The sequence below is a fragment of the Pseudopodoces humilis genome, chromosome 4 (assembly GCF_049639895.1).
Source record: "Pseudopodoces humilis isolate 2021_Gansu_Grassland_sample_001 chromosome 4, ASM4963989v1, whole genome shotgun sequence".
NCBI lineage: Eukaryota > Metazoa > Chordata > Aves > Passeriformes > Paridae > Pseudopodoces > Pseudopodoces humilis.
In genome coordinates, this window is record NC_142203.1 from 43859942 (window position 1) to 43998380 (window position 138439).

Sequence of the window (138439 nt, forward strand, 5' to 3'; positions counted from 1 at the left end):
CAGAACCTTGAGAGGATACAGAGGTCAGCAGGAGAGCATCCAAAGGACAGCTTTAAGGAATTCCAGCACCCCAGACAGAAAGTCAGCCTCATTAAGGGCCCAGTTTAAATGCCTCTATGCTAATGTAGACATTTAATGGGGAATAAACAGGAGGAACCAGGGATGTGGGCCTACCTGCAAGGCCATGGCATTAGTGGCATCACACAAACATGGTGAGATGACTCCTATGACTGCAGTGTTGGAAGGAACAGGCTCCTTAGGAAGGATGGGCAGGGGAGGAGGGAGGCAGTCTTGCCCTCTATGTCAGTGACCATCTGCTCCACCAGGAGCTGGATGAGGAGCTTAGAGCTTATGGGTCAGGAATAAAGGGAGGACAGGGACAGGTGGAAATCTGCTACAGGCCACCTAACCAGGAAGACTGAGCCAATGAGGCCCTCTAAGAAAGAGAAGAGCAGCTTCTCATTCACAAACCCTGGTCCTCATGGGGAACTTCAACACCCTGATATCTGTCAGAGGGACAGGACAGAGGGGCAGAAGATTTCTGGAATGCCTTGATGACAACATCCTCCTCAAAGTGATAGAGGAGACAACATGGAGAGATACATGATGAACCTTATTCTTACCAGTGAGGAGGGGAATGAAGATAATCATGGGGCTAGAGCAGCTCTGCTATGAGAACAGGCTGTGAGAACTGTGGCTGTTCAGCCTGGAAAAGAGAAGGCTGCAGGGTGACCTAGTTGTGGCCTTCTAGTACCTAAAGGGGCATACAAGTAGGCTGAAGGGAGACTTTTCACAAGGACATGCAGTGGTAGGTGATAGGACAAGGGGGAATGACCTTAAACTGAAGGAGTGTAGGTTTAGATTCGACATAGGAAGAAATTCTTTACTGCAAGGGTTGTGAGGCAGTGGAATGGGTTATCCTGAGAAGTTGTGGATGGCCCCCTCTGAAAGTGTTCAAGAACAGGTTGGATGGGGCTCTGAGCAACCTGATCTTGTGGAAGGTGCAGGTTCTAACTACATGATCTTTAGGGTATTTTCAATCCAAACCATTCTATAACTCCATGATGATTCTAACATTCAATCCACTCCTCTACGTGTATTACACTGCATATACCTCTGAGCTGAACATGTTGGGGGGATTTTAAACACCATTGAAGGCATACACTTGTCAGAGACTTTAATTTGCTTAACATGGTAGGATTTTTCATCTGGGTAGTAAGCAACTTCAGACATTCAGAAGACTGAGAAACATCTTACATTTTTGAAAATTTTTCCACTTTCTAAAGTTTTTTTTCACAGTATTTTCCAGTCTTTATTAAAAAGACTGTCAGGGTTATATCAAGAAAGAAATTTGACGTGTTTTCTCCTATTTCCTTTCTGGGAAGAAACATGCAGAAAGACAGTTGACCTTTGTATTTGAATTGCAGACCCAATACTGATGGAGGGTAACATTTTTGTAAAGTCTTTTTTCTCCAACAGTTGCCTATTGGATTAACTCCTAGTCTTCTAATTAAAGTTCAACTAGGTATGTTTTGAGGGGCAAAAGATACAGATTTTCTTTCTCCAGTGGTAAACTTCAACAGAAATGTGTGGTAATCTGCCACTTCTCATGGATCTCTAGTGGCAAGAGAATTGCACTGAGAAGATACTTGCAGAGGCCTTTCCCCAGTGCTGACTGAAAGTAGGAGAATTCTTACAACTTTTCTTCCTCCTTGTATCTAATTAGCAATGACCTGATGAATTTTCATCATAATCCTCACCCACTGAGGTTTTATTTGCTTTTAAAGCCTTCCTTCCTGAAGCAAGGTGTCATGGTTTGACCCTGGCCAAAAGCCAGGCACCTATGAAAAAATTCACTCATTCTCCTCTGCTATAGTTGAGCAGAGGAGGGGGAAAGAAAAAACAAAGGGCTCATGAGTTGACATAAGAACTGGGAAGAAACACTCTAAGGGCCAAATAGGCCCAAATTTAAATGGCATAGAGAAAATTTATTAATAGAGTTAAAAGAGGATAATGACAACTAAAAAAAAAAAACCTTTAAAACACCTTTTTTCCCCAACAGCATAGAGAGAGAAAGCATGGGGTTTTTAGTCAGTTTGTTATTTCTACAAATCTTTTTTCAGTTTGCTTAGGAAAGAAGGGGTTTTTTTACTGCTGTGCTGTGGGGTCCTTCCCATGTGAAACACTTATCTGTGAGCTTCTTCAGTGTGGTTTTAATTTTCATGAACAGTAGTCCCACTGGACCTGCTGCAATGTGAGTCCCCTCTAGGCAAATAGTCTTCCTACAACTGTTTGCATGGGTCATTACTACATGGGCTGTAGTCTTTTAAGGATGACCTGTTCTATGGAAGCAAGGGTCCTCTATCTTCTCTCTCTGAGTTTCCCACTAGATTACAGATTTTCAGCATCCACCTGCTCCAGTGTGAGCACCTTTTCTCATGGGCTGTGAGTGGATTTCTGCATCAACCCATACAATTAATGAATTACAGGGGAATAGTTGAATTATAGTCCTCACTAGAGTTTGCAGAAGAATTTCACTTCCAGCATTTGGAGCACCTCCTCTCCCTCGTTCCCCTCACTGACCTTAGAGTTGCCATGTTGTTCTCCTCACGTTTCCACTTTTTCTCTGACTCGGAAGAAAATTGTCTGCAGGTTCATTTGTTCTCAAGTTCTATCAATTGAAAAGTACTTACAGGGTTTTCCAGTGTTGAAAGGTTGATCTCATCTGTGATCCGTATCAGGGAATTTCTCGCAATGCCCCTCACTGTTAGCCACACGGTCCCTGCCAGCAACATGTGCACAGGGCTGGACACTGTGGCACAGGCACCATTCAGTGCTTCTCTTCTGCTGCTGCTGCTTCTGCCCTTCTGCCCACAGCACAGCTGGCTAAAAGCAGCCAGGTAGGCAGAGTACACCACCAGCCATGGCAGTGGCCATGGGTGTATGGTCCCAGCTGCAACACCCCAGCCCCATGGCCCTGGCCGTGTGGGTCTGGCAGATGCACAGCTGCTCATGGTGCTGGGAGGGCCCTGGATGCAGCACCTCGCCATCCCTCCGGAGGACAAGGACTGCACATGGTTGTTTTTCCTTCTCAAAGATGTCATCACAGAGACATTACCAACGTCTCTAATTGGGACAGCAGCATGCCCATTGTCAGAGCCTTTAGAGATTGGCTCTGCTGGACATAGTAGAAGCTTTGAGCAGTTTTCTTTCTCAGAAGCTGCTTCTGTGGCATCCTCTGCTCCCACTAATAGGCAGGAATGAATAATCTGCCTCACAGAGAACCCATCCTGCATGCTATCAACAACACTTCTCTATCAGCTAGCATGAATTTGGTACTCAGGTACTATGATGTGTACAGACTGTCTCACCCGTTTTTCTTAAAGCTTTGACCTTATAAAAGCGAGATCAGATCCAGGACTGTACAATTTTTCAGTTGCACATTTATACAGGCACAAATAATGCCATATATGCTTACATTTACCTACGCTTTACATGTACAGTATATGCTTTACATTTACAGTTTTCTATTATATGAGTCATTCTTTTCCTAAAATGAACATTTGGGGTCAGAGAAGAGAGGAGCAATGGGAACAGAGAAAAAAATCAGATCACTGCAGAATATTTCAGAGTTTTTTTCCATTAGAATGTCCACTTTTTCCTGACAGTTATTGCTAGGAGCACTTTAAGGGTCAATCATACATTTCATTATGAATGGAGGAGCAAAGAGCTGGTTTCTCACAGAGAGAGCTTGACATGAGGTTTCCTGGAGCACCTAAGCTGTCATTCAGCTGCAAACCTGTCAGTGATTTCAAAGCTGCTTCCACAGTCAAGGCTTTTTTTTCTGTGCATTTTCTTCACACTATCAAGATGCTACCACCCACATATTCCAGTTAAATGATATTAAAAAATGACAGCACATATGGCAGTTCTGCCCTTTCCACTTCTGATTCCAGCTGAGATACTAAATGGGCTGAAATTCCCAAGGTTGAAATTACTTCCTAAATGCTGTTTAGGCTCAAGAAATAACATCACTAATACTGCATACAGAGCCTTTTCTATGATGGAAAACTTTCATCTGCCACAAATGCCACCAGAGTTCTGTGCTTTTCCCTGGTCTATCTTTCACTCTATGTTACATTTGCCAGTGTCCTGCCTATGCTATAGCTTTCATTGCTGCAGTAATCAGTGAGATCACAGAGTGACTTGTACCACTAATGCCACATCTAACCTTCCCAAAAGGAAATAGCAATAACAACAGATTCTACTGTTCTTTACTGCAGAGATGTAAATAAGATGTGGCTAATTAAAACAGTAAGAATTATTTGCTTATCTAAATGCTCATCTTTATTATTAACAGTCATAGAGCCTTACAGCAAAAACTAATGCTTGCATTCAATTGCTGTCTAGGATAAACCATGCATTTCTAAGTTATCTTTATTATTATTCATATTGCAGATAATTTTCAGCTATAAAACAGCATGCTACAGTCTGAGGACTGACAGATCTTTATTCCTCAGTTTTCCAAATATAAAAACATTGAATCAAAAAACATTTAACACTTGTAAAAAAGAACAAACTCTCACACATTACAATTAAATTCTGATATTCATAGTTAAAAGGTATATTTGAGGTCAGGTACTCATCACAGTTCAGTGGAGGACTGCCTTTCATTTAATTTACAGCAATGTGCTGTATTAAGATAACATAGTCTTTAGAGAGCAGCTGATCTCCCCCTTTGCAAGTGATGTAACACCCTTCACTTTAGGCAGAGCACCTCTGGTGGAAAGGTCTTTATATTATGGCTTACATTAAATTTATTTTGTATACTCGGGTCCGATATATATTATGTATTTAGACATTCTATGCTGCTGAATACTGCAGCCACAAACTGCCACTAGTATCAGCAGGTTAGAAGGTATCTAACAGCTCTGCTGTCTGTATTAGTTTTCAGTGCTGCAATTGCTGGCAGTGGTTGCACAGGCAGAGAATTAAAGATTTAATAACTCAGTCTAGCAGAGGTATGAGTTTGAAAGCCAGGACACAGCAGTTTTATTTGCTGTGGTGAATAAGAGAGAGAGGAAAAGAGGAGAACTACAAAGACACTGAATTGTGAGAGCACACATCAGGTTAACTAGCAAAATAGGTAACTAGCAAGAGAAAATTTGATGAAAAAGTACCAAGCAGTAAGGTGAAAGGACAAGGTCGCTGTGCCACATGGTCTGCAACTGTAAAACACCATGAAAGTTATCACCAGCATTATTTATGATACCATGAGTTATTTTCATTTCTTATGCATTTTACTCCTTGTAGTGTTTCTCCCTTTCTGCGGTCAAGTTTCCCTCAGTGGTAAGACATTGTGCTGTCCATCACAATGTCTTACCAATAACAATGTCCACAGTTCAGGGAATGACAAAAATTGACACAGAGCATGAAGTAAGAAGCAAGTGTTTGTTAAATAGCAGATGTAGCCTTGCCTTTGGTGGATGCCTTATGTCATGCTCTATGAGGTGTTGCAGGGCCATTAAGCCTCTTCCCCTCCCTTGTGCTTGTGGAGAAGACACGAGCCGCCTACCCAGTTTGCTCCTCACAGTCTCAACTGAACAGACTTCCTGTGACAGACACCCAGTGCAAGGATTTTTGTCTTCAAGAGAAGACCCTTTATAAAGACACCTTAGCTTGACAAGGGTACAGCACTACAAAATGAAAAGAAACATGCAGTATCCATGAATTGATGTCATGCTACAGTTCAGAAACCAGGAGACCCAAACAAGAGAAGCTCTGGCTTCTTCATTCTTTCTCCTGAATGGGTAAAAGACAGGTCACCCTTACTTCCTGATGGTAGGCCTCAGTTCTGCATATGGGTTGTGATGTCTGGTTCCATTAAAGCAACATGAACTGTTTAGGCTCAAAGATGTAGCTCTTATTTAAAACAAGGAATGGAAACATTGCATGAGAATGTAAGCTAATACCAGAAAAAAGTCTTGTTTGCCTACATTTAAAAGAGGGTAGTTTTGGACACAAATTTCATGATCTTGGGGAAGGACTCACAATAATCTAGATAAAGCCTGACTGGCTTGACTTCATGCCTGGTCCTCAGATGTCTAAGATACTGGAGAGTGTCACTGATTTTAACAGGAATTTCCCTAATCACCTGCTAGCACAGTTGGATGCCAGCATATCAGCAAGTCTCTGCAAGTATGGGATATGGTTACAGTAGCATTCAATGGGATTCACATACATGCATATATAAATATACCAGAGCTGTCCTACTGGACACTGGAATGGCATTGGAAACTGATTATGCATTGCCAGAGGAAGGATTTACACTGACTTTCAAAGGTAGGACAGCACCTTAACACAGACACAAAAAATCAATCCAGTACCTTTTCATAATACTGCAGCTTCATGACTACCAGGAAAACCACAAGTTATGGCATCTAGAGATAGAGAATTTGAGACATGGTATAATAGCATCACAAGTAACAAAGCTAAAGATTCCTGGGAAAAGTCAGAAGTGCTAAATCCAGTCCATATAATGAAGGACAAAGAGCAGTGCAGGACAGGTTACGTTCCTGCTCACAGATTTAATATCTCATTTTTCCAATGGCCCTAATAAATGCAAAGAGTTTACAGTAACCAAGATAAAACACCCCATTTATAAAACTAATGCAGGCTCAGGAATGAGATTGCTTCAGTCCAACTTTCAAATTAAACTTTTCTTCACATCACCACTTCTTTATTTATTTATTTCAAATACTATAATAATACTACAAAGATAGTCCAAATTATGTACTCCATTTTTCAGGATCAGGATTTATTCAGATTACAGAAGTGGATTAGTAAATGTAATGTTGTGATTACACCTCTCTATTTCTACAAGAAGATATAATAGGCATCACTAATACATTGAGTGACTTCTGTCATGGGTTTTTGGTTGGGTCTTGTTTGTTTGTTTGCGTTGTTTTTGTTTTTTGTGGGTTGTTGTTTTTGCTTTGTGTTTCTTATTTTTTGGTCAGTTGGTTTTGGGGGTTTCTTTTACAGCTAAATTCAGAAGGCAAGCCTAAGTTAGCATCTTTTCACCCTTTGCCTGATCCATCCCTTTCACTGGAGTTCAGAAAGGTGGCAAACTAGCTAGCACATTACCCAGGGGACTTCTGCACCATCAAAGCCATGACTCAGCCAGACATGTGAGTGCAGGACCAGCAGGAAGCCTTCTCCTATGATATCCTTCTTCCTCATACTGCGCAAATGTGCTGGTAGTAAGTCTTGCAGTCTGTTTGTCCACTGGTCCCTTCTGCTTGTGTGACTGGAACAAAGGGATAATGTGGCTACTGCAGCACTAGACTTTTTGAACAACAGGCTAGGCAAAAACCTTCCTGAGGCATTTTTGAAAGGCTGAGTCTGCTTTTGAGCTGCTGTTGATTTACATGACTTTGTGAGAGGATTCCTAGCCCTATTTTGCCATCATTTCATGACAGCAGATTTTATACATGGGTTTTGCTGTATTGATCAACTTCCCTCCTTTTAGCAAAGCAGCTTAGCAATTAACAAAGGTGGTCAAGATACTGTGATCAATGAAACAAACCACATCACTTCTCTGTGGAGATATTATGTGCAGCTGTGACAGCACAATATTGAAACACTGATTTATCTGTTTGCCTAGGACACTGCAATCCTTGCTTGGTGCACTGCCAGCAGAGAAGCAGACCACAGTTCTGTAGACAGACTTCTTATAAGTCTGTCTACATCCTCCAAAATGTGTTCATGTGGAGAATCACATTGCAATGCTGTATGGGCTTCTACAAAAAAATAGGTCATTTTCCCTCCTCTGCAGTCCTCTTACAACGCCCACATTTTGTTTTAGGTTTTTCCCTGTCTCTTCCTAGGCAGCTGACTGCTTGTGACTTTTCCCCTCATGCTTACCAGTAAGGCCATCATCCAGTTTCCTTCCCCCTTATCTCATGGACAACCTAGCAGTTTCCTCTTGTCAGCAGAACATCTTCCCTAAACAGACAGTCACCTTCACCACAGCCCTTTTTTCCCCACAGATGTCTAGTAAGGCCCTTGTTTTGCATCCCAGCTGTTAAGCAATTTCTCCAAGTTGTTATTAACATCAATAACAGGTATCACTTCTATACAAACACAATATTCAGCCTTGTGCAGATTTTGCCCTCTGGTTCATTGCTCAAATATGGGCTCTTTTTTTCACTTTCTCTCGGAAAACAGGGTTAACCCCGAGAGAGAGGGCCCATGCTTCCAGACATAGAGGGCCTTGCTTCCAGACTAGAGCTGCCGAGGATTGCACCCCGTAGATGAGTGACCCATACCACAACAGTTTTGATGAGACTTTTTGCCTGTGGGAGGAACTGCCTGGCATAGCAGAGAAAAGACTTGAGTGAACCGAAAAAGATCTTGAGTGACAAACTGCCCAAAACCACCACACCCTGTTTCCCTGTGCTGTCTGTAGGAAAGAGGGAGGGGCTGAGGAGAAAAAAGTGTATTAAAGGCTTATTTTACATCTCATTATCCTTGTCTGACTCTGTTAATAATAAATACACTTTATACCTTTAAATTTGAACCTGTTTTGCTCTTAAGAGTATTTTTTTCTCCCAGTCCTTATCTCAACTCATAAGCCCTTTGTTAATCTTTTTTTCCCTCTCCTCTGTCCAACTACAGAAAAAGAGGGTGAACAAATGACTTTCATGGCTACCTGACAATTGGCCAATATCAAGCCACAACACCAACTGAACAGAGCCCTTGCAACACAATGAAGTGCTATACTTACTGTGGCACTGATGTAGGAACTCCGACATAAAGATACTTGAGATAATGGGAATAGAGATAGAACCGCACTACTTCACAAAATGTTTTGTAAGAGGCTTTAGAGAATCATAGATTCATAGAATGGCTGGGGTTGGAAGGCACCTTAAAAGATCTAGTTCTAGCCTCTCTGCCCTGGAGAGGGATGCCTCCTACTAGACCAGGTTACTCAGAGCCCCATCCAGTCTGGTCTTGAACACTTCCAGAGATGGGGCATGAACAGCTTCCCTGGGAAACAAGTTCCACTGTCTAATTACCCTTACAGTAAAGAATTGTTTCCTAACATCTATGCTAACTCTATAATTTTTCAGTTCATTCCCCCTTGTCCTGTCACTACATGCACTTGTAAATAGTCTCTCTCCAAATTTCTTTTAAGTTCCCTTAAGGTAGGCCACAATTAGGCAACCCCAAAGCCTTCTCTTAGCCAGGCCAAACAATACTAATTCTCTCAGCCTTTCCTCATACCAGAGGTGCCCCATCCATCTGATCAATTTGTTGACCCTTCTTTGGACATGCTCCAACAGGTTCATGTCCCTCCTATGCAGGGGACCCAAGAGCTGGACACAGAACTCCAGGTGGATGTCAGGGACTGAAATGTTAAAATTCATGGCTCAAACATTATCATAAAGACTTCTGCCCATTATTGCAAAACTGTATCACGAAGATGCACCACCAAAGCTCACCCTGAATGCGTCTCCTGACTGAAACCCTAAACTGTGAGTTAAACTGGTCAAGGCTATTCAAGATAAGAAAAGTGACATTATTGTTCAAATATTGTTAATCTCAGGCTTAGGAAGTAATGAATAAGGCTGGTAGACCATTCACAAAAGCACTAAGCCCAGCAGCTTCAGGGTGGAGGCCACAGCTCCAGGCTTACCTGTTGCCAGGCTTGCACAGACACCCCACCATGGGGCAGAAGGAGGGTTTCAGGTGCATGTGAAAACCTCTGGTCAGAGGCAGTGAACACCCATACTCCACTGTGCAGACTAGCTGAGCTGCGGAACCCCCCACCTCAGGAAAGTCACGTCTACAGGAGATTCACATGAGGAGTAGGTAGCTGAGCAGGTTTCATGGCCCATCAAAGGCCCCCTGAAGGGTTCCCCAGACCTTGCACCAGAGCACTGCATGAGATGCAAAATAATGCAATTGATCCAAAGTCAAACCTGGCTCTTCTTGAGAGACAGCTCTTCACACTCGATCCATGTACTGATGCAGAGCGAAACCTCTCCACCACTTCTTCCTCCCCTGTACTGTCTGAACAGCCTGTAGCCATCCACAGCTGAACTCCAGCCATGGGATTCATCCTACTGAATTTCAGTAACGGCAACCAGGTCATAACTTTCTAGCAGCACAGTGGCTTCCAACTCCTGTTTGCTGTGCTGTGAGGATTGGTGTAAAGGCACCTCAGCTGGGCCGTCAGAAGTGCCACCTTCCTAGAGGTGCACCTCTTAATTCTTTTGAGATATTTTCCTGATGTTTCTCTGTCGGCTCCTCAGGATTCTCTTGCTCATCTGTATAAGACTGCAGGTGTGCTTGCCAGAGACAAGCCTGATATTGTCCCCCTCCCCCACCACATCTGGTTTAAAGTTCTGCCAGTGAGCCCTGCTAGTTCCCAAGCAGACACTCCTGTGCTGAGAAAAGTGAGTCCATCTGATGTCAGCATATCCAGTGCTGTGTGGGCCTTTCCATTTTTAAAAATTAGCTCAAGTTGGTTCAAGCAGAGCACTGATAACACTATGGTCAGGGTTTGATCCCCATACAGGCCATCTGCTTAAGAGTTGGACTCAGTGACACTTGGGAGTCCCTTTCTAGTCAGAATATTCTGTGTTATTGTGTGCATTCTGTGCTCTCCAAACAGACTGGGCTTTATAAAGTCTGTGTCATAGCAGATTTCCCATAAGCATGATCATAAGCATGACCTTTGTGTTCCTGGATTCTTCCTAACCTAAGAATCTACACAAATTTCAGTGACAATTACTTTCCAGTAATGCCCACAATTATGCTCTTATGTACAGGTGGTATTTCTCTGCCAGCGCCATCAGGCCAAGTACTCATCTTTACCTCTGCCCACAAGTCATTCTGTCCAGCCCATGCGCACAACAACAAGAGGGAAAAAAATATCAGTGTCTGAGTCCCCAGACTGTCACCAACTACTCCGTATCCTTCTCCTAAGGCAGGATCAGCAGTGTCAATGTCCGGTACAAATGCCTACGGCTTCTCCAATTGCTCCATAAGTATCTATCTTCATGAAGAGATAGCAATACCAACCTTCCACAGTCCATTCCTGTGTTTCCTGCACCTACACTCTCCTACTGCCCTGAATCCTTGCACACTTCCTTCTATATACTTACATCATGTTCATATCTATCTCACCATGTTCTTTAAGGCTGTCTCCCTTCTCCATACGTGCCTTTTGTTTTATCCAACTGCTGTTAATCCTCATGGGTGTTCTCTGAAGGAAAGGATTTCTTCCTGTCTTACAGGAATTTTTCAGCATGATTTTTGGGTTTTTTTCTTTCTAATAAGGTGATGTCTTATTGTGAGGTGCCTTAGGGAGGCAAAGACTTAGTTTCAGATAAGCATTGTTAACGTGAGAGGCATGGCTGTAAGCCCAGCTAGTGTGAATTTTGACCTCCTGCTTTGGGAGAGGGGCTGTGTGAGCCCTGGATGAAATTGTCCCACCCCAAACCCCTTGTGAAGGGCGCCCCAGGAGTTCTGATTGGGTTTGAGCCCCTAGGGTTTCTCCTTTGCTGTGTTCCTAGTGGTCCCTGACCCTGAACTCCACCCTGGTTCTGTCCCTCAAAACCCATCACCCTGCCTTTGTTCAGGGCTCTCTGTCTCTGGATCTGAGTTTATTCCCATGCTGAATAAATGGTTTCATGAAGAGAGGCCCGCCTCGTTCTTGTCCCATGCTGGTTCCTGGTAACTGTAGCTTCCCTGGACATGATCCTGCAGTTGCAGACTGCAACATTATTGTATTATATTTGGCTCCTGATCCATACTAATCCTTTAGTTCTTGTATTAAGGACTCCTTTCCTAGTTATTCTGCATTCAGCATTGTCAATAGTAACTATATAGGCTTAATACATTGTCCTTACTCAATTTTGTTGTTTTGTTTTGGTTTTTTTACAATTCAGCCACCCACCTTTGGATTTTAGACTTCTTTCTCAAGGCATGCACAATCTTCCCAGACTTTATCAGTAACTTTTATGTGGGCACTGCTGAGCAATTAAACAGAAGGTGACCCAGGAAGGACTTTCTGCTGAGGTCCACTTTACACCTTCTTCTAATTTTATAATGCATCACCTAGAACAGCTCAGGAACAGATATCCAAACAATTTTACACAAATCCACAGACAGAATTTCCATCAAACACAGATTTTCTATCACTTTTATGATAATGTCCTGTCAAACCATGCTAGAATGCTTATGTGTCAAAATCTAATAGTACAGTTTCTTCTATAGCCACAGTGACAGCAAATAGCCTGCTGTAGAAGAAAACTAAATTAGGTAGACACAACTTGTTTTTAACCAACACCTACTCACCTCCTCCCTACATGCTGGAAGTTTACAAACAGGTTTTTATGGTTCCCGAGTTTGTGGCATGGAAGTCATCTCCTTCAAACTGCAGTCTTTCTCAGCTTGCACTGTGTTTAACTGACAGCCTGAAGTATAGCAATACAAAACATTGCCAACCAACCTCTCGGGGGAGTTTCTGCCTTGTAAGTTTGGAGCAAAATGTTGATCTCTGTGTGTCACACAAGTAATTCCTCTATCTCTGGAACAGAAGCATGAGAAATCCCTTCCATGTGTAAGGAGCTCTGGATGCTGTAACTGGTACAAGCCACAGGGAAAGCAAATCCAGAACCTGAGCACTGGTTTGATTTCCTTCCTGGGTAAGTTTGCTATTATCTTAACAATAGCTTGTTTCAGAGGTCTGGCTCTTCTACTTGACCATCTTTGGCACAGTTTGTAGAAAATTACCTCCAAGGCTCTTGCCTCTGTAAGATTTGGGCAAAATAAGCATGGAGCTCTGAAGCTATCAGGGAAATGCAGTGGTATGATGACACTCCTCTTGTTTCCATGGGAAACCATGTCCATAAATTCCAGATAAGAGCAGACTGAGTGACACAACAATGTATGAGCCAACCCACCAGCTGTTTTTGAATTTTTAGCAGTCACAGACATTAATTCTGAGTGAGTAACATTCTTGAATTATAGCTATGCCTTCACACAACAGCTATTTCCGGCTTGATTATAATTGCTTATGAAGATCCATGAATGTCTCAAAAATGGTCTTTTACATGAAGTGAGAGGAACCATGGTAAAAGGGAAGCAGGAGGGGAAGGGCAGGTGCAAGGCTACTATATAGCCACAATCTCACTCCCTTAAATTGGAAGTGCAGTCTTAGATAACATACACTGAAGATCCCCACTTTGTTCTCCCAGATGTACTCACTCTGACCCAGTTTTTTCTATTTGTGGAAATACAGGCAACTCATGTTAAACCATTTCTTGCTACTTGTCTTTGTTGATTCACAGGCTTGCAGTTTTCAAGTATTTGTTCTAGTCGCAAAAACCAGTTTGATATGCAAAGTAATCACTATCTCACTAACTAATGGTCTCAAATCTAATGCAGTCTCCCTCCTCCTGAGAGTCAGAATTACTGATAACTGTGTAAGGAAAAAAATTATCCTCATAGTTCAAGGCATTATACTGGCAGCTGCACTGTTCTCCACAAACATGATGTATGAAAAAACAAACAATATTTACTCCAAATACAGTTTAATGCTGCAAAGTATTACATATTTTCCATAAACATTTGGTATACAAACTTAAACGGAGATAGAAGAAACCCCTAACCCCACACCACTCCTTACACATTACTTCTTGAGTTGTTAATGACTGTGAATTGAGCGTTCGCCACCACTGAAAAATAAGTATCCTTTCTTGAAAAACCTGAAGTTTAACATTAAAGGAATGATGGATATCACATGTCAATATTTACAAAACACTCACAGTATTGCATCCCACTAAACAGACTAAAATACTAACTAAACCTAAGCACTAGGAACTAAATCACTTCCTGCTGGCAGTAAAGAAAGCATTCTGGGGCTTTAAAACCTGCAGGCACATATAAATCACTTTATACAGCATGTAATGTAATACAGCTCCTTGTGCATTCTCTATCAATCTGTATGATCCAGTGCACAAACCCTCCCATATGCCAATCATATACTTCTTTGGGTACTAATATTATTATTAGTGTAGGTGCAATCTGTAAAACTGTGAATCTTGTAAAAAAATCCAATTTTATTTTTTAAAATTAGTGTAGCTATTTTTGGTTATATAAGTTAATACTAATTTAATGTAAAGTGCAATAACTAAATCTAAAAGTGGTAAGCTGCTGCTACAGTGGAATACACCAACAAGTTTTACAGTGAAGCTTTGAACAACACATAACAATCTTTGTTCACAAAATCTCCCACAAAGGGTAAAAAAGATATTAGATAATAAAAATACAGGACATGACTCTTGGCCTGTTATCTGCATTAATTTACTTCTTCAACAGCTGAATGCCCTTCTGAGATTTTTTAAATTACAAAATTACTTCCTTGTGAGCAGTCAGACTCTGCAGAGTAGAAGACAGCAACTGACAGCAGATTAACTAGAGCCCTGTGAGTCAGAGGTTGCTTTCAAGCAAAATATTAAGTAGAAAGGCTCCAGTCACTTTGAATAGTACATTATGTCTGCAGTTATTAGCTTCCCAAGCAATACTGAAAATAACTTATTTATCATAACATAATAATTTAGCAAACACTATCAAAAAGTCTTACTCAAAGTAGGACCATGTTAGGCATCAGAAAACTTAGCTGGGTTCCAGCCAGCAATCCTATCTTTATAAGGATCTAATAATAGAACTTTTAATACCTGAGAAGTGTCTGAAGCTGAGCATTTCATAATTGGGGGGAGAGGAAGGAAAAGGAAAAAAATAGCTGTGTTTCAAAGAGTAACAAACATCACCGCATAAATTTTCACAAAGAGATTTCATAAAAAATTTTATCACTGTGTGCCAAAAAATAGATGTTTCAAATCTACTAGCAAGTGGTATAAATATGTACTATTCCATTGGAAAGGCTTTATGCTGCTTTTATGATTTGGCAGTCATCTGACAGTAGTCTACTCACCCATTTTGAAGGTCTCAAAAAAAAGTGGTATCTCCCACTAACAATTTGGTACAAGAGTATCAGTATACAGCTGATACTCTTCTTGCTTTCTAAGCATAATTTTTAATATAAAAGTTTAAAAGGTTTTTAAACTCTTGAAAATTAATTCAGCCCAAAGTTCTTGCTAAAAGCCGCTTTCATAAAGATTATACTGTATAGAGTACATTTTTGCATTGATGAAAAACAAGTATGACATGAGACATGTAGGTAAAAGAGAAAATCGTATTTCATGGTCAACTACTAAAAAAGGAAATGATACTTATTAACAAAAGTGTACATTCAAAGCCTTATCCCACTTAGAGGTCTGATATTAGAGTTCTGAGGAATGTGAGTAGACCCTTCTTTCTCCAAAACTGCAGCTGTTAGCAGCTACAATTGCTCATACTTGAAAAACATGCCTGGAATTTGCACAATTTTTTTAAACAGGCCTTGTATTAATTGCTTGCAAGAACTACAGCCATTTCTGAACCTCCACACCAATAACCTTAAAACTGAATGGACCTAAAACATCCTTTGTCTTTACAAAATGAACTGAAAACACCCAGAAAAATCAGAATCTTTTGCAAGAATGCAAGACTCAATATCACATTTCATTGCTCACTGAAATCTAGGTCTTCAGCCTGGCTTTTAAGCAGTTACTTACTTTTTTCCTAAGTATAACCAGCAGAGCACTGGACTATTTTTTACATCACTTTGCAATGCACTGGTGAGAAGACAGCTCTTAAATTAGACATGCAGCTAGGCACCTATGAGTTTTTACAGTGTAATCACACTGTCAATCAATGCTGACCTGAGATCTTACTGAAGGTAATGTCCACAATTCTGTGAGCACTTCAATGCCAAATTCAAGACCAAACATGCCTCAAGAGGTAGAGAGAGATTTCTGTGACATTTCTGCAAGAAGGAAATATGCAGCATATAAGTATTCACAGGACAGTGGAAATACAATAAAATCCTTGAACTCTTACCTAGTTTTAGGGACTTCTGTCAGCTCCCTCTGCATTTACACTGCCTAATTGCACTTACAGAATAATCCAGCTGCAAACTGCAGCTTCATCTCCTTTTGTACTTGGGAAAGCAACCCTATATTCTGTGATCCAAAGTGATGCACAGCCTGGTGCCACACCAGGCTGGGAATAGCACGGACTTCGAGCACTCTCTTGTGGCCATGTGTAAGTGCAGCAAAATCAGAGCTAAGAAGGACACAGGATGGCATGTAGGCATCTTGGACTGCCTTCTTTTGCAAACAAAGTTACAAAAGAAGTGGATCAAGCACTAAAGGTGACCTACTACAAAAAGATCATTCCTTGATCCTGGTATTTGAAAAGGGCTTTTATCAAGGGAAATGCTACATCAAAAACACAGTGCAAAAAACAAAGAAGCCATTTGGTTACTTTAGTGCTCAAGTGCCCCCATGTTCTTGCTTCCTCTGTCTTCTTCAGAGAAGAATGAACACACTTCCGTTCTCTTCCTATGACACTTGAAGTGCTGCCTATCTTAGGAAGAAGAGAAAATACAACACTAGTAACTTATCATTATATAAATAGTGTCTTTGCTGGAATATAAGTTGAAAATCCATCCCCATTCCATGGCTTCCAACTTCATGTCATCTTCACAGATGTTTTTTTGTGTGCGCAGAGGAGGGTGACATAGGGAACTCCAATGAATGCCCACCTTTCACTGGGCCAGAACTTTATGACAGGGCCCTGCTCAGGGATCTCAGAGGCAGCATCGAAGTAAGCAAAGCAGACACATCCCAGATATGCCGCAAGGCAAATCAAAATATGCCTGAGAATAGCCGGCAAGAAAGAAAAAAAAAAAAAAAAAGGTAGGAAGAAAAAGAATCAGTAATAAAAATTCAGTAAAGCAATTAACTGTATCATCATACTTTACAATCAGTCTGTCCTTCACCATCTTATCACAAGCCACCCACAGCATTGCTGTCTGTCCATTGCACGGAGGCAAAGAATATAGAGTGCAAGGAAAACTATAAAACTGTAGTTTATCCCTGGTCTAAACAGGCTCCAGCTTTTTGGCTTCTCTACACCTGTCAGGTATGTGCAGAAATCTGATATGGCACCTCAAATAAGTAACTATGATTTGCTGAGTGGTAAAAGAGAAAAGGGATCAAAGCCCTCCACTGCTCTTCCACTTCACCATCATTAATTAATCATTAATCCTCATTCATCATGAGGATTACAATCATTATCAATGGCAGTTTAAGTTTTCATAGTCATAGCTATCGTTTTTAGTAACCAGTATGGCAAGGAATTCTGTTACAATTAATTAACCTAGTGGCTTAAGACAATTAGGCCTAAGAGATTCCTAAATCCACCACCCTGAGTAGCACAGGACTTGTTATGGGCTTATAAAATCTTACCATTAATTCTGTCTAGAACTAACCAGAAATAGCCATCAAGCAGCACAGAAGGGTATGTGATGAGGACGGATCACATTTGAATTAAGTTCTGGACTTTATACACAACACTTACCATACACAGTGCAAATAGGGAAAGTTAAATGAGGACCAGATCTCACAAAACACTTTGTCACTGATCCAGCAGAAAAGTGCTAGCATCCACCAAAGACCCGAAAAGAGACCCAGTTTGTATACACGCAGGTTTTCACACCTAAGGAGAAAAACATAAATAGTTATAAAACAATGCCGAACACATATCATTATAACGACTCCACTATAAATGTCCTTAACAGATGAACTTCATTTACAGTAAGTCTGGCTCTAATGCAAGGCAGAGGTGAGGTAACAAAACAAACCTTTTTATCAGTAGCTGTATTTTGGGTATAATCTTAAATACCAGTGTACCAATGGTGGGTAAACATCAAATTATTCCTGTACCTAGGGAGGGGTGTAATTAGTGATTAAACAACTAGCCATGCAGCAAATGCTCAGATTTGTTTGTATTTGTACTGTATAAAGACTTCTGTTAATGCTAAGGCATTTATATTCCTCAGTGAGAGGTGCTACTGTTCCCAACAGCACTAAACCACATACCTAAGCAGATACGCATATGAATCAATTTTGTTTATGTGACGGATAAAACAACATCACTGAGATGAGTACTTGTGCGTTCTGACAAAGGAAAGGGTGTGTGTACTAAGAATATGAGGCTTTCCTGGACATGTCTGAAGAAGATAAACATGCAACTGCATCCGATTAAAGATAAGAGGTTTGGCCTCAAACTTAGGAGCTCCTTTAGTCAGGACCTGACTACCTGAATACCAAGAGGAAAAGGCATTTACCCTGCATGGTTCAAAGAATTCAAGGTTGTAAAGGAAAACTGAAGGCTTACTTACCCAGTGCAAGATCTGCCATAGCAATGGTACAGACTATAATGACAGGTTGGCTCAGTACCACTATCACTGGAAATTACTCTTATAAACTTAAGTCTAGATATTGTAGGGTACTCTGCAAAGAACTACTTTAAGGCAGAAAGATCACACCAAGAAGAGCACAGCCTGCTGATCTCTCCAATACTCCTGGGTTTTCTGAGATCATGATCCACCCATCAGTTTCTTCAGTAACTGTGCTTCAGACGGGGTGAGGACATACTTGCTGAGGAAGCAGGGGACTGCAAAGCCACAGCTTTTACCACAATGAAGAGATGTAATGCAAATACCACCACGGACATGTAGCTTTTCTTTTATTTCTCAACAGACATGGACACTGATAAGAACTAAAACAGAAGTTGTTAGCTGAAGGTCTAAAAGACAAATTCATGCTGCCCTGATCCTGTAGTACTCTATTCTGAAACAAACTGAATCCCACAGATCTTGCACTTCTATTTCCCCTTTCGTCTACACAATGCACAATATTCTCTGTTTAACAAAAAACAGTTATTCAAATATCAGCATTTTTGCAAACACTTGTGAGCTCCAGTCTTTGCTGGAGTTTCCAGTCTCTTAAATTTGCTATTTAAGGGACACTTAAATACACACTTCCAGCAGCATTATCTTCTAATGTCTTGAAACCCCCAAAAAAGCACTACAGGTTTTCTTCAAACCAGTGCAATGTTGATTGATTGAATTTTACACTGGTATCTCCCTTTCTAGCCTAAGGAGTATTTTAAACTTTCAACTAGCTTAACCTTCTAGTCAAGGGAATAAAGGAACCTGCGATAATGAAGGCTCCCCCCCCCCAGTCAGATTTCCAGTAGAAGAATCAAATAATAATGGTCAGACCAGAAACAAGGGTAAACCTTCACTGTTCAAAGCTCAGAAGTCAGCTGAGCAACAACATTCTAGCATCTATCTGCACATGGAAGAAGTTATATTCCTGATGGTAACTCTCTAAATCGCTACTAATTTGATGGCATTATAATCTCAAGGGTTTGGACTAGGAAAATCAAAGGATACACATCCATCTTCCCATTGATACCATCTTCTAGTAGAGCTTTTTCTTTTTTTTTCTAAGAAACACAGGAATGGATTTGTTGTGACAAAAATGAGAATTAAGTTTAACAATTTCTTTGTCTTTCACGGACACTTGACTGTCATCTTTTGCTCTTTTGATCACCTCCTACCCACAGTACTTCCTAGCCATACACTTCACTTTACCAGGTCCACATCTAAGAATGTAATGCTCTTTTGGGACAATGTTATCTCCTCATCAAAGACAAACATTAAGCAGAAAACTTTTGTTTGAAAACACAGTGGTTCTGATTCCCCAGAATTCTGTACAAAATTGACACAGCCTAGAATAGGATTAACAACAAGGAATTTTGGTCTAAAATATCAAAAACTTCAGCATGGAACAGAAGCAACTTCTCCTTTCTTCCCCAAGTACTTATTTCACAGAAAAATTTCCACTGCAGACTGCCAGACTTGGATGTGAAGTCCCCTCCCGGCTATGGTAGCACAGAATGGAAAAATATCAAACCTTTTAAAAAATGCTTAGTTTTCCCCCTGCAAAAGGGGATGAGATGACTCCTTACCTCTCACTTTACAAGAATGTAACCCTTCACATTTTGAAAGGATCAGCATAGCTTAAAATAAAAGTTTTTTATTTGCCTTTTAACTTAGAAATTAATCCACAAATATCAGCAGTATTAAACCATCCCAATGCACAAATAGAGAGGGCCCTATGTCACTCCTGGTCTCTTCTTATTCAACAATTGAAAATGAAGGTCCATCTGTGTCCTTAATTCTCTCTCTAAAAAAAAAGACTGGGAAACTCCAGACATTTTAGTAACATATGACTGTCCTAGGGTGACTTTATGATGCTGGATTTCCTCCCAAATCTGTCCCAAACCAGGAGAATGACCCTGCAGAAAGTTTTAAGAAACAAATACCAGTAGGTATACCAATTCCTAGATTTGAAACAACAGTACTCAAACTTAGGAGACACTAGCAATTTGTTCTTTCAAGTTTCGCAGGAGCTCATGCCTGGAAAATTGATACGGAACTGACAGACAATTCACAGACTATCCAATGCCACAACCAGATGTCCCTTTGCTCTGTCAGTAGCTACTTCATGCTGTCGTCAAAATGAGACACTACCAACATTGTTCCAGTACTGACCTTGTCCACAACTAATTTGTGTGCTTTTTCCAAGTGTCTTTGACCACAGAAATACATGGAAAGATGTCTAATGAGAAGACTCATGAACACCTTTACACAAAACATTGTCTGGAGGGGCTTCCATTGTATAGCAGTGGCAGATCAGGGTAATGTAGCAAACAGAAAAAACTCGACTTTAACAGACACAATCAGAATGAAGACATTTTGCTCTAACTCATTTTGATGGACATATGCAACATATAAGAGCAGGTGTAAGTTTTAAAATCTTTCTCAGACATTGGAGAAGGACAAGTTCAAATGCTAGTACTCCTCCGGTCCTTTTCACAGTGAGCGTAGAGATGAAAAAAAAGTCTCTGGACAGCTGCTGGTATCCCTATAACAGAGTAACTGTCTAAAATGTGAAAATTTGTCTCAGGTTCTTCTCTATTTGCATTCTAGTTTTATGTTTTCTACAGCCTTGACTAACACCTATCCTCCAAAATGTAGTGATTAACCTTATCTTTGTCACTCTGACTCCATCATATTTTTCGTATCAGATAACAAAGTCATGCAAGACTCACAGTACGACTTTGGGAGTTGGAACATCTTCCACATGTGCTTGGGCCTTGCTTCACATTCCCACTAGCATCCAGACTGCAACCATGCCATCACCTCACCCTTACGCACACTATTCAGAAAAAATGCTGTCCATAAAGCCAAACCTGGGCCCTAATTTCACAATAAATAAACAAGTTTGAGTTAAATCAGGTTGCAGAAAGAGGTACGTTGCTAGAACACAGAAAATATGTGACCTACTATAATGTCCTAGGAAAAAGAAATCCTTGTAAAAAATCCTTGTAAAAAAATATCTGAACAGCCAAGCAAATTTATATTAGATTTGCTCTTGTATGCAGTAGAAGAATTTCTGATCTGATGTCACAAGCACTAAAGCCAGATCTAGTATATCATCTCACAGTGTTCTAAGGATCTGAGAAGGCAACACTGCCTACATTCAGAAGAATTCTACTTACCTCTTCAACTCAGCAATGAGCAAAGCTGTGCAGGGAACTCCCAGTGTCATTAGCGAGATGTTGTTAATGGCAGGCTTAATGAAGGCCAGGCAGGTGGTAATTCCAGACAGGACACCCACAGCAGCTTTAAATCGGCTCCTGAACAGAATTTATATGGGCAGAAAAACTGCTTTTGATTCAAAACTTTAAATTACTAAACCCAGAAATTTCAACGTTATCTTAATAATGTAACAAAATTTAGGTCTACCTCTTCACACAGCACTGTACTTCCTCAGAAATGTTCTGTCTCATCATTCTTCAAGCTTGTAACATGGATTTTTAGAATATTTTCTTATTGCAAATGCCCTAACTTCTAGAGTTATGTTACAGTCTGCTTTACTTTCCTTTATCTCTTTAGAGCCTTCAAAGATACTGAAACTGACATGCTAAGTTAGAACATTTCCTTAATCAAATTCAAAAGGTAAGAAATTCCCAGACTTTTTTATAAGACTAAGATTTGGTATATTCTTAGCAAATACGAAATCACCATTGTGCCCTATGTAGACAGCCTGACAACTTTTAAATTAAATATATGTTAACTGTTGTTTAAACTTCAGGTTTGCAATTGAAACAATCCACATTCAGTCCTATGGCTGGGCTATGGCAGGAAGAGGATCACTGCACTGCCTTTTAATTACTGGACCATAGCCTTTTAAAACAATTGTTGTCCAAGGATGGCCTTCAGTGTTTGAAGTAGGGTCTCAATATATTTGTACAGTAACATTCCATGGCCACAAATGTCATTACCTTCACCTAGGCTCATTCCATTTGCCTTTTGCTTTAAAGTGTTTCTTTCTGCTGGAAAGCAACAAGTTACTTAAGTAGAAAGTTCTGATCCGACATGAATGTCTTAATGAACAAATACATCACAAATGTGTCATCATAGATAATAACATTTTTCAATAGCATTGAAAATTCAAAGTGTGATGAGGATGAAGAAAGGGAAGAGTACAGCTGTGAGCACACAATAGACATAATACTAGAGGATTAGTCAGGCAAAGCAAAAAATTTAAAAGTATTAACTAAACATGTTCTAGGTTAGGGTTTTGTCTTGGATTACAATGTAAGGTATGTGTTCTATCATCACCTATAGCACCTTCTGATGAGCTGTTAAATGGTCAGTCATTTGCAGCAGCTACCCAATGCACACTCAGCCTAAAGCAGAGCCATCTCCGCTCATAGGCCATCAAGGATTCCCCAGAATGAGTCAAAGAATTTGTGAGATGCCCCACCCTGAGGAGAGGTACCTAACATTCCTACCTGTATATAATATGGGACTTGGGATACCACGATACCACCACTGGATTCCCAGAGGACAAGAGCTCTCAATAACCACAACTGGAACTCCAGAGAAGGACTAGACCTTTCTACAGGAACACTGCTTCGACAAGACCACATCCATCACTCCAATGGGACTGCTGCCACCACCCTGACCAACAGGGTGTCTAGGCATATTCTGACTTTGTCAGTTTAAGCCAGTGTTTCTGTACTATCGCCTTCACTGCAAATTTTTCCTGCCAAATTGTAAGTCTGACTTGGAATGGCTCTCAAGGTATTTGTGTGGAGTTAACTCCTTCTGCTGGTTTGCCTTCAAATCAACACAGGTTCATTGTCCAGTGTCTGCACACTTCAGAAAGGAATCAAGATCTTCCCTAAAAAGTAACTGTCTTGACACACTCTCTGAGAAGTGGAAGGATACACTAGGAACTTTATTCTCAGTATTTACAGTTTTAACACAAAGTTAAACAGAAACAGTATTTCACCCCAAAAGTGTTGTTATTCCTTTAGAACCCAATAGTTTCTTGATCCATACTATGAACCTACCCTGCAATATCAGAAGACACTAATGGACAAAATGGAACCTCTAGGCTTCTGGGGGCTCATTTACAGGATTTACATAAACTACACATAAATTAAGCACTCTGAATTCTTCACTCGAACTGGATATCTAAGAGTCACACCATAAACCAAAAGACACCAGTAAAGCTTGTTGACAATGTTCTATAATAACACTGTTGTAATAAGCAGAATTACTAAATTTACACCAATGCAACAAAGCCATTAAACCATACAGAATGATAGAACATGCTGAGTTGGAAGGCACCCAGATGGATCAACATCTCAAATTTCTAACCCTGCACAGCACTATCCCCAAGAGTCACACTATGCGCCTGAGAGCAGTCTGAAGGCTTCTTGAGCTCTGTCAGGCTGGTGCTGTCACTACTGCCCTGGGAGCTGTTCTGGTTTCCAACCACCCTCTGGGTGAAGAATCTTTCTCTAATACCCAACATAAACCACCCCTGACTCAGCTTCAGGTCATTCCCCCAGGTCCTGTCACTGGTCAGCACAGAGAAGAGACTGGTTCCTGCCCCTTCCTTTCCCCTCATTAGGGTGTTGGAAGACTGCAATGAGGTCTCCCCTCAGTCTCCTCTTCACCAAAATGAACAAACCAAGTGATCTCAGCCACTTCTCATACAGCTTCCCCTCCAGATCCTTCACCATCTTCCTTTTTCCTCCTTTGGATACTCTCTAACTCATCTAGTTTGATGTATTTCTGATGTTGTGGCACCCAGAACAGCCCCCAGCACTGGAGCTGAGGCTGCCCCAGCTCAGAGCAGAGCAGGACAATCGTCATCCTTGCCCCGCTGGTGATGCTGTGCCTGATGCCCCCCAGGACATCCTGTACATGTCCCTCCTGGCTGCCAGGGCACTGCTGGCTCATGTTCAGCTTTCAATTGACCAGGACCCCCAGGTCCCTTTTCATGCACTGCTTTCAAGCATCTCATTTCCCAGTCTCTCCAAACATCCAGGGTTGCCCCATCCCAGAATCCAGCACTTTCCCTTGTTGAACCCAGGATCATGACTGCTCTCATTTGTGGAGGCCTCTCTGCCCTCAAGGGATTTAACAGCTCCTCCCAATTTTGTGTGGTCATTAAACTTAGTATTCCTTCCAGTCCTGTGTCCAAGTGTGGGTAATCCATGAAGACATTGAAGAGAAGTGGGCCATGCACATAGGCTGTATACAGTAATTAAAGGTACACTCTACCCAGTGCAAGTTATTTTGAGGTATAGTCAGTCTAGGCACCAAACTTTCCTCCATGCATTAGCAACTTCTAATCTGGCGTACTATCCAGAAACAAACATACAAACCCCCTAACAATCAAACAAATTCCTGCAGAGAGTAATAGTGAAAGAGGGCAAAAGGCAGCAGTCTTAGCAATCTTCAGCGAGAACAACACTGATGCTGCAATTCAAGCCTCTCCATTACCTCAACCTCTTTACTGCATAAAAGAACAACACAATCATTTTATGGGGGACAAACCACAACCAAATTATTTAAACTGGCTATAATGTATTTTTTTAAACCTGCAAGGGAAAGAAAAAAATCCCTTTACAACAATAGGTTTCTAAAGAAACACTTCATTTTGGAATACCTAAACACCATCCTTGACCATTGTTTTAAAAATTCAGATGAACAATCAACTGACTTCCATAGGTTCACTTGTATGTACCCTTCAGGATATACAAAAGGAAGACTGAAAGATGGCTTCTCCTACATTAGCTGTAAGTTATATAATAGTCTCCCTAGAATCGACCAGAACAGACAATCACAGAAGCACGTAATCTCATCTCATCACCTAAAGTTACAGGACACAAATCCCATTCTCAGCAACTGCTGACTCAGGAATTTTGAACAAAATGGGCTGATTGAGATACATGCAACTGGAAGAGAGTGGATTATGAAAAAATAGCAATGATAGTGGTAAGGTTGATAACTTGGTGCCATTATGTGCAGGTTTAGGTGTTAGCACAAGAAGTTTCAAAAGACATGAAAGTGTACATGTATCATTTTATGATTACCTGTCATTTCGAAAAACTCTAGGCAGGTATCTCCTAGGGAACCACATGGCAAGAGCACACATCAGAACCCAGAGAATAGCCAGCTCATCCAGCATCTGGCCTAAAAAACTGAGGGTGGCGTGAAAATAAACAGATCCAATTCCTGGAAGAATGAATCAAGAGACAGTATTATGAACAGCTGCAGTACCGTAATAGACTGAAACTCCCTGCTTATGCTCAGAACTTCACAGGAAATGGTAGCTACCATTTGATCTAGAAAAGGTTATAAAAACCACCAGCTTTACTAAGAGACAATCCAAGTCATCATATCCTTGTTAATAATGAAGAAAAGTACACTACAAAAGTAGAAGCTAAAAATGACAGCTCCTACTGGAAAAGATGTACATGAAGAAACATCAGGTGGAAAAGTGTAAAGCAAAACAAATTCAGAAATTAATGCCAAATGCTGCTTCGGAATTTTCTCAATAGCACAAGAATGGGTAAGACAAAGAAAAAAAGCAGCATCTGATGACTACTCCACGATACAGATTTACAGGTGGAAATTGTCACACTACCCCAGAGGGCTCTGATTATCCCCTTGACGTGCCTCCAGGAATGAATAAACTTCAGAATCTCACATCTACATCTTTGTGCTTCTCAGTACAATGAAAACCCTATTCCTCTCTTGAGTTGCCCTGGCATTTCAGCCCTCATTTAAGCAAAGAAGGTGAGCACTGCTTACTGACTGAGTAAACCCAAGTGTAAAATGTCTTGTGGTTCTATTTTTTAGGGTTGAGATTAATGAGCAAGAGACAGTATTCCTGTCTGGAATCACAGATGTTTATTGTTTTTATCTATGTTAGATTTTCACAAACTGTGAGTCTTTTAACACATTAAGCTAATAAACTAAAAGTGGAGCCTTAGATCTTTTTCTACAAGGTTTTTTAAGTGTAAACCACTCAATTATAAAATGCTAACTAATTTATTTTTACTTTTAACTCAATAACTAAATACCTGTCCTCCACACTGCAGACTATTCTACTCTATTACACAATATCACCCAAACCCATGAGGGTGAAAAAGCAAGACAAGCTTATGCCCTAAAACTTTCATCTTGCTACATATGTATTACTGTATCTCAAAACTTTAAACTCTAAATTTTCTACTATGTGATATAACACACTTTTATTGAAACTACATACTCACATTTTTAGCTCTATCATTTAATTTTGGAAGGTTTTTCTATGGCTTCAGGTTAAATACAGTGTTCTCTTGTGGGTTAGTGTCTGTCAGCACAGAAAGCCTGAAATTCTCTGTGGCCGGGGTTCTAACACCCAAACACATAAAAAAGAAAGTATGCAAGGAAGGATTGGAAGGGAACAGAACTATGGTCAAAATTCCCACCAAACTGAGTTTGAAAAGGCATTTTCCCTACAGAAACTATGGCTGCTTTGGCTTTAAGCAAGTACAAGCACATTCTTCCACAGATGTCAGGATTGCTTTGTTTTAAAAAACAGTTAAGTGCAAGTAGGAAAAACTGATGTCCTCTCTCAGTTCACACATTAATTGGCAAACACAGAATAATCAACTTACCAACCACGACTAGCAGAATCCATATTAAATATATTCCACTGTTGAAGCAGATTGCATACTGACGGAACAAGTACATACATATGGGCGGTAAAACGAAAAACAAGACGTTGCTTATCTAGGAGAAAAAAAACAAACAGTCTCACAAAGACAGAAAATAAACAAATCTTAAATATCCACAGGCTTTCTATAATAACATTTTAGCATTCAGTGAAGCCCCAGCTCAACAAATTATGACATCCATGTTTCTGCCTATGCTTTAGCTTTTTGCAAAAGCATCAACTTGTTTTGTTTAACATCATTAAATTAGTAACAGCATAAAAACTTTCAGCAATGTAAAATGTAGCTAGTTAATTCAAGTCAATTCACAAAGGAGTTTTATTGAGAACCTACTACATTCAAGACTGGCAATTCAGAAAGCATAGAAGATCAAGCTATTGAGACCAGTGACCTGCCCTCTCAATGGCTATCAAGCCTAACACGGAAAAAGCACTAGAAGCATTAGGCAGAGCTAGACAAGCTTTCTGGAAGTCAATTTACTGAGCAATAGTTACTGTCTGGAAGGGCTGAAATATGCTAGGCTAAAAGAATTAGAACCCGTTTTGTGCAGGGTAAAGAGAGCCTAGAGTTTTTACACTTCAATTTTTTCCCTTGGTTCTCCACTACAAAACATGATTGAAAACTAGTCATAGGAAGGTGGAAAGGCTATAATTCAGATCACTGGTAGGGTTTTTTTAAATGTATATGTATGATTTGAATGAAGGCATGTTTTCTGTTTTTTCTTGCTTACAAAAAGCCTAAAGTATGATTCTGTAGATATTGAAAATACTTTACTATAAATTAGCAGGAACTGTCATTGTAGTAATGATCACTTGGTTCTTTCCAGGAGCTGCCAGTGCTGAGGGCCAGCCACTGCACAGTAACTGAGAAGTTATAAAAACACTATGTTGCTGCTTCACAATGGGCCAAAGGACAGGAGGGGTGTCCAGCCTCCACTTTTTAATGTTTTCCTGCTTAGCCCAAGCACAAGAGAAAATCACACCCAGCAATACTACTCTGAAGCTAATGGAGAAAACTACTCTGGGTCAAGAACATTCCATTGGGACAGACTGTCTCTTCACAGAGACTTACAAATTTGTACCTACAATAATGAAAATTCAGTGCAGAAATAATTCAAGAATAATGTAGGAATTTTTTCATTCACCTACTGTTGTCAACCTCTTAACATGATGTGAGAAAAGATTTTAAGAGGCAGATCAAGTTGTTTTAACTCATGTAAAGCAACCTACACATTCAACAAAACAGGTTCACCTGAGCAACTTTCATTCACAAAAAAACCCATCCGGTCTCCATGCAGCACAGACTGTCAGCAAAGTTGTGAATACGGTCATGGACCAGGATCCCAGTGCCTGATGTGTTGGTACATACACAGAACAGGAAGCATACCTGCTTTCCTCACTCCAAAGCAGGTAGGAAGCATATACAGCAAAAGCAGGGATGATGGAATATGAACAAGTCCTCTGGGGGCGTGGGAATGCTCTATGCATTTTAGGCTTTTATACACCTTTAGGCCACAGGGAAGTGTCAAGGAGCAAAAATAGGTGGTTACAAACCAAGTGGTTTGGAAGTAAACTTTTCCATCTCTACAGCTGAAACTGACCAATGAAGAAAATCAGATCAGGTGAACACAATCGATTAAAATTTGGCTAGAAAGTTCTTATTCCACCTAGGAACAAGATGATAAAGGACACACTAGATCTACTTACCACAGCTGTAGCAATGTAGATTTATACAAGTGATTAGCCAACAAGGGAGCACTTCTGTGCTATGGTAGTGCTTCTCTGGCAGTGAACTCATGCTAAGGTCCTGTCTGCAAATGCAAGAAACCCCTTGCAAACTGGAGCCTGAGCATGACTTACACTCTTTGTGTGGCCATCAGGAGGATTTCCTAACATCTCAGAAGCTGAAATAACTGTAGTACTAAAAATTTCAATATTAAAGTATTGCTTCAGAAAGTATGGCTGCAGAAAGTACGCTGCATGTGCATTTTTTATGTTATTACACAATTAGCCCCCATGATTTGGTAACGTACAATTCAAATACTTTGATAGTTATGATAAGTGCAAAAATTTACATCAGTAGTACATAAGATTTCTGCATCTGCAAAAGGCAATAATTAAATGTTACAGTTCTGGAAAATAGGCAAATAGCCCATCAGTAACATTCCATTCTTTTGGCTTCATGCAATTCTGGATCTTTAGTTTTAATTTTCAGCTAATTAATTATATTATAGAAATTCATGACATAGGCCCATAGGACACAGAGAATGGGCTTGCTTAGATCATGATCATGCAACTTCACTCACATCTGTGTGAAGTCTTGACACAGTTTGTTTCCTGCAGTCGTACCAAAGCTCATGTGTTTGCCACTATTGGTTGCATCTCCCAGAGAGCAGCTGCAGCATTCAACTACCACAGAAACGTACTGCACCATGTCTTCCTGAGCAGAAAGCAAAACTGGACTAAAGCAGCTCCCAGTAACATCAGAGATTGTGTATTCTCCATATCCTAGTACCTAAACATCACATTCACATACACTAAACCTCTTCAGTGGTAAAAAAAGATGCTGTAGGGAGAGCACAAGCATTGCGTCACACTCTTGAGATTGCCTCTTAACTTTTTAAAACTTTTATTTCCATGCCACTAGAGGACAAAAGAAGAAGAATAAAACCCTGGCAATTCTCTTCATAAATGGAAATTACAATAACTACATGCCACATATTGAATTGCTAGGTATTGACTTTCCCAGCCAACAGGAAAAAAAAAATACACTCTTCAGGTATTTAAAACATAAGCAGCATCTTTTATTTTGTAAATACCTCTTCACAGGAAAGATTATTTTGATCACATGGAGGCTTTTGTTATGGTCTGACGTAGGGTTACACCACATCAGCACACATTACTTTATTAATTTCAGAAGAAAAAAAAAGAAAAAAATAGGGTTTTTTTAAAGCTACTCCTTCAATCTGAGCTACAGAGTGTTTTGTGGCCTCTTTACCGAAATAGTGTAAGACCTGAATCACTTTAGCTAGACAAAAGTCATGGTAACTCTAGCCTGTGTATGTTTTAGAAAATTAGTCTGATCAATTTAGAGAACACCTCTGAACAGATTTCTCCTATTGATTTAATCTCAACTAAATCAGTTGAGTGCTTTGGTTTAAGTCCCACCAGAATAAGTAATTATTTTTTTAAAAAATATGTTTCAGATAAGCTGCTACAGCTTTGTGCTTACATGAATATTGTGTGAGGCCTCAACCACAATTCTGACCTCAGCCATGGCAGTGTAAAATGCGGATTAACAAGGTATAAATCTAAAGCTTAATGACCCAGATGCCAGATTCAGGTCTGCTGGAGAGTGCTTCCTAGCTCTTCAAGAGTTTGAATCAGTCAGAACAAACTCCCCCTAGAAGGAATAAAATTTAGATGCCACCTAAGGAACTTTTAGAGTAGGGCCAAAACTTCATAACTATCCTGTAAGGATCTGGTTTTTTTGAGGACACAGTTGCATAACCCTTTCGATCCACTGCAATTCAGTGTTTTTTCAGAAGTTCCTAATACAGAATTCAAGTCCTAACAATGATTTGGGATAACTGAAGAGAGCCTAAACATGACTACCCTCAACATTGCCTCTTTTTTTCCTCCCCTTTCACTGTACAGCTTAGATTTGTATATAGCTGCCACGACACAGCAGGCTTTAGGGCAAACTTCTGTGTCTGTCTACCTGTCTGAAGCCTCAGTTATTCATCTGGACACAAGTGTATCTTCTAGCATTTTGGCAAGCTTCTATACTACTGCTAATCAGCTCAGTACAGTGTTGTGATTTAATCCCACCCAGCAATTTAGCAATACCAAGCTGTTTGCCCACTCCCTTCACAGCAGCATGGGGGAGAAAATCAGAAAGGTAAATGTGAGAGAACTTGTGGGGGTTAAGATAATAACAGTTCAATAGGGAAAACATGAGCTGTTCACACAAGCAAAGTGAAATAAGGGATTCATTCAGCACTCCCCATGGACAGGCATGTGTTCCCCATCCCCAGGAAAGCAGGCCCCCATCACACGGAAGAGTGACTTGAGAAGACAAACACCACCACCCTAAAGGCCCCAACTGCTTCCTTCTTCCTGCAGCTCTACATGCTGATCATGACACCATACCTATAGCCTGGGAAATCCACTGAGTCAGCTGGAATTAGCTGTCCCAGCTGTGTCCCCTCCAAAAGTTTTCTGCATCCCCAGCCCACTTGTTAGTTGGGCGAGGTGAGAAGCAGAAAAGGCTTGAATAAGCCCTGCTTAGAAGTAATGAAGACACGCCTGAGTTATTAACACTGTTTCCAACACAAAACATAACCCCATACCCATTCCTATGAGGATAACTCACTCTACTCCAGACTGAGCCAGCACATACAGAAGAAGGATACCCATCCCCCTGTGTAGCTGGCTACAAATCACATTTGCTGTCTTCGAAAACTTGTTTATCCCAACCTTTTCCTCCCTTTGTTTTTGGTTCTTACACAGTGACATCAGACACACAAAAAAAGCCAACAATTTCCCTCACACACCCTCAAAATTCTTCAGTGGAACAGACCAGACAGCATCTTTAGGACCTTGGTAGCTAAGCACAAGAAAAAAACAAGTTAGCAATGTATACAGTTCACCACAGAATTACTTGCTCTGTATGTGCAGAACCTCCTATGATACAAACTCTAGTAGGGGAAGCCAGACACCTACTTCTTCTTCCACTATGTGTTGTCAGTCAAAAAAACACGGCTTGAAAGGGAAAGAGGATGGAATTTGGGAAAAAAAGCCCTGTACACTTTAAAATATAAAAGAGACAAAGCAGAAGCTCCAGCTCCTCATCTATGCACACACCACCTCCTACAGAACAGAAAACAGCATTTGCAGGTTTGCTCATGGACACGTGATTTTCATGGAAGGGTAAACTAACCAAAAGCCCAATGGATTATCTTATTCTAATGGATCTGTCACTGCCATTCTTTACATCAAGAGGATGTCAGGAGCATGGCTCCCTTTCCAAGCTGTGTGGTACAGGGCAGTCTGGCTCTGCTACTGTGGTTGTTTTTCTAAGTTCTCTCCAGCAGCTGAAAGGTACTGGAAAGGTGAGAGAAGACTGGGGGGTAAACCATGACTAACTGGAAGGAAGCAACTATTTATACTAATATAGCAACTAATATATTCCTCTTATCCGTTATTCCTCTTCCCTCTCATTCCATTCTTCAGTTGCTCTTTTAAACAGATACCTCCTCCTCTTCCAAAAACACACTCCTGACTTCATCCTGCAACCTAAAAGCAGACTCTCCATGAAAGCTTTGCCTTCCTGGAGCCAAACATGTTTGGGAGAAACCCAGTTTTGCCTCCAAACACCAAGGTATTTTTTTATCTTGACCCATCACTGCTGTGCACACCCATCAAGGTGCTGACACCTGTTTGTGCAAATGGGTACTAGACCACGGCAATCTAGCACCAAAAATTCGGTGCTTGGCCACCACAAGTCTCGACAAAGACAAGGACAGGGCCTGCTACACACTACTTACCGGTAGTAGCATGACTAGTAAACCTCCCCATTTTATACCTGAAAAACTAGGTAAAAATGCCTTATTTTTAAGCACGCCAGCAACCGAAGGAGAAGTCGACAGCCATTGGAGAGCATGCTACAATCCCAAGAAAACCCCGCAGGAGACGGAGCTAGCAGGCAGCAGGGACCTGCCCGCCGCCGCACGCTTGCCCACCCGCAGTCCCCCGGCGACGAGGGGCCGCCGCTCCCGCTCCATCGGGCACCGCCGCCGTACGCACCGTGTTGTAGAACTCGGCGATGGCGGGCACGATGGTATAGTTGTCCTCGCACCAGTCCACCTCCGAGCTGCCGGCTCTCAGCGGGTCCCACCACAGCAGCGCGCCCATCACGCCCGCCCAGCCGCCGCTCCGGCCCTGCCCGGCGGCGCTGCGGGGCGGGGGCCGCGCCGCCCCCCCCCCCCCCCCCCCCCGGCCCGCGCAGGGGGGGGTCCGGCCTCGGGCCGGCCCTCCACGGGCGGAGGCCGCGGGGCTCCGCTCCGCTTGGGGTGCCTGCGCCTGTCCCGTAGGTGCCGGGCGGTGGGACCGCCAGCTCCCCGGCGGGTTTGGGCAGCCAGCTGCTCCACAGGGCCACGCTCGCCTCCCTTGTGCTTAGAGATATCTCACACAGAATCACAGAACTGTTACGTGGAATGGATCTCTGGAGATCACCCAGTCCAACCCCCCTGCCAAGGCAGGGTCACCTAAAGCTGGTGACACAGGAACACGTCCAGGTGGGTTTTGAGTGTCTCCACAGAGGGAGGAGACTCCATAGCTTCCCCGGGCAGCTGTCCCAGTGCTCTGCCACCCTCAGTGTAAAGAAATTCTTCATGTTAAGGTGAAACTCCCTGTGTTTTAGTTTAAGGCCATTACTCTATGCTGTGCCACCGGGCACCAGTGAAAAGAGTCTGGCGCCATCCTCTTGGCACCCACCTTTAAGATGTTTCTATGCTTTGATAAGATCCCCTCTCAGTCTTCCCCAGACCAAACAGGCCCAGCTCCTGCAGTCTCTCCGCACAAGAGAGATGCGCCAGACCCCTGACCATCCTTGTGGCCCTCCACAGTAGCTCCGTGTCTCTTCCCTGCTGCGGAGGCCAGAACTGGACACGAGACACGGTCTCAGTTCCAGCCGTGTTTTGGAGAGGAGCGGCCGCTCCCCCACGCCCCTGCTCCCGAGCGCAGAACGTGTTGGACACAGCGCCGGCAGGGAGCCGGGAAGCCCATCCCGGCGGGAGCCGCTCAAAGAACGCGCTTTCCCCTGAGAGCCTGCGAGTCGCGTATTGATGGCGCTTCTTTTCACAAGTGCCAGTGCTCCCAGCCCCGGAACGCCTGCGTGCTGTTCCACGGGTCGTTCCTAAGGAACATTCTCCGCGGCGAGCGGCATCTCGAGGGACCAATGAGAGAGGCACGGGCCTACCCCAGGCAGGAACCAAGTGCCCGAAGCAGGGCGCGGGTAAGGGCCGGGGCCTGCCCGCGCACCGAGGCCACGCCCACGACCTCTCCTTCCGGCCACGCCCCTCGCCGTAAAAGCCTCGCTCGCCATTGGGCAGCCCCGGTCACGCGGGGCGCGGGTGATACTGCTCTCGCGAGAGTTTCTGGGTGTATGTAAGAAGTGCGGGCGGAAGTGCGGCCTTTTCCCGCGGTGTCGAAGCGCGAGCAGGATGAAGGTAGGGCCGCGCCGGGCCGGGGCCGCGCTCGGGTAGGGGCTGCTTGGCCTCCCCCGCCCCAGATGGCCCCCGGGCTACCTGCAGAGCCGCCGTTGGTGGCCGATGGTACTTGGCGGCGGGGCTGGAGCGTAGCTGCGGGGCGGATGGGAGTGGATTGCTGGTGGGCCCCGCTCCATCGGCCGGGGCTCTGCTGCCGCAGGCCTGCGGAGCGCCGGGCTTCCGGAGCGGCCTCTTGGCTCGGAAGGGTTTTTGCCGGTGAGAGGCCTGTGCGCGATTTTAGGGCCTGGTAGGGAGGTGCCCTGGGTGCTGTTCCCGAGGCAGTGGCGGCAGGAAGCTCTGCAGCGCTGCGCTGTGCAGCGGCCCCAGGGAAGCACAAGTGATCCCTACGGCAGGTGCTGTTCCCTTGCAGTGACTTTCGCGTCTGTCTAACGCGGTGTCTTGCTATGAGGGGTTGGTAGGAAGAGGAGAGCACAGGTTTCTGTTGGCCGCATTCTGTGATTGATCTTTGACTGCTATAAAGTCAGTTTTCTGTGTGGCTGAACGAATTGTATAGCCTGGTGTGGGCGACCATAGACCTCCCTGCCTTGGGTCTCCAAATGTGGTGGTGATGACAGGTTTTTTGGTGAGCTTTTGTGTAAGCAGCTGCGGAATTCCAGCCTTAAAATGCCAAGCTCAACCATCAGATAAGTTCTGACTTGTTAAAGTTTCACTTAGAAGTTTCAACCAAATGTTTTTGGGTTTTGTCTTTTTTTTTTCTTTGTTAGCTCAACATCTCTTTCCCGGCTACTGGCTGCCAGAAGCTCATTGAAGTCGATGATGAGCGTAAGCTCAGGACGTTTTATGAAAAGAGAATGGCCACGGAGGTGCTGGCTGATTCCCTCGGTGAGGAGTGGAAGGTAAGTAGTGCAGAAGATTGTGTAAAAATTACATTTAAGGTGCTTAAAATACAAAATGACTCAAGTACGCACTTGTCACGCTGTGGTGCTGTGCATGTGGCAGTCAGGTTGAAAGTTTATGTTACTATGTATGTGCTGAACTTACTGGTTAGGCTAGCCTCTTTTGGTATTTCATCTGAGTGTGGGGTTTTTGGTTATTTGAGTGCTGTCTCTTGGTAGTCAGGATATACGTTAAATCCACAGTGTAAAACTGCTGGTCTGTTCAAAATTGACTTTGTTTAAACAGCTGTTAATGTATGGGAAAAAATACGTTGGGCCTGGTGGGTGGAATTTTCCTGGCTTGGAATAGTTAGCGTTAATATAGATACACAGCTGCATTTGAGGAATGTGATCTTTCCTGCTGCTGCCGTCACAAGGAAGATGGCCAAACCCATATTTTTCCTTTTATCCTGTGCATCACTATTCTGGGAACTCCTGTGTTCTGGGCAGATTTCCAGTTTGTCGAGATAACTGACTTAGTTACAAGTGCTACAATTGTGGGAAATCAGACAATAATTGTAAAAGATTTTGCACTGTGTTACTTTCCAACAAAATGTCAAAGGGATATGAATCCCACTAAATGTAAATTTTAGTGTACGGAGATACTTCTTACATTTCTTGAGTAAAATTGCTGAATTGTTCCAAAGGTTTTGGTTAGAGTTGTTTGCACTAGCAGTAACAGTGATGTATTATGGATGTGCTGCTCCGTTGTTCCGTGCAGTCTGTTGTGCTGTCTCCTACCTGCCGAGGTAATAAAGACAGGAGTAACTCAGAAATGTTTCTGTTCACAGGGATATGTTGTCCGGATAAGCGGTGGCAACGACAAGCAGGGTTTTCCCATGAAGCAGGGTGTCCTGACTCACGGACGTGTCCGCCTTCTGCTCAGCAAGGGCCATTCCTGCTATCGCCCCAGGAGAACCGGCGAGAGGAAGCGCAAGTCTGTCCGCGGCTGCATCGTTGATGCAAACTTGAGTGTCCTGAACTTAGTCATAGTGAAGAAGGGTAAGAGTCTGGTTGTTGTGTGGAATGGAAATGGCAGTCCCAATTTCAGAGTGTGAACGTGTCTTAGGAATTCCTTGAGAGTTTTGCATTCTTATAATAATGCTAAAATTGGTCACTAAAAACACTTGTTGTTGCTGCCACCAATCTGACAGTTTCAGAGGAGCCAAGAGTAACTGGGGTAGTGCTATTGACAGGTGAACCCCAATACCTAGCATTACCTTGAATTCTTACGTATGTTAAACTTAGCAGTTTGCTGCTGAACCTGGTGCTCAGCAGCATAATGATTAGCATGTTTAAACTTAAATTCCCAAAGGTGAAAAGGACATTCCTGGGCTGACTGACACAACTGTGCCCCGTCGTCTGGGTCCCAAAAGGGCCAGCAGGATCCGCAAGCTGTTCAACCTCTCTAAGGAAGACGATGTTCGCCAGTATGTTGTGAGGAAGCCTCTGAACAAAGAGGGTAAGAATTCCCAGTAGTACAGCTCTTTCGGTTTCTGTAATTACTGCTGACATGTCCAGCTACTACACTAAATAAAGCACAGTTAATAGTGTATCTAGGAAGTTGACATTCACTATATTTAAGCTTTGTCAGCTGTAAGTTGTGGGAAAAAAGTATGAGTTTCTTGGTTGCCTTGTTTCCTTCACTTTCTGCTGTGTTTTGTTACAGTTTATTCTTAAACGTCCAGATACTCCAGAGCTGGAGCAACTTTTACTAGTGTCTCTAAGAATAAGCCAAAAGTAGTTACTAATAAAGTTAAATACAAGGTGGGATATTGTTAAAACTTTTATGGTGTGGGGGAAAAGGCAGTGAAGAGAGATATACTAAGATGTTTTTCTCCCTGCTTATGGCAGGCAGTCTGAAATGAGGTTCTTTGGCAGGGCACTGCTCTGCTTACTACGTCTCTTGCAGTGTAAGGTTTTAATTTTGGTTTTTTCTGCTTTTGATTGGGGTAAAAAAGTATGTTTTTTAGAAGAATATGATAAGACTTGCATACTGCTAAAAGTTTGTTCGGGAAAAGAACACATTGTAGGAAATGTTCTTCTCCATTAAAGAATATGATCCTGGTGGATCATATTGGGTGTATGACTGCTAAAGTCTGTCAGGATTGCTTAGTGAAATTTTATTTTACAGATGTGTGTGGTAGTGTAATTTGTTTGCTCGTTGTGTAGGTCTGTTTGTTGGTATAAACAATGTCAAACCTAAGTAAAATTGTACATGGCTTTTTAATGCTGGGAACGGTGGATTGCTCTGGAAGCTATGTAATGAACCCCTTTGTTAACTAAAAAATCTTGGCTAGGGGGAGTTACAAGAGACAGGCCTGAGAAGCTAGGAATTTACATTTAATTTCTCATAACAAATTATTAGCATTCAGTCAGCATGTTGTTAATGCTGGTGATAATTGATCATTTTTCCTGTACAGTCTGTGAAGATGTTGGACTGTAGTTGGTGTAACATGTAGCACACTACATAGTTTTACCTTAACAATAAATCAAACTTACACTTAAGTTGTCTAGATGAGACCTGTGACCTGAAGGCACTCTGCCACTTCAGCTGATCTGTAATGATTTTTAGGCAAGAAACCCAGAACGAAGGCTCCTAAGATCCAGCGACTGGTGACTCCTAGAGTGCTGCAGCATAAGCGCAGGCGTATTGCCCTGAAGAAGCAGCGCACTCAGAAGAACAAGGAGGAAGCTGCAGAGTATGCGAAGCTGTTGGCCAAGAGGATGAAGGTATGTTTGCTATTTTAGCTCAGTTGTATAGAATATAGCTCATCTCCCAGAATCAAGGAATTTGGCAGACGGGAGTGTAGGCCTACAGCTGCTCTCTCTTCTTCTGCTCATTTTGAATATAAGTGCCCAGACGTGAGTATAAACATACTTGGTCAGTTGGGGTTTTTTTAATCTCTTTTGTATTTCTGTGAGTCATAGAGCAATAGAAATTAACCTGTTAGGTCCACTAATTTGAGAACTTTCTTTAAAGAAAATAAACAGTTCTGGCCTCCAAAGATATTTTTTTCCCTAGCCATTTTAGTCCAAATGAATTTTGGTTTAACTTAAAGATGGCACAAGCATTTGAGTGGTTGTGTGGCGAAATGGGATTCAGCAGCTGATCTGGATGGATGCTAAGTTGGCAAGAATGTGCTTGTTAAGCATGTGTTTTCCCTTGCTCCTAAAACTGCAATGGCTGCTGAAGCAGTTCTGTAAGCAGTACAGTTGGAATATTTGGCATGGTGCTTTCTGAATTTCATGACTTCCAGATAGAAACAGAGAAATGCACCTTTGGTGTATTGAGAACTCTGCATCAGTCTCTTAACTAAAGTTTTGGGTGCATACTGTGCAAAGACACAATCTGTTGGCTTGGATACTTGCAGAATTCTTTTGACCTGTAGAAGTGAAATTATTTTGCTCTATTGACTTACAGAATCCATTCCATCAAGTTGTGTTTTCCCTAGTTTGTTCCTTGGTAGATGTTGAAGTGCTTGATACATAACATCTCCATACTCTGTGCCTTTCAGGAAGCCAAGGAGAAACGCCAGGAGCAGATTGCCAAGAGGCGCCGGCTTTCTTCTTTGAGAGCTTCCACATCTAAGTCTGAATCAAGTCAGAAGTAAAGATGTTGTACCTGATACTAAAAAGACATTGTACATTTAATTACCAATAAACTCCTTTGGTGGCGAACTTCCAGTATGAGACTTTGTAGTGCATGTTGTTACTGGCAGTTTCTTAAACAGGAGTTCAGACTAACTGCATCATGTACGTCAAACTGGAGCCACAGACATTGGTCATGATGCAGTCCTCTTGGGAGAATGTTGTGTCACTCACTTTTGATACTGAATATAACATCAGTAAAACTTTAAATATTGGGCTGATTCTTGGCAGATGCTCACTGAAACAGGTTCCCCAGGGAAGTGGCCACAAACCTGCCAGAGTTCTTGGAGCTTCTGGATAATGCTCTTAGTAAAAAGCTTTATTGGTTGCTAGTCCTTTGAGGATCCCTGGTGTTGCTCTTGAAATTTATATGGAGTATGAGAAGGCACCTTTTAAAAGGTTTGACTTGAAAATCTGACTTGGATTAAAAACTACAGTAGCCTTAATGTATTCAGCATGTACTGGGTGAGGACAATGGGAATTTAACTCAAAGTTAAAAATACATGTGTTGGATGTTTAAATGCTCTGCAGCTAAATAAATTGTCTTGGTTCTTAAAATAGTAATTTGGATGCAGTTCTATTTTTGTTGAGGCAGGTGCTTCTGTTTCTAGTAAATGAAACTTCATCACACCCTAAGAAGTTGGGAAGATTTTTATTATAAGTTAGGGTCCCACCAGGGTAGAAGCAGATTTTAATGCTTCAGATGAAAAATCTGAAAAAAAAAAGTTGCAGAAGACAAGACCTGCTGGCAGTACATTAGGGGGGACAGGGAAGGATCAAACCTGTAGTCCTTGAAGTTCAGGTTTATATTAGGATAATGGGATACCCATCTGTGACAAGGACAGTGTTTGCCATGAAGCACTTGTGTGCAGTGGATTCTTTGGACCAAGAGACTTGGCCAAAGTAGTTACTAAGCTTTAAGCCATCTTTCATAGCTTAACTGAGACTGTTTATGAAGGGCAGCTAACTAATCAGAAAAGGTTGAGGGCTAGTAATTGTGGTTATGCATGAGTTAAATAATGCTGGCTGGTTCAATAAAATTTTAAAAGGGTAGCATTTTACAATGTATTTTTTTTTTTATGGAGATAATTGCCTGCAGTTTAATAGTGAAGATCCACAGGCCCTGTTAAACCTGAGCTTCACTAAATAAAAAGGTCCCTTTTTACTCCACATTAGTCTCAGCTGCAAAAATTAATATGGAGAAAATACAGATAAGAGAGAGTAGCACTTGATGAATTCACAATGCTGAGTGAAGGGAATCTGCAGAAGGGAAATAACACTGTCTAGCCTCTTAATCCTAGTAAAATGGACTTGCACACAGTTAAGAGGTCCTTAACTCTGGTCAGGGTGAGCAAGAACTTGGGTGTGTCCTGGACAAGAACGTTCTGAACTGTCTACTACTAGGTAGTTTGGTACAGGCTCTTCTGTATGAGCTGTTCTGCTGTATAAGCTGAGTATGCCTTTGAAGCAGTGCGACTAATACCCAGTTGTATTACTGTGTGAAAAACGTCAGTGCGGTCCTGGTTCTTTTTATCAAGCTTTGAGGACGTGTGGCCTTATCAGAGCCAGGAAATACATGGCCTCATCACCACTAGCAAAAAATCCTACACTCTTCTCCCTCACTTGTTTCCTTCCTGGAGCTGCCTTAGCTGTAGTTCATCTGCTGTTTCCTTCTGCTGTCTTAGGCTTTCAAATGTAAATCAGGCTTGCATGACTTGCAGACTCAAATAACAGTCCTGTCTTGAAGGGACCTTGAAAGATCATCTGGTCTGGCCTGCTGAGGTCTGTGAAAGGTGGCTCGATTGACATCGGTTTAGTGACACACCAAATGTGTTGAGGGTGCTTTTAGGTCCCACTGCTGTGTCATTCGTGGAGATGTTACAGCAAGTATCCCAGCAGTAATCCCTTGGGGGGCCCATCTGACACAGCCTGCCAGCCTCAGTAAAACATACTGATCACCTATGAGTCATCCATGACCTGAAGCCATGTTGAAAATAGATGACTGGGAAAACTCAGTATGACTTTATCAAATTGGTAAGTGCAACAGAAAAATAGCATGTCAAGAAAGTGCAGTATTGTTTAGTTGGACCTTTGATGCTTTTCCCCATAGCCTCCTCCTCTAGATAAATGTCAAATACAGACTAGGTGGAGGTTGTCTGTGAGATGGGCAGGAAATGCAAAGATTAGGGTAACATTCTTAGCAAGCAGCATTACTGAAAAGACAGCAGTGACAAAAGCAGTCAGAGGAAAACAAAGTCAGTGTGATGCTTACAAGATACTCAAGTCCAAAAGACTAAACTGTTCCTCAGCTCCATATTTAAAAATAGGTCTGGAAATATGGTTTTCTTACTAATCTTCTCCACAGGATATCAATCTGTGCTATGCACATCAGTCTCATCAGCAAGAAGGGCCTTTAGGGTCTGGTATTCTGACTATTACTGTCGGATTAATGAACTGACTACCGTACATGAGGGGGTTTGAAAGATACTCAGTTGTGAAGATGAAGGCCTGAGGCACTCCCGGTTTCTACTCCTTAAATTTCATCTCAGCCTCACTCCTATCCCTGCCCATAAAAAAACAAAGAAATCCCTCAAAAAATCCTCTACATGGTAACCTGCAACTGTGTTATGAGTCAAGAGGTCCACCAATGATTTTTCAAGCTAGGATGCATCAGGTGAAATACAAAGCCATTGAGAAACTAGAACTCCTGGGAAATTTAAGTAAGTAAAATACTTTCTCCCAAGTAAAGCCACAAATATGCTGCAGAGAGCACCTGCTGTCCTCAGGAAGCCAGGTGGTACCATGCTTTTCCTACATACAGGAGCTTTACAGATTCTGTCACACTGAGCCTGTTTTTCAGCTGCTTTTACCTCTACTGCTGCCCAGTGCTTGCTGAAGGCACCACAGAGCCATCCTCTCTAGAAGCCACATCTCCACAAGTGAATCCCATTTTTTATTTCCCTCTCCCCCCTGCCTCTGCTCTTTCTCACCATTCAGAAGCCACGGAGGTACTATGAAATAATTACCCAAAAAGACAGTCAAAAGTCTTTTGCCCAACTATAGGCTGAATTTGCACTTAAAATTAAATTGTGTCAGTCATGTAAATTCCAGTGGTGAAAAAAGCTGAACAATGGCACAATTTTACACAGGATGCATATATATTTTATTCTGGGAACAACATTAAAAATTGTTTCTTAGTCTAGAATATCTATACAGAATTCAGGATATAGAGTGCCCTTTTAAAATCAAATTTTTGTCAAATGTACAAAAATATTACAGAGAAACAATTGTTAATCAAAGCACAGTAAATGGATGCCATTTTTCAACAGTTCAAAACAGTCCCTAAACCAGTGCAAGTTTTATTGCATTAAGCTTCCCAGCTCACTTAACAGATTCTTAATTTATTCATACTACATCATTTAATCCTTGTTACAATACAATTTATTTTAAGCTCCTAATAGGAGTTTAATGTGCTTCTAAACAACAGCAAACAATCCCTTTTATTTGCACCATTGGTTGATGCAGACTGAAAGAACAAATAAAAATGCCATCCTATCCTCTCATGTATGCATCACGATATACAGCACAGGAGAGTACAGAACTAGAGCCCAATTCAACCATTCAGTTTCAACACTTGCAAGTTAAATGGGTGTTTGTTTTTAAAAAGTTCCTTAGTGAAAAGCTGATATACAGAATGTATTTTAAGATTTTTATTAGATGAAAGAAAAAAAGAACCCTTTTGTTGAAAATATACAAATTATGTGAATAAGATTACCTGCTTACTGTTAATAAAATAGGAGTTATCTGTATTGAAATAATGGCTGAATTAAGAGTTTTGAAAAGAGAAAACTATGGAGTGGATTCTTCAGTTCCTTACATTTCAACAATTTGTTTTAAAAATATAATTTCTATTATCTAATTTAATATACATTTTGAAAATATCCCCTATGTTGCAGTTATTCAAGGAAAGTAGTAAACTTAATGAAATATATATTCCTTTAGATGCAGCAATACAAAAAGCCATTAATTCACAGTTAGAATATTACTCATTCACAAGTGCAATGTAGCTTGAACTTAACCAATATGAAATTCCACCAGGAACAAGACTAAGTTACTTGCAAAATTAATTTAGTTTGAAACACATATAGTAAGTAAAATACTTTCCATTATAATTGTATTATCTAAACTTGAATTATACAAAATGTGAAGACAGGATATGATTGTAAGTAACATACAAATGCTTCTAGTAACATGTAAAAGCTGGTACCAGTTACTGTGCGAACACTGCAGCCACATCAGTCTCCTAGGCCTAAAGGGTTTTAAAAATCTTCAGGTTTTGGTGATCTGCCTGGATAAATAATAAAGAAAAACTCTGTAACGTAAAAATCCTGATTTTAAACATTTAAGACCTCATTTGTTATTTTAACTACACAAAAAAAAACCAGCTCTTCTCATGTGAGCACACAAGCTGCATATGTAACTGATTTATAGCTGGGTGAAAGGTGTAAGACAGTACCTTAGCACAACAGGCTGCAGTTCAACATCCTTAGGGAAACAATTCTAGGCAGCTTCTCTTTGATAATTGTTCTTCCAATACAAACTTTCTAAGTTCTTGGGTATACCTGAACTGTATTGTTTGCATCCACTTCTGTTATCAGGTTGTTTTACACCCTCATTTTGTGCACACATTGCATATTTTGAAGTAAATGCTGATTGGCAAATGTTTTCTTCAGGTTCTTGGGAATTAAAAAATAGACACAAAAGAATCATCTCCTGAACACTGGCTTTTGAGATACTAAAAAGAGCATGTGGATACAAGAGTTCCACAAGTGAGCAAAATGCTACTGCTCTTCTGCTTATATTGACAGAAAAACAGAACCAAAATCCATTATCCTCATCCTTCCTTCACAACACTTTGCTCAGATCAGTAATGCTTTATGGACTTAGATAAATTTGGATTCCTAGGAGTTGGGTGTCAAACAAATCAGAAGCATTTGTATGTAATTACGTAATCCCCATGTAGCACAAGAAGTTCATCCTGTCAACTAAACTGCAGAGGTGTGCCTGTAGTGCCTAATGTTCAGAAGAACAAAAGTATTTGCAATGCACTCACAAAACACTTTCAAAACTTTTCCCTGGTTATTTTTGGCCAGATTTTGTGAAACTCACTTTTTCCCCCAAAAAAGCATCCGAGATGAAAACAAACTGCTTTCAGAGATGTCCCTTTTCATCTGAGCTATGGATTACATCAAATACCCAACTGATTAGTTAGCTACTCTAAAACCTAAGCACTAAAAACTTATATAAAAAGGATAAGTTCTTCCTTTTTTATTCTATATCAAAGAATCAATTCCAATTTGCAGATTCAAGATTTCAAGTAGCTACATGCAGGACTTCTCCCACTCTGAAATCCAAGTGCCTACACCAGGTGTAGGTTAAATCCAAGTGCCTACACCAGGTTCATTTGTAGTGTACAAAAATGCCAATATGCAAGAGCAAATCAAAGCAAGTTCAATTCTGCATCTGCCCTTTTCTCCTCTGGCTTTGCTTCTGTTGGGGTTTTTTTTGTTTTTTTAGTGTCTATAGCTGGGAAAGGTTTAGCAAGTAACACCAGATGTTGTGACACAATCTGCTTTGCTGTCTTTACAAATATTCTCAGCAACAGATGAGAAAGTTGTTTGGAAATGAAGATGACGTGTTTACAGAAACTAGTTAATATTATTTACTATGTTTTAAAACTGTTTGGATGTCACATATCTAAAACAGTACTCTCTAGACAGATTTTCCTTGACATTTAATGAGCTGGGAGAATTTAAGGGTAACTGACACCTGATTAATTGCAAGTTGCATCACATAATCACGTGGTTTGTCCATTTAACACTCAAAAATAGTTTTTGTGTAGCTGTCTGTTGAAAAATAATGTAGAGTTTTACAGAAAAATTTGCTGGCTTTGATTTGTAGAAATATTAAGTTGTTTGGACCAAAGCTTTAGACAGACTTTAATTTTAGAAGTATGGAACCATGTCAATTATTTAACTGGAAAAGAGAGGAAAAGATGAAGAATCAAGGACTGTTATTTAATTGTGATGTAGGTCAGATATTAGCAAGCAACTATGCATAAACCCAAAGAATAAAGAATTTTAAAAAAATATATATCATTGTGTGCTTTCTTGTTTTAGTTGTTGAGAAAGCAAATAGTTTTATCAGGAGAGAATCTGTCCAGGTAATATCCCCATGTTAACGCAGGATCAGCACTTTTAGACAAAATACACGGCATCATACAAGCCGTATTATCAATCTATGACATAAATATATTTTGTCATAAATAGTGCAAATCCCTTGTTTTCACCTCATGAAAAAAAAAAAATTGTTTTATTGTTTCATGTAAAAAATTGTTCCAGACAGATCTTCATCCCTCATCATTGTGAAGAATGAAAATTTTTAAAAGTAGTATCAAGTAAATACATTCATATCCAGATGCAATTAATATTTTAAGCTATGCTCCTTTTACATGCTAGAAATATCTCTTCTCTATGAATTACTCCATTGTAAAAGCCACACCACTAACTTTCAGCAAAAACCTGGAATAAATCTTATCATATTCTTCAAGTAACAGAAACACTTAAACTGTTGACCAGTATCCAAGCTATTCTTGCCGAGACTATGACTACTGCAGTCAATTAAATATGTCAGGTAAGGAAGTGTCTTATCTTCGAGAAGCAATACTTCTCTTCAGATCATGAACATAAGCACGTCATTTCTGCTAATATACATCTTGAAGATACATTTATAAATACATCTTAATTGAAATATTGAATCTGGACTATCAGTGCAAAATAATTAACCCACAGGCTAGTATGAAACCAAGGAAGAGGGTGATAAAGAATTTGAGGAAGACACCTCTTAAGCACACATGCAAAGAGTATAAAGCATAGGTTTTTTTCAGGCAGTAGCTGTTGACATTTCTTGTGTGTATTCCAATACCATTTGAGCTTCCAACATGATTTTTTTGGAAGCCATCCATTTCTGAGCTGCTTTGTGTTGAAGCCTATCCTTCTTTGGAGAAAGCAGCCAGTACAGGATCCTATAGTTTATCAGATAGACAATACAGGAAAGTTGAGTGCAAGTCTCTGTTTTCTCACAGCTGTGGACACACATTTTGAAAAGGTCAGCAAAGGTAATTCAGAATACTGACAAGAGTCAGGAGAAGGGTAGCAGTTTAAGGTACTGTGATCTGAGTAACTGCATTGCAGCTTCCAATCCAAGGTTTCAAATATTTACATTCATACAACCATACCACACACTAACAAAAGGATCCCTCTCTAGGTAAAGGTAATTTTAAAGAAGCATTGAAGAATCTGAGCACTGGAAAAGTACTTCATTAAAATACACCAATATTGGTGGCCCTTAAGAAAGTCACCAACTCCAGACTGCTGTTTCGTCATCAGCTTTTTTAACAACCTGATATTGTGGAAGAAAATTTTGAGGAAATTAAAGCATATATTTAGGGGAAACACAGATCAACCATTGAAACAAATTCATAATTTTAAAACATTTTGACATACTTTAGAATGTGCCTATGAGATGAATGAGAGGAATATATGTTGCAGCTCAATGAAACTGGTTTGACAAATTGCTCAATTAACACCATTTCAGACTGAAAAGTGTATATGTCATCACCATGCTCCTCAGTTTGTTCACCTCTGCTTTCGTCTCTCCACAGTTTGGTGTACATCTTCCTTGTTTTTATATTAAAGGTGCTCCAAAGCACTTCCTGCAACACTCAACTCTGCTGCTTGGTGGAACATCTATTCTCTGCATCTTTTCAAGAACTTCCTTTGGTAGCTTCTTAAGTGCAAGTCTGTATTCACTATCAAAGACCTCTGAAATAGAAGAAGCACAGCTGAGGTTACTTGAAAACACTGTAAAATGCACACTACTATTCCTATAAATGCTTTTGGTGATTTTTATATAGTAACAAAATTCTCTTCGTTAACTAGATGCTAAATATTTATTTTTGCAAAATGCATCTTTCAAGAGGATCTGAAAAGCATCTCCATAAGATGGTGTGGCACCACAACACATCACAGTGAATGCCCATTGCTTCTTTCACTGTTCAATTTGCCTGTTCCCAATTCCTCCATCGCATTCCATAAGGGAGTCACTTGGATTGTGTAGTATCAAATAGAAGACAAGACAGCAGAGATCAGGAGAGGGTGGGAAATTAGGTGTTTAGATAACACAGGTCTGATATGCGGGCCAGAGAAGGATGGATAAGACTGAAAGCTTTCAGACATGAAGAATTAAAACTTCAAGCTCTTAAAATACTCTTTGTTTAAAGAGACTCATTACTGGTCCAAATTAATGGTTCCATCTGAATTACATTTACATAAAAGCAACACCTAAAGACTGACAGTGCAGAATTTTTCATAAAACATATCTGAATCTTAGAAACAGATTTTATACACTAGCTTTCATGTAAAATATCCACAGGGACTATACATTTCACAGTATTTTTTACTTACCCATGTCAATGTTTTCTCTTCCAAGAGACACCAGAGACAGGAAAAGAATTTCCCTGTAAAAACTCCTAGGGGAATATTTTGAAGGATGAGTTAATGAAAGAATCAACTATCCTGTTTACAAAGTCAATATTGAAGACTTGCATTATGTATTTTCTGCAACTGTTCTGGTAACCTTGCTTGTGAAGAAAGTGACCAATCTACAGGACTACTAGCCTAAGGTTTACTAACGCCTGAATACTCTTACTTGATGCAGAAAGTCATATTATTGCCAAATCCTAGTAGTTACTTTTTCTATGAAAAAATCCTCTGCCATTGCAATGCCTAACAAACAAGAAATATTAACCATCACTTTTTTATTTATTATTAATTCATTCCTGCCTGACCATGAAGCAATGTTTAGGTGAAGATTTCTTTCAGATCACCTATAGTTTTGTTTTTTGTTTCAGAATTTCATGGCCAATCTCAGAAATAGATGTCATTAAATAATCAGATTTTTTTCCCCCTCATGGAAGTTCATAAAGATGCTTCTCTAGATAAAGATGCAGATCAGTTTCTGTTTCTTTTTAGTAACTACAAAACACAGAAATAAAGATGACCTAGCATGACAGACTTCAAACACACCTTGTATCTGGTGTAATTTACTTTTAGAGTCTGTGCTTTTGTACAAAGCCTTCCTTGAACTACAGTGCAGGTTACAAAGGACAATAATTGTTTACATATCTCCTTTTCTTTGTGGCTTACACTACATCCACTTTTCATTGCCAGCACTCCAGGCTGCTAAAATTTCAGAAGATATAACTAGGGAGAATATTCCACACACTGCAACAGGATGCTGTACACTTGTATTTATCAATTTGCTAGATCTGGAACATCAAAATCTGTGAAATTAATATCTGCATTTTTCCTACTCATTGTAAAATGTCCGTTTTTATTAAAGAATCACATTCACCCATTTGATCTGGATGGACTGTGCATCTGAATATGGAGTGCATCTGTTTGTAAACAAAGGCATAAAAAAAATACACATGGTTTTTGGTGGGCACAAATGAAACTGAATCTTCCCCAGAGATCCTTATGAAATTATCACTATGAAATGTATACAGTCTGATCTTATTTAATTTTTAGTGGGGAGGAACTAAGAAGAGATTATGCCTTTACCTCTGTCGTTTCACATCTGGTTTAACTTTCTGCAGGAGGAGGTTGATTGGCTTAATAACATCATTGTGTTGAATACTTAGTTTGATGTTCTCTAACAAAGTGTTTGTTGCCTGCTGATCTTCTGCCAGTGTGGAGGGTTTCTTTTCAGAAGAATCTGGGAAGTGGAACCGTACAGACTATTACAGCAGTAAAAATTTATTTTCACTTTAATAAGCAGAAGTATTTCCAAAAGAGAGATACACAGAGAACTTCTACTCAATCTACTTAAGTTTGTTATAATGGAAGGACCTTGTCTGGTTATAGTCTTCAAAAGTAACTTTACCCAGAAGTTACAGGATGCATCAAGTATCCATGTGCAAGAGGTTCCACATGACAGAGAAATACAAGAGACTGAAGAGTATCAAGCATGAAATGTTGCCTGTGATGTCTGGTTAGCTCAGTTTTATTGCTGTACTTAAAAATAGGGTTCACTGCAACAACATTATCGTTACACAAGGGAAAAGAAACAAAATCGATGTGCCACTTTTCTTAGCAAAGAAACTTTTCTTATCAAAGCCCTTCTTAAAAGCCACCTACAATTAACTGATAACTTTGGGACACATACTGAAACAGATAATGCACAGCTGAATCAACCAGGAATGAAAATGAACAAGACATTTACCATCACAATTTGTTACTTAAAATGCCACATTCAGAATAACACTGAACTACTATTTTCTGGAAGACAATGGGAATAGAAAGTCCATGTACTTGCATAGAAATAAATTCACAGATTAGGCAGTGAGTACATGGTGTGTAAATGAATTGCAGACGAAGCCTAGTAAGCTTCACCACAACAACATAATATTTTCATAAAATTGACATATATGATGCTTTACAAATAGACCTTTGTGTTTTCAGAATATTTTCTGACACTGCTATATGGCCTGTTCTTCTTCAACATCTAAAACAGGCCCTTTGGTCCTTTGTTTACATAAATATATGTATGTATGTATATATATATATATATATATTTATGCATCTTCATTCATGGCTAGATGATTTAGGGATGTTTTTCATCTATAATGGTTACATCAATATGCTCTGTAGAATCTGAGGGAAATAACACATCTTGTTCTGTGCTCTTGACTGTAATTTTCTGATCAGTCTCTTTATTTTTAGGACATTTTTCAGCAAACCCCTTTTAATTCCTTAGAACCAAAATTAGCACACAACATAGTTTTCAGCATAGTTTTTAAAAGTTAAAATATGGATTTATAAGGTTTAGGTCAACAAAGTTTTTTTGATGATCAGAAGTAAGGAAATCCTTAAGCTCTTATAACCAGTCTGCCTGTTTTTATGCTATACAAGGCTTTCTTTCTTACTTTTTGACAGTCAAGAGGGGTTCCAAATGTACCCATCTACTAAAGGGACTGGTGATGTTTCATTAATTTACAGAAATAAAAGATACTTTTTTGTAATATAGCCTTCTTGTACATGCCTGCATAGCTATTGCCAAGTAATGCAGCGAAACATTCGAATCAAGTCAGGCTTATTTAGCACCACATCTTAAGAAATCAGCAATTCCTCCCATCCTGTAAGAGTATGACATGTGATGAGCAGATCAAATTCAGTTTCACTGCTCATTTGATACTCAGACTATGTGAAGTACCTAAGGGATTGAAGATGCTTCACATACTAAAAAATACTGCAAACTGATGGGCTGTGTACACTTCAGCCACAATAAACCAATGGTTTCTTTCCATAGCCTCTTTTCCCTCTATTTGTTTTACTTACTGAGATTTCTCCAAGATATGTATAGGGGCTCCCCTGGCTCTTGGTGGAGGTTGATATTGTCCCATAGAAGATGGATGTATACTAGCTTGCTATCTTGAGCAAGGGATGTCAAAGGAAGCTAAAACACATGAGGAAAGGGAATACATTTTAAAAACACCACTACAGTGTAACATTATTTTAAAATCCTGCTCTTTTACTATTTTTGCAAACAGAGTAGGTTAACTTTATTTAACTTGAATCTAACAAACAGGAGCAGATGTTATCTTCTACAGTAAACTGCACTCAACCACAGCAGTCACAAGTACTGCAACATTTAATTACCTTTTTTAATTTATCCTAATGTATGAAGACCATTTCATTTTCTACAGGCATCTCAAGAGAGCATTTATCAGTATATATCTGGAAATATCTTTCGTGCACCACACATCATACTTGATCTGTACTACTAATCATACCATATTGCAATATTTTCTGACCTGATGAACATTTTGGTATGCATGTCTACATGCTGACCTTCCCAAAAAGCAGAAAGAATCTTCATATGAATCTTCAAATATAAACACTTTATTTCCATTAAAAATATATGTTAGTCAAGAAAAAACTTATGTAATTATTTTATAAAATTAAGTGCCTCTGTAATCACTAATACAATAAGAATTGTATTAAGGCAAGAAAAACTTACCACTTAATATGCCTATTTAAATAATAATTACATGATAATATGTCCCATCTTACTGTTTTCCTGTTAATGCATTGTGGTTTTACAGGATGCTTTAGATTTCATTAGCATTGTCTTCAACTAAATTTCTTGGAAAATTTTTCTCAGTTCTAGGTGGGTGTTTTTTTGAAAATTGAGGGAAAGAATTTTAAAGTTGAAGTGTGTAGAAGTAGATAGGAAAACACTACTTTTTTGGCATGCATCAGGTACAAATACATATTTAATTTCAGTTTGTACCTATACATAAAAATTATATCGGTTTCAATCTACTCCTTTAAATCAAAAAGGCAAAATACTCACAAGATAGACCTGTTCTACATTCTTTTGTTCTAGTCATGTACTAATGAAACTCAGTGGAGTTTGAATAGAAAAATCTGTTCTTGAAAGAAAACAAAAAATACTGTCCAGTAACTTTAAAGATTATAAACTCAAGTGTATAACTCACTCTGTGTGTATTGCAATATATTACAATTTTTGAGTTCTTCACAAATATATGTAGTTTCTTCGGTGAATCTTACTCTCTGGCTTTTTAAAAGAGACCATCTTGACTAGAATTTGAAGACTGTTTTCACACATCTCCCTTCAAGAATCCTTGTGGGAAACAAACCTATTTACTTGTATTAGAAAGAACTTCCAAGAACTCAGCTATTCAGGAATTACTTACCCAGTTGTTCTGAACCAAGCTCTCCGACCTAACGCACTGTAAAACCTGCCGATCTTACGCGAGGCAGCCATTTACCTGCACTCCCTCATTGCAGTGTTCAGATGTTAGAATGAGTCCAGGTAAGTTGCTGGGCAGATCCAACCGCTGGAAATACCAGACTAGGTTCCAGAAGATTATGGGGTGTTGATTGATGAATTTGGATGTATGAATTACTTGCTCTCCCTCATTCTCCAACAGTGATTCAAGCTCCTTGTGCAGAACCAAAGGGCTCAAATAGGGTACAGATACAGGGGCAGGGTTAGGTTGTTTTATTAAAGGATCCTAAAAACAATATGCACAAAAAAAAAAAAAAGTTTTGGTTTTTCGGTTTTGTTTGTTTGTTTGTTGTGGGGTTTTTGTTTTGTTTTGTTTTGTTTTTTTTGCTTTTGCTTTTTTACTAAATCAAAGATTTTTCTTCCAGAAATACTTTTCAGGATTACTTTTCCTGGAAACCTTCATTGCAGAGTTTCTTTTGACACTGGGAAGAAGCCTCTGGAGCAAGTGAACACACAGTAACTTTAACGGCACCAGCAGTTTTGACTGTTGGGCATTTCTTAATTTTAAAGATCAATCACCTAGGCTTTCTCTATTATGTGAACAAGAAAAAAAATGCTAATTTGTTAGAACTTGTTCCTGATTGTGCAGTTTCAAGCTATCTAAGCTGGTAGCCAGTACCAAGCCTGCAGCAATGGAAATTGAAGAGAAATGTCAGTAATTATATGAGCCATGGAACTGAATCATGACTTAACATGTTAAGGCAGCCTCTAGAAAATAACACGTACTAAGAGAGAGGAGAAACACTTTTTTTTCACAAGAAAGCTAAGAGTCTCAATGCTGCCTCTTACCTTCTCCCATCCACTCAACAGGTAAGCCTAGTAGAATATACAGTAGGAGTGTAAGTAAATGCACAGAAATGGAACAATTTTTCATTCTTGCAAAGTGCTGCACTATTGTGTTTAGTCAGCTGTCAGAGTTGCTTTACTATTGAATTTCCAGTTTTACAAAGATAAAGACTAACTTCATTCTGTTAGAGATAATATTTCAAATCAAGTAGAATTGTTCATTTGACAAAGTATTGGAAAAGCAATTTTAGATTACCTGAACTAAGATTTTTTTTCAGTAGTTAAAAGGTGAAAATACACTTGGCCATTCCCATTCCTCAAATGGGAAAGAATGCTAGTAGAAGAATATTATTAAGTTCATTGTCTTCAATATTTTTCTCTCAACTGAATATACAGCTTCTAGACTTACCACAGCTTCCTGTAAACTATTTGGAAGACTAACTGTTGAAATGCCATGAGATGGTCTCTGGGAGAGATCAATGTTTTGCAGTGGACCTCCCACACTGTGGCTCCGAGTCAAAGACACTCCCCTTTTTGGTGGATTATTGTCATGTGTCTTCATGGCTGTGGGATCTGTAGTCTGTTCTTCTGCCAAATCCCTGTGTGAATTTTAGAAGAAAATATGCTAAAATTTCAGCATTTCTATGGCAACAGGAAGGAAGCAGAGAAAAGGCTGCCAAGTGAAGATTCCAAACCAATTTTCTCTATTAATAAGAAACTGTATTTTCCCAGTTAGGTCCACTATTTAGGGAACACAGAACAAAATGCCTCTCAGACCAGTACACACATCCCTTCAGAAAAGCAGCTAGGTATAACTTAAGATATGAATCTGAAAGTGCTGCAGTTCTGTACAAAAACCATTGCTCTTGTACAGCTTTACCTTGATTAAAAAAACAGCAATCCACAGTTTTGCCAATCTATGAAGATTATCTTCTTTTGACTATGCTCATCTTTACTTCCTCTTCCCTTTATGTTCTAAGTGTCATAAACAGAACAACAATATAGCAGAAAGCAATTTAAAAATTGCATACCAAAGTAATAATAATAAAAAAATTTTGTCAACTCCATCCAGCAAGCTAATTTAAGTAAACTCAGGCTTGTCAGATTTAACACACGCAATCAAGACATTTGCAGACCTGGGAATATTTGTTCTGTGCTCCTTATAATTATAATGGATAAAACTACAGCTTCAACTACAATTCTGAAGAAAAAACAAAGTGAAACAGAAAGTGTCTGCTTCCATACAGTCTAGAGAGAGAAGAGATTATTTATAGATGACTTTCAGTTCTAAATTTTACTTTAGTTAAAAACACATTGTCATCAAAATTTAGATGTTAATGTGAGCAATACCACCTTTAATTTTTAGTGTATTAAGACTAACTACTATTGTATTGATATAAGTTTTAGTTGTCTGACACAGGCTCATTACTCTCAGGTACTAATACTCCAGAATTTCAAACTGAATGATGATTAAAAAAACCCCAAACAATTACAACAAAATGTAACCAATCCCAGCAAAAAGGTCAGAGTTCATAGCAGAATTATTTCAGTTCTTCTCTCATCCAACATGACACCTTCCCCTTAATGCTTTTTTTCCTCAACTGTTTCAAAAGTGGTATTGCTTTTCAGAGTTTCAGTTTTACATAGGTTTCGTTTGTCGTAGAACACAAGCTCAGCACAAGTATTGAGTGCTCCCAGAACCTTCTCTCAAGCAAAGTGTTCCAGCAAATGGACTTATTTTTTCCCATAATGCAGTGTCCTTCTTATGAAATTATACATACAAAGAAAGGAAAAGCAATGCTTGAATTTCTGTGTGAGTTTAAAAGGTGACTGAGTTTTAACCACACTGAGTAGAGGTTTTACCTATTGATCAGTAGCAGATGGACATGAAGTTTCATTTCTACAGATGTATCCCTAGAACCTACTCACTTGGTGGAATGAGTTCACTTCAAACTGATAAAACCATGCTTAAAACATGCAAAAGGTGAGAAAGGAGAGATGATCCTCAAGTTCTTCACCACATATTTTTGGTATAAAAGCCAACCTTGTATGTGTGGAAGAACTGATGCATTTCTGACAGAGCTAACAATCCTGTTTTACCTACCCCTTCTGAGCTGCGGAGCTAGTTTCTTCAGCTATGGTGTGGCTGGACTGCAGGTGATCTGAAAAACTGATCAAGTCAGCAACAGCTGGACTGGTCAACAGTTTCTGCTCCAGAGGATCTGTGTTTAATGGAAGGGTGCCACTCTGTAAACTATCTCCTGAGGTACTTTGCTTCAGGAAAAAGCTAAAGTTACAACATGAAAGGGAGGAAGAAAAATACAAAGATAAAGATAGAAGCATAAAATAATAAAGTTATTATTTTCTACAATTGCTTTTCAAAAGCAGCAAAAAAAGGAAACACAACATTAAAGAGCTTAATTACAGGATATAAATTTCATCCTACTCTCACCCCTGCAACTTACACAGGCAGAGTAAATTAACACATAGAGAGATTTGATCTGCAAAAGAAGATATCTTACACTGGACATAAATCATTAGAAGTGACCTTTGTTTGTCACAGTTTCAAATCAGCAACAGTGTACTAACAGGTGACACATCACTGAAAATAGTTGCTCTGGTAATGTGACACTATAGACTACACAATCATACACCATTATAAGCACATGACAACACGAATGTGTCTTGCTTTGCCAAGTCTCTGAAGTACACATTCTATAGTTAATATAGATGTTCAATTTCTGCATTAGAGAACACTAGTGGAACCTCTGCTTCACAGCAATAACCCCTACAGTGAGAATGGGAACTTAAAATTAAGTTCCATTTTTCACAATGCAACTAAAAGAGGTTAAAAACAGCAAGCAGAGAAGCTTAAACTGGAGAAACAATAAGCTGGAGCATCTGGAACTAAAAGCTGATAGCAAATCTGGTCTGGGAAAAATTCTTTGCTGATTTAAAAACCTCTTAATATGCTTTTATAAAGTTTAAAGTTCATAGGCTTTGTTTTAATATAAAAAAAAATTTAAACTTACACCTTCTGTACAGTTATTCTTACAAAGAAAATATGAAATGAAAAAGTGATAAAAAATGCAACCACTACTTTGGGTTTTGGCTGTTTTAAAATGCAACTCAATAGTTTACACAGCTTATAATTTCCTTCACTACAATCACAACCACTGAAAAGGCAGTATCATTCTTTCTAGTACATCTAGATGGGGAAAGATATTGAAGATCCTCTTGTGAAAAAATACAACCATACACAGCTTCAAAGGCAGAAATGGAGTATCTATAAAATGCACTGACCTTGCAGAGCCACGAAGGTCTTTAAATTCAACATTAAGCAAAGGTAGGAAGGTACTTTTACAGAAAGGGCAGGTGGTATTCAAGTTTGAGTCATCTGCTGTCCACCCAGCCATGATTTCTTCATCATAAACCAAAGCATCACAAGCTCTACATTGAGAGCAGCTTGACATCAAGACCTAGAAAAGCAAAGTATTAATATCATCGGGGTTTTTTACAATTGTTTTTTTTATAGGCTTAGTATCCACAGAAGTTTAACTGGTATCAGAAGGGCAGTGAGGAGAAATGAGTTCACCACTTCTTTCTCAACATAATCAGAATTATCTCATCCACATTAACATTTACCCATGAAATGAAGATATTAATAATTTATTTCTGACATGGAAGAAGCATTACCATAAAAGGCTACAAATTCAGCATTTGCAATTGCTTGCTTCTATGGAGACTTCAGCATACACAAATTGTTTTGAATTGTATATGTAAATGCACGTCTACTTATCCAAAAGAGGAAAGAAATCCCACAAAACCAATCAAACACAAAATAAACATTTATAATAGTGTGGTGTGTTGACCCTGGCTGGATGCCAGGTGCTCACCAAAGCCATCCTAGCAATCTTCCTGTTCAAGTGAAAAGGGGAAAAAAATATGACAAAAGTCTTGTGAGTCACGATAGGGACAAGAGGATCACTCAGCAATTATTGTCACAGGCAAAACAAACGTGACTAGTGGAAATTTATTTAATATACTGCCAATTAAAAGTTCAAGTAGGGTAGTAAGAAATTACCCCCAAATTTTAAAACACCTTCCCTCTATCCCTCCCTTCTTCTCAGGCTTCACTTTAATTTCTGACTTCTCCACCTTCTTCCCTGAAATGGCACATGTGAATGGGGATTGTGGTCAATTCATCCCACGTTTTTCTGACACTTTCCTCCTCACACTCCTCTATGTATCTGAAATCTGAAAGTATCTACAGGTAATAACTAAAACAGAGAACCATGCTAAAACATTATTTCATTTGGTTTGGCTGAGATAGAGGTCATTTTCTTGTTAGTATTCTTTATAGTCTTGCGTTTCATACTGGTAACTAGCTCCATGTTACTTGATAACACTCCAGTGTTTTAGTTATTGCTGCACAGAGCTTTATACATCATCATGGATTTTTTCATTATGTGCACAACTCAGCCTGTGAGAGGACACAGCCAGGACAGCTGACCTCAGCTGACCAAATGACTTTGTGTTACATCAAGTTCAGAGATAAAACTGTGTTTTTCCAAGGTAGCTCTTCCTTGAGGTGTCAGGGTGCAGACTAATCTCTGCATTACTGTACTTTTTTTGGTTATGTCTCCCTCTTGATTTTTTTCTGCAAAATTAATGTATTAAATTGTCTTTATCTCAACCCTCAAGCTTTTTCCTTTTGCCCTTTCAATTCTGTCCCCCATTTAAAGGGTATTAAGCAAATACCTGTGTGAGGGCTTTGGCGCTGTCTGTGGTCAACTCATCACAATTATTTAGCAAAAACACAATTTTCATAAGGAAAATAAAATTTAAACCCCTCAAAAGATTCTGTTTCATCTCTAACTTCTCTTTCACTTCAAGTTTGGACCCTTCCCTCAACAACTTTTTCTCTCTCTATGTAATGGATGCATAAAAGTATTTAAGACACTTTTTTAAAGCTGCTGTCGCACTCCAAGCTACAAGTATTAAGCATCTCTGCAGCAGAAACAAGGAAAAAATTGTTTTGAAAAAGCTAACCACAATGCAACTAAACAGGTAATTAATGTATATAGTACTATTGACTATAGCTTTCATCTATGAGTTCATTAATCTTACCTCCATTGCATAGTTCTGGAAAATGCTGGATAAACTAGTATTATGTGAAGAGCTGTGCTCTGATTTCTCAGAATCTAGAACTTTCATACTTTTTGGAAATGAAACTTCACCTGCACAAAAAGAGTCATTTGAGTTCTGTATTCAAGCAAAGAATAATTAATCCATTCCCAAAGAAAATACCTGCTGTTCAACCAAGGCAGGAAAATTGTACCAAAAGATCTCCAAAGATAAAAGTATCTGTAACTCATTGACATTACAATTACAATATAGATAAATATAATATTTGTGATGTAACATTTCAAGGTTATTTTTCTAACACAATATACCACAGATTAGTGAAAGAAAAACACAAAAAAATAGACTGACAAAGAGCAGTAAGATTGCTCAATGTATATTGACCAACTCTAAAAAGTTAGTCATGATTTCTTGAATAATACAACCATATGTAAATAGCAAATGTAAGGACAGCATCAGGTGAGGTGTATGATACCAAAAATTGCCATTATTGCACTTAGATTTTCCCTGATTAACACTGCACTAAAACAAATATTCTTTCTTTGGTAATTCTAGGTTTTATGGTTATGAGCCTTGTCCAGGAAAAGGGGAAAGGGAGTTGGAATACATTCACCAGAAGGAAATGGTTGGAATCACTTTTAGAAGGCAAAATCATCAAAAATTTTTTTACAAGCCCAAATTTTTCTGTGTAAAAAATCACCACCAGTATCCCCGCATCATAAAGAAGGCTCCTCTGTTTTTTTCAGCTCAAGATTATGTTTGTTAACAAATTTTACATACCCTTTTGTCTGCCTCCCTTTATAGTTACCTCTTACAACCCTCCTAACTGGAAATGGAAGAGACCTTGTCAAGATTTTGTGATAGAGGGCCACCTTATCTCCAGTATGCAAGATAGTTCTTCCTCTCTTGATGCCAAAAGCTTTACAATATTTGCATCACTGCAGTATTGTATTCAAAGAGACCTAAACCACTCCTACAGCTGGTTCAGAAACACATCTTTTTTCTCCAAATAAGAATCAAACCTAACTGAATTAAACCTGAACTGAAAATTACTAGATTTATTTAATCCAGTTTTACATCTGGCAGGGAGGAGGGAAAGACAGTTTGCATTAGGCCCACAGTTGTCAATTATTTACCTACATAAGTTCAAATCAACTATGTATCCAACATCTCCTATTCCACGGTAAGGATAACTAACTTTTAGTGTATATTGCTTTAAGTTTTTTGTGCACATGGAACTATGGGGCTGTTCTGCTGGTTTGGTTTTGGTTGGTTTGCTTCTTTCCTCCCTCAAATGATCTGTCTTTGTTAGTTATGCAACTATTTGCAGTTCTCAAACTGCTCAGCATTTCTGTATTAGTATTTTACTATTAATACTTTCAAGTGTCTTATGACTTTACATGAATGAGCAGGTATTTCTTGCTCTAACTAGTTAGCAATCTTCCTATCACATATACAGGTTAAACTCCTGCATATTTTATCAGCTTTTTATACATTCAACAAAGAGAGAAGCATCAACTACTTGCTACTGCAAGAGAAGAGTATAGAATGGAAATAAAAATTTGCCTGTAATTCTCTTAAGGGCTTGAAATAATTTCTGATTATTTCAATGAGCAAGCTCTGATGATCTTCCGCTGTTTTGAGTGATTTCACATACAACAGTTTTTCCTGTTTGTTGTATTATAATCAAGTTATCGGGAAAAAAAACCCCAAATCATCTCACCTGCACTGTAATGCTGTCTTCCTACATCACCACCACTGCTGCTACTGCCAAGACTAGTAGTGCTTTGTGCGAGCTCATTTTTAAGTAGGCCTGAGACTCCAGTTCTTGATGACAGATTATCTCCTAAAATATTATCTTCAAAGCCAACAGGGAAGTTAAAGTCTGGTCGATGGCTTTCTTCCTTTAATGCAAGAAGAAAAAGTAGCATTTTTGATTACTTCCGCATCCATTATTTGACTTCCATCTTTATCCTAAAGAATAAATAATTAATCTAGCAGATTAAGATAAATCCTGATGTAAAAAAAAACCCATCAGATGTAAGATAAATCTATGTAGCCTCAAAAAGTGCAGCTACTGGACAAAGCAGGAGGATATTGAAAAACTGACAAAACGAGTGACAAAACAATAGGGAGATAAATTTCTTCATTACAAGAGAAACAGGAAAAATTATGCAGAACAGTTATTTGTCGGGCATTACACAAAATGAAGCAACTAGCAGAAAAATGGTTCAAATTAGTTTTATTTTCAGAATTAAAGACAGGAAGGAAACATACCAGCTGAAATGATGCAGCAATAAGCCGGTCAGCAAAACACAAGATGCCACAAAGTACAATAATTTGGATATTAAAAAAAGTTAAGTTAAATAAATAAAATAGGAGAGAATGTAAGAATGCTTGAAGAAAAGTGAAATAAGTCACATCCTTGGAATTATGTGCCATTAAACAAAATTCTAGGCAATAAGTCAGTCTAATAGGCACAGAAGAAAACACAGATCATAGGAAAAAAAATCTCAAGAAAGAAAGCAAGACAGTAAGATTTCATTGTCACAGGCAACATCTGGTTAAAAGAATAAGAATTTATTTATATTTACTTATTTAGTATAAGAGGCCCCATTAGCAGCATCAGTTAAATTTGTTTCACACCGAAATGAAGTCAAAACTATCTTTCCCTTCTCTACATTTTATGAAGCCTGGGCAAAGAAAGGAGAACTTGAGAAAGGCAACAAGAAGCTATTTTAATAGACTGAAGATGAGACAAAAAAGATCCTTAAAACCAAACACCAGACTGAGGGATTAACTGGATCAAGGAGAGGCCTTTCTAACTGAGAAAACTGTGTTTGAAAGCACAATAACAAGACATAACAAGAAAAGAGGAAGTTACAATATTCATCCTCTACATCCTCTTTCATTCTTGTAATTATTGTGTGAAATGCTTTACTCTGAAAAATGCTCTGTTAAGTCTCAGAAGAGCCCTAACATTTAGTTTCCAAATGCCTGATAAGTAAATTTACTAGATCTCAGGTTATACCTTATTATATTTACAGCCTTATAAGCCTATTTTACTTATTACAGCCTTATATGGCTGCACCTTATTACTTTCAACTTTGACCCTCACCAACCTGACTTCCTTTGTAATTTATTTTCACAACATAGTTTTCTAAAGAAAGACAGGGCAGTATAGCATCATTTAAGGTGACATAAATTTTTACTTACCAGGGTTTCTTGGTTCAGTTTCTTTACATATAAATAAAAAGATTAATAAACAAATGGGAGAAACGTTGAGAACAAAAAGCTAAAATTTATTGCATTGAGACTATCTCAATTGCTTTGGTCTGAAAAGTTTTTTTAATGGCAAAGAAAAACACCATAGATAAAGTGTAATTTTTATTAGCTAATGAAATTCAATACTTAATAAAAACACTATCTAGAGAAGCAATCTTCTGGACATAGGAGTTAGCCCTCTAACTTTGTGGCCCCAAATTTTTCCTCACATACTGAAAAACACTTACCTCATCATCTGAGTAACTATATGCTGATGTTACAACTCCCCACATCTTACTGGCCACATTGGCAGCTTGCTTCATGCCTGATTTCAAAACATCCATTTTTGGTCCAGACAGTATATTGTCTAACTTCAGATTGGATAAAGTTGTTACGACAGTTCCCAGTGAGCCATGTGGAGAAGAACGACCCAGTCCTGTCAAAGATGAAGACCGCTCCTTTTGAACTTGTGGATGAGTTTGTTGCTTTGATCGTCCAGTGAACGTTTTGGATCTGGAGACAGAAGGACTTCTTCGATTTTCGTAATGTTTGGAGGACGGCAGGATGGGATCCAAAGGCAGGCTTGACCTCCTTTCTTGGGAGTGACCAAGTATACTAGAAGCTTCTGCTTCCTTATCCGGCTTGTGCAGTTCCATGCTGGGAAACTTACTACCCAATGGGTTCTTCAAATTCATATAGCTCTCTATTTCATCTGCCAAATTACGTGCTGCAACTGGTGACATTAACTTTTCCTCAGGTTCTGGATAACCTGGTTGTGTGCTGTCAGTAGCTAGCAAAGACAGAGGGTCCAAGCCTACTGCAACATCTTCCCTTTCAATAGGCTTAACCACTCCATAAAAGCTATTTCTTTTAGCAGTTGCATCTTTGGATTCTGGTATCTGGATTTTAGACCCAGCTGACTGTTCAAGATTCATGTCTTCTGCTGTGGTCATGCTTCCATCTCTTCCATTCTCAAGATGCTCCTGTCCTTCCCCAGGTTCTTCCAGCACTGGTGAAGACCTATGTTCTAGGTCCCAATCACTCTCAGCCACAGCACTCCAAGTGCCACTTATGTCAGAAACCTGCTGGTCAGTGATATTTTCAAAGCTGTGGGATTTACTCATATGAGAGGGTGAAGTTTTGGCCCCAGATAAAGCTGCTGTTAGGATCTTGGCATCTGCTCCCATCATTATTGCTATTTCTTTAGAATGCAAGTCCAAGCTGCCTTTTTTCAGCAGCATTCCAGCTCTGCTTTCACTGCTGAAACTGCAGCTTCTCTCAGAAAACAGTTTTTGCCTCTTCTGTCTTTTTTCACTTGTTTTCTTAGGAGAAACATTACCAAAGACTGTGTCTTCGATTGAATCCTGAGTTATGAACAGTGGGCTGGAAACAGTTTCTAAAGGAGAAAATGCATTATTAATATGGTATCTATAGCCACCAAAAATGTTTATTTCCTGAAACAATGTGAAATCTCCTTAATCTCCTTACATAGAGGAGACTGGGAGTACCACAGTCGCAAGACACCTACTAAGAAGTTACACTAGAAGATACGCTACCATGAACACATTATTTCACTTTTGCAGATTAAAAGCGACCTACTGCTTGGAGTCAAAGCTGTTAATGGCTTCTACCTCCTTTCCCTGTGCCAACACCCAGACAGTAAGTATTATATCCATGAACTAAAGGAAACTACAGTTTTAAGTGAAAGTTGCTCAGTTGGTTTTGATTTCTTTTCTCCCCAAGAGCTATACATTTACACATTTAAACATCAAACTCCATAGTTCATTCTTGTTCTGAAAAAAACTACCATGTGTGCCTGCCCAATACAGATGCATTATTTCATTTATGACACAGCTGCGTATTTAGAAAATGCTAATTAAGTTTAGCATGTGGAAAATAAAAACTCATCTTATAAATATTCCTATTTCCTCAAGGTAATTGGGAATATTTACTACCTAGATAGCTGTGTTATCTAGGTTAAAACCTCTGTAAATATGGAAATTCTGTTATATTAGGACTTCAAGAGAAGACCTGTTGTAGCATATCCACCTGCTGGAGGATGTTTGAGTCTCACGCCAACGCTGCTTCTTGGCTAGCCATCAGTTCTCATAACTGCCAAAATGTTGCAGGCAGCTTCCCACCTGAGACTCCATTCTTTGCTATCAAGCTATGCTGAAGCTGGACTACCTTTGTCTTAGAAAAGGACAGACACAAAGGCAGAAAAAAACCCTGATCCCCAAGATTTGGCTTTCATATATCCATAAATCCTCCTTATCACAAATCTTGAGATAAGTAAATAAATTTTGTATAGCACAAAGACATATTCCTGCATTAGAGACTGGCAATGTAAGCTGCAGGAACAGAGACTTGTCCAAGATCAGCAAGGTTTAGATGACAAAATCAAGAGCAGAGACACAATTTCTCTTTGTTTCCTAGTATATTACTGAAACACTCTCAGTGCAGAGTAGGGAAAAATCTTGATTTCAATCTACAGAACAGTGATTTTCAACCTTAGAATCCAGAGGTTCCTTCTATGCCACCTGCACAGGGTAATGGTGGAAAGCAAACATTGTGCAAGACATCCACACCTTGAACAGAAGTTTTGTCTCTTTTCATAACACAAAACAGATTGCAAAACATTACAGCACAAGATCAGGACTTTAGCAAGCTCTGTTTCACCCAGTGACTCACCATCACTGCTCTTCCTTCCACTGCTATCAAAAATGCCTGATGGAACTTTCACAATACTGTTACCACAAGCAGGTGGATCAGCTGGGCTCAGAATTTCTATATTCAGCTGTTGCTTTTCATAAGATTTTTCTGTAGAAATCTCTGTGAGAAAGAAAATGTGAACATTAGTAGATACATACATGTCTATATATCTATGTACCTATATATAAAGTTAATATTTAACTTAGTAATTATTTGCACTGATATGTAAAATATAAGCTCCCACTGTCCCCTTATTTAATAACAAACTAAAGGATCAGTCCTACTAGGTACTGAGCATTTACTGGAAGCAATACCCAGAAAGGTTACAGCTGCCAGCATTATGCAGAGAGTGCTTAGCTCTTTGCAGGGTCATAGCATTTTCCAATTTCTCCCCAAGGTATTTTTTCAACTAACCAAAGCAGAATAAGAACAGTAGTTCACAGATTTTCATGCAGGTCTGTTTGTTTAATGAGAGCTTTAAAAGCTCTGACTCACATAAAGGTTCTCATAACCCAGATATGAAACAAATTCAGTAATAAAAACAGCAAAATAGAGAAAAACTAATGGCAAAATTTGAACAGAAGACAGGAGTTGACCATAAGGCCATCTATAGCTGGGAAGAGTTTATAAAAAAAAGTAGTGCCTTTTATTAGGTCAACAGGTACAGCTAAAATATTGTCAATAATTCAAACAGATAAATGAGAGCAATGGAATGTAAATTACTGTGTACCCCAACATTTGTCCAATTTTTCCATCTATAGTAAGTTAATCTAATAAAAGGTTATTTCTAACTATAAACATTCCACTGCTGTAATTTAGGGCACGGAAGTAAAATAACTATATGAAATCTGTTGTATTCTGAGCCTTTGAACATTATCAATTCAATACATCGGGTATCTGTGGTAATCTAACACAAGAAACACATTTACTACCAAAAGCCTTCACCAACATAAACACGCATACTTAACCTTCTATTAAGTCTTCAATGTTAGAAGAAGTATCTTTCTCTACTTGTGTTTTAGTTATAGGAAGACTATCCACACAATCTCTCAAAAGCTCATCCTTGGGTCTGTAACCCTGGTCTGACTGACCACCTGTTAGAAAAAATACAAACACATACTTCAAACTCATTTTTTCTTCCTAAATTTGTCTTTCAATAAGAAAATAAAGGATCTGAAATTTATTTGTTTCACATGTTGTCTCTCCAAAAAAGTTCATAATAAGATCTCCAAAATGTCTAGTTTGTGGAAAGATCTACTTGGTGGTGATAACACCACAGATAATTTGGCTGTATCAATCCAAATTTCCTTTTCTAATTATATTAATTATACTAAATATGAGTTATTCCCCTAGAAACACTATGGTGACTATTTTTAATGCACTGTATCTGCTCTCATTCCTTTCCTATCACATTGGCATGAAATATTTAACTCCTGGGTAAGCTAAATTCTCAAATGCATTAACAAAAGAAATTTAGACAAGCACAGCTTGATAATTGAGCAATTCTAACAGTGAATACAGCCCTGGAAAAAACCTGTACTATAAACTGTGCTGTATCTTTGCACTGTATGCCAAAGTATAAATTGTAATAGAAAATAAAGTTAAACTATAAACATTGTTTTAGAAGTCTGTTCCTCTTCTATACCAGTTAAACTTGCCAGCTGTAACTCACCAAATAAACAAAAGTTTACAGTAATCAAAAAAGTTTGTCATATGAAAAAATCCAACTCTTTTCTCTGTTATTTTTACCTGCAGTGCTGCTACATGTACAAAATGACAAAAATACTATATAGACATATTTCTCAGCAACATGTTAAACGGGATTGTTTATATATTTCGGAGTACCTATTAGCACTCATTACTGTAACAAAAAAGATCAAAGTAAGTTATTGAGTGTGAAAGGTGTTAGGAAGCTCCATAAAACTAGGGTGACAGATACAATTCATCTACCATACATATCACTGCTGTTTATTTTACCGACAAATAACTACTACGTTAAAAGGAATTAAAAATTTGAGCAGCCATCAATTAATACATTTGGCTACTATATTAAAAACTTTTTATATAGAAAATTAAGTTCTGAAATTCTTTGGTGCTTATTTTTCTCTCAGATTTTTAATAATGTTAGTATCCCTGCCTTGAGCAGAAGTGCCAATATCCCATCAATAAATGGGTGAATTACCTGCAGGAGTAACATTCAAGGGTAGAAATAATGCACACGTGCATCCAAGGCTTCACACCGTAAGTCTGCACCCCACACCATGATAGCCAAGGACAAATGCGGCACCCAAGAGACAGCAAAGAGCAAAAAGCAGAGCAACAAAGAGCAGAGAGAAGGGAAGTTCAGTTATCTAGGCAGACATATCAGATGAAGCACAGGAATCAGACTCAAAGTTCTCTTTACAGAAGAGCTCAAGGTATTAAAAACACAAAGAGTGTGCAAGAATCATTTTGTACATTAAGTCTTGAAGTACACACAGAAAGGAAGTTTAGTTGAGACTTCACAGGTAGGATGTGATCAGTACTAAAGCAGGTAAGAAGAACCATGCATTTTGTCTTGCCATCTCAAATTATTAACTTCCTGTGCACTCTTTTTACTTCAGCTGGTCAAGATGAGTGCACACTATGTTTAACATGGAGTATTTTTCCAGCTTATCACCTGCCTTTCCATTCCCACAGTGTCTCCTAAAGGCTGTATGACAAGGTTCAGACAATTTCTGTATTTATTTCAAAGTTTAGCCACAACTATTAAGACACTTGAATATGGCCTTTAAAAGCATAGTTTACCATAACCTAGCATAACATACTAATTCCCTGAATGCTAATTAGACTTTTCTAGGATATTAACAAGGAAAAACATTTTTAAGTGCTACCTTCTAATCACCTCACCAAATATCACTCCTTTCCTTTCATGGAAAGATTTTACTGACATAGACTACCACTTCTGTGAATAAATGACAACATGCAAAAATTAAGCAACCTCATATGTCAGAGGCTTCATACCTTTTCTGAAGGTTAACACAAAAAGTAGGGTACATGAGACCACAGCAAAACATTTATTTTAATATAACAGTATTTCTGCTCCAGTACATTCTGAAGCATGACATGCACTAAAGGAGAAATGTTCAACAATAGTGTACTTCTTTTTCTACACAAGTTAACTCCACATTCTCTACAGCCTCAAGAAGGGAAAGTAGTAGTCATGAAGGGGAAATCAACAGGAGAGTAGAAAATTTAGCCTTTTGAGGAACTGTTAGTAGTAAACCCAGCAGAATCTAGTACCTGTGCTAGAGTGATTATCAATGGAATCAAGCCTGACTAAGTCACTGACGAAGAGGGTGTGCTCCCCACTGTTAGCATCATTAGAACTATCCACGCTACCATGGCTCACCATGTCCCCATCACTTCCACCCGTGGGACTCCGCAGAGCTAAAGACATGAATGAGAGCTGGTTAGTAAGAGAGGACTTAATCATTCAGGTTTTTAAACAAATCCAACCTCTTCAGACAACAGTAAATACTTTGGCTTGCACATATAAAATACGAGTATGAAATTCTGTCAACAGAAACTAAGATAATTAATTCTTCAGTATGCAAAAGGCATTCTAATCCAGTTACAAGCATCAAGTTGGCAAATACCAATTTTTATACATTTAAGGACAGATTTTCCACTTTCAAAAGCCACAATTTTAGCTGCAATCCCTCAGAAAGCATGTCATGCTCTTGTTCACCAGAGATAAATCTATTTCAACTAACTTATTACCTGGTATCACAGGCACTGGTGGGCTCTGCGTTGATTTCTTTAAGCACTGCCTGAACTGTGCTGTGCCATGAACTACGTTTCGTACCTTTGTCCACAGGAATATGCCACTGCGGTTACTGCTAGGCCAAGAAGACTCTAAAACAGCCTGCAGAAAGAGATATTTTTACAATAACAAAAACAGGAAGGAAGTTACACTAAAAAACTACAGTGAGAAGCTTCCTTTCCCCCCTAATAAAAAAAAAAATCATTTACTGTCAACCATATGAAGTAGAAGAAATACTTGAATTTTTATGAGCTCTTCCCTTTTATTCCACAGCTCAGTACACAATTGCTGAGTAAAACCAGACAAAACCAGGCAAACCAATCAAAATTTCTTTATTTAAACAAGGTGGGTTTTTTTCTTATCTATATATTTTGATAGCAATAGAAGACCACAGTAGTGTCTCCTTTCTTCTTCCTTTATATAGTTTACCATGAAGTTTCATTAGGATATTTCAGGAATTTGGAAGCAAGGAAAGAGGGGGAAGCTACCTCAACTAGCCTAATACCAGCCTTCATCCGTCTTGAATCTTGCTATCTTAAAGAATATACCTTCTCATAGATTTATTTGACATGGAAGCACTATATGGTTCCAAAATTTCCAAATGGAAACAGCGTAAATCCATATTTCAATAGAATTTTTGGTTAGACAAAAAGCCTGGGAATGTAAATTTTAACAGTGTAAAACCATTTAGTGTAGATTCAGTCATTCTGTAAGCATGTCCAAAAGGATTGCTTGACTAACAGAATCGGCAAATCCAAGCCAAGAGCTGCAAGAAAAAACCTTAAAAACATGCTACCAGACAATGGGAGTGACAACTGCAAAAGACACTGGGCCCTTACCTTATTGTAATAACCATAGGTGATGGCATTTGGCTGTATTCCAGCATTTTTCATTTCAAAAAGGACTCTCACAGCCTGTACAGGCTGACCCCACAGTCCACAGAGCTGCATTACTACTCTGTAACAGACCTGACAAGATACAGAAATGCAGAAATGCACTAAGGACAAGAATTCTGAAGCATCTTAAGCTCTTTTCTGATTTCCAACTTTTACACATGTAAGAGGGAAAACTGTGAGAGCAACTAGTTAGTCCATGACATGCTACAGCCAGAAGAGGGAGCAAAAATTAAACAGCAAGTCACAGGACCTGAAATAACATCAGCAATCACAATGTTGGGCATGCTGATTTTTTTTCCCCCCTCAGCTCTTCTATTTGAGAAATGAAAGCGGTAAGATGCCCACATGACAAGCAGGATAACCTGCTGCTGTGTGCCTGTGGATGCTGCATGAAAGAATAGTATGCTGCATACAAACCCCTCATCCCTTCAGTGCAGTAAGGCTGCAAAGCATTAATTAAAGTGCAATAAGAACTAGGGATATTCAAGAACTTCCTTCTGGAAGTCATCTGTGAGAAGACTAGCAATACTGAGATGGAGTACTTCCACCAGCAGACACTATGTTTGGGATAAAAAAGGGAATTAATATCCAGTTCCTGCAGTTAAACTGACTTGAGATGATTGAAAGGTAGCTTTAACACAAGTCTAACCGTAAGTATGCTTAACCTGGTGGTGTCAGCAAAACACACTGCATTTGAAGTCTTCTATTTCACAGTCACAGTAACTTTTTTTGATTTGCACTTGCCTCATCTAGCGGTTCCACATCGGTTTTCCTCATTTTAATCAGAACATCATATGCCTGTTGCAGTGCTTTGACCTTGGGATGTGCAACTCTGACATAGGCTGGCAGACAAATAAACCATAGGCTGTAACTATGACTGAAGAGACACTTAGCCCACTGGGAGGGGCTTACATAATACTTCTTGGCTAATTTATGGGCTGTTTTTATCTCCTGTGAGAGTAAAACAAAACACAAAATCAGACAAAAGATATAACATCTTGAATATAGAAATCTAACTCAGATACTGGCTTAAGAATAAGTCTGTGTCTACAATAATAGACACACATTCAGCTGAAGATCCCTTTTTACAATTCTCTTATTAAGACTCCGCGAACAAAAACCAGCATCAGGATCAATCTTTTTTTGCCCACAACAAGCATTAATTTAAATTTGATTTTATATTACAGTCTAAAGCTTAAAAATCCATTTGACAATAAACTGTAATCTCAGATGATAATTTTTTAGTCTCTTCTGTTTCTTTTATTTGCAACTGTTCATTCTGAATAGTTACAGAGACCAAACCTCTAACAGCATCAAGTTATAGTATAAACAGGCAGTGGCAGCTTTACTAAAAAAAATTTGTATCTTTCAGTGATCACACAGTGATTACAGTGAGACTCATCTGACCTGTTTTGTCCTCTTTGCCATGAGTGCTGGACTATTTGAAATGCTGCTTCCAGCTGGGTGTCTGCTGAAGGAGAGCTTGAGCTCCTGTGGCCTATCAAAGAGCTTGAAATCTAGTCGTGGGAAGTTTTTATAGCTATATAGATGATTTAAAAAAAACAGTAAATAGAAGTTATTCATATACCTGCTCATGGCAGGAAAGCCATACAAAGACAACTGGTATGGAAAAAAATGACAAAGAGGAGAATAAAGAACCAGAAGAAAAGAGAAACGGCAAGATCCTTTTAGCCTTATTCACGAAGATACTACAAGAACATGCCTCGGACGTGAAACCTCCAAAGACAATGGTAATAAGAACCACACTGCTAACCATGTAATGAAGGTCCAGGGAGCACAGACGATGATTAACAAGGACAACAGCAAAAAACACAACCTTCATGATCTCCAAGAGAGACAGGAAGAAACAAATCATACCCAGAATGTCTGAAACTCCACACTTCTTGCACAGGGCTGAAAAAGACTGAATGCAAGAAATCTGAAAAGTGGAGTGCATGTTTTGTTCTTTTGATTCATTGTCTGGTAGTCAGTAGTACTGGGTAGACTCATAAGCCACCCTTCATCATTGCCAACATGGAACAAAGCTGCACTTGCTACAAAATATACACAAATGCTCAAACAGGAAGAAGGACACGGAATACACGCAGAGAAGTTTTACTATAGTTTGCAAGAAATTTTTGAAAAATTAATACCATAATCCACATGCCCTCACATATACACATCCCCAAAACGCTGACTTCTAGAGGCTCAGAAACTTACCAGAATCTGGGCAGTTCATATCTTTCAAAGAGTTCTTCTGAACACTGTATTAAGGCAAGTCTTGCACTAGCATGGAACATCTGCCCTGCTAAACATCATAAGCACTCTAGTTTCACTCTATGTGACTGTCTAACCTGTATTTTGGCACTTGGTCCTGTCCATCATCAGCAGGTGGTTCTGGTGGCATTATAAACACTGTGTGTTCACTTTTTTGTGACTCATCAAGCTCAATCAAGCGTGCATCTTCGACAGAATCTACATCGACCTGAAAACAGAGTTTGTACCCTAAGTACAGAGTTTAGCTTTATAACAGTGTCCTTTGCATCACCGAATATGTTAGAATATATAAAAATATATCTAATATACACTGTATTTGATTGGGTATATATAAATTATACTTCTTTTAATTACTCAAATATCAAGTCCACAGACTTGTCTTTCAATTTTTATTTCATGATCAGATATTCCTAAACATTTTCAAGGTCAAAGTACCTTCTCTCCTTTTTCTGTTCCCTTATCTGGAAAGAGCTGGGAAAAGAAAAAAAAAAATTAAGAGTTTCTTCTCAACTCAAAAGCAAAATCCTAAATAATTCTATTAAAGCTGTGTCACTTTCTGAAATATTAAAGAAGAAACAGCAAATTTCAATATTACTGTAGGAGCAATTAAGCTCTTTCAAATACTTCAGTGAACAATTCAGTAATCAGTACGCTTTCAATCTGCCAACGTTATCTACTAAATACAAAATCCTTAATCTATCAAAGAGAAAGTGCTTGCATTTTGTTTAGTGGAGAGAAACTTCTGTTTTGCAGCTATTTCAAATATGACAACATGCATAACAAATTATTAAAAGAAGTATTCTCTTAGATGCATCCACATTTGGCAGAGAAAAGAAAATGCAAATTAACTTTTGTCCATTCACAAATGTTAATCTGATTAGAATAAATACTGAATCAAAGGCTCAGTCTATAAGAATGTATTAAAGTGAAGGTTCTGCCCAGAAAGAACCATATACGTATGCCTTAAAAAATAAATGCAATTCTCTAGCTCCTAACTTTAATATTGTGGACTTGGAATTTTAAAGATGAAGCTATAAACTACATAACCTATCTAGATCAGATACTGATGTGACTTCATTAAAAACCAAACAAACAAAATCAAAACAAAACAAAAAAAAAGACCAAAAAAAATACCAATCGTCTTCTATAACATGCGTGTAATGAAAGGGGAACTTATCCACATAAACCAGTCCTGGCCACATCTGAAGCACTAGGCGTGTTTAAAGTTGAAATTGTAGGAAAAGCTACAACACTGTTTTTGGTCATGGCAGATTACCACCAGTAGCAATTCCGTATTAGGGGGACGACATTAACATTTAATGGGAAGACATGGATGGTATTTTTCTAAAGTGTCAGCTACTGGCAATTTTCACATTATCTTATAGACTGAAATCCTACAGGCCTTTAATTAGAATTTCCTCCAACAACACAGAAATTACGACCATGCAAGAAGATGAAGAAAGGAAAATTACTCAGCAATAAACACCAAGAATTCCAATCCTTTTGAGTACTTCCTGCAGAAGTTATGCACCTTTTCAACTAAAGGACAGGACAATAACACAAAGTGAATAGAAGAATATTATTTAGTAGTATATTTTTCACCTTTTCTATGCAGTCATCAAAAAATGCCAAGCCAGTATCCTTGTCACTCACAAAACTGCACTCTTCAATAAAGCGGCTGAATATCTGTGTTTTGGTGAGATGCGTGTAGAACTTTGTATAGGCACGGTCTCTGCTTTTTAAAAATCCTGGTTATAAAACGGAACACACAACTAAATACCAGTTAACAGTTCCATAAGAAACTAACACATGAAATGCGTTAATAAACATAAATCACATCATCAATATAAATTACTTAAGATCCCAATACACCAAGTATTTGCTTTATCAATAACAACAACTACTTATATCTACTACTTGCATTTGGAAGATTAAAATTTTTTATTTTATTTTAAAATTTAAAATTTACAGCATTTTTAATAGCTATTTTTTTAACATCCTTGGCAATCAATCACACCCATGTAATCCCTTCTCACTCTGTTGGTTGACTCTTTGTGCAAGAAAAAGAAGATGACCTTGTAAAAAGCATCCAACAGCTAAAACAATACTGAAATAAAAATTACGTTTTTCTAAAAGGTGATTGAAATTTTCTAAAATTGAAAATTCTCAAAATGATTACTGAAAAATCTCTTCTAAAATCTCTAATCCAGTAATTAAAAAAAAAAAAATCAACAACCCCAAAAGAAGAAACAAAATCCAAAGCACGACCACAGACAAAAGCCCTGTGACATTTTATGTATTGTCCATCAGTATTGTTCATCATGAACAGATTTGAATAGTTAACAGTCATGAGGGAAGTGACATTTGCTGACTATTTATTGCATTGCCATATTTCTGATTTCTGCCCCATTCTCTACCATTTCTATCAAGACCAATACTTTACTCCTTATTACTGGGCTTTTAGCATTTTTGCATCATACAAGTTGAGAAATATTTTTTCATTCCCAAGAGATGCCGTTGCAGAATATGCCATAATGAGAGTACCTCATCCTACCAAAAAAAAAGCTTTTTCTAACACTTGAGCTAGTGCAAACCTGTGGTTCTAAGCGTATGTATCTGTGTTCCAATCAACTTTGAATAGCTTAACTTTAGAGAACTGCAATTTTAAATACTGCCAAGAACTGTACATCTGAAGGGAACTTTGACCTTTTAAAGTTATGCAGCTCTTCAACTCTAAAGTTGTAACACTGCCAAGGCTATCAGCAGCTTGTTTGCTGCATCCTCACCTTGATGATCAAACAAGGAATCAGCAGCAGTTGCTTTATTTGAAGGTGCCTGTGTGATTGGTTTGAGGAATGTTCTGTAACCCTTCAAAATAGATGCCATGAAACGGAGAAATGCTTCCTGGATCTCCATCTCAAGTTCTATCATCTTCTTCTGCCAGGAGAAATCTGCCTCTATTGGAGTCATTTCCACTGCAGAGCCTTCTTGAGTTTTCCTGTGAACTAGCAATGAGCAACACATACAATCCTTTAATAAAAATTCAGTGCATTCAAATTATTTTTCTATTTGCCCATGTTCATAAGGGATAAGCATTAGAAATCCTGCAATTATTTTCCAATTGCCTTCCAATAAAAGGCAAGTTACCTCAAAAGTGTATTTTTCCAGCTCATGTAGCAGTCTGTGACATAAAACCAGGATGTCAGCTCAGCCAATGTTACTTCATACTCCACTGAATATAGCATTTCAACAATAAACCAACATAAGCACAAAGCACCATGTGTGGTAGTTTTTTCCACTCCCTGCCTCCTTTTGGGCTGCAATAAAGTCAATCTCCAGTTCTCCCCAAGCTTTCTCTTTTGGCCTTGGCCTTGATTAATGGCTCCTGAGCAGTTAAGGTCCCCTTCAGCTTATCAGAAATATTGGCTGTTCTCAGGAACTGCTGCTGCCTAAAGAACAGCTCTTGCCTAATGGATAGCCTTGGAACACTATTTGCCTGAATTATTCTTGAACAGAAAACTATTATTATTGTTATTATTAATATATTATAATTATAGATATAGATAATTATAATAATAATTCTATTATTAATACTATTATAATAACTGGATGTTTGATGAAAATTACAGTAGTTTTCAATCTACAGGATGAAGACTGACAGATGACTGAAGATAACCATTTTGGGACACTAGGAAGATTAATCCCAAACCAGGCCCTCTGAGCTCTCCTGGGCAGCTATGGCTGCAGCAGCACCTCATTCTCAGTGGGACCTCTCACAGCCCACCAGCTCTCCAGTTTGCCATACTCTGAGGACCATTGCTGAAACCTGCTGACAGGTTTTGGACTACCCCCAGCACCATCCAATCCTCAAAGCTCAACCTGTCATCCCTTAAGTGTTGTCAAGGGGTGGGAGTATCTCACTAAACACAAGGTGAATTTTTAACAGGTATATACACCTTAGCATAGAATTCTTTGGGTCTTTATGAATGGATTTGAACACCCAATGGCAAATATAGTATGATCTGTAATGAAGTTACCCTGGTGCTTACAGTAAATCTTACTAAATCGCTTTGTAAATGTTATATCAGTCAATGAGTTAGTGCTGCTAAATGCTTTAGACAAACCTGTGGCTGAGTTTGGACTTGGCCCCCTAGCCTAAGACTAAGTTTGGATTCAGTCACACCTAGACTCCATTAGGAATCTAGAAAGCAAGTGGGTCCTCTGTGAAACTCCTGTCTCTACAGAAGGGTCTCCCCTAGCTCTTCATACCTTTGTCCCTTTGCATTCTACCTTGACTCTAATCTGATTTTCCTTTTGTGCTTCATCCATGTAGTCAGTGATAGAGTGAATCTTGCTACTGAACGTTGTTGTGCTTTTGCAAATTTATATGAAACCTGCTTTTGCTGGTACCTTTGCCACTGATTCGTTAAGTGACCCAAACCACTCATTTGTTACACCATGTTTTTCCTGTTCTGAAGAATACACATCTAAAAGTTCTTTTCTAACATTAATCCTAACATTTTAGTGCACCAAATGGTGGAAACAAGTAAGTGACATTTAGAGTTTACTCTTGCATTTTTAAAAAAAACAGCAGGAGGTATTGCTGAAAATGACAGTTCCACACTTATAACAAAAATATCAGTTATAATAATAAAAACACCTCTACATAAATATAAATAAACATATATAAAAATAAAATAAATAAATATAAAACAACATAGCTATTATAATATTGCCAAAATAGAAAAATTATTTAATGGAGACCGGTGGCTGTGTCCAAGATAAAATTAGGAAGCAATTCCTAATGAATACACACTGCTGATAAAAGTAAAAGTTGAGGTTTTCCAACAGATGAAGTAAAGGCTATTTGAAAAAAAAAAAAAAAACACAGAAAACTAAGGCAGGAACACCTACCTCTTAATACCATTTTTTGCTTCTGTCATTTACTAATTTTATGTATCTTACATAGGTACACCTATGAGGTCATCATAGTTTCCTTTCCCATAATAATATAACCTGACATACCCTGAACCATCTAACCTGAAATAACCTGTCTACAGTTAGAAAGAAACAATACCTGAAAACTGTTAGGCCAGTTAGAACTTTGCTCTTATTAGGCTGAAGATGGTTGGTCTTTATTTTTCTTTTGACAAAACAATTTGTCAAAAATCAGCTACTCCATTACTGTGGTAGAAAAGTCATTATCTAAGATAGTCACTCGCACCGGGAACTGCGAACCCTGTCAGCCTCCTCTCTGTGCCTGGGAAGATCATGGAACAGATCCTCCTAGAAGCTGGAAGCAGGGAGGACAGGGAGGTCACCTGAGACACCAGCACAGCTTCTCCAAGAGGAAGTCCTGCCTGACCAACCCAGTGGCCTGCTATGATGGAGTCTACATCAGTGGATGGGAAGGGCTACAGATCTCCAGAACTGTGTAAAGCCTTTGACAACAGAGCCCCACCACATCATCTCTCTAAACTGGAGACAGATGGATTTAACAGGATTGCTAGATGGATAAGAAATCAGTTGGATAGTCTCCCATCCAGAGGGTAGTGGTGAATGGTTTAAGGCCCTGATGGACATCAGTGACAAGGGGCCAGTGTTATTTAGTATCTTCATACTAGTAACACAGACAAAGGGATCAAGTGCACCCTCAGCAAGTTTGAAGATGGCACCGAGCTGAGTGATGCTGTTGACATGCCTAAGGAATGCCATCCAGAGAGACTTGGACAAACTCAGGAACTGGGCCCATGGAAATCCCATGAGATATAACAAGACCAAGTGCAAGGTGCTGCACCCTGAGTTGGGGAAACCCCCAGTATCAACACAGGATGGGGGATGCACAGATCTCTTGGGGGTGCTGGTGGATGAGAGGCTGGACATGACCATGAGTAAAGGTTGAAAAAAGAGATTAAATTCCAAGAAGTCACATTAAAAAAGTCTAAAAAAAATATAAAAAAATCACACTTCATGTGATAGGAGGAAATCATTACACTCATTACTAATTAGAAGTTTTTATTTTATCTGTTTCACCTGCTGCCAGCTGTGGGTGCAGTTTCTTTAAGGTGCTGAGAAGGCTTTTACATGGCTTTTTAGGAAACTGCTTCCAGCTGATGCTCTTCTTATCATCTGATCTAAAACACAGGAAAGACAAAGAAGAACATATAAAATACAGATAGTATAAAAAAGAATAATGCCAACAGTCTTAAGTTGCTTCATTTACAGAAGACAGTACCTTCAAATAATTTTGAAATCTTGTCCCTATACCTATTTGTCAAAAAAAAAAAAAAAAAGGGACTGACATAACTCAGAATTTCATTTCTTCAGATACAGAACAGTATAAAGTGAGTAATGAGTAGAGTTTTCTCCTGTCTGCAAGGAGGATCTACCTTCAGATCTGATTTAGACTTTATAGACAATTTCCCTTTCAGATTTTTTTATCAGCCTTGCTTCTATGATTTAAACACACTCTTCTTTCTATATGTGATTATTATACAAAGTCTATACTAGCATAATCCTGCCGCACCACTGCTGATACAAATAAAGGCAGTTCTGGTACAACTTGTTACTGACAGGAGCCAGATCAGTCTGGGAACCTGATGGTCATACAGTACTTTGCTATATGTCTATGGCAACCCAGTCCCATCTTCACAGTCTAACAGGTACTAGAAAGACTGGGAATTCAGTTCACAGTTGGAAAATGATTGTTGATTAAGTTGATTAAAGAGATGTTCATCTTTAAGGAGAACAACACATGCAATGCTATACCTTCTTCAAGCAGTTGGATATAAATAAAGAGTAGAGAATAAATCCCAAGAACTCCTATGCCTCTTTCTGGAAGGCAGGAGATGGGAGAGAATTGCTCTGACAGACTATAAAAAACCTCTTTGCTATGAAACCTTACCAGGTATTAGTACCCAAGCTGACACTTGCACTAGTTGTTTTTGCACTTTGCATCCGTGAAGTTGTTGTTCCATTATTTGCTTTATTGGCATGAACACAGAAATATCTTAGGAAGGAAGCCAAATTTCTGGAGTTAAAGAAAAATTCCATGCTCATGGATACCTTTGTGCATTCTTTCCCCACAATAATGGCATGCCTATAAACAATATAAATGGTACCATTCCAAAAGTGACAGGAAAAAAATCCTGCTGAGAAAATAAAACAAAGTCTCAAATCTTTACCCTATAAAGACTAGTTAACTTTGAAAGCTCATTAAGTATCTCATTAAGTATCAGAGAGAGTTAAAAAAAAAAATGAAAAGCAATAAGGAAGATGCTGAATGAATAAAAGATCTTTAATATTTTTTAATATAGCTTAAGAAAGGTAGCAAGCATACTTGCTCTAGAAAGACACTAGACAAACTGATGTACCAGAAAATATCTAATTTTTCCGAAGTTATTTTTCTTTTAAGCACTCTTTCCAAGTCAGCAACACTGCTGTTAAATACTTTTACACCTAAACAAGCAAACAAATAAATCCAGCACTATCACATTGCCATAGAACTGAAAAGGGGCAGAAACTGAAGTGGATAAAATTAAATGGAAAAAAAAAAAACTTTCACTAATACTAATAAATCTTTCACTAATTCACTAATAACACAGTGTTTTCATAATTCTGTATTATCTTCAACACAAAGTGCTTTATGGAGATTTAGGCTTACCTACACACCCCCAAAACTGAAAGATACACTCACTGTCAGGTTAAAAATGCTTTATAACACAGATATCAAACTCCTCAGGAAATCAAACATGTGGTATAGATTGGATAAATGCAAAATGGGTGGGAAAGCCCTTCCAGTTGACTGCTTCATAAGAGGTCAGCCACCAGGAAATTTTTAGTTCAACAACCAATCCAAGTAATTGCTGGTACTTGGTCTTTCTAACGGTCCTAAAAGCATCTTGACATCCTTATCTTCCTGCAAAATCTCCTGGTTTTTTCTCTTCTTTTCTGCAATACAATCCTCAACTTCCACACTACTTATGAACAAAAATACTGAGGTATTTTTCCCTGCAAATATCTTCAAGTGAGTAAGTTATCTATCATGACTTCCTTCAATATTTTTTCTTTCACAATACCTACAATTATTCACTTGGTGGCATACTTTTGTTATAAACTGATGAAAATGCTTTTTGAAGTGTTTTCCACGGAAACTTAGGGGAAGGAGAAAAAAAAAAGCCAGATTAAAAAAATAAACACAATTTGCTCCATTGTTTACCATTTCCTGTGATGCTACTAACAAAGCAAAGCATGTCAGTAATGTAAAGGAAGCATTGGCATCAGTAGAGGAAGGGTCCTTCTGAGACAGTAAAAATCAAGAAAGCATTTCACTGATCCACAGATCAAATTACTAACTATAACTCAAGTGAGTAAAAAAAAAAAGTCAAGAGTTAAAAAATTACATGATGAGATAAGTAAAACTAAATGCTCACAGAGAAAAGATGTGTACTTGATTTAGTGATGATCACCCTCCTCTTGAACTAGCTTGGATATGTCTTTCTATTTAAGTTAAACTTAAACTATGATCTAGTTAAAAATGGAAAGGTAGTTGCTAAACACCTGAAAAAGCTGATTTTTCATTTCTGTTATTTTACTCACATTATAGAAACCCAGAAGAATTATTCTGAATTAGCCTCTCCTAGAAGGAGCAAAGAAACTGTTCAAGGAATACTTCAATTAAAGAAAAGTACTAAAAATACAATAATTAAGTCAAAATATTTTAGAATTAATGTAGTGAAGACACCAAATTTTGCATGATTGGTCTCACAAAAAATGTGGTCACTGTAACTTCAGAAAAACTTCTTTACTAACACTAACATAAAGTAGCCCCAGTGCAAAACAGTATCAAGAGTTATTATGAAAGATCCTTAAGTATTCATATTCATGTAGATTGGAAAAGACCTTTAAGATCTTCAACCACTTACATAACACTGCCATGACCACCACAAAACCATGTCCCACCACTAAACCAAGCACTGCATCCACATGTCTTTTAAATACCCCCTAAGGCTGGTGAGTCAGCCACTTCTCCGAGCAGTCCATTCCAATGCTGGACCATGAGTGAAGAAAGTTTTCCTCCTATTTAATCTAAAGGTCCACGCTGCAACTGGAGGCCACTTCCTTTCATCCTGCTGCTTGTTACCTTGGAGAAGAGACAGACCTCCACCTGGCTACAAACTGCTTTCGGGCAGCTGTAGAGAGTGATAAGGTCTCCCCACACTAGCCCAGCTCCCTCAGCTGCTCCTCACAACTCTTGTGCTTCAGACCCTCCATCACCTTGTCTGGACATGCTCCAGCACCTCAATGTTTTTCATCATGTGAAGGGACCAGAACTGAACACAGAACTTTAGATATGGCCTTGCCAGCACCCAGCACAGGGGGACAATCCTTTCTCTAGTTACTTTCTATTGTTACTAAATCTGTAGCATCACATTTTTATAGAAAGTAGGAAGTGTTCATCCTTGACTAAGTTCTTATTTACTTCAAAGCTTTAGAAATGAAGAAAAAAAAGGGGACAGTAAGAAACAAACCATGTTGGAGCTAACAGTGCTTAACAATTTTGTCTCCTGAGCATTTCAGCAATCTCTTCATCTACAGAAAAATGTAAAATGCCCATAGAACTTACATGTAGACCATGTTTGTGTCTAAGTCAATGCACACAATATCCTGTGGTGGATCGTACAGATCAAAGTATCGTGAATCAACTCCAACAATAAATGGAAGAGGTGCACTGAGTACGGTGGCCAGAGACAAAGGACAGAGGGGGATATATGGACATTGCCACTGAAATGGAAATATCATCTGAAGGAAAAATTAAATGAAATAAATGCATTAAAACAAGACAACAGATACTGTACAAGAAAAAACAAGAAGTTACAAGCAGCACATTGAAATGAAATTACGAAAAGCTTTGTAACACTATCAGAAAATGCCCCTAGGTTTGTTACTTTAATACAGTATAACTCTCAGTTAGCTATGCAAAAATTATGATCTTTCTAAGAGTTACTATCTAGGGCAGTTGAACTAAATGCTATTTCTGGGAAAAATGACCATTTAGTACGACAGCCAATTTAACTTAAAGCCTTGTTACAACTGTGGTGTTTAAATCAATTTCTCTCACTGCTGTACAGAACTTTGTACTTACAGCTACTACAGCTTCAGCAACTCCTGTCAACACAGCTGGTCTAAGCGAATGGAGGAGGATCTTGCCTTCTAGTAATACAAAGAGTAACAGAGTGGCACAGTTTTCTGGTCCAAGATTCATGAGCAGAGTGCTGAAGTTTGCTCCACTAAGGAGTGGATGGGAAGGGGGAAGAAAAGAAAAATGTTACAGGCTTTAAAAAAAAAATTCACTGCTATCAAACTTCAGACAACTGTCAATGTTTGGGATCAACCAGTTGAATGGTGCTAATACACATCAAATACCCACCTATCTAACTAACAGGTGGGTATCATGTCATTTTAAGGCTTGTACTACCCCAAAGAAACCTAAATTTGAATTCTATTGCTAAAGAAACATACACTAAACCATGCTACTGCTAAATTTGTGCTGTTAACAACACTCTCTCTCAGGGATGCATGGCATCTTGTCCTCATAACACCAAAGCAAATCAAATTGCTAATTCAAACAAAAAGAACACCAGCAGTTTCATATGATGAGTTACCTCACACAAGAATCTTGAGCTAGAGTACCCATTTGATCTTAGAATCACAGTATAAAACTCCTGTATGAGTCAAAATAAATCCATCATTCTGAAAGCAACATGCTTTTAGTTTCTACGATTTAGCCTCCATTCAATCTGTTGTGACTGTACACATTTAGGTATAGTAATGACATCTATGAGTACAAGGGTATAAAATCTGTCCTTAAAAACATTGATACATGTTGCTTTGCAATTTAGTGCCTGGCTGCAATTTTTCACCTAAGTGCTTGTGTAACAAATGTGATTAAAGATGGGATTATTCTGCATAAAGAATATTATATGATAATGTTTTGGGGTGGAGAGAATGAAAAAAGGAGAATAGGAGAATATTTTGGTTTTTAACCTGAAACCAAAGATGAACAGAAGTGTTGAAATAAAGCCACATGTCACAATCATAGAAAGGTCTAACCCAGAAAATGCAGGCAGCATCTACAGAGACTGCATCAATCTTCAAGCACAAATACCAATTTGTAGGTATACTTCTGAATTCCCAAAATGTTTGCACACTTGTGCAGTCATGGATTTCACCTAACTGCTTGATGTTACTGTCTCTCTTGGATGGATCCAATAAAAGGGAAAAAAAATCAAGATAGCAGTCTCTAAGTTATTAAGTTTTGCTTACTACACTGGTTCTGAAAATATAAAATCTTTAAATATGGGTAATTTTTTTCTCCTCACAAATGCCTTACAATTTCTTCAGCATTCCTGGGATAATCTGGCAATTCATCTTTATTACAGGATAATAGTGATATTATGCTTCCACGAGGAGCATATGTCTGTCAAGACAAGACTGTGTAACATCATAAATACATATTGACCTTCCTGTTTATAATATCTCATGATATTGCACCAATATTTGACTTCCTTCTACAACTGACTCCTGCTTGCCTCTGATTTTTTTAAGTAGCATACATTTAAAGCATTAATAATGATACCTTAATGGCAATGGTGTAGAAACTGGCTGTGACAATATTAATGCATCATGGACAGAAAGCTGAAACACATAAAGTAGTATGTGATTGACATGAACAATCCCAAAGTTAACACAGTATAACATTCCAATATAAATATATATCCACAGTCTCATAAACTGCCTGGCATACAGACACAGTGCCTTTGGAACTTGAGCTCACTAAGTGAACAGAGCTTGTATTAGTCACTGAAACAATTCTGAGAATTACAGGAAATCCTCCGTGACTCAGCATTGAGCATGTAACTGGTGCTAGGTGATTAAACAGAGAAGCACAAGAGGCAGTGCCCCAGGGGACTAACCTCTGACCCACAAAAGTGGGTGGACAAGTGAGGGGAAGACAGAAAACAACCCTGCCACTGAGGTAATGCAAATGGTGCCTATAAAATGAAAGCATAATACATGGCAGATACTTCAAAAGTGCAAGTAGGACACTTCTGCCATCCACACCACCTGAAGTATGAAACAATTTGTTTCCTTTGTTAAATTGTCCCAGGTTTGTATCAATGAGAGAGAAGGCCAGCCCATCCATCTCCTCCCCTCTCCCTTCCAGAAGGTGCGTATTCAAAGCCAAGTAAAAAAAAAAAAAAAAAAAAAAAAAAAGGAAGAAACCAAGATGGTGAAGGGAAAAAAAAGGTTTTGCTTACCTGCACAAGAATCCTTGGCCTTTGTGGTGAAGGGAAAGGTATATTGTGCATAAAATGGGATATATGCCTGCAAAGAAGACAAGACATTAGAAAGACCACACCAGGGAGTAATGAAGTACTGAAAAAAATGCTGACCATATTTTAGAATTAATATGGTAGCAGGTTTTAGAAAGACTATTGTCGCCCTGAAAACTCAGCTTCTAAGCTTGCTAACATAGTTTTCTAAGGACTTTCTCAAGACAGTAACTATAAACATAGATATGTGTACATTCTTTCTGTTACACGTCTTGTAATGGGCACCTCTCATGGCCAGTGCAGTGAGAAAGTGTTATCCTGACCATCCAATCCCTGGCCATGGTAAGAAGCCTATAAATCCTGGGAAGAAAAATAAACTCTGCTCTTTTCTGCACCACACCTCAACCTGTGTCTGTGTGATCTATTGATCTTCAGCAGTAACAGACTATTAAGATTTCTTTACTGTTTTGGTAAGTCTAAGAGCCTATTTATTCAACCTGAAAAGAAGAAGCTTCATTCAGTCAATTGCATGCTTGAAAATTAATACTCACAGCTTCAGATATGTAAGCAAAAGATAAGAATATACTGGCATTTAGGCAAGCCACTTAAAATCCCAGACAGCCTAACCCTGTTCTACAGTTTCTAAAAGAGATTCTGCTGACAGAAAGTATATACCTCACTGCCGGATGTCTTAACAGTTTTAAAGGTAACATCATTTTTCAGCCAACTTTCAGGACCATGACAAGCATCCTCTGCAGAGCTTACACACATATTCATTGACAATGTGCATTAGCTGCAGTGCTTGGAAGCAGACACAAGATATTTACTGCTAATGTACAGCATTCCTGAGCTTATATTTATTAAGCTAAAACACAGGACTGCAAATGTGGCATGTATCACAGCTCAGCCTGTTCTTGATGTAGCTAAAAGAAAGGTATACAGGCTTGACATATTCTAAAAAAGACCCAGACTAAAATCCAGTTAGCTTTGCTGGCGCTGCAAGAGCCAGTACTGTCAAACAGAAGCAGCAATAATTTCTATCAATACAACATAAACTAAACAGTGCAAACAGGATGAGGGATGAAGTAAAGCAACTAAGCAACTGTGACATGCACAAATCACATGATTTCTTGAGCTTATAACTACATTCCCACATCAACTTGAAAACTGTTTTACGTACTTTTCAATGGGAAGAGGATGAGGTCCAGAGACAGAGAGTTTGTAGATGAACATAAGAAATTTTCGAAATGCTTCAAAGAAAGGCCAGTGTGAGAGAAGACAGATGCATTTGTTTGAATTGATGGACTTGGAAGTAATCACTTTTCTCTCTACAGTCGTCAGAAGACCCAGCTGTGATTGCTGTTTTTCTGTTAGCAGCTCCCGGGGATAAGGTTCATAAAACTGGATAGCAGCACCGTAAACCTAAAAGATGAAGAAAAAACAGCTAAACAGGCCCAGTACTTAACAGGAATATGGGCTAGAACTTTTGATACATCTTCAAGTCTTTGGAGCTTGCACACACTACAGCACTTTTGCTGATACTTTATAAAATTACTTTATTTATGTAACATGCATGAAGCAACCCTATAAACAAAATGCCTTGAACTCTCTTCCTCATTTTCACTGCACCTTCCTCAACAAAGTAGTCATACTCAATGGAAAGTGAAGGAACCAAACCTTCATTTTGTGACAAAACCTCATCCATTAATTATCTGGGTAAAAAACATCCCTAAAATTTCAAATGCAAATCCTCATGAAATGTTTCTGTTCAGTAAATTCCCCTATCATTACCAAACTAAACAATAAAACTATTTTAGCTTTGACTTCCCTCATTTTATCATGTATACAAGATAAAAGCCTCTTCTAACATTCCTTCCCTATTTATCTGTGTTTCATAACTGTGTTATTCTGGCAATCTTAGCAAAAATAAATAAGGATGAAAAACAGTAGCAGCTACTGCACTCCTTCCTGCAAAAAAAGTATTAATATTTTGGAAAAATGTGGTTTTTTCTGTTTGGAAATGGAGAAGTATGTAAATTTTTCTCTTAGGGGAGTGAGACAGAGTGGAAGTAGAGCTGTTATCACCAACAGAGCCAATCTACTTTTACTACAGAGCTAATCACATGTTTATAGAGAGAGCCAATCACACATTACTATTACTTATTCCCTCATACAGCTCACTCACACCCAGCTGGCAAGTTGACAAAGAGCTGGGAGACCAACCCTAAGCAAAGGCTCCCTTGCTTCTTCAGGAGTACCTCTTCTACCTTCCCACCTGCAATCCAAGTCATATAACATGTTTTTGGTGCCTTTGTGTGCTGAGGGCCTTATAAAGGCTCAGCATACAAATCAGAATGTTAGAAGACAGAATTCAGTTGTTCTGAATCTATCTCTTTGTGCAAATTCAACAATTTCACAACAGTGATCAACAAGATCACCAAGTCTTGGAAGCTCATTGGAGTCCACATCCTACCTCTCAGTGCACACTTTTCTTCTCCCTGCCTTCCTGCTTTATGGTAACTAGTTTTCAATTCACGTGCAGAGATATGTACAGAGCCTTGTTCCATAAAGTCACATGCCCTGTTATATACAGTCACACAGAAGTGTCTTTTTAGGTAACCATGGTAACTGTAGAATTTGCTACATTGCTAACACATGTGTTAAGTTATTTTTAATATACAGACTACACTTCCATTCCCATTACATGAAAGAACAGGGTTCTGTGAGCTTTGGTTTTAAGTGTATGGTTCAGCCTACATAGGATTAAACAGCACATACTTTTCCAGCTGCTTCCTGCTTTGGCTCAACTTCATCTTACATGACGGCTTAAGAAATATAATTTTATAAGGGAAGTATTAGACAATCTATTTTTCAAACACAGAAGAAACAGGCCCCATCTATCTCCATAACAGCCATCTGAAATAAAAGCAAAAACACAGTATGGAGCCTTACCTTTTCTGCAGAAGAGCAGGTCAGTACAAATGTTGAGAACACTGGTAGTGGATATTTGGTTTGAGGGTCCCAGCACTCAATAGTAGCTCCCATAGGAAGGCAGAAGAGGGGTACAGAATCTGACAGTGGAAATGATTCATAGTTCTCTTGAGGATATCTGAAAATTAAGCCTCAAAAACAGAAAAGAGGAAAGTAAGCACATTTTCTCTGTAGGCCCTAAATACTGCACGCAATGTATTTACCACAAAATATAGCTACATCTGACTTTATAGCTTTTTTACCTGAACTTTGTAACTGCATATTATATCTCCAAAGAGAAAATCTTTCATCTGACAGTAAGACTAAGCCACCCAAATACCAATCATTTGAAAATAGTGTATGAATACTGAAGTTATCCTTTGAGCTATTACACTTTTAGTAACGGCTCAAAAAGAGTACATAGTGAAGATTTTTTTATCAAACCAGTTGTGAGGTACTTGTGCTATTTAAATGTGCCACCGAAATAGATTTTAACAGAAATTCTTATGAAGAAAGTGATAATTTACTGTAAAAACAGCAGTAATACCTTCATTGAAAACAGGATTAACTAGATGACTGTCTGCATTCTCTGCTACTCCATATATCTAACTCTTGCTGGTAGAAAAAAGGCACACAACCATGGGTTTACTGCTGCTGCTCACCTTCCTTGTTCTGTGGTACACCAACTTCACTATCTATTCTTTCAACTTCTATTTGGTAATTTACTCCTTTCAAAGGCATTTGGTGCACTTACTGCTCAGCAGAAATGCTTCTGAAAGTTTTTTTGGGCTTCCTCAGAAACAAAAAATAATCTGTGGTAATGCATTAAAAACCTTTGAAAAGCCAGATTTGTCATTTATTGTTCAGAAAGTTTTTCACTCTCAAATAAGTAAGAAGAGCATAGTTGTAGATTTGAAGTGAAGAAACACATTTAACTTTCAAATTACACAGAAGATGTTTAGACACAGACTGAAATACAAGTAAGCCTGAACAGGATTTTAATTACTACTCCTCCATTATCACCAATACAAGAAATATGAAGTATTTTCTTACACCTGTAATGTTTGCTAAGACAAAAGTTTTCCAAAGGTCCTCAGTTAGCAAGCCTGTCATGATAAGAACTAAAATAATAAAGAAAAATGTCATTCCCTTTTTCTTTTTTTCCCCTTGGAAAAAATAAGGAGAGCAAAGTAGGCATTCTAGAAGCTGATTTCAGCTGACATCCTCCAGGACCAGTATTCTGACAGACAGCACTTAAATTTTTTGAATTATTATTTTATTTTGATAAGGCATTTGAATCCTTTTGCTAACATGTGAAGACAGCTTCTAAAATTACTTACCAGCTTTATACGCTAAAGAGTTAGAAGCTGGCACAGACTTCTTGTAACAAAGGTATACACTGGAACCCCACTGAAAGACACAAGTTTCCTCTCAGAACCACCAAAGATGACAAACAGAAATCAAGCATTTGAATATACTCCCATTACAAAGAAATCAGACATTTTAACAAAAAACATTACAGAATAAAATGACCAGCTGGCTGCTGAGTGCATGTAAATGATAAAAATGAGAATTCACCCTTCTCTCATTTTTTAGACATTACAGGATTTACATAAAATAACTAGACCATAAACCACCACACTACTCTCTGACCTATTTCAATAAAAGAATAGGCAAAAGTGAAGCAGATTAATTCCCACCTTCATGTCTCCTTGGTTATTTAAAAGTAGACTCCTGTGGGGACTTCATTACAAGAAGTCAAGTTCTAATGATCATAATTTATAATTTGAAGCTTTTATTGTACTTCTATAAACTGGTTATCGACATAGTGTTTTTGCAGTTTGTCTAAATATACTGTACTATTCAAAAAGACTCACTTATTCCACTGCAAGTAAACTAAATGCAAAACAGACTAAATAAAAGAGAACCAATTAAAGCAAAGCACACTGAGAAACTCTAAGCAGCAATTATCATCCTTACAATACCCTAAGTAACAGCGACACTACGATTAACTAAGAAAAAAGTGTTTCTGATTCATCCCAAGTATCAGCATCCCCAAAGCGTTGCTGGCACCAGGCAAGGGTTGTGAACACCAAATGGTGTGGGAGAGACAACAATAAAAAAATTTAAGACCTCATTGCAGTACTCATAAATAGCATGAATACACATGAATATGCAAACCGACGTAGTGAGTAATCAGTATGAAACAGTAATTTCCAGCATGAAAGGAAATCAAAGCAACAGAACCTACAAAACTGACATCTCACACATGGTATAAAGAATGAAGGAACTGTGATGTTGTGATAGAACAAAATTACAATAGCACTAAGAAGAGTTCAAGGAGCTCCTCCTTTAAACATATGTGTTGGGCTAAAAAAGAAAAAAGAAGGAAAAATAAGCTTATAGATACTCACCATACCACAATTTAAATTCTTATCCACTTTACAGAAAGTGTGAGGAGGGGTTTCCCCTTTGCTGGTAACAATAACACAGATATCTGTCACTGCCAGCGAGTTCTGAGGTCGCACTGGAGGGGCCCTTCTGTAGGTGATGAAGATGCGTTGCGAAGAAGCCGAGCTGTTGTTAACATTAGCGCAACGACCATATGGAGTGGCTTGAATCACCTCACAGCCCGAAATTATGCGCTCCTTCCCTTCATAGAGAACTCTGCACACAGGAAAGAAACACTATTATGTGCATTTGAATAGATACAAAGTTACTTGAACGAATTTGGAGAAGTTCTCCATCCACTGGCAACCTACACCATCATTGCAACATTTTGACATGCATCTCTTATATTGTCTTCCATCATGAAGCACTTGAGGTTGAAGGAAGTGCTCAGAAGTATTTAAATTTATACTGAACTCTCTGTGGGAATAAATCGGGGTTACAGAAAAATAAAATCAGGCCAAATTGAAAAGGATTTAGTTATAGAACTAGCTGGAATGCAGCACTATCAATGAAAAATAAATACAAATTCCACTTAAATTGCTTGCACATATGGCAGTAGATAATTTAATCACTAAAATGCCTGCTAAGTCTTCTAAAGCTTGATTTTTTCTGTGTTTTTTATTAAGTATTTTTTGGGCTTGGGAGGAATTTTTGTTTGTTTGTTTTTAAATAAATATTTTTTTTTACAACAGAGGATAGAAGTTTGTGACAATGAGGCAGGAAGACAAATTAATACTTTGTCCCACAGTAAATGAAGAAATAGTAAGTACAGTTGACTATACTCCTGAAAGCAGGATATATCTTACATGGCTGTAAAGCAACATTCATGTGGTGCATGGCTTTTTTTCTTTTTTCAAGATCACTAATTTAGATCATAATCTTAGCAAAAAATGAAAGATCCTTTACAGCTTCACAGCAGCTAAATAAGCTATAACATTTCTTTACCTAACACAAAGCTATTAGAAAGTCACTGTGAGAAAAAATGTGGAAGTCAAAACATACAACTGAACATTTTTAATGTACAGATGCTATTACAGGGCTTTATCTCCCATTCCTCACCCAAACAGGCAATGGCTCAATTTACTTGGTTCTCTGTAGTGTGTACAGAGTACTTGTCACCTTCAAATCAGTTTTTGTCATAACAAGACTTAGGATAAAGGTAACATATTAAACCTTTGTACTTTGTGATATCCACCTTCTCACTTGTATTGCCTCACAATGTTGAAATAAAAAATAACCAGGCAATACATATTTACTGTCTCAAAATACCTTTGGTTAAAGGTTTGACAGACTAGTACTAAATATGGATTTGAAAACTTCAAAAGTCATGCATCTAAGCTAAAATAAGAGTCTTTTCATATCTAACAATCCTCAGAACTTTAAAGAAAAATAAAATTAAATCTCCAAATTTACTTAAAGACTATTTCCATCATTAAATTTAAATACACAAATTATTACTGTTTATTACGATTCAACAGATAAAGCACGTATCTTGTCATAGTATTGATGACAGACATGAATTACAGTCATAGAATACTTTAAAAAAGTAAAGAAATCACATGAGTTGGGTCTATATTGATGTAGCTACCAGGCTGCCAATCTATAAAGATAGTTCATGGAGTACAATAATATTCAATAATGGTTTCAGTTGTAAAGACTCTATCAGACTTGGTACATTTAAAACAATGTGTACACCCGGGTTCAAAACCAGCCTAATACCAGCATTTCCAAGTTGCAGCATCAGTGAAACCTACTGTTTCAAGACATTTGTAGAGAAAGTACATGTAATTGAACTACTTCTAAACTAAGTCATGCTCTGGAAGAGCATGTATTTTGTTCTTTTTATTGGGTTACCTTCTCCATAAAGTTAAAAAACCTCAAACAAAACAGAACCTAAACAACTACAATGGCAGCAGCTCTCAGGCCACATCCATTGTGTGTAAGGAGTTTGAATGAACTCTTCAAATCAGTCTTACATAAATCAGAAGAAAATACTAACAGAGCAGTCTCCAATAAAAGTTTCATTTCAGTTTTACTTCAGTTTCATGTATTTTAAATAAAATTAAAATTATAAATTTATTCTAGAAACATTTGTCAGCTGTCAGCTTATAAGAAAGAACATAGCATTAATCAGACTGTTCCAGCATTCAAATTTACAAGTACTCTAAGAAAAATAAGTGATCAAGACTTTATCAGTGGGGTCACCTCTCACAAAAAGAAAATGAAAACAACACACACCTCTGCACATATACTAGGGAAGTATTATTAAACCCACGCTATTTCCTAACTTCATGCATAGTTCCAAACTTATGGTACAATGCTGTATCTGCAGCCACCACCCATAAATCACTCAAATTAAACAATGGTTTTAATGATTCAGAGAAAACATTAAGATGTGATGCATGAAATACTGAACATGACACCCTGTATATACAATGTCCACCCATAAAAGGCTAAGTTTATTTCTACTTATTTCAACTTCCAAGTGTCTGCCTTTGATTAATTAGTACTGATCACAGTTAGACTTGTTTCCTGTCTTTTTACATTTATAGTTTGGTCTCAATCCTAAGTACGCATTATTTGCTACATTATTCTATCTATGTCAATACAGTTTAATTTCAAGCAAAATATAAACCAGTTTCCTCTAGATGTTTGGTCCTTTTCAAGAAAGACCAAAAGAACCTTATCTTCTCATTGTAAGACTGTTTGGCATTGCATGTGGAAGTTATCTCGCGCCCAGTTTTACTGATTTAAAAGTATACTTCAATGCATCAGGTAATAGAGTTTAGAAAGAAGAAATACAATCTGTAGCTGTTGAGCTAAAAACCTTAAACCATAGAAAACTTTGCTTCTGGAAAACCATTTCAAAACAGTCAGACTTTTGTGACTTGCATTTGTCTAAGACTGCTGTCCAGTTTCACTCCTCCTTCTCTAGGTCCAAACACAGTTCTGCCTCTCACAGCTCTTAGACAAAATATGTCTTTGTAACATCTCTTCCTCTCGCATTTTGCAAGTATTGAATAATAAAGAAATTTATATAAATATTGTAAGCTTAGGAAAGTGGTGGATCAAGCAAATGGAAAAGACTTATAGACTGATTTATCTTTTATTTCTACTGCCATCTCTAGTATTATTTGTCTGAACAAGCAAATTACTAGTTTCATCATTATTACCCTATGCTGCCCTAAACATTCAGCTGCAGTTGTCACAGTGGTGGGATTAAAGAACAATTGAAGATGCTGGCTGTTAAGAACATCTTCCAGTTTCTATTACCCTTCTTGAAATCTGAGTTAATTTTCTTTTTTGAAATACATCTCTGATGAAGAGGATCATTTGTTAATTCATATGCCTGCAGACACTTGCAGAAATCAGGTGTATAGAATCACAAGGGTCCTTAGCACAGAAACCCTAAGCAAATTAAAGCCTCCCATACCATGTTAAAAAAAAAATCAGAATTACAAGAATCTCTGCTTCAGATAAGAAGTCTCATATTCTTTCTTTTCTATACTATGTGTTATGAATTGCAAAACCACTTGTACTTTAAAAAAAACATTTTTCTGTCAGGTTTTTCTTCCATGTAAGAAAGATGTGCTGGAGCTCTAACAGGTTCCTAAGTGAAGTGTGAAACAAAGAGGTGAGATTTTGTTTGGAAGTCTTGCTACACCCAAACCAAGACAGACCTCAAGTCTCAGTTCTTGTCTGTTTCTGGAACATCAGCAAAAAAATTGGCTAGGAAAGCAACAGAATGGCTGAATTATTTCACAGACATACAAGCTTAAGATACTAAATTTTACAGCTACATGTAGGAAAAGGATCTCAGGGATCTTTTTTCCTAGGAATAAACCTTTATTTTTCCAACTAATATTTTTTTCCAACTAATTAATCTGATTCATTCTGGGAAATATAATATCCAAAGGCATGGCACATGGCCTAACTATATGCAAGTAAGTAACTGCAGCAGGAATTCACTCTAGCAACTTACAGACACTTTGATTCAACAAGCAGCAGACAAGTAGAAAGGAATGAGGCTGGAGGGCACAGAAATACCAATCACAAGGACAGCGGCAGATGAAGAGTAGAGCATACCCCTATCTTCCTCTTCACCAAACAGCATTTAACTACTTTCCCTAAAAACAACACTGAAAGAAATACACAGACAGACACAAACATTCATCAAGAATCACTTGAATGCTCCGACTATGACGTAACAATTTTATACATACACTAACAAGGCTGACATAAGAGTTACACATTTCACCCTTTCAAGGGATGTACTCTTCCTGTACATACTGAGTTCACTCAGCATGTCAGACAGGCTCACAGGTAAAATATTATTTCACACTAGTTCTTTACTAAAATAATAGAAAACAGCATAAATTAACCTTCAGACTGTATATGCATGTCTTGCCTGAGCTCTACTTTTATATGAACACAATGGAATTCACAGAAAAAAAAAAAAGAAAAAAAAACAACCAAAGAAAAAAGATTGCTCTAACCATCTCTTGCACATAGCTGCAAAGCAGGACAAACAGCAGGGGGAGAATATGCATCATTGCTCAGAGAGAAAAGACTGCCATGATGTGTTAGGTGTGACACCCTAACTAGATCTGTCTACAACAAAATACAAAATAAATACTATTTGCCAAATGCAATCATCTTAGCCAACGACTTGCCTATTTTGTTTACAAAATCTCCCCAGGCATTCAAGTTCCTAAGGTTGTGGGAGACATGAAGTAAACATATGCTAGCCAAGTTGCTTCCTTAAAGGCACATGCTGAAGGCTGATTTTTCAGGAATTCCTTTGAGAAAACACTCCCTGTAGAAATTCTCCCTTTTGTAAGAACTTAATGAAGTTTAACAAATTAGTCAAAATATAACTTCACACTGTAGTGTCTCTTCTTGTGGTGCCAGTCACACACATGGGAAAAGATTATGTTAAAAATCAGTTTCACTGAAGACCACTGGAATGCAGATTAGATGATGAAGACGAACAGAACTTAGAATGTGCTAGCTTAATTATACAGCTTGAATATAACCCTTAAGAGTGAACTGTCTTGCCATGAAGCTGCTTTCAATACTCAGATTTCACTATCGGTCTCCCCCTGAGTGGACACTGTTTCCCAGTAAGCATGCAAATTGTAGGTCAAAACCAGGGTATGTAGGCCTCATGCCCAAGCATTTAAGCTTATAAATGAAAATAACTAGAAGTATTACAGCATATATATAGATGCATGATTTTTACTCCCTACTATTTACTTAAAAACTAAGTAGGGAGAAAAATACACATTCTTTATTTTGCCATAGTTATAACAGCACCCCACAACCAAGCTCTATTTTCTACAATAATTAGTTCTACAATGTCCTTATATATTTTTAAATTTTATCTTTTACCACAAGCATCTTCTGAAGTCATAATTTTCAGATCAAGCATGTTAATGTTTCTGGATTTGGACTACGTTTTTTCTATAAATTAATTCTGTGTTTTTCTATCATCTTTTATAAAACTGCAGCAGAGTACTTAATTTCTCATATTTTATCAGCTTCACCTCTCTCTCTCCCAGCTTTTAAACTAAAACATTATTGTTAATTTCAAAAAGACAAGTTCATTAGAAGACTGACACTTTGTTTGATGTATTCTATACAGAAACACACAATAAGCAATACAGATTCAAACAGGACTTTTTAAGAAGTTTTCTCACATCTGTTTTCACCATCATCTATGAAGAATAAGATTTTACCATTATTGAAGGAGGAACTGAATTGCAATAGAAATCTCACCCAATGTCAGTAAGGGGTGGTTTGTCCCGGCCTCTCTTGTAGCAAAGAAATAGTTCAGGACTTTTTAGACTTCCATAGTTTAAGTTGGCTTGGAGGGCTGTAGGGGTGGCCTCAATACAGGTATATCCCTCTGGGACAGTTTCACCAGCTGATTTAATTATCACAGCAATGTCAGTAATTGGAGCCTTGGGACCAGTTGACTTAGTTTCATGTCGGCTGATTTCTTGGTCCAAGAGGGTTGCCGTGTCTGTATCAGTGAGCCCTGCCACTACGAAATAGTCAGCCACTCGTGGACCTTTGTCTTCTATCATGGTTATGTCAGTATTTCCTGTGGAAAAAGAAAGAGAGAGAGAAATCAAACACTGCTTTAAAGCTCAAACCCTTCTCTCAACAACTCTGAGGATGTAGAACTTCTGAAAAAAACTTTTGCAAATAGAAAAATTCCTATATACAGAGTTCATGAAAATTCTATGGAAATTGCAAAACAAACTTTGACTTTTGCTGCACAAAAAAGGTCCTGAAAGACACTGTGGAAAATCAGATTTCAGTTCTAGCACCACAGCAGTAATGTTTTAGCACAAGGAAGTTTAAGTGAGATACAGGATAACTCAAAGCTCTTAAGACAGCAGCTACACAGAAAATTGCTCATGTTATCTATTAGACTGTCCTAGCGCTTCACAGGCTACATGCTGATGTAGGTATCCCAATCTAAAATCATCCATATTTTTGTGCCATTGTTTGTGAGGAATTTGACCACAGAATCATGTTGTCCGTTTGTTTTGTTTTTTTGACAGAGAAAGAACAATTGCAAGTACTGGCTCACCACTTTATCTTCTGCATAATTCATCTATTTTGCTTTATAACATAAACTTAACAGTGCGATCTTGAGACATTCAGCTGGCAACTATAACATCTGGAAGTCATTTACACAGATCACACATCCAAACCCACATTTCATCAGCTGATCAGGCAGTACACATCACTGTTCAGCTGTACATTCCAGACCTGGAAAGAGTTGTTCACTAAGCATATGATGTTAAAGCAGTGAAACCTAAGTTTCTATTAAGAACAAACCCAGCTGCCAGCCTATGCTCAAGTACCTCAATTACAATTTCAAGTACCTGAATCTCATTAAATCATTTATTTTTACAAGATGACTAAGACATACTTAAACAGCAGCAGTCAAGCAATGAACCTGAATACTGTTATACCTCTTCAGGAAGCTAAGTATGACATTCTTCTAGATCTCTGTGTTTCCATCACCAGATTTCTGCGAATCCCATATAAGGTCCCACCTACCAAAGAGCAGTGGTTCATGGGTATTACCACCAAAATAATTAGTGCACCACTACTGAGAAGTATCTTGTGTTCAGAATGCCCAAGTCTGGTGACTGCAGAAACACTGGCTTCTGCTGAAAGAAAGGTGGTTTTGTGAAGGCAGTAAAATCTTGTTCCCTGCAACCTGATTTATGCTCCTGTTCTTATTCTGCTCTTTCTTACTGACATCATATTCAAAAGTCATTTTGGATCTTCACAGCACCCAAGACTTCTAATAATAAAGTGTAGTAATACACTTAATTATAAAATATATACTCATCTGAGGCAAAAATCAGTTATCCATACTGCATATTTACTAAGAAATTTTAGCATAAGATTATACAACTTGGGTGCCAAACACAATATTGCAAGCTACTGTAGCATGAGATCAAAGTGTTGTACTTCCATATTCCAACTACAGTTTTTATTTTCTTACACTGAAATAACTTTTCAAATCCCTTCACACCTGAAAGGTGACGTATCTACACCCCTTAAAATATTTTTCCATAATATTTTTCACTGTCACTACAATGTTCTCTAAGCACTTTGGCTAACAGCTTCGTAGAACAATCCATAAGGAGACATGGAAGAGTTTGGCTCCCTTGCAAAGGAGAAAGACATTGGACATGGCTATTTACATGACCGGATTTATGCCTGAAACATGCGGATGCCATATCAACAGGAACAACAAAAGGTTTATTCAATTTGTCAAGTCATAATTTCCTTGTTCTTCAGGTGCCTAAGTCTCCTGAAGAACAAAGAAATTACTCCAGAGCCACAGCTACCTGTGAAGCTCCTACCACCTTTAGGTACAAAACTTGCCCCAGTTTACTTCTGCTGTCATAAAAGGCACGAAATCAGCAATAAAATGCCTTACAGCTAAGCAAGTCAGCAAGAAACACAGGGGGAGTGGTTTCAACTTCATCTCTAGGTCTTCAGTTAAAAGGTCCCTTCTCACACTGCCACTGCTCGTTTCCACCTTCACTTCTGTCTGGAACTATAGTTTGTGCAACCACATAATGAACTGGAACAAGAAACTGCTCTGGCTGAATGCTAACCTGGCAGAGACTTAGTGTTCAACCAGAGCAGTTCTCCAGCGATTGCCTGTGTCAGCACAAAAGCAGCAGCAGTATGACCCATTCAGTAGCAGCACTGACTTACTCTGAATTAATCATAAAACTGAGAAGTCTAATATGTTTCAGTTTGCCTCTCAGATGCTTGGAACTGTTCACAGAATTATAAAAATAAAAAAAGAAATAAATCATCCACTCTCTGCTCCTCTTAAAAGAAAGTCCTGGGCTAGAATATCTTGCAATCTATAAAATACCATTTAAGTTGAAATCAAATTAGTGGAAAAAGCTGACAAAAATAGCAAAATTGTTTGGCATCCTATAGTTTTTTATTTATTTTAACATAAAACCTTTGTAAAATATTGCAGCTTTTTATTAACATTCATACAGCTCAGTATCATGTTCTCTCAATGCAACATTAAAATCATGGCCTACATTGACTTTTAGCACACAGAGCAGGGAAAAAAACCAAACAGTAATAATAACAGCAAATGTCAAAAACCTCACTTGAGTTTATATTTTTAATCACAGCTCAAGTTCCTGGAATTGCACTAATGTTATCCTCAAATATGCTTTAAAGGGAGAACTTAACTTTCCTGGGAAAACAGAAAGAGGAAAATTTAAAAGTACCTGAAAAAGTAAATACTAAGATTTGGAAAGTTAGAATGCAAATGAAGAGAATCCATGACTAAATTTTTATCAGTGAGGATCAATAAAACTGTAGCAACTAGTTGCTAAGGAGCACACACTTGTATCTCCTTGTGTACATTACACTTTTCTCTTAGCCATGGCTATGTTTTACCTCATAGAAACTCTGTGTAATATGTGGCAGGCAAAAGTCAGTCACCAGACAATTCAGCTGAGATACTTGGCACAAAAGCTTTGTATGTCAGCACAACATTTAGTGAGTTTTTCAAAATGTTCCGAGTCTCTCAAAACAGCTCCTTTTTCACAAGGATAAGTAAGGTTTTGAATAAGCACTATAAGTCAGCTCTTCAGGAATTTGTTCTCTAGTTTCAGAAAGACTTAAGGAAACACAATCACTCAAAAGAGACATGAAGGTAATAGCTCTTAATTAAGCCATAGTGATCTTCACTAATGCAACAATTTTAGAAACATAGACAAAGAATTAGCAGATAGCCACCAAAACAAATAGAAACAGCAGAATTTGTCAAGTCCAAAAACACTCTGCCTTCTGAACTGCAGGAAAAAAAAAATCCCATAGGATTTGTGGGGAACAAGACGAATCCACTATTATTTTCCATTATTTTTGTGATGACTCATACAAGAACAAGTATGAATACTGCTCCTCTTAGCAGACAAAGGAACAAACATTCTTCTAAGAGCCCATCTATTCTAAGTTTTATCAAAGCAACCTTCCCCAAGAAGAACTTCAAAAGCTACTGTCCTCCCTCCATTTTCTATGAGCACAGTTCTGTACATCACAAGACTAAGAGAAAACCTCAACGTGTAGAAAAAAATTGGGATTTCTATTATAACACACAATAGTGTGTTTCCTTGCAGGAAAAAACCTAAATGCAAAAAAAAATTCTAAAATTAAAAACTGCTGTCTTTATGCTGGATAATGGCAATGCAGGATTTGTTGAAAAAAAAAAACCATACAAATTCCATGAAAGATTTTGTTTTTGAAGGCTACAAAGATACTCCATTTTAAGCCAAATAAGCTGAAAAAAATTTGGGAATTCCTTTTTAAGAACATGAGAAATGCTGTTTGAGGCATTGCAAACTCAATGTCCATATGGACCCACACACATTATGAAAAAACTTTTCAAGTGAAGTTAGTTTTCCAATTCATTCATAGTCCACAATAGGAAAGTTTGCTGTGAGCAGTTTAGGAGAAAAAACACTTTTTTTTAAATAAAGGAAGGGAAAAAAAAGGAAAAAAGTATTCAGAATAAAAGATACACTTCTAACTGCGACCCTCCCCATCATGTTTTTCTAGAAGGAATTCCCATGGGCAGTAATTAGTTTTGTAGATGAAAAATAAAGCCAGCCAGCACAGACCACACTTTAAGGCACCTAGTACATGTAGCCTAAGATGAGATTTGTTCATCAAAAATATGCAGCAGTGAAGAAAATAACATATTTCAATGCTAAATGCCAGAACATGACAAAGTGTTCTCTCCCACAGTTCACTTAAGGCTGCTTTAAGAACGTAATGGTCTTTCTCACAATCAAAATGCAATTTTATAATTTTTCATAAAGTTCTAGCAAAAATAATAAGTTCAGTTGCTATTATCTTCAAAAAGGTCACCGACCTTTCTTAAGGAGAGGTTTCATAGGGAAATTGCCTTGGTGAAAAGGATCTAAAGGTCCAGTTAGTTTCTGTAAAGGTGTTAAGTGTCAAATTATCCTCTAAAATTAGACTAGAAAGTCAGCATAAGTCTACCAAAAAAGGGTACAGTTAAATGCAGTTTTTGACAAGAAACGTGTCCTAAAGAAAAGGAAGCATAAGCTTTGTGAAACTGTGTGGGAACTGACAGTGGTCTAATAAGAGATTTTTAGGCTTCAGGCACTAGCTCAAGCCTATGGGAAAGTCAAGTACACAATCTTCTCACTCTGGCCTGAGAAATCATAAGGAGGAATCCAAACAGTCCTTAGAGAAGGAAAACAACCTTTGCAGGTGTTGTTTGTCACCTTGTTGTTTTCTTGCAAGAAACAGTCAAGGGGTGTTGTTCCTAACTGTCCAATGATGGTGATGTGTTGGTTTGATGACCATTGAAAGCTTCACCTTTTTGGACCTTCTCAGAACTGTCTATAAAAGAAGATCTGGAAGAATAAAAACTGCTCTCTTTTGCAACTAAAGGTAGAGTCCATGTAATCACTATTGCCACTCCTAATACAGGGCAATAAAACTGTGTACATAAGCAGCCAAGGGAAAGGTTTTGTTACAAACACCAATCTGATAATTTGCATACAAATACTAACACCTTCAATTAACAAGAAGGCAGCATTCTTGGAAAACTGTGTGTATTTACACACTCCAGAATAAGAATAAGACCTGGATTCAGAAATTGCTGCTTTTAAGGCTCACGTGCAGGCAAATCCTTGAGTATTGCCTATTCCTTTCAGCTCCTGGTAAGAAGTGTCATAAATGCTGTTATCTCAACACACAAAACCGACAAAATAAACTTACGTCTAGAGTGTGTGTGGATATCAAGAAGAATTTTTTCAGTCCACTCCTAACTGGAATGCTAGCCTTATGTGTTCTCAAGAAAACCCAGCACAAGGCTCAGGAGGCCAACTAGCATAGCTTTACTCAGAAGAATCAAGCTGGTCTTAAAAGTCTTGTATTTCCACTTCAGTGTGCACTCTACTACCTGAAAAGATAGTAATATTTTTAAGTGATTAATGGCCAACACATGACATTGCAATTTATTAAACTTGCATCTTCTTTCACATACTGACATCACCCACAAACTACAATGTGTGGAAACTACTACTTAAAAAGTACTTGCTGTGTGGAAGCCTGTAATATGCATACACAGATGACTGAAGAACTTAGAAAGATGAGTTCTTTCCTTCATAACTAGAAATATTTTTGTAACCAGACTGCACAGGAAATGAGTTTTATTCCAGACTGAAGAATAACTTCAGCACTTTTTGTTCACTGGGGTTGAAACATCCATTTTGTAAACAGCCTCCACAGTTAGAATTTTAAGCAAGGCAGATGTTAAAATTAACTCAGGACTTCTGTACAAAACTTTAACTTAGCAAGTGAATTATACTTCTACTGCTATTACTTACACTACTGCTATTGGCAGTAAAGAAGGTAAAAAAATGCATATGCACTCTGCTCTGATATTTACTTTTAAAATGAACTGATCTGAAGACCCCTCAAAACATTGAATTCACTAAGATTATTTAAGAGAGAAAGACATTACTGGACAGATAGAAGACAGTGCACTAAGAGGCCACCTACAAGACTTGGAAAACTTACTGGCTACAATCTGTGTAAGAGAGAAGCATTACTATGTTTCTCAACCACGGCCCTAGGCAAAACTTCATAGCCAACACAATGACTATCACAGGCACCTCACTCCTTGATACAGAAATACAGCTGTCTGACCAAGTCTTTATAGAGGCAACTTTCTCTATTATTTCCAATGAATTTAGGAGAAGAGAAAAAGGATATACAGACTCTGAAAATACAGAAACTTTCCCTGGAGTGCTAAAGAAGGGAGATATTCTTTATTCACACAGACCATTGTTTATCTTGTACCGAGATTAAATAGTACTATTTGTGAAGGAATGGGAAGAACACTATGTTTCTCCTTTGTATAAAAGAATCTTCATTGATGCCAGTTAAATCTTTATTTAATAACAAAACAACCACTGCAGAATTTCTTTTAACCAGTGAATTTGGAAGTGTGCCTTAAAACACATAAAATCTATTACATAGTATGCACATACACCTCAGACAGGTACATTAAGTAACAAGCAAGAGATACTTCTTGAGATAAACAGTATCAGCTATCTGTTCAAGCTGAAAAGAGAAAAAAAAAATCAAACATGATTTGTAATTACCTTTAAATATATGTGAAGAAGTTCAATTTGAAGAAGTTAAATCACTGTCATACCCAGCAAAGAGATACAGATAGGCTGCATTAAGCCTTCAGCTTGTCACTCTTTCTTCTGCACACATTTCAAATACCAGAATCACAAAATTATTTGGGTTGGGAGCAGATTGATCTTATACATCATCTAATTCCAGCTTCCCTGCCATGGGCAGGACACCTTCCAATAGACCAGGCTGCTCACATCCCCATCCAAAGTGGTCTTGAACACTTCCAGGGATGTGACATCCACAGTCTGGATACCGTGATTCTCTGGGCAAGCTCTGCCTCACCACCCTCATTTAGTCATACGTACACTCTAAACTCTTCTTTTTTAAGCTTAAAATTGTTACCCCTTATTCTGTGACCTGCAGGCCTTAGTAAAAAAAAATCTCCATGTCGAATTTCACAACAGTGGTAAAGATAACAACATGACAGAGCTGGTGGCAAGAAACAGATGATGACAGATGATAAAAAACAACCAATTTTTGTAGGTGATCCTAAATCAGAACAATTAAGTTTAATCATGTGGAGCAAGAGAAAGTAGAACCTGAAGGCCTGAATGTAGCAAGTTGGATCAGCAGTGAGAATTTAGGCACCAAAAAGTTTTGTCTCTAGGACTGCTCATAAAAATCAAATTAAATACAAATGCTAAAGGGCTGTATTACTGTATATAGTGGTTAGTATTAATACTGTGAGTATGATTTTTTAAAACTTCACATTAGTGAAACACATCAACAATAGTGCTTCCTTTGGCTTTCTTTTACAACTCTTTCTGGCTGTATTCCACAGCAACAGAAAGAACACAGTGAAGGTGGTTCTCAATGCTTCAATAAATCTGTATTCAATAAATCTGCATGATTGCTCTTGTTCTAGTTGCTTCAAGTTTTGTGTCTGTTTAAATGGACCGGGAAGTTGATAGGTAAAATCACTCTGAAAAGCAGTAAGGAATGCAACTATAGTCTATACTTGGCAAACAAAATTTTATATACTGTTTTGTTTGGTGGGGTTCTTTTCTAGACACGAAATACAGTTATGATTCTAACACTCTCATGTACCTACACAGGCTTAAATGTACACAGCAAGTGCTTAAATGTACACAGCAAGTGCTTAAATGTACACAGCAAGTGCAAACAGTCCCCACTATCACCATTTAACAACCAGAACTACTGCAGCTGGCACTCCAGTTGCTTGTCTGTTTCAGCACACCTTTCACTGCTACTGCTCACATCACTGTGCTTGTCCATATCACACTCACTTTTAAGCAAACCCATTTCTACTGTGCAACTTCAGCTTACCCATGTCACTTTCACAGCAAAAATCAGATTGGCATGCACATCAAGGACAACTTGAAACTACAACAGAATGGAACATTATAAACTAGACTGTCCCACAAAGTTAAGTGAGTTCAGGAGGAATTAGTGAGCAAGGAAGTTATTAAACACTTAAAATGGCACTTGCAGCACACAGAGAAGTCCCACAGACATATCTCTAAGTAAATTCTCTGAAGCACATTTTACAGTGTGTAAGAATATAAAGTGCGTTCATATACACACATACATACATGCACCATAACAAAAGCCAAGGTAAGGCAACATTACTTCCACCTTACCATTAGCACTGTAAAGGGTTAAAATAAAAAAAAAGTCCACAAATTATTAGCCAGTCAGTCAATAGCATGAGAAAAAATTACTAGAAATGTTTTGAAAGACTTCCTTTTTTGGACTGTGTATCAGATTATAATGAAAAGTATTAAACAAAGTAACAGTTATAGTAACTTGACTAAATTACATGAGTATTAGAAAAAACAGAATTGCAAAAATAACTTCACAGATGCACGGCCCACCCTCTACCTGTCTTAACACAACCAGCTGTGGAACAGGAATGGCTGGATGTCACCCGCATTTCAGTCTGAACACGCAAATATGCAAATACAGGACCATTTCTTCCTAGCAGTTTTCAAGTAAAAATTTGAGAATATTGTAACTGCACAACTGGAATATATTACAACCTACATGGTGATTATCTTATAGAGGCGTCTAACATGGAAAAATAAACTTAAGGACAAGGGGAAAGATAAAAAAGCTTGCCAATTACATTTTAATGAAGCATTCCTACAGGATGACTTACGACTGAGTTAACTGAATGTCATCCAGAAAATAACCTGTATCAAGGTCTGGTACTGAAAATAATCCAGACCAGCTTTTTGCATCAGATAGCTAAATTGTCACAAATTTGAACATACGCAAAGAAAAAAAATGTTGACTCTGCAGCTGCTGTCTGTGCACCTGATTGTTTTCTGACTGCATATGAACACAAAAATAAAGCATCAGGCTTGATGGTAAAGTTTTCTAAAAGACTCCAAAAAGATCAGGCCACTACAGCAGGAGGAAGCAGAACAGCAAATCACCTCAAGTAAGCAGTTCTCATGGAAGCACAGGCACCAAGCCTGGAAAAAATCTGATGACACTGAAGAGCTTTTTTTTCCCCCTCTACCTGTACAAAAAACAGTACTCAGAGCAGCAGAGTTCTGCAAACTGTGAATGTTTGAGAAGAATATCACTTCTGCATTAAACTTTTGGTATGTCAAATACAGTTAATATGCTTAATAGAGTTAATACTGAAAAAAAACCTGTATTAAAGAAACTTGTGATAGCAAGTTTAATAGCTACTTATGAATTAAAAATGGCTGAAAATATCACTACATGAATAGACCCTGTAATTCAGGACACTCAGGGGTCTGTAAATTTGCTCCTGAGAAAAATTCTAAGTTGAGAAAAAAAACCCACAAAAATCTCCATCCACCCACAAAAAACCCCAAAAACCAACCAAACAAGAAAACCCCCACAAAGAAAAACAAACAAAAAAACAACCAAACAAAAGCCACCACCACCAACACAAAACCAAAACAAAAAATCCCCTAAATCTAAGAAATACCCAACCTATTCCAGAGCATCCAGGCTACTTCTACCATATCATTATTCAACAGTTTAAGCTTTCCTATTTAACAGTAATTTCAAGTTGTCCAATGGTATAAAAATTGGAGCACTTATAGATATGTGAGGCCAAAACTCAAATTCTGAACTGACCTACACAGTCTTGAGAAGCAGCTGGAACCAATGAAGACAAGTTTGGTACCAGTAAGTTAAGTTCTATTGCCAAGGACAGAAAACAGAAATGGAAAATATATGAGACAGGAAGAATGATAATCAGCAAGCAGTCCAGCTACAATCTAATAAACTAGTTTAATCTTGTTTCATCAAACTGTTCTTTCATATAACAGAAGATGGCAACTACTCGAAGGACTGCAAAGGAAACAGTTTGAAAGAGAAAATTTAACAGCAATAATAATAATAACATAGTTCTCAGAGCAAGAAAAGTACTTTATAAAATGCACTTACTGCCCCAGTTGAAAGCTTTAAAGGTTAGCCATGCTCAGTATTATGTAATGAGTGAAACATCTGCTGCCCTGGAAACATTCTTTGTTAGAGAACTCTTTCTGTAATTGGAAACTCCTTTGGAAAAAGGCCAAATATAGTAGCCTGAAACAAAAACAAAACAGCAAAGAAAAAGTCAAGAGACAAAAAGTCCAGTGGTTGAATTTCTTCTGGGAGCCCAAATCTCCAACATTGCTTTTTGTAGTTATTTTGGTGCCTTTTTCTGGTTGGGGTGAGTGGGGACTATGATTTGAGAGGTCAAAGGAGAGAAAAAAGTATGCTCCAAATATTATCCAAGTAAGCGATAAGAATCAGAGATATTCTCTTTCTTACTGCTCTCTCTACTAAGCATTGAAATAGTTAAGTATTGACATTGAAATTATTATGCCAGAATCTCCACAACCAGAGATTTGCCAGATCATAGAATCACAGTTTGACTTGATTTCTGCCAGCCATCTACAACACAATCAGCCATATGTCACTTGAAATCATCATCTAAGGGCTCTACAAAACCAGAGTGAAAAGCCCACTCACAGGTTTTGAAGAACACAATTTTCCTCGATTTTATCATTTGGTAAAGAAACTGCAGGAAGGCATCTTCTCTTTCCTTTCACTGACAGCTTCACCACACCAAACACAAGCTGCTGCATTGATACATTCAGAGCCCCCCAGCCTATCCCCACCCCACTGAACTCTTCTTGTGCCTATCAAGAGGTAAGATTCCCTTTTCTGGTTGGCCTATCACGACCAGCCTCAAACCACTCAGCTTCAGCATTTTCTTTCTTCCTCAGCTGCTTTTCAAGCCTGGTGGGAGCTTATTAACACTCCAGAAGTCTGTCTTTTAATCCTCTTGCCAACTCCTCATTAAGAAACCCTTGTTTGCCAAGATGTCTCAAAATTAAGTCCAAACCACACACTTGACAGCAGTAAGAATATTCATGCTTTTGGTCTTAAGTTGTAGCAGGGTACTGCTTTCACAGATATATATGGCAATAAATATTTTCCTCAAACATGAAAAAAAGCTATCAAGGGTAGCAAGCTTGAGATTCTTTGTCATGAAGTCCTAACACACACCAGACATGATAAATGTGACGTCTGACATTGCACCTATTTTGAGCCTTCTTTTAATATCATCATATGACACTCAAAATACCTATACTGTATTACTCAACACACCGTGGAGTTCTCAGACCAAATAGTTACATGAAACTTGATTTTCTGGGATAAACTGTACAGATTTTAGGCAGTAGAAGAAGTCAAATCAATTGCCAAGAGCATATAATTAACTTCTGTCTTAATTTCACACACACCCTTGTCTTTCTATTTAAAATATTCTTCACACTTGTTTTTGTGTTTTTTGATTGTGTTTTGACACACAATATATTGCTAGAATTAGTAACTGATTTAGTAATATGTTTAAAATAAAACCCCCTGGTTTCCTAAAGCAGGCTACAACTATCATGACTACAATTTGCAATTGTTAACATTCCTATTTCCAATTTAACTATTTAGGAAGGAATTAATTTGATTTACTTAGAGAACTGATCACAAATTTCACCAATTTTTTTTTTAAATCCCAAGATTTGATCCCACAAGACTTACAAAACAGCACAGTCCCAATGCTCATTTGCTGTGGCATGCACAAAACGTTTGAGACGCCCTGCATTCATTTCTCCGCACAGGGTGGAGTGGAGAATGGAATTCACAATTTCCTCCTTTGCAAAAAAACTAAACCAAAACAAAAAAAACAAACAAACCAAAAAAAGCCCCAAGCCCCGTAACAACAAAACCACAAAAACAATCCCCTCAAACCCACCCTCACCAAACCGAAACCCAAACAAAAAACAACCAAAAAACCAGACACTTATCCCAGCCCTCACAATGTGCTCCCAAGTATTCAGCAGTGGAACGTCCTCATTCTCCTGCAGTGATACTGCTCCACTGTACACATTATCATATTGCTGGCTCTTGGAAAGGACAGGCGGGATGACAATTGTGGAGTCAGAGGATTTACCTTAGAGATGGGCTACCATCATTTTAGTCCCTGCTCAAAAGAGAGAGAATAACCCTGTCCTCTATGGAAGCTTTAATATTTTACACTCTTTTTTTTTTAACCTCTACCAAGTCTAGGGCAGTATCAATGCTCCACGGAGACAAGGGAAGTAGGAATATAAACTGAGCGATATTACTTTTACACTTAACAACCTGGACAACTCAAATGCAAAGTATTTCAGCTCAGACATTCAAACCAGAAAGCATGCCAGTTAATGGTGAGAATTTTAAAAACGTACAACAGACAATTAGACACTTGAGGATCAAAGCAGTTTCTCTCCTCAGATCTGTGAATCATCTGGCTACTAATATAACTAGAAAAACATTCAAAATTAGAGGAGTGACTGAGTAAATAAGATCTTTTATTCCCTAGCAAAATCAGTTGGATCAAAAAGACTAAGAAGAGGTTTTGAGATGTACAGCGCATACACTGTACATCTGAATCTCAGAGAAGGAAAAAGAAAATCTGTAAGCATCTTTGAACAGGATTTGTTCTGTTCTCTTTAAAATAAACCGAAAAGTTACATTAGTCATTACATTCACAGTGAATGAGTCATCATAATCCAAAAGAACTTCAGGCATTCACATATAATTATCTTAGGAGTAGATTTCTACAAACAAAGTTCAAAGCAAAAATGCAGCAAAGTATATGTATCAGAGCTTGAAATGACGCTGCCTTTCAAGAAAGCATGGGTTTCTTTTCAGAAAGTTTGTGTACCATACCTTTTTTCAAAGGTGAACTTGCTATTTCATCTACCCAATCCTGAAGGATATACTTCTCCCTTTATTCTGTGTCAGATACACCTGGTTTATTCCTAGAATTTTACTAGTATAGCCAGAAGTCCACAAAAGAATTCTGCTCTTCAGAGTCATACAGGAATTCTGATATAAGCCCCTGTGAAAGTACGCAACCACTAGCAAAACAAATTTTTGGTTTGCAAAATCTGTTCTACTTATGGCTTGAGATTTTCTTACACCTGCACAACTCCAGGTTTGCATGCATTGTTGATTAGTATTGTAAAACTTAAGTGGTATGTCTATACTTTATTCACAAACAAAATGAACGGTCTTGTACAGGGAGAACTACTACTTACTTATTTACTACTATGACATAACAAAAAGTGAAAAGGAAAAAAGCTAAGGAAGGATGTATCCCTAAGGTTAAGCAAAAAATTTAGGCCAGAAAATATTCAGGTCTTTCACTGATAATTCTAACTACAAGAATTCACTTTTAGTAAAATAAACATTGTACAGGAGACATATATACCTTCCTTTTCTGGTTTTTGCAAAACTTTGAGAAAACAGTAACACATTTATGCAGTTACAAAGTTTTATCTTTTACATCCTGATGACTTTAGAATATTCAGAACTGAAAGCAAACTTGGATGTGACCTGTAAGAGGCAAACTGCTCCCAAGCACTAGCAAACCACATCACAGTGGCTTCATGTCTTTGAAACCTTATAATAAAAGTACTTGCACTCTTCCTACTCCTGCCAAATCCAAATTTTACTCTTAAATCTATGTGGCAAAAACTAAAACTAAACTTCATAGGGTTAGCCTTCCCATATTCCTTCTGCGGGAACTGGAAGAGGAGCTTCAGGTGGTAATTGAGGGCACATAAAGTTAGGCTTTGGAAATTACCCCCTAAAAAGAAGGTGGTGGACAACAGGGGAAGAAGAAACTTGAGCCTCCCTAGGCTAAAATTAACTTCTGTCAATATTGCTCCTCAGTCACATCTTTGGCAGCTTCAGCACTCTAACTGGTACAAGACACAAGTTTTACATACATTAAATATTTCTCAAGTTATCCATCTCCTTGAAAGCATTTCCTCTGGCAAAGACACAGCTTATTATGTAGGATTTCTTTCTAGAAAACCTGCAAAAGGTAGTATCTATGCCACAAAAAAAAATCCACCTCAGCATACTTAAACTCATATTAACTGCAAACACAACAATTTTCTGCCACTTCCAGCTAGATACCCAGAATTTTACATTCTCACTAGGACCATTAATTACTTAAAATGTTATTATGAGATTTCAAGCTCAGCTGTGAAACCACAGGTAAAAACGACTCTATAGCGGAGGCAAGCTGCTGCTGATATTTCCAAGGACGGCTGACTGATCAGCTATTGAGAACTGGCCACACCGGTTTCCATATTTTGCAATAGTCCCTTTTGATGATTAGAGTAACTAAATGAATAATCTATTGCTGTGACTCAGCATTTTACTTTATATTTCCTTTCTTTAGGTAAGCTTTTCTTAGATCAAGGTGGATATCCTGCAGAAGCTTCGGGGCTTAACCATACAGGTGCCTTGAATTCTTGAATTTCCTGAAACATTAATTAAGTCCTTGAACTTATTTTTCTTCATATGCTGCTCATTGGTAGTTGTGTTCTCTTTCTCCCAGCTTCAACCATGCTTTTATCCCTCCCCGGAGCAGAAAAATATACACATTATATAGACGCAGTGGGAGGATATTTTAACCACAAGACTTTTATCTATGTCAGGTTTCTTATTTGTGCGAGAATATAGCTTCTTCCCCAGAGAATAGCAACTAGGGCTGGAGCCATGTTACGTGACACCAGGAAAGCAGCACTTTGTTGCTCAACAGGGAAGGAAAAAAAAAAGTATTGCTTTCATCAGTCAACTCCTCTACATCGCAAAGACTTGCAAAAGGGAAGAGCAGCACTGAAGAAGGCATCAGTAGAGAGACTTCAGCTTATGCATTGCTGATCAAAGGCTGAAATTAGTTATAAAGACAAAGGCTGTCACTGAAATGAGCTGGGTCAGAGAAAAACCAAGAACATTGGGGGTTTTGCCTCTTTGGTGAAAAATGGCTACATTTTGTGGTATACCTGCCCTTTGTTCACCACTGGAAAACACTTTCATTTCAATATGATGAAAGCTTCTGCTCCTTTGGACACTTGTAATTGTAATCTCAGCTTCTGCTGCTAGAACTGAATAACTTAATTGGCACATCAATCCTTGATTTACACTATTTTTAACGTCTTTTAGGCAGCACAGGCTCTTGGTTTTTGCTTGAAAAGTATCAAGTCTCTTTAGAGACTTTGTGAATAAAGGAAAGGAACTAAGTGTCACTAAATGCAAAGATGAAAGCAGAGTAAGGCAAAACTGGCCCACTGCATTTAACTGAAACAAAGCAAATGGAATGTTTAATGACATGCAAGCCAACATTCAGCAAGAAACTGTGGGTACATTATTACTGTTCTCTCAATCAACTCTGAGATGCTGTTAAAAAAAACAAACAGAAAAAAGTTGCATGATTAAACAGAGACCATAATCATAATCTTAGGAATTCTGAAAACTGTTCTCAAGTTTCCTGTATGCCAAAGCAAACAGTAAACATCAGGACCAGACTTAGACCCTCAAAAAGTCTATAGCAGAAAGAAAGGGCTATAGTGTGATGGTAACCAAGACAAAACTTTCTGCTCAAACAGAGCTTGGAATGCAGAGCACAGTGTAACTGTACTCCTGAAACTTCAGAATAACTAAGTCTACATGCTCACATTTTGTGACAGATGCACAAAAATTAACTGAACATGAAACAATAACACTGCACCAGAAATTATGCTGCAGTCCACAAACTGTCCTGAACTAAGTCACTTTGGTTCTAAGAACAGAGATTAGAACTGTGAGCCTTTATCTCCACAAATGTGCAGAATGAAACACTCCCATTATCATTACAGGGGTGTAGCATTTCCAATAACACTACCTTTTTATCAGATGGGAAAGAAGCAGCATCAAGTTTCTGTACTACCATGGGCAACAGCTTTAACAGAGGGATTATTTTTGTAGCAAACCAGAAATTCCAAACCAGATAAAAAAAACCTAAAACATTCAGTTTACTGCTTGAAGCACTACAGGAGGAAAACAGATCTCATGATCTAAGTGCAAACTGATTTCCATTTTACAGATCTGAATAAGCAGTATGGACTACTATCTGGCAAGTCACAAGGGAAACAACTTAGTAACTATGACTATGACCCCCAAGAACTATTTTACGGGTCAGCTATGCCAAGATCTCCAGTATTGAATATTATCCAAGAAAGCAACATGCTGCAGGTGGGCAATCCTTGCCTTGGGATGACTAGCAAGCACAGGAACAAAAAGATAACCCTCAACAGTACAAGCTATTCTTAGACAAAAAGACCTGATTTAGAAGTTACAGGTACTTTTTGTCGTTCAGTGAGAAGATCATGAAACCAGTATGAAGGCCACCAAACATGCTAGCACAGTGTTCTATACCTACACCTACAGGTGCCACTGAAATTTATCTGAAAGCTTAACAGTAAGACATAACAGTCAAAATACTATCTTACTTTCTTCTTAGAACCTTGTCAAAATATCTTTCCTACCAAATTCAACTGAGACTTTTCTCCTACCATATTTTTAAGCAAATCCAGATGGTGCATCAAGATTAACACTTATTTTTCCTTAAAGCATATCCAGGTGGAATTCCAAAATCAACTCTCCACTGGTCAAATACAGACCTAAAAAATAACTAAGCTTAAAAAGATACCACTTCTGGAACTATATTATACTATACAGTGCTACAGTACTATATGTAGCACTGTCACTCCAAATGAGAATTTAATATATGTTGAGTCAGAGTGATAAACATACCAACATTTAATATTCCAATTTTGCTCAAGCTGGTTTTTCATTTTTAATGAAAACCATATAAAGGTTGATCAGGAAGAAATCACAAACACAATCTCCAAGTAAGAAAATAAATACGCAAGACACGGTCCAAAAAGACGTCATTACTTTACTCTGGGCTATGGAGGGACCAATCTTAACTGAAAAATAAACAGCCAGATGTAACATTATACTTACCCATAAGTATTTATGAAAATGCCCATCTTAACATGTAAGATTTCTTTTTTTTTTTGAAAAAAAATTCAAACATTGGGATTTTAGCAGTAATTGGTGTCAAGCTGTGCTAGTAACTGTTTTAACACAGAAGTCAGAACTCATGTAGGCAAGCTAATATTTACATTTCTGGTTTCTACTAAACTTCCTTGCACTGCCCAAGACAGACATGCACTATTAGCATTTCATATCTACTGGAATGGTAAAAAGCAGTCTGTTAGCCAATTCTCACAGAAAAAAAAAAAATCCTAAAAACCACTTACAGTCACATTTATAATACAAACGTTCAGAAACTGTCTAGCAGTTACAGTTTTTTAGTTGGTGTCCTTTGTGCAAAGGACTTGAAACATATATGCTACTATGGCTGGTTAGCAGTCTGGTTAATCACTTAAGTCTGGTCATGACTGCTTTTCAAAAAAAAATACAAATAAAAATTCTTACATTTTCCACACAGATATGAAGTAATTTGCATTCCACCATTATTTTTCCCACAGGAACAAAACATTTACTGCCTTAACTCCTAACATGCCACCTCAAAAAGAGTGATGCAAAAACTTTCATTAACTTTGTGTTTGGTCCACACAAACAGTCAACAAAACTAACAGCAAATAACTCTCTTTTTATTAACATGTCTATGTGCATGCTCAAATTTACCTAAACTTTAAACTAGTACGAAGTTTAAAAACTTCATAGTAAGCCAAGAAAATACTAGAGAAGCCACACTAACACAACTTACAGAAAAAAAAATAATAAAAGTCAAATGAAATGTCCTTGTTTTCCTACCCTCATGCAGATATAAAAGATTAGGCACAGGCATTGTTTGACAGCAGCAAAATAGTCTATGCCTGCAAAGTGTTTGATCTTAACAAGAGAAGTGGACTTAACAGCATTAAAAAGATTGGTACAGAAATGACATTAAGTTTAGAATTAATATAATGTTCAGTTTTTGCATTCCTTCTGAGACTGCAGAATCAACAACTGAGTTGTGCTCCAACAGTTTCAAGGACTGGCATTAACAGCACAGTGAATCAGTTTACATCAGATTTAAAACTTCTGTAAATATTTTTTCACTATTTGACACACAAAGCCCTAGCATATCACCAGATCTTTCCGTTCCATAGGCTGTGCAGCAAAGACACACGAGATATCCTCAGATGACAGTACAGACTGATTAGAAGTCATACAATTAGCTTTTCCTTGTTCTCACATCTTCAGTACTTTAAGTTTCTCACTGATACGACCAGCTTCCAAAATACCAGCATGACTTGGTCAGGACGACCCCCGTTACCCTAACACACTTCCAACAGCCGGTGACGATCTCCAGTTCGGTACAGACCCCCGCAAGGGTTAAACCCGCTGACGCCGGAGCTTAGGGGAGGAGCCGGGGCATGGAAAGGGAGAGGAAAATGGAGAAATAGAGTAGAGAGCTGCCCCGGGACTCACCTGCAGCGCCTGCCACCTGCGCCGCTGGAGAGCCCCGCGCTGCCGTGGGGCGGCCGCGCCCGACGGGAGCAGGGAAAGTAACAATTATCATGGTAATAATTATAATGAAAAAGTCCAGAAAGCGCCTCCGCCCCCACCGGCCGCGCAGAGCGGGTTAAAGACGAGACCCGGCGCAGAAGCTCTGCCGGGGCAGGTCAGGGCAGGAGCCCTCCCCAGGGACCCAGCAAGCGCCGGGGAACAACCCGAGCCTCCCTGCCTATCCGGCGAGGAGCGGAGTTCGCTCCGGACGCGTTAGAGGGGAAAGAAGGGGCCGTGTAGTCGAGGGTCGGAGAGGGGCTCCCCCGCCAAGCGCCGCGCCCCGAGGCGGGAGCGGGCGTCGGACCCGGCAGCTCGCCCGCCTCCCCCCGCTCCCGTCTGTCAGGCCGCCTCCTCTGCTCTGTCCTGCCCTGCCCTGCTCTGCCCTGATCTGCTCTGCTCTGCTCCCCTCCCCTCCCTGCCGCCCTCCCTGCCCCCCTCCCTGCCGCCCTCCCTGCCGTGGCCGCTCACCTGCCGCCGGCCCCTGCCCCTGGAGCGCGCCGCCCCCGCCCCGCCGCTTCGCCCCGCGCCCGCCGCCGCCTCAGGAGCCGCCGCACCCGTCACCGCTCCTGTTTGGTGAGGAAGCGGCCACCATGTTACATTCTCCCCCTCCAACGCCTACAGGCGAGTCCAGGGCCCGCCCCGAAAGGAGGCGGCGGCGGGGCCGGGAGCGGCGGGGCCCGGAGCGGCGCGGCGGCGGCCAGGGGGCGCCGGCGGGGGCGGCCGCAGGCGGAGGCTCGGGCACCTGCGGCGGGCTCTCCGAGGAGCCGGCCCCTGGCCCCCCCCGGCATCCGGGCCGGCCTGCCGAACTGCCCTTGCCCCCGCTGAGGCTTCCGTGAGGTAAAAAGTAGTAAGAAAGGAAACTTGGCGAATCACAGAATATTCTGAGTTGGAAGAAACCCATGAGGATCATCGAAGTTCAGTTCTTAGTCCCATACAGGACAGCCCCAAGAATCAGAGGGCATTGTCCAAACAGCTTCTTGAGCTCCGTCGGGCTCATTACAGACTTCGGGAACCTGTTCCGGTTTTCAACCACTCTCGGGGTGATGAACCTTTTCTTAATGTCCAACCTAACATCCTTTGATGCAGTATCCTATCATTCCCTCGGGTCCTGTCACTGTTCAGCAGAGAGGAGATCAGTGCTTGCCCCTCCACTTCCTCTCATGAGGAGCCTGTAGACTCTGGTGAGGTCTGTCCTCAGTCTCCTCCAGGCTGAGCAGACCAAGTGACCTCAGCTTAACCTTGTTTGGCTATGATCATTTCAGCTACCTACCCCGATGAGGCTATGCACTTCAAAGGTGACTCTCATCAACCAAATAGTGCTTGTCACATTTTCTGAAAGATATAAAAGTGTAGTGGTATAGACAAGGTCAGAGGAGTTTACCTTGGGTGAAAGGAAGATGGTAGACAGAATTTTTCTGCATTTTAATGAGATTTTTGGTGTTTGCGGCATCCTTCTGGACAAGTTATTCAGCTGTGAGAGGGGTAAGTCCACAGTGGCTGCAGAGTAAGCTGCAGTGGCTGAAGAACTGACTGAAGGGCCAAGCTCAAAGGGTAGCAGTCAATGTGGCTGCATCTGGCAGGCAGCGGCTCACTGGTGGTGTTTCTCAGGGCCAGTCCTGTCTGACATTTTTTTCTGTGATCAGGAGGCAGGAGTTGAAAGCACATTTAGTGTGTTTCCTGATGATACTAAATTGGGGGATTGCTGTTGACTCTTGGAGAACTCTTTGGATGCAGAGAAATCTGGATATATCACAGTGTTGGAAAATAATCATTGTCATGCTGTCTAACAATACAAATATCAGATTCGGCACCTGGGCTGGAGGAACAGTGGACACACGTACAGACTGGGAGAGGAGTGTGTGTAGAGCAGCCCTGCAGAAAGGGATCTGGGGGTGTTGGTCAGCAGCAGCTCAGGGTGAATCAGCAGTGTGTGCCCGGGCAGCCAGGAGGGCAAACCCCATCCCGGGCTGCATCAGACACAGCATCACCAGCTGTGGCTGGGATCATCCTGCTGGATTCAGCCCTGCTGCGGCCTCACCCTGAGTCCTGTGTGCAGTGCTGGGCCCCACAGCCTGAGAAGGGTGGGAAGGTCCCCGAATGTGTCCAGAGGACAGGAAAAAAAGCTGGTGCAAGGGCTGGAAGGAACATGCTGTGAGGAGCAGCTGAAGACTCTGGGTTTGTCTGTCCGGAGGAAAGGAGGCTGAGGAGTGACCTTATTGCCCTGAACAGCTTCCTGAGGAGGGCATGTGGAGAGGGAGGTGCTGATTTCTTCTCCGTGGGATGCAGCAACAGGATGTATGGGAATGACTCAAAGCAGAACTAGGGAAGATTTAGACTGAACATTGGGAAGCATTTCTTTTCAAAGAGGGTGGTCAAACACTGGAACTGACTCCTTAAAGAAGTGGTCAATGCCCTAAGTCTGTCAATGTTTAAGAGGGTTTTGGATGGTGCCATCAATAAAGGACTTTGGCTTTTAGTCAGCCTGGGAGTAGTCAGGCAGTTGGACTAAATTATTGTTGTAGGTCCCTTCCAAGAGGAACTATATTACAGTATATATACTATAATATATATATATATACACACTATATTATATATATATACTATATTATATATAATACAGTGTGTATATATATATATATCTATAGTACTCTATTTGGTTCTACCCTAAATATATAGTATATCTATATATACCATATATATATATATATACACCCTAAATATACGGTATATCTATAGTACTTTATTTGGTTCTAACCTAAGGTGTCTTCCTTTCTGGCTACAGATTTCTACCACCTCTCAGCAACTCTAACATACATCAGATGTTCTAGTACTCTAGTTTTATTCAATAAAATTACTAGGAAGCTCAAGGGGTGTTTTCATGTGTTCATTTTTTTTTTTTTTTCTGAATTCTTGATTTTATAAAATACCCTAAAAAGTCACTCAGAGTACTCAGTCAATTAGAGCAGTAGATCTGCCATAAAAAATGAGATGACCATCCTTTTGGTAGCACTTAGTTATGGTATTCCTTGTGCCATCCTTAAATTCCACCTACCCAAAGGAAAGAATGAGGCTGAAAGAAAGACAGATAATTTATGATTTTTTGAATCTGTTTCACCCAGAGAGGTAAGCTCTGATCCTTGCATCTAAAGAAGTAGTTGGGTTGGGTTTTTTCCCCTGGAATACCATGAGTTTCTGGATCCATGCTGCCTTTTTTGTCTTTTAACCAAAGTGGATAATCTAAGCATCAATGTTTTTTTTCAAAAGTAATCCTCTAAATCATGCATATGTTAGGCAGCTGATCCTTTAAACTCATTGGAGCAAATAATTAGTTTATTTTGAGTCCTTGGCAATAAAAATACCTTCCCTTTTCAGATTTCTGACAGAAAAATTGAACATTTCTTCATAACTGCTGGAAGATTTCATCCCTTATTCCTGTAGTTGCCTCCAGTCATATGAATTATGGAAATTACATCAGTGAACACTTCATCTTCTCTGGCTGGAATTGACAGATGAGAGTAGGAGTTGCGTATATAAAGGGCGTAGTGAAAATGAATAAAGTGATGGTTGCGTGCTGCCCCAGGGAGTTCTGCTGATTGCAATCTGTTAAAAATTGTATGAGGTAATGCTATCACTGTAATACGTGGAAGATCTGATCACTGTTTACTTTTGAACAGTTATAGCTGTGTTCTGCAATTCCATGTAAGACAGAAAACTCTGAATCCAAGTTTTTCTTCTTATTGTGCAGCTGGTTATGGTTTCACAATTTATTTGCTCAGACTGTATGGTATGGGTGGGAGCTGAAGATTCACAGGCTCTGGCTTTAGTAATTTAATCAGTGACATACAGAGATGGGAAAAACATAAAATCATTGCCACATATAGCTTCAGCTTAAAACATATATCCTGTAATTGGCAACTGTATTTCAGTAAACCTCTCTGTTGGAAAAGCACCATATTGCCTGAAAGTGTCAGGATTTCAATCCAGTATTATAAATTTTTGCTAGTTGTCACTATGTTATGAGATCAAAACCCAAGCTAGGCAATCCTTGCTGGAAAGGTCTTAATGAATACCAGCAGGGGAGGACCAGGATCCCTTTCTTTATATTGATTATTTTAAAACCAATAATATATGCTGCTTAAAATACTGGCCAAAAATCAAGAATACTTTGAAATTATTTATTTTTAAAAGTCTGGTTATCTTGATCTTTTCTGCATAAAATGTGGCAGGACTTTTTTGAGATATTTATCTTCCAAAGGCTTTCTCAGTATATTTTTCTGAAAAATATCACATTCCCTCTCCTTGTAAAAGCTTTGGGTTAGAGTCCAGCTTAGAAGGCAATGGGTCTTATAATTGTTTTCAAAATGCTTATAATTCCCTCAAGTATTATTTCTTACCTAAGTCCTCAGTAGTTGGAAAAAAGAAGTTACTCCTGCTAAAAAGCTTTATTGAGCATGATACCTCTTGGTTTTGACTTCCTGTAGAAAATGGCAGTTTCAGAAGCACAAGATTATTGCAATGTCTGTTTTTTGTTAGGACTCGCTTCTGTCTTTTTTGCTGTTAGATTTGGCCCTGGATTTTTTTAGCAGGTTCCTGGGTTAGCAGTCATGCAGCAGTCGCTTCTCTGTACGCACAGAAAATTCTGTATGCTGTTGCATGTTGAACCTGACCAATTAGCCCATGTGTGTACAAAAGACAGTAATTTTCTTAAGTACAGTCAGATTTGTGATTTATGTGATTTTTGATCCACCTGTAATTGCTGAGATAATAGATCCTATCCTAATAGGAATGTCTCTGAACATAAATTCTGTTTTAAAGTTCAGGTCAGATTATGCTGACTCAGTTTGTCCCTCACTTACCTAACCTTACCTCTTAACTGTAGGTTCTTACTTAAGTCTTAATGGTTGGTTTTAGTAACAAAACTAATTTTTTATTTATTTTTCCAAGAAAACTCACTTCTTGGAAATGAGAAAACTCTTTTTCTTGAGGAAAAACTTGCTCAGTTTATCAAAAGATCTGAGTTGACTTGATTGAAATAAATTGATATCTTGACAGAAACTAAAGAGAACCTTTTAATTTAGAGAGAAGAAACAAAAAATAATGTCTGGAATATAACGCCGTACAAATTGCATCTGGGTTGGGGAAATTCCTGGTATAAATACAATCTTGAAAATGAACAGATGGAGAGCAGGTGGGTGAGAGGCTGGACACGACCCAGCCATGAGCACTCCAGCCCAGAAAATCAAACATGTCCTGGGCTGCATCCAGAGCAGTGTGGGCAGCAGGTCCAAGGAGGGGATTCTGCCCCTCTGCTCTGCTCTGGTGAGACCCCACTGTAGTGCTGCATCAGCTCTGGGGTCCCAGCACAGGAAGGACATGGACCTGTTGGAGAGAGTCCAAAGGAGGTATTGAGCACCTCTCCTAAGTGAACAGGCTGAGAGAATTTGGATTGTTCAGCCTGGAGAAGAGAAAGCTTTAGACTGACCTAATTATGGCCTTCCAATTCCTGAAAGGAACTTAAGAGAAAGATGGAGAGAGACTATTTACAAGAGCCTGTAGTAACAGGACAAGGAGGAACAGCTTCAAACTGAGAGCAGATTTAGATTAGATATTAGGAAGAAATTCTTTACTCTGAGGGTGATGAGGCACTGACACAGGCTTCCCAGTGAAATTGTGGATGCCCTATCCCTAGGAGTGTTTATGGCCAGGCTGGATGGAGCTCTGACCAACCTGTTTTAGTGGAGGGTGTTGCTGCCCACAGCAGTGTGTTTGAAAATAGATTTTCTTTAAGGTCCCTTCCAACCCAGTCCTATGATTCTATGAAACTCATGTGAAATAAGATGTCATTTCTTACTGTGTAATAATAAGTGATGGAACCCACTGAAAAAAGGTAGATATTTAATTTCTAGATACTTTTTTGGAACAGCATTGTTTATTTATGGGTAAGGCAATATGAGCTAATAACTTTAATATTAAGGAAGGCAATATTAGCTAATAACTTTTTTTGGCTTTATTATCAATGATTAAATCCAATATTTAGCTCATTTATTTTAAAAAATAGATCCTAGCCAATTGGTCTTTATTTGGTCCTCTGAGCACTGACTGGAAATGCATATCACTGAAACAAATTCATTTGTTGTTTTATCCACACTTAACAGAAAGATAAAAGTTACCATGTTCCTTGTTCCTTCTTGAATCTCAGAGATTCTGCTGGAAATGGGCATGATCCTAGAAAGCTGAACACAAGAGAAACAGGACACAAGACAAAAGGAATTGGAGGCAAGTAAACATAATCATTCTATTTCTGTTTTTATTTAAGAATTAAAGAATAGTGTAACAATTCTTACACTGGAGGAGTACAAAATGCTTTCTGGGAAGGTAATAGGGATGTGGCTGGGGTCTGTTTTGTGAGGGTCTTTGGCTAAGAACCCAGGTGTCTGGGAGCTACATGGCATCAGTTGGCCTCCCTGAGAGCATGTGGGGGTGTTTCTTCTTGAGAGTTAACCACAGGTCTCTTTCTTGGCTGTAGCTTTCTCAATACTTTATGCTCTGACTTTAACCCTCCTCTAGCAATTTCCTCCCTGTTAACTCCTGTTCCTTAGTCTCAATGACAGCCGTATGTCCTGAGTAATCCCACTCCATGAGGATACATATGAGGGGGAATACTTATTGTATTAAGCAAGGATGTTATACAAGAATCCTTGTCCATATACTAATGAAGACCAGGTTTTCTATGTCTACAGAGACAGATGTCTTCATGCAATCTGAGACCTGTTAACTCAGGTTGTGATTCCACAAAAACTTCAAGCCAATGGAGGAGGCCTAAAAATACAGATTTAGCTTGACTGTGGCTCCACAGATACATTTCCTAGCAAAACAAAGACAACAACAAGAGCACCCCTTTCCCAAGCCACTCTGTCTGCTTAAAGAGCTCTTCAGAAAATAACTTTGAGGATTGGAGACTCATTGTAGTTCTAGTCACAGTGGAAGCAGATAAGTACTGTTTGAGGTGTGGGACAGCAGATAGAGTTGCCTTATCCAGACAGTTCGGGTTTCTATAAAAAAACCTATTTACATTTGGTGTAAGTGAACTTAAAACCTAAGTGGATTTAGTAAAGTCCACTCTTAAGATTTTAATCCTGGAATCACTTATCTGAGGCCCTATCTCAAGGGGTAAAATAATCACTCAGTATGACTAATGGAGTTTGGTCCTGTGTTCCAGAGCGTATGTAAATACAGCAAATGGGTGTGTATAGTTTGGTCTTGTTTTTTTCCTTTCACAGTTCCTTTTTCATTTATTAGGTGCTTTATAGGGAAAAGGATGGGAAGTGAGATGGCTGCTTTGTGTACAAAAATAGAATATTTGATCCTGTTAGAGAGTCCCAGAGTACAGAAGTGATTATCTTTCAGGACTCCGCAGGTAAAGAGTTTGCTACATGAATGCTGCCTAGCCCTTTTGATTCCTGAGCTAATGGCATTGCCATTTGAACACAAAAGATTTCAGCATCCCCAGAGGTCTCTCTATTCTTTCTATTCTTTCTATTCTTCCTATTCTTTCTATTTTTTCTATCTCCTGATTGAGAAAGCTGGAGAGAATGACCTTGTAACATATTTCTGGCATCAGATGAGTGAGAAATGAGGTAGGATATCTCCCTATGCTATCCTACCCATTGGCTCAGGAGTGACTCAGCCTTTTATCTTTCCGAAGTAAATAAATAGAGCTCTCTGCAGCATACCATGGGTGGTGGTTTCAGTCATGACCTTAGAAGTTTGTGTTCTCTTTGTTCCATATATTTCTCTTCTCTCTTTTCAGAAGAGTAACTGCTTACTGTAACTTCTTTTTCCTGAATCTTTGTTATGGTTCTCTACTTCTTTCCTAAGTTTGTGATTTTCCTATTTGATGGCAAAATGTACAGATATGTTCCAGATGCATGATGTTCATTTATACTTTTTCAGGAAATAGGAAAATCTAGTAGCCAGAGCATATCACAAAGGCACAAGTAATACACACAGCCCCTGTATTTCTACTCCTTCCTCCAGGATTTTAAACTACCTTTTATGAATTCCTTAATCTCTCTATGCTAATAATATTATGCTAATAATAGTGTATAAATAATATTTTCTGTAGCATTATGTGATATCAGGATAAAAACACACCAAAAGTGTTAATTATTGTTATAAGTTTATATTACTATTGAATAACTAAAAAACCTAGTACTCAAACAGAAAAATATTTCTCTGCTACAAAAATGTTTTCAGACTTCATTTAACTGTTCCATAGGTTGGGTTTATAATTATGGAATATTGCAAAACCCTGTGAGAACTTTTTTTTCAATTGGAGACAATTGATACACATGCAAACAAGATTTTCCTCAAATTGTCTGAAAGCAAAGGTTATTTTACAAACAGAACAAGTAAGAATGAATGTATAGTTATCACTGAGTGAAAAACATTTCTATGTTTTTCTGAAACTGTTCCAAAACAGTTTCCTGGTAAATTAGTCAGCCTTGCTAACATGTTGCCCAAGTACAACTCGATATAACTGAGAGCATGGCTTGTTATGCTATGATTTTTGTTATTTTGACTATATTTAAAACAATAGAGTGATTAATACTTGATATAGAGCTTTAAAATCTCATAACTGGATACAGTTGTATAGCAGCAGAAGCTGTTCCTCTGGTGTTTTACATTACAAGCATATATAAACAGTTTCATGTGTGTATACTAATATTGATATCAATCACTTTCAGAATAGCTCTGTACTGTGGCATAAAGTCTAAATATGCTTAGTCATACACTAAAATACATACATTTCCAAAATAATAAGCTTTCCTATTGGCAAAACTGTAGAAATAGAAGGCTTTCTTACCCTGTCAATAATGAAAAAAAGGTGATTAGGATTTGGATCACTGGATCAAAAGTGTCTTAATGAGAAATCGGTATTGTGTATTCCACACTTTCATGTATTTCTACTATGAGTTTACTGGGTTTTTCTAAACATGACATTTTGCATAATAGCCAATTTTTAAAGCAATGTTATAATAAAATTTTAAAAAATGATAAAAAATTAAAAATAATAAATAAAATATAATAGATTTTATTTTAAAATCTAATAAAATTTAGTTGGAGTAGCTGATTTGGGTACAGCAAGATTTCTTCTCAATTCTGAGCAAACTAAGAATTTTTAGTGGCCTATTAAATGTAATTCTGTTAGCACATGTTAATCAACTTTTTATGGTTTTCTCATTCCTCTTGTCTATTTAACGCTTATTTTCCTCTCATCTTTGTGGTTGTGGTGGGGTTTTTTATTGTTGTTGTTGTTTGGGGTTTTTTTTCCTGTTTTTACATAAATTCCCAAGGAATTTCCATTTCAGCTGTTTTCCAGTCTTTCACAGAATATTTTTAATTAAGATCAAATCTGCCCATACTTGGTGACTTAGTATCTAGAACCAGAAGCACATACTGTAGGACTAAAAGGTACTATATTGAAGGTAATCTGTATATCTTAGTAAAGGTATGGATAATTTGGATATTATAAGTCTGAGAACAGAATTATTTTTTGGAAAAAAACAAATCTTCTTTATTTCAAACCTCCCTTAGTAATTTATGGTGCTTTGGGAGAACTTTTTGTAGTTTATGACATATTGCAGTATTCATAGGATTATTCATAGTGGATTACTTGCCATAAGAATCCTTATCCAGCCTAAGGTACCTTCACATTTCTTTTTATTAATATGTGGATAATTATATCCACTGGAATAAATACAGATTTTTTGCATATCTACTTTTAATAAAAAAACAAAAAACAAACACCAGATATGCAGCATGTCACTGAATTGGCCTGATGATCTGTGCTGCAGGTTCATACCTAGTGAAAAAAAACCGAGATTACACTAATGCAAGGTACTACGTGCATTAGGTACCTGCAAGTACCTAATGAATTAGTGCATAGATCTTTGAGTGGCATGTGTGAAGGACTTTGTCTTTATCTGGAGAAAGCATGTTACACAAGTTATTGATACAGTATGGAACAAAGCTTCAGCAAACAAAGCATAACATAAGGACCAGATCTTCACCAGTGTAAGTTCAGGTAGTTCACTCAAGTGCTGTCAGTCTTTACACACAAAGGACCTTTCCCATTATTTAATGTACAAATGCAGCAACACTCAGCACATTCTCTGCTCTTTGGAAACTACAATGATGCCATTGATCTAGTTCCAAGGATAGCAAAAATCCATCAGCTATTGACTGCACGAGGTAAAATTGCTGGTGTTTCTTAGTTATTGCTGCTATAAGTCCTACTTTTAGTGCTATTTTGATATAATTATGTTTATTACTTTGATGCACCCTATTCACTTGTGTCTTCAAACAGTGATTGTGTAGCAAATAGGAAGCGCACAGAAAAACCTCTTCCTTTCTGACCATTAGGTGGAGCTAAAAATCTCTTATATGGGAAATTTATTTAATTTCTTTCCATCAAGTTGTCCCCACCTCTATTTGGTTTTATTGCATTTCCAGTTTTCCCTGACAGTGTGTGGCAGTATTATATAATCCCTTTCCAGGAAATTTCAGACACTGGAGTTGATGTTACTTAAAAAGCTGAAAATTTTCAAAAGTTCAGCAATAAAATCATCATAATGGAGGCTTCCCTAACTGTGGATGTTGTCAAGCTTTGAAGTTAAATGAATGTTTAAGCACTTTTCCTGGGTTGTGCATTATATTCCTTACATGTCTGAATGGCTGCACTAAAATATCTGGTGAAATAAGCCTGTTATCACATGGACCCTAAATACCTACTTACCTGTCTTTCTGATGTAAATTCTTAAAATTATTAAAGCCAGCTAAAATTTGTCATCTGGGAGGTCCTGATACTTAAACATAATTTGAATGTGTTGTGTCCTGCTGATGTTGCATGGACTTTTGTAATTTTTTTTAATGATGTGTGCAGTACCCACAAGGTTTTAAAATTCTGGTTAATTGTCTAAACTTTAATTTCTACTGTGACACATGTTTCTTTCCAAAACTGGTATAAAACACAGAAGCCAGTATTCTTTTAAAATGTTCAATTAATGGTTTTCATTTTTAATAATCTGTAAACTGCAAGCCATAAAATACTGATGAATTGGCTAGATAATACTTGCAAGGCAGAAGCAAATCTTAGAACTGGTTTTATGGAGGAGAAAACACATGTTATTTTAAGAAGTAAAATTGTATTTCTGTGGTATTTAAAGGACAGAAATCGTAACCCATCACTTGCTGTAGTAGGGCAATACTAATACTGTTTTCACTGAGCAGATAATTGCAAGCTTTAATGATTGTCACTGTTTTCAAGACCGATTCAGAGAATATTTTCTCCTGGGTGAAACTGTCCTGGTTAATTGTCTCACTGAAGGCTCTTGTAATCTGTAAAAGAATCTCTTAATGCCTCTTGTCTCAGTAAAATCTAGTGTGTTTGAGAAGTCTTGTAAATTCAGGAGGAATTTTATGTGGTTTAGGTTGATGTTACTTGACCTCTAAGAACAGATTTTCACAGTATCCATGTAACTAGGGCTGGCTATCCTTTAGTATTTAAGAAGAATAACAGTGTTTCTTAGATGAAAATGAGTAGTTACTCAGAGAAGGATATATTTTTTTTTTTAGTATTAATATGGTATATTAATCTTACTACTCAGCAGATCTGTATAAATGTAGCAGGAATTAAGTTTTCCCTTCAATGATCATTTTTGTGCTGAACTGGGCAGCACTTTTGTCATGTTACTATGGTTATGGGTTTCTTATATGTCTTAAGCAACATGGTATGCTTACTTCTGAGTAATTTCTTCTAGAATGATTGTTTCATTCTGGTACAGCTAGTTTATATGTTGATGTAAGTGGAATTGCACAGGTCTCCAGATGCCCTACTTTCATATGAAACTTTGATCAGACTTGTGTTGGTGACAGGTTTTATCCTGTGTATCAGTACTGGGTTTGCCCGGCAAGGTTTTGGTAGCAGGAGATCTGCAGGGGTGACTTCTCTGATAAGCTCCTAGAAGCTTTTTCGATGTCCAACAGAGCCAATGGCAGATGGCCCTGACAGGAACCCACTGGCCATGGCAAATCCCATCAGCAATGATGGTAATGCCTCTGTGATAACGTATTAAAGAAGGAAATAAAGGTATTGAGCAGATATAACTGCAGCTAGAGAAGAGCAGGGAGAGATTATGTGAGAGGAACAATTCCTCAGACACCAAGGTCACTGGAGAAGGAGGGGGAAGAGGTGCTCCAGGCTCCAGACCGGAGATTCCCCTCCAGGACATGGTGCAGACCATGGTGAGGCAGCTTGCAGTTGTTCTGACACAAGTTAAAATGACTGAAGATTGAGAAGAAGTCTGTGAAATTTGCTGGTCAACATGGTAAGGACAGTAGAACAGAGCAGCATTTTACTCACTTGGTGAGGTTAGTAGAACAGAACAACATTTGCTCTTAGCAAGGACAGTAAAGCACAACTTTAGACAAATAAATAAAGGATGTAACTTAGGCAAACAGAAGTCATGCCAAATGCAAGCAGGATGCCAGCTCAGCTCTGCAAGGCTGGCAAAGTAGAAGTTGTGTAGAAGGATGATACTGCACTTACTCAGAAGCAGAGGTCAAGGAAGAGCCACATAGAAAGGACACTGAACGTTGAAGACAGACCCCAAGAATCAGATAAGGACTTCTGATAAGGGGTGTGATTATGTCAAATAAAGTAAGTGGAGACAGTTAATGAATATATAATCAATGTGTATGATAAAAACTCTGTTCACTTAATGCTCAGGGCACTCAAATGGAGGAAGAGTCCCCCAAGTGACCAGTATGCTTTCTAATACTCAAAACAGAGTTAGAAAATTTTTGTCCAGCCATTTTCATTAGCAAACATACTAAGGAATTGGAAGTGCTTGGTGTTCCCAAGGATTTTGTAAATACTTGTTTTTCTGGTCTTCAGAATATTTGTTTGCATCCAGTAATAGAGTTAAAAGTTAAATTCTAAATTACATGATGTTATGGTGATGCAAGTTACCAAAAATATAGTCTGCTTTAAAACTAGAGTTATTAAAGCTTTTAAACTGAGTATATTCCTCAGAGTATAGATTTCTTCTTTATTCCTGCTCTTATGATTCTCAAGAATCTCAAGGGTTTGAGAAACTACAAATTCCACTTAAATACAGAAAAGATGACCAGTAACTTAGTGAGACAAAATTCATGGCTAATATTAGGTTCCTATTTTTTTAAAGTAGACATGGAATGCTATCTAATGCCAAAATCTGTTTTTGTTTTTTTTAAATATTTGGCATAAAACAATGCTGTCATAAATTATGTGGAATTTATTCAAGAATATGTTAGCTAAGTGTTTGTCCTTGAGAAGATACCAAGAATATTTTTATCAAAAAGATTAATGCATTGCTCACAACAAATTTAGTAAATATATGTATAAAACTAAAATGCTTATTTACAGCCTTGGATTGTGATAAATCTACTACCTAAACAATTTAGCTAGCAATAGTACTTACAGATATATTAAACAATGTCTAGTGGTGGAAATTCAAGTGAAGTTACAACAGTAAGCAGAATTAAGAGACCAACTTAACAAGGTCAGACAAGGCCAGGTGCCATGTCTTTCACTTGGGGCACAACAACAACCCCATATAACACTACAGTCTGGGGGAAATGTGCCTGGAAGGCTTCCTGGTGGAAAAGGGACCTGGGGGTGCTTGTGACAGCAGCTGAACATGAGCCAGCTGTGCCCAGGTGGCCAAGTCCAATGGCATCCTGGCCTGTACCAGCAATAGTGTGGTCAGCAGAGCCAGGGCTGGGATTGTCCCCCTGCATTCAGCACTGGTGAGGCTACACCTCAAATCCTGTGCCCAGTTCTGGGCCTGTCACTCACTGTGGGACAGACATTGAGGTGCTGGAGCATGTCCAGAGAAAGGCAATGAGGCTTGTAACGGGTCTGGAGCACAAATTTTATGGGAAGCAGCTGAGGAAGCTGGGGTTGTTAAACTTGGAGAAAAAGAGGCTCAGGGAAGACTTTATCACCATCTGTGATTATCTGAAAGGAGGTTGTAGCAAGGCAGGAATTGGCCCCTTCCCCCGGGCAGCTCGTGACAGGACAAGGGGAAATGGGCTTAAGTTGCACCAGTGGAGGTTCAAGTTAGACATGAGAAAGAATTTCTACCTGAAAGAGTTATCAAGCTTTGGAATGAGCTGCCCAGAGAGGTGGTGGAGTCACCATCCCTGGAATTATTCAAGAAATGACTGGAATGGCACTTAGGGCTATGATTTTGTTGTCATGGTGGTGTTTGGTCAAAGGTTGGACTCAATGATCTTGGAGGTCTTTTCCAGCCTTAATGATCCTACAATTCTACATCAAGAAGCAAGAAAAGGAAATTTTTCATATTGAATTACTTTGAAGCTTTGTGAGAAAAGCTTGGAATATCAGTACTGGGTTAAGACTATCAACAGAAAAATGCTGAAAAGCTAATAAAGCTGTAGCTGCTAAGAAGGAGGAAGATTAGTAGGCTTAAGAATTGTATACTTAGTGACTGTAACTGTCCATAGGTCACGACCACTCATTTTTTTATTCAAATACGGATACTCTAGCCGAGAAGCTAAAAACCTGAGCAGTTTTGAGTAAGTTTGTAAGGATTGTCTTTGAAAGAGGGATGAGAAAATGTGCATGAAAGTTAAGTCATTCTACAAAAGCAAATGAAAGACTGTGAAGTTGTTCCACGTGAGGGAGCAGAGTGCATCAAAGCTATTAAGTTGCATGTACTCTAATGGTTTATACTGATGCTGTGCTTACAAATACCAGCCATTTTACAGCATGATGATTTGTGTTTTGATTCAGATCTGAATTAACTGTTATCTGACAGTAACCTAAGAAAATAGGAATTTTTTTTTTGTCAGGAAAAGGACTGACATAGAAGAGTGGCTTTCACACCCTGAGAAATTTACTCAGTGTCTGTTGGAACCTGTCTGCTCATTAAGGGATGGTAGATGGATCACTTGCATTCTAATCCAAAGTTCAGTGAAGTTAATGTATCTTTTAAGTCTGAGAATTAGGACTGTCAGAAGTGGAATGCTTGTTTATTAATAACAAAAAAAGCCCTTTTGCTCCTAATTAGGTTCTTATACACATTATTAATTATTGGTACAAAATTATTCTGCATATCATCATTATCATTATTTAGTGTTATTAGCATAATTTCCATGAGGAGCACCATTCTTTGTGCTTTAAATAGTATATAATACATTTGAGAAGATCAAGGTTTTGGAAGGTGATTATTTTTTCTTTGGAATTACATTTTCAGGTGTCGCTGTTAGCGGTTCCAAAATTTTTAAATTCTTATAAAGCAATAGCACAGAGCTGGTTTTCTGTGGGTTGTTTTGTTTTGTTTTCTTTCTTTTTCTTAGTTTTTCTAACTTTTAGCTGTTACAAGAAATATTATGTGTCTGTAAAGGAAGCCATGATGTCTGTTTTCTGACAGATGTCAGAAAGATGACAGAAGATGTCTGTTTCTGACATAATTTTGCAGCTTTATGAGAAAGAGAGCTTTATAAATAGGCCATGCTGAAGGGATTTAGCAAAAGGTGTCTGACATTAATTATTTAGAGGAATAAATTAATGTATTTCTGCTACCTGACTAATTCTGTCCTTAATATTTGTGTAAAGATAGTTATTGATCAGAGGGAGGAGCAAGTAAAAAAAAGTAAGGGAGAAGATACCCTAATCTGTTATCTTTCCTTATTTTTAAAATCAAGGGTGTTGGTTTTGATGCAAAAGACTATGCATGTATGTAGTGGTTTAGATTCACCAATTTGAATTTTCCGGCCAATGCACCAAATAATGTGGTGGGTTTAACGCTGGCTAAAATCACCACTGCACTTACTCATTTCTTGCTGTGAGACATGGATTAGGAGAAGGGCAAAACAGGCTTAAAACTTAAAATGTACAAAGAAACTTTATTAACAGAACTACAAGAATAAGAAGCATCAGAATAAAACTTCCAGAACACCTTTCCTTCCTCTGCCCAACTTTTCCTTTCCCAACTGACCACATAGAGACAAAACCTGGGATGGTAAAGCACTACCAACTATACAATAGTCTTTCATCAGTTCTTGCAGGGAGAACTGTTCTTATGCTATGGAGACTTCTCCACAAGAAATAGTTTTCTTGTGGCTTTTCATTTCCATGAATAGCAGCCTCCCAGGAAAGAAGTTCTGCAACTGTGAAATTCCTCCCATTTTCACAGCCCTCCTAGAGGTGTGTCCACGGACCATGAACTCAAGGGGTATTGTTTTAAGGATGATTTGTTCAAAGGCAAAGGTTCTCTTCATCTGTCTCTGTGATCATCTCTGGAAACAGAGGTTTTTTCCTTCTTTCCCTGGGGGCAAAAGGTCTTCATCAACTCTCATCTCTCTTTCTGTTCAAGCTTCTCATGGGATCACACCTACTCCAAAATCTGCCTGGCTTCATTAATGGATACCTCTGCTCACATCTACAGTTTGAATACTTCATCCCCCCACACTTTCTCATGAATTAAAGGAGATATTTTAGTGTATCATTGTCCATCTCCATGGCCCTGCTAAAAGAATTTTCAGCCTCATTTGGCATCTCCTCATTCTCCTTCCATCTGAGGCTTGACTCTACTGACCTTGGTATTTTCATGTTGTCTTTCTACATGCCATCACTCTGTCCTTTTCTCTCCCTGGAGAGAGGACAGAGGTCTGCAGGTCTCATTTGTGTAGTGAAAAGGTTAAATCTGGCCCAGTGGCCATGGCAGTCCCGGTGTTGGATTTCAGGCCGCGCTGGGCGCCTCCCTCCACCCGGCAGCTGCTGGGAGCTGGGGCTCAGCCCGGAGCCTCGGTGCTGGGGGGTGTTTAGTGTTGGCAAGATGTCAGCAGCTGTGACCTGGCCCAGCCTGGGGCTGGGATCCCACAGCCTCCATCCCCCGCCCGGGAGCCGCTGGGGCCCGGCCCGGCCTCCTCCAGGCCGCACAGGCTGCGGGGGAGCAGGACCGGACCAGAGCTCTGACACCTTCTGAGGCTGGAAACAAAGAGAGAGATTTCCTGGGTTTGGTGTTTTTAAAATGTGAATCTCACAGAGGCGGATCTAATTCCTGAATGGTGCAAAATGTTGTCAGCTCTCAGAACTGGGAAGCTATTGGCCTTTCCTAGGCACAGAAGAAGCTGTCAGCAGCTTCTCTCAGAGAAATCACTTCCGTGGGTGGTTTGTTACTTCTTCCCCAAAGGTCAATCAGTGTGAAACCACCACAGTGTGTAAAAAGAAAAGAAAGAGAAACCAGAGGAAAGGTCAAAGATGAAGTATTTAACAATTCTGGTAAATACATATAGCAGTCTTTGACACATCTTTGACACAAATCTTTGACACATCCTACTGCATTACAGAATAGAGGGGAAGAAGGGACCACTGACTTCCCTCAGGAAACTTGTGTGCTGACTCATTGACTCACTATAGTTCACTTTGAGAAAAAGCAGTTCCATATGAGAAGATGACCTCACAATTAGCTGAATACTTCTGAGGAAAGTCAAGGAAAAAAATCAAGGTTTTGTGTGTAAAGGAATAGGCTTTAACTCCACACAATATGCTTTTTTTGTTTTTTTTAAAGGCAGCCTAAGAACAGAAATGCCAACTAAGCCAAAAGCATATTTGCTTAGTGCAAATAAAATCTGATTTCGATAAAGTAAGAAAAGTTGTAACAGAAACACAAGCTTTTGGTAAGTATCAGGAAAAAGACTAGAGATATCTTTGTAAGTAAAGCTTAAAGTAGGTTCCACTTGCTTAAGGTACTAAAGAGATGCCTCCCTTATAGGGAGATGTCTGCAGATGTTCAGAAAAAAGGTTTTCAAAAAGTACTTAACTTGAAACTCTTCCACTGCTGGAGTAGGAAGGGCATGGAGATTCAAATGACTCTGAGTGTTTTTAGATTCAGTGCCTGTTTCTTCGGATTTCAGCCAAAAAAATCCATTGTAGAGGTCTCTAGTTGTTCATGCTGTTATAAATTTGTATTGTGATATTGGCTTTCGCAGATGAATCTTATATGTTAAATACTTTTTAGCTATGTATGTACTTTTTTCTTGCTAACAAGTCTTAAGCTTAAAAGAATTTCCTAGGTACAAGGCAAGGAAACCCCAGAGGGCAAGGACAGTGAAGCCCAAGCTGCTTATCAGGAGAACAATAGAGCCCAAACTGTTATCAGCAGAAGATATGAAGCCCAGCTGCCCTCAAAAGGAAGGATGAGAGGCCCAGATGGTTATCAACAAGTGACCATTTGCAAAAGAAAGGAAACCAAACTTCAAATAATGCTGACCAGCTAGAATAATGATGACCAGCAAAAAATATGCTGACCAGCAGAAAATAAAAAATTGTAGAAAAGCATGATCTAAGAAGGCGGAACCAGGACATGTTTGAATATGCATAAAATCCTCAAAGCAAGAGGGGATAAAAAGAGTGTTCCCAAGATACCAGGTGTGTTCCTGGCAAGCCGCCAGGGCACCCAGCTGTTTTAACCCTTTGCTTTATTTCTTTTGTCTCCTAATTGTCTTTTTGTTTATATTAAATTATTTTTTATAATTTATTAAGTGAATCTCGTTTTTAAGAATTCTTATGTGATGCTAGCAGCAATTTAATGAAATAATTGTTAGTGGCTATCTGTCATAATTCTTGTTTGAAAGAGCAGTCACAGCCTTAGTACTAATTACTAAGCAGCTAAATTGGGGTGAATTTATAAATGTATTGCCCTAATCTCTTAAAGGAAGAGACATACTGTTACCTTTTTTTATCAGACATGTAGTAAGTTATGCAGCTTCTTTTTGTTTCATCAAGGCTGATGGAACAGATTGTTATCCTCTACTAAGTTACTAAGAGAGTGATCTTGTGTAAATGATTTATTCATTAATCCATGTGAGGCAATGTGAGATAACAGTGATCTTTAAGATATCTGAAATAACCAGGTGTAATTTGATGGACATGGGTTGGGGAGTATTACACAATTCTCTCCTCTGGCAGATCTGAGAAGGTGTTGACATCTCTATCTGTGGAACAGGAGATACCTGGGAATTTTTAAAATAGCAATTTCTTCTCTATTTCTTTGTATAATTTTGTCTTTGCGTTTAACCTGCCAGGGCATCAGAGAAATAAGAACTTAGTGGTTTTGTTGACTAAAATGCCTTTCAGTTCCTCTTGAACTTTGTACAGGCTTCAGAATATTGTCATCATACCCTCAAACAAATATGGTCGCTCCTCTCCATAACAAATGAGGGATTATTATCCATTAATTATTTGTGAACTTGATACAAGTGTATACTTTAAGATGGGTAATTGCTGAGCAATGATCCAAATTCTCAAGGTTCATGACTCACAGAATCCTGCCCTGGTGGGCATGTAGGAAAGAAGACCAGATTTTTTAACCTTCAGAATATACTTACTAAAATAGCCTAAATGCTGAATTTCTATCACTTTCAGGAATTCAAGTAAGTCTGTGGAGATACTACTTTTTTATTCTGAGTGTTTTACTTTTCCTTCTGGACTTTATTTCAGTTTCTGTTGCATGTTTGGACCTTTGTGGACTTGCTGATGTCTGTTCTGTTTTTTTAAGTGGAAACAGAAGCTGGCAAAGAACAACCTCCAGCATCTGTTTGTTTTACTAGCTTTCCTTGAACTTCAGTTGACAGAACATTGAGAAACATCATCCACATCCTCATGCAAGTTGCTATTATCTGCCTTGAACCTGTCAAGGCAAGCTTAGCTAGACTTATCTTGCCAGAAGTAAATTAATAAACACTCCCAGGAAGTCCTTTGCCAATAAATATGAGGAAGAAATAACTTTGTGTAGCAAAACAAAGAGATTGGGGAAACTGCTTTTTCCACATGCTCTTGAAAAGAAAAGGAAAGAAGTATTCTTATATTTGCCTACTGAATGTACAGTCAATGAAGGTATAGGTTTCACACAAATTTACAGATTAACTATCAGGTTTCTTACACTATCCCACTGAAACTAAATCTACAAACATTTTCCCCTTCATTAGGACTTTTAGTTAGTTAGTTCAGATGAAGAATACTTTTCTTACTCAGATAAGAAAACTTTTCTCCCTTCAGGTGTAAGATAAAACTGTAAAAGTGCTAGATAAGATCCAGAGCATAAAATCACAGAATCATATGATAGTTTGGGTTAGAAGGGACCTTAAAGATCATCTCATTACAAACATACAGGTCTACAGATCAAAACTTTCCCAAAGACTGGAGGTCACTGAGTGCATCTAATATTTTTTTGTTAGTTACAAAGTTGAACTCATTTTAACTCATTATTTTACAACTGGGAAAATTAAAGCACTAAGAGAGCTAGAACACACCTTCTGAGGCAACCTGATTTTGAATGTCTGAGTTGGACATGCCTTTCAGATGCACTGAATATCTGGAAACTCTGTTAGAGCTAAGGAAAATTTGCCCTTGTTCAAAGCTATGTTAGCTGCCAGCCCAGGCTTGCCAATTTGAAAGAAAACACTACTACATTATAAAGCATAGCAGGATATGAATCTGAAACCAGTTACATTAACATTCCTGGTTTATTAAGTTCACTTTACTGCTGTTTTTGAGCACTGGGAGTGAGTGGCTCTGTTTCTGACTGCAAGAATAGCATTCAGAAATTTGCAATTAAACAGAAGTAAACAGCAACCCTGTGAAGAATTTTTTAGACTATATGGAGAAACAAAGTAACTAGTTATAAGTTCTGTAATTTTGGGTAGGTCAATACTGATGAGCTCAGTTTCCACAGCTTTATGCTCCAGTCTGATGGGAAGCCATGCACCTCTGTTAATAAAATGGGACGCCTAAACTCTGCTTCTTACTGGAGATGATGAATTTGAAAGGAATGGCATGCTAACATAGCAATAAAAACTTCTGGATCACCAGTTTTGTGTTTAGCAAGTATGGAATCTGAAGGAGACCCTCATAGTTACCAGTGGATTTTGTACCATGATCTGCTGTTTTTCATTCACCTGAATCACTGACCAGCATACATAATCTTGTGTACACGCATTGCGCAGTACAATTAAGCAAGCACCCAATAGCCTGATTTAATAGTAGAGTTTGATTTAGCAGGTTGGTGAACTCTCCATTGCAATAAAAGATGAGTCATTTTTATTGATCGTGGCAAAACAGCCTAGTGAGCCTTAACCAGGGTTTGTGAACATTTCCAAGCATGAGCTGCATATCAGTAGGACATATTCAAAGCAAGTATCTTGTCAAGAGGACAATTCCCAGTGCTACCCAGGGACTTAGAAGCTAAAATACTTCTAACAGAAAGACATTTAGCCTTGCTCAACAAAAAAAAAAACAAACAAAAAACAACCTCTAAGGTGAGGAAGTTGTGGAAAGCTTAGAGTATCAAGATTGTTGCCCAAAAACATGGTGGAATAAGAGCAAGGAAGCTTCTGTGGAAGCCTCTTAGGGTTCCAAAAGAAGAATGTCTTCCACACTGCCAAACCTGAGACTTGATTCTATCTCCAAAGGCTTTTGCTGCAGCGCAGGATATTTTGCAGCTGAATCAGGATAGAACCCATTAAGTCAATAACGCCAAAATTGTTTCCAGCAGCTGCCTGGCCCTCTTTTCTCTTTTTGTATCAAGTCAAAGGAAATGTAAGTAGAGAAAGCTTGGGTGTTTTGTAGTGCATTAATCTTAGATTCCTATGTAGTATATAAGAATAAATATACGTCTAGTAAGGAACTAGATCTTGTGGAACTTAATAAAGGATGCTCTCAGATCCAGATAAAAAGAAATAATTAGTTGCTAGTAAGAGGCTTGTTGATAAAACATTAAAAAAAAAAGTGTTTTAGGTGGAGAATAACATGAAGTATCTCAGGTTTGTGGTGGGAAAATCTTATAGTAGAGTCATTATAGTTTTAAAAGCTATATTTTAGTAGTTACCTTTTAATTAGTTATTAGTTATTATGAATAGTCCTAGAACTGTTCCTTAGTTCTAGAACAGGGTCTGGACACTTTTGTCCTGTGTGTTTTATATCTGCCAACAAAATCCTTACCCACAGCTGCATCTCCTGACTGTTAATGAAATACAATTAAACAGTTACAGGATCTTGTTAGCATAAATACAATACTTGGTGTATTGTTTAACTGATGGTACCTGGATAATTGCCAAACAAGGACTTTTTTTTTTCTGATGGTAAGTTATTATGAAGTAATTTGTCTTTTAAAATAGACTGCTTTATTGATAACTTTTGTCATGGCCTCATCTAGTGTGTTTGATTATGTAAAGGGTGAAAACTAAAGAGGTACACATGGGTTGATGGGAGTTATATGTCACATGAGATATGAAGGCCTGCTGTTATCTTTCTGAAGTGCAGCATGACACCATAACAACAGGTTGCTGCCTAGACTTCTGATGACATCTGGCAGGGTTATAGACAAACTGTAGACAAATTTAAAAAAAATAAAAAATAAAAAAAATCTGTGCAATATGTAAATACATATAATTGACTCCTTGTCCCTATCAAGCCAACATGAGTTAGTCCCGTTCTTCTTCTTCTGTCTTAATTAAACATGTAACATCTGTTGTGGAGGTGGGTTTATAGTGCCTGTCTGCCTGTAGTTGATGATACTGTTGCTTGCTTTTGCCTTTCTTCAAGTATTCAGAGGAAAACTAAGTTTGACCCAGTTAGTCTCTTTGGAATCAAATGTCGGGTTAAGTCTGTTACAACTGAAGAGGTAAGAGATAATGATCTTTGGACAGCTAACAAAAGATAAGACACACTGAAAGGTACATTCCAGAGAAAATGGAGTATGTTGTAGAGAAAACCTGCAGGTTGTGTTACTCAGAAACACAAGGTGAAGTGCTTTACTTCTGGGCAGAGCAGAATAAGGATGCTATTCTTTCTAAGTACAATTAGTGTGGACTTACAAAAGGAGGATCAGGCCTTACAAATCTGATATCCTCTTCTGGAGAGAGGAAAACTAAGTAAGTCACAGCAGCAAAACTATTGACATGATTAATCAAGACAAGGGGAAAGCTTTTCATACAGGAACATACAAAAGGCTTAATCCCAAACACAAGGAGTAAGGCAAATAAACAATTTAAGTGAATAAGAAGTTAGTTACAAGTTCAAGCTCAGAATGGTGCAAGACAGGATTACAAAGACTTGAAATGAATTACTGTAAGGCTGGAAAGAAAGAGGAACAGTGAGAAAGCTGAGCAAAAATAGTCTTTGACAACTGTGTTATTTCACAATTAACAGTCTCAGGGTTTCCAGCACAAGGATGTTGGTTCCCAATTCAGTAGAATCAGTTGCATCTCACATGACAAAGCAACAACTATAAACACGTGAAAGAAAAATGTTCATTGAATATTAGACATCTTTGAGGTCAGATAACTAGGTGTAATGAATTTAATTGATTATTAATGTTATTGACCCTGAACCATCCATCCTTCACAGCTATAAACATCTTCTTTTCCTTTGTGTCCCTACAGCATTCGTGACTGCTGGGAATGCTTCAGTGCTGGTGCTACTGGCAAGAACTTGAGAGAGAAAAGGCATGTCAGTTTTCTTGTGCTTTTAGCTCCCTCCTGAGAGCCTCAAAAACTGTCTGGAGGCAGTCCTTCAAAGCCTGACCACTTCCTAAGGCTGTGAATGCACATAAATTGTCAACAGCTCCAAAGGGCCAGCCTTCTCTGCTCTCTGTTTGCAGGCCAAAGATAGTTTTTAGATAGTTCCTCATAACATGATTAGGAGTATGACATATAACACCACTTCACTGTTTGAACAGTCATCCTAACTACTGAGAAAAGGCTATGGCTAGCTATCTCAGTGTGCAAGCATGACTACTTTTAAATAAAAGTAGCTTCAATCTGTTGGAAGGGCTCTCAGTCCCCCATTTTTGAGCTCCCAAGATATCGCTCCATCCACCAGCTGTGAGGTCAGGTGAAGATTCGTGTATCAGATCTGGTTAATTCACTTGCACTCTAGCTGTCAGTCAGCCCTACATCAGCATATTAGACTACACTGGTTCATAAAGGAATATTGGCAGACTACTCAGGCCCCTTCAGACTTAGCACTGCTCTCCCCTTTGGCCTTTCTGTCACCTTGTTAGGGAGCAGCTGATAACCTGGTCTCAAGACAAGTAGAAGTACCTGTCACCAGCTGGAACTGTTGGTCAGGGTCTCAATGGCATGGGCAGGGCTTACTGTCTGTGCCCAGCCCTCCATAGAGCATCCTGCATCCTGCCATTTCAGCTTCCTGGGGCAGCCAGCCCCTGCCCCAGTGATGCCATAGCAGAGGCACTCTTTGGCTGCCCTGACCACTGCTGGGGTCCAGGGTTGATGTTCCAGCAGCTCCTCCACTTGGCTGTACTAAGATGGTGAGAAAAGCTGAAGGAGCCATGTTATCTGCTGCTGCTATCTCTGTCAGAGCTGTGTTACAGAGATAGGATGCTGAAACCTGAGGTGTTCTGTATCATGAAGGGCATTATAATGAGTTTAAAAGAGATGAACCAAAGGATAGATAGATTTACTGTCTGATCAATTAACTCATAACTTCAAATTATTTTTTCTTTTCAGTTACGGGTATGTAGGTGGACTTATATTCCAAAAATGTTAATTAAATGGACTTGGATGAATGAATGTGTGGATGTATCACTGTGAGTTACTTCTTGAAAGAATGAAACTTCTTTCATTAGATGCATTATGTGACCTTAAACATCTGCCCTTGCCTCATGGAAGAGAAGGGTAGGGTATACTATTATTGCCCTACTCTTTTAGCAAAGACTGATGTGTCATGCTTTTGTATTATCTGTTACTACTGCTTTTCTCAATGCTGTTCTGCCTTCCTCTTCATCAGTCTTGACAGCACTACTCTTTCTGTTTTATGATACTTGAGGAATTTGGTCAATCCAAGATGTAATGCCATCCTCTCCCCCTCCCTCTCCCTTCCTTCTCCCTGTCTGCCTGCCCCTGCAACAAAGGCAGCGTTCTCAAGAGGTAAGTTTGTAGATTTCCAAAACTTCAGATAAGCCCTTACAAGTTTATAAAATACTGAAGGACACGTATTTGTGAAGAAAAACACGACTACAGTCTACATTCTTAGCCTGCCAAGGACTGTCAAGGATTTGGTACTATCTCTAGTTACTGCATTCTGGCATAGTGTGTCACTGGGCTGTGCAAAAGTCTTGGGTGTTTCTGTACTACAAATAATGGTGCTACTTATTACTAAATAAATCCCTGTAACAGTCTAG

At 38.6% G+C, this 138439-nt stretch overlaps 3 protein-coding genes across 6 annotated transcripts; 1 reads left to right on the forward strand and 2 right to left on the reverse strand.

Moving 5' to 3' along the window:
* Positions 1-13601: 13601 nt before the first annotated feature.
* ACER2 (alkaline ceramidase 2) lies at positions 13602-33988 on the reverse strand. 2 transcript variants are annotated; one of them, XM_088054477.1, is made up of 6 exons: positions 33624-33988; positions 27070-27184; positions 25498-25639; positions 21598-21735; positions 17542-17679; positions 13602-16837 (listed from the first exon to the last, which is right to left on the reverse strand). In XM_088054477.1, the coding sequence occupies exons 2-6, from the start codon at positions 27143-27145 to the stop codon at positions 16651-16653; spliced, it is 681 nt and encodes a 226-aa protein (XP_087910603.1). In that variant the 5' UTR covers positions 27146-27184; positions 33624-33988; the 3' UTR covers positions 13602-16650. The 2 variants fall into 2 exon arrangements, with proteins under 2 accessions (XP_087910603.1, XP_005522717.1); XM_005522660.3 differs by lacking the exon at positions 33624-33988 and adding an exon at positions 32934-33055.
* A 261-nt stretch (positions 33989-34249) lies between these two features.
* On the forward strand, positions 34250-38979 carry RPS6 (ribosomal protein S6). The gene is made up of 6 exons (XM_005522657.3): positions 34250-34357; positions 35122-35253; positions 36084-36294; positions 36608-36754; positions 37868-38025; positions 38811-38979. Exons 1-6 carry the CDS (start codon positions 34352-34354, stop codon positions 38904-38906), a joined length of 750 nt encoding a protein of 249 aa, XP_005522714.1. The 5' UTR covers positions 34250-34351; the 3' UTR covers positions 38907-38979.
* Positions 38980-42082: 3103 nt separating this feature from the next.
* DENND4C (DENN domain containing 4C) lies at positions 42083-113685 on the reverse strand. 3 transcript variants are annotated; one of them, XM_005522661.3, is made up of 34 exons: positions 112852-112959; positions 104664-104804; positions 94299-94626; positions 88484-88736; positions 87410-87479; positions 86052-86221; positions 84280-84521; positions 83085-83151; positions 82403-82461; positions 80909-81053; positions 80390-80565; positions 76798-76898; positions 73551-73769; positions 72367-72512; positions 71200-71235; positions 70842-70972; positions 69895-70027; positions 69232-69438; positions 68431-68559; positions 67549-67693; positions 67069-67215; positions 64755-64880; positions 63766-63906; positions 61323-62470; positions 59534-59714; positions 57796-57905; positions 55969-56144; positions 54770-54952; positions 53075-53264; positions 51860-52105; positions 50403-50520; positions 48627-48780; positions 47469-47533; positions 42083-46826 (listed from the first exon to the last, which is right to left on the reverse strand). In XM_005522661.3, exons 3-34 carry the CDS (start codon positions 94607-94609, stop codon positions 46690-46692), a joined length of 5862 nt encoding a protein of 1953 aa, XP_005522718.2. In that variant the 5' UTR covers positions 94610-94626; positions 104664-104804; positions 112852-112959; the 3' UTR covers positions 42083-46689. The 3 variants fall into 3 exon arrangements, with proteins under 3 accessions (XP_005522718.2, XP_014107706.2, XP_087910105.1); XM_014252231.2 differs by lacking the exons at positions 104664-104804; positions 112852-112959 and adding an exon at positions 113634-113685; XM_088053979.1 differs by lacking the exons at positions 104664-104804; positions 112852-112959 and adding an exon at positions 99843-99982.
* Between the last annotated feature and the right edge of the window lie 24754 nt (positions 113686-138439).

Excerpts from the sequence above, each read along its gene's own strand:
- ACER2 (XM_005522660.3), bottom strand. The coding sequence starts at position 33,041 with ATGGGCGCGCTGCTGTGGTGGGACCCGCTGAGAGCCGGCAGCTCGGAG. Across the intron at positions 21,736-25,497 it reads AGAGTTTTTCGAAATGACAG|GAGCCGATTTAAAGCTGCTG; the intron begins GTAATCATAAAA and ends AATTCTGTTCAG. Across the intron at positions 16,838-17,541 it reads CCCTATTTGCACTGTGTATG|GCATATTTTGATTTGCCTTG; the intron begins GTAAGTGTTGTG and ends GGCTATTCTCAG.
- DENND4C (XM_014252231.2), bottom strand. The coding sequence starts at position 94,609 with ATGATAGAAGACAAAGGTCCACGAGTGGCTGACTATTTCGTAGTGGCA. Across the intron at positions 84,522-86,051 it reads CCTGCTCTTCTGCAGAAAAG|GTTTACGGTGCTGCTATCCA; the intron begins GTAAGGCTCCAT and ends TTCATCTTTTAG. Across the intron at positions 73,770-76,797 it reads GCACCCACAGCTGGCAGCAG|TTCACAGGAAAACTCAAGAA; the intron begins GTGAAACAGATA and ends GCTCATTGCTAG.
- RPS6 (XM_005522657.3), top strand. Across the intron at positions 35,254-36,083 it reads CCCTCGGTGAGGAGTGGAAG|GGATATGTTGTCCGGATAAG; the intron begins GTAAGTAGTGCA and ends TTCTGTTCACAG. Across the intron at positions 38,026-38,810 it reads TGTTGGCCAAGAGGATGAAG|GAAGCCAAGGAGAAACGCCA; the intron begins GTATGTTTGCTA and ends TGTGCCTTTCAG.